Source organism: Tenrec ecaudatus, chromosome 17, assembly GCF_050624435.1.
Source record: "Tenrec ecaudatus isolate mTenEca1 chromosome 17, mTenEca1.hap1, whole genome shotgun sequence".
NCBI lineage: Eukaryota > Metazoa > Chordata > Mammalia > Afrosoricida > Tenrecidae > Tenrec > Tenrec ecaudatus.
The window spans coordinates 39,132,315-39,276,493 of NC_134546.1; the positions used below are offsets into that span (position 1 = coordinate 39,132,315).

The 144,179-nt window shown below is 43.4% G+C and overlaps 1 protein-coding gene across 4 annotated transcripts; it reads left to right on the forward strand.

Moving 5' to 3' along the window:
* Positions 1-22,304: 22,304 nt before the first annotated feature.
* On the forward strand, positions 22,305-106,867 carry SOCS5 (suppressor of cytokine signaling 5). Of its 4 annotated transcripts, none has more exons than XM_075535978.1 (2): positions 22,305-22,426; positions 102,298-106,867. In XM_075535978.1, the coding sequence occupies exon 2, from the start codon at positions 102,310-102,312 to the stop codon at positions 103,921-103,923; it is 1,614 nt and encodes a 537-aa protein (XP_075392093.1). In that variant the 5' UTR covers positions 22,305-22,426; positions 102,298-102,309; the 3' UTR covers positions 103,924-106,867. The 4 variants fall into 4 exon arrangements, with proteins under 4 accessions (XP_075392093.1, XP_075392092.1, XP_075392094.1 ...); XM_075535977.1 differs by lacking the exon at positions 22,305-22,426 and adding an exon at positions 22,553-22,765; XM_075535979.1 differs by lacking the exon at positions 22,305-22,426 and adding an exon at positions 23,145-23,163.
* The last annotated feature ends 37,312 nt before the right edge of the window (positions 106,868-144,179 follow it).

Consider the following 144,179-nt stretch of genomic DNA (forward strand, 5'->3'; position numbering starts at 1 on the left):
AAATCAACCCTGGCGATCAATGGGGTGACAGACGTCGCAGCCAGATTGCCCTCACATCCTCAATGTCATCTTGATTGCATGTTTGGTCAACTTCAGACTGAAGAAGCAACAGGCTTCTTCAATTTCTTCATCATTGGCTTTAGAGATTGGTGCCTAAATTTGAAGAAACGTTGTATTAACTGGTCTTCCTTTTAGGTGTACAGACATCTATCACAAACAGCATTGTATTTCAGGATAGATCTTAAAAAAAAACCAACATTCTTTTAACAAGTGTTAAAAGTCCTTAAATTTGTGGACATCTGTCCCTCCCCCAAGAAGAATTTACTTCAGAGGACAGCACTGAAACTACAGCTCAGGGAAAGGGACATGTCTGATCAGAGCACATGGGAGCAAATGAAGGGGGAAGAAGAGAGTGGAGCACATCCTGGCCCACCAAGCCCTGAGGACAACAATTCTGCTCAGAGTAGCCAGTGCACAGGCAGACCATATGGCTGGCCCCACTACGAGACACGACATTCCTCACTGACCCATAGTGCTACAGGGGACAATACTGGAGACACAGTGTGGGAATTGCACCTGATCTGACCCCACTACACCGAGGCAAAATACAGGGCATGCAACAGAATAACAAGGGGAGCAGAGCAAGGAAATCCCAGGGGAGTACCAAAAGTAGACTTTGGGGCCAGGGCATGGCACCCCATCAGACTCGACCAGAAAACATTCCTACAAGTCAACAGACCTTGAACTATTTACAGGCTTTCCTTTTTTTGTCATTGTTTTGTTTTGCTCTGTCTTGTTTTTGTACATATTATTATCTCTGTAGGTCTATCTAGATAAGATAGGGTGGATAAACAATCTGGAGGAGAAAACAACAGGACCAATGGTAGGGTGGTGGTGGTTGTGGGAAAACATGGGAGAGGGGGAGGTGGGGGAAAGGAAGTGACATTAATAACCCCAGGGACAAGGGAACAAGTGATCCAAAATCAATGGTAAGGAGGGTGTAAGAGGCCTGGTAGGGCTTGATCAAGGGCAATGTAACCGAGAAGAATTACTGAAACCCAAATGAAAGCTGAGCACGATAGTGGGACAAGAGGAGAGTAAAAGGAAATAGAGGAAAGAACTAGGAGGCAAAAGGCATTTACAGAGGTCTAAATACAGGCATGTACATATGTAAATATATTTATATATGACAATTGGGAATAGATCTATGTGCATATAGGTTTAGTATTAATGTAGCAGATGGACATTGAGCCTCTACTCAAGTACTCCCTCAATGCAAGAACACTCTGTTCTATTAAACTGGCATTCCATGATGCTCACCTTCCCAACAAGATTGCTGAAGACAAAGCGGGTACATAAGCAAATGTGGTGAAGAAAGCTGATGGTGCCCAGCAATAAAAAGATAGTGTCTGGAGTCTTAAAGACTTGAAGGTACACAAGTGGCCATCTCACTGAGAATCCACTAAGCCCACATGGAAGAAGCACACCAGCTTGTGTGATCATAAGGTGTCAATGGGATCAGGTATCAGGCATCAAAGAACAAAAAATCATATCATTGGGAATGAGGGGGTGTGTGGAGCAGGGATCCCAAGGCCATCTGTAAGCAACTGGACATCCCCTTACAGAAGGGTTGTGGAAAGGAGACAAGTCGGACAGGCTGCAGTGAAACATACAACTTTCCTCTAGTTCTTAAATACTTCCTCACCCCCATTATCATGATCCCAATTCTACCTTACAAATCTGGCTAGACCAGTGGATGTACACTGGTACAGATAGGAACTGGAAGCACAGGGAATCCAGGGCAGATGAACCCTTCAGGATCAGTGGTATGAGTGGCGTTACTGGGAGGGTGGCGGGAAGGTGGGGTAGAAAGGGGCAACTGATTTCAAGGAGCTACATATAACCCTCTCCCTGGGGAATGGCCAACAGAAAAGTGGGTGAGGTTAGACATCGGTCAGTGTAAAACATGGAAAAATAATGATTTATAAATTATCGGGGGAGAGAGGAAAGGAGGGTGGGGGACGGAGGGGAAAATAAGGAGATGATTCCAAGGGCTCAAGTCGAAAGCAAAATATTTTGTGAATGATGAGGGCAACAAATGTACAAATGTGCTTGACACAATGGATGGATATACAGATTGTGATAATAATTGTATGAGCTCCCAATAAAATGATTAAAAAAGAAAAAAAAATCACAAATTTGAAAAAGTCCTTAGAGAAAACCTGCCCTGAGGCCCACTCCAGTGATCCCTTAGATATATATGACTTCAGGAAACACAGGGCTACTAGTACTTACTTAATCAGCAGTGCTAGCTTAATTTCCAGCAGCTCTCTGTCCATGTCGGGATTGTCAATTCGACAAGTGCCTGACTCTGGGGACTGGTGCTATGGGGCTGGGAGAGAGTCGGATGACAGCCAGAGGTAAAAGCAGAATCCATAAAGTAGTGAAAATGTGAGACTGATCACTCTAGAGCAGTGGGTCTCAACCTTCCCAATGCCGCAACCCTTTCCTACAGCTCCTCATGTGTGGTGACCCCCAACCATAACATGATTTTCATTGCTACTTCATATCTGCAAGTTTGCTACTGTTGTGAATCCTCATAAATATCTGATATGCAGGATGTATCGGGGGACCCCTGTGAAAGGGTCATTCGACCTCCAAAGGGGTAGAGACCCACAGGTTGAGAACCGCTGATTTAGATTAATAAGTAAACCTAGGCTTACCCTGCTTATTGGGTGATCTGAGATCTTACAGGAGAATTAAGACAGATAAGAAGAAAGGGAAGAGAAATTAAGTACCATTTTACCATGTGGCATGAAATACAAAGTGACCCCGTGAATATTCTTACTGAACTAGGAATATAACCAAACCAACATTGCTGCCATTGAGTTGAGCTTGGCTCGTATAGCAACCCGATCTTGATCTCTAGTTAAGTGGAGGTACTCAGGGTGGCTTCCCAGGGAAACTCAGATTTGCACTTGGGAATGAGAAACATTCCTTTCCAATTTGGAAGAAAGTATTTAGGCATCTGTGGGAGGACACATCATGTTTTCCAAGGCGCCATCAATCTTTCTCAATGAAACCATCTGCCATTGTGTCCATTCTGATTCATGGCGACCGGAGATTGCAGTAGGTCTGCTCCCTAAGGTTACTGAGGCTGCAAACTCACGTGAGCAGAGCGGCTCATCTTTCTCCCAAGAGGTAGCTGATGGGTTCGACCAGCTGACTTCACGGTTATAACAGCTTATTGCCTCACCACCTATGCTGCCAGGACTCCTTCCTTTCTCAATGGAACATTCCAAAGGAGAAACCATGGAACCCAGAAAGGGCTGGTGAAGGAGAAAACACAGTAAACATGGCTAGTGTATCCTTATAGAATTCAGCCCCAGGAAAGCAGGATTTTTATGCAGTGCACGATTTAAGGATTGGCTTTATTAATAGAAACATGACATAAATAAACTAGTGGTCATCTTACCATGCATGGATCCGTCCAGTGAGTAGAACAGTTATTAATTTGTAATCTGGAGCGCCCTTCCTGTGGGCTGACAGGAACTATCATGTGATTGGTTATTCATGGAGTTTTAGGGTTATGGCAGGGACCAGGTATCTTAAAACCCAGTTGCTGTCCTGTCCACCCTAATTTGATTCCTGCAGTCCCTGGGTATGTCAGAAAAGACCTGTGTTCCTTTCCATTGGGGGTTCAGTGGGTGAGTTTGGGGAACTTTTTAACCTTTTCCAGAGGTACCTCTGGAGAGACTTGGACCTATAGCCTTTCTGTTAGCATGTAAGTTGCCCTTTTTTAACCTGAAGATTAAAATGCACAAAACATTCAAGCCTTCCTCTCTGCCCAACTATTAATCCACATGGGTATTTCTAACCTGCATGGTCTCTGGGGCTACCTATTGCTCTGCTCTTTCCTAGTTAAGAGGAACTTTTTGCCAAAGTGCCAGCCTTCTGGAATGCATCCGTAGCCAAGGGGTCCTGGCAGGAAACAGGGCGCTGCTTCTAGGATCAAGATCTTTGCAGGCTGGGGAGACGCTCATGCCCACTAAGTGGACTCTAACTCATAAAGACCCTACAGTAGCGGTTCTCAACCTGCCTCATCCCGCGGCCTTTTCATACAGTTCCTCATGTTGTGGTGACCCTCCAACTATGAAATTGTTTTCTTTTTTTCCCCATAATTTTCGTTGCTACTTCATAACAGTCATTTTGCTATTGTTATGAATCGGGTGACCCCTGTGAAAGGGTCCTTCGACCACCCCCAAAGGGGTTGCAACCCACAGGTTGAGAACCACTGCCCTACAGGGTGGCACTGACCCAGAGGGCCCCCAGGCTTTCATCTTTATACAAGCAGGCTGACTACCCCATTTTTTCCCTCATGGAGTAGCTGGTGAGTTAGAACCTCCAACCTTTTGGTTAGCAGCCAAGCACTTACCCACTCTGCCACCGAGGCTCCTCTGAGGAAGTACAGCTCTCCTCAAAACCTGTTCTCCTCTTCACTGTAATACTGATTTTAACGTTGGGGAACGTGAGACCCAGGGAGAATGAACAAAAGCACCAGCCACTTACTGACAGAGCTGGCTCTTCCCACAGATCACAGCACCCCTTCACTTTTCTTATGCCCAACCTCAGTTCTCATCAAATCGGCCCTGGTGAATTTCCCAACCTCGCTTCTCCTCTATATTGGCCCCAGTGAATTGGCACTTAAGTCCCGGCACCTAACGCTCCAGACATCCTTGAGACATGCTGATCCACTCAGGGTGAATGATTTGTGATGGCAAGAACTCCTTCTCCACCAGCCTGTGTGATCACAAGGTGTCAAAGGGATGAGGCATGAGGCATCAAAGAACAAAAAATCCTATCATTGTGAATGAGGGGGAGTGCAGAGTGGAGACCCAAAGCCCATCTATATGCAACTGGACATCCCCTTATAGAAGGGTCTCCGGGAGGAGATGAGCCATTCAGGTTGCAGTGTAGCAACAATGAAACATACAATTTTCCTCTAGCTCTTAAATGCTTTGCTCTCCCACCCCCACTATCATGATCCCAATTCTATCTTACAAATCCAGCTAGACCAGAGAATGTAAACTGGTACAGATAGGGACTGGAAACACATGGAATCTAGGACAGATGATCCCTTCAGGACCAATAATGAGAGTAGTGATACCAGGAAGGTAATGGGAAGGTGGGGTAGAAAGGGGGAACCAATCACAAGGATCTACATATAACCCCCTCCCTGTGGGACTGACAACAGAAAAGTGGGTGAAGGGAGACATCGGAAAGACATGATATAATAATAATTTATAAATTATCAAGGATTCATGAGGGAGGGAGAGTGGGAGGGAGTGGAAAAAATTGAGCTGATACCAAGGGCTCAAGTGGAAGGCAAATGTTTTGAGAGTTATGGTGGCAACAGGTATACAGGTGTGCTTGGCACAATGGATGTATGTGTGGATTGTGATAAGAGTTGTAAGAGCCCCCATAGAATGATTTTAATTATAAATAAATAAAAAAAATTTGAAAAAAGACGAGAACTCCTTCTCGCGGATACACCAGGTTCTGGAGAGTCCAGTGGCCACCAAAGGCCGCCCTCAAGGCATCGGTGGAGGGAGGAAGGCAGTGTCTCATGGGTCTAGCCACACTCCCCAGGCACCCTTAAGGGGAACTTTGGTGACCGGTTCCCTCTGGACCTAATTCCACTGGGACTGGGTGTTTGGGGAGCAGTGGGGGAGTGGAAAGGCAGGTTCATAAGCTGATGTTATACATTTGACTCTGGCTGTTCTCAGCACCAGCTGGCTAGCACAGCTCTCTTCAAAACCTGTTATCCTCACCAGTCTGTTCAAAGTCTTTGAGTTCTCCTGCTGTGTCTGAGCCACTCTTCAGATGCGTCCAAGGAGAGGAGAGGGAGTGGCACTGTATCTAACTCTGAAAGCAATCATTACTGTGCAAATGACATCTTCCAATGGAGAAGGGAGGAGTGTCCCAGAGTGCCTACTCATTCTGTGTCTTCTAGGCATGATCTAATACTTCCTCATGCTCTTTCCTTTTGTCATGAACTAACTGAAAGAAAACAGGATGCACTCTTTTGCTTTATCATTCAAGCAGACAGTACAGGTATTGGATATGGCTTGACACAATCAGCTTCCCTTTTTAAAAGCCAATCTGGCAGAAGAGCATTGAGCTGTTATAGGAGTTGCATTGGCCCTTCCAACGCTTTTCTGCCCAGCCCATTAGTCAGCAGCAGAAGAGCCCAGGGACAAAGCTACTCAGCTTGAGCACAGAGGCTTATGGTTGTAAGTGGGTTGGCTGGGAACAAAGGCATTACAACTCTGACCTAAGACTGCTGAAGTCATTGCTACACAATGACTGCCAGCCTGGCCTCCACAAATCAGTCAACGGATGAACACGGACTATGTTAGAACAACTCTGGGCTCTGGGACTCCCATCGTTTGCAGGGCAGCAGGGATACAGAAGTGGTGGCAAAGGAAGCAAAATAAAAACTAAAAAATAGATTGACTAAGGGAAGAGAAAACAAGCAATGTGGGTTTTCTGGTGCTGCCATGGGGTTTCCAGCTTACTGTTATTGACTCTCCGCCACCTCTTATCAGTCGGACGGCTTCTCATGCTTCCCCCCACTGTCACGCTCTTCCACCACCCGTGGCTTCCTCTTCAGAAATCCCCATGCCTAGCCAGACAGGGCTATGACCTTCACACTAGGAGTCCTGGTGGCACAGAGGCTAAATTGGGCTGCTAACCACGAGGTCAGCAGTTCAAAGTCACCAGCTGTTCTGACAGAGAAAGATGAGGCTTTCTACTCTCATAAAGTGACACAGTTTAGGAGACCCACAGGGGCAGTTCTGCCCTGTCCTATAAAGTCACTGTGAGTTGGCATCGACTCGATGGCAGTGAGTTTGGCTTGTGTGCGTGTTTTTCCTCCTCAAGGCTGTCCTAGCCAAATTCTTCAACTCTCCTCAATTCTTCCCACTTACTTGCGCCCAGTCAAGTACATTAGTCTAAAAACTTAGACCAGTCATAATGCATACAAAGAGATGCAGAGAGGTTTACTTTAAGGAATGGCCTCACAAGACTGTGTGTGTGCAAGTGTGTGTGCACGCAGGGGTCGGGGAGTGGCAAACTTCCCAACTGTAAGCCAGGTGGCAGACTAGAGATTCCTGCAACCTTGTGTCCTATCACCTGCAGGCCGAATGACAAGAAGAGTGAAGAGGAAAAGTGTCTGGGAAAACATAAGTTTATTCCAGGGAAACTCCCTTTGTGCTTTGAAGGCCTTTCGCTGATTACCTTAAGCCCACTCAAAATATGGAAGGTAATCTGTTTTACTTGAGGCCAACTGGTTGAATTACACATAACTACTTTACAGTAGCAACGAATGTTTTCCCCCAACAACTGGCACCAAAGCCAGACACTGTCTATAAAGTTAACTATTACATACATTCCCATCATCACCTCTGGTTTCACTCGGTTTCTCTGTGTCTCTTTTCAACTGCCTCCAATTCCAGTTTTGTGCATGCATGGAAAGAAAACTCTTACTTAGGTGAGGTGAACACTTCAAAGATGTCTAGCACATGTCCACTAGTGATGGGCACAGAGTAGGCTGGATAGACATTAGGGGTGAATATTGCTGTTTGGTTTGTGATCCTTTGAAACATATCCAAACAACTAGTGGGGAAAAAAATTCAAGTTTTATGGAAGCTTTGGTATCAGCAACCTCTAAAACCACCTCTTGCCAGCTTTCCATTTGGTGGAAGGTGCTTCTTAAAGATGCACTTTTGTGAAATCTCTTCAGGACCAGCTTAGGCTGAGCCAAGTCTTGATTGCAATTCTCACTGGCTGTCCCTCCTGCCAGTAGATGCCCGGGTTTCTGCTTCTTAAAAAGATATCTGCCTGGCAGTGTTTGAGGGTGCCAGTACTCTTTTGGTATTACAAACTCATAATATTCTTCTTCAAGAATGACAGTATTCAGAAGCCTCAAAAGTTCAAGAACTGAAGTAAGGGAATTTCCCATTTTAAAGTAGAAATGGTAAACAGTTCATTGCTAAGAGTTTCTATACAGAAAACTGCTGCACAAGTCCTCTTTAGAGTATTGAAAAGCAAGGATGTTACTTTGAGGACTAAGGTGTGCCTGGCACCAGGCATGATATTTTCCATCACATCAGATGCATGTGAAAGTTGGACACTGAGCAAAAAAGACTAAAGATGAATTGATGACTTTGAGTTGTGGTGCTGGCGAAGAATATTGAAAGTATTATGACTGCTAAAAGGACAAACTGACCTGTCTTGGAAGAAGGACGGCCAGAATGTGCCTTCGAGGCAAGGATGACAAGGCTTAGACGTACACACTTTGGGCAGGTTGTTAGAAAAGACCAGTCCCTGGAGCAGAACCTCATGCTTGGTAAAGAGGAGGGACATAGAAAAATAAGGCCCCCAAGAAGATGGCTTGATACAGTGGCGGCATCAAGGGGCTCAAGCACAGGAACAATTGTGAGGATGGCACAGTATTGGGCCATGTTTTGTTCTGTGGTACGTAAGGTTGATGTGGGTCAGAACTGACTCAATGGCACCTAACAACAACAACATGGATTAGAAATAACTTTATTTATCTTTCAGGTATGGAGTGCTTCTAAATTCATGCTTGCACACAAATAAAAAGTGGTTTATAATGTATTAGTTAACTTCAAAAGGCCTTTCCCCCCTCAGAAATTCTGTGATTGCCATGATGCATGTATTTCCGGAAGTGCAGTTATAAACAAAATATTTCAAATCTCAGGTAGTCATAGACTACAATTTATTACCATGAGAACGCTCTTTAAAATTTAAATACATCGTTTTATTGGAGGATCCTTATAGCTTTTTAAAAAATCGCTTTATTGGGGGCTCATACAACTCTTATCATAATCCATACATACATCCATCGTGTCAAGCACATTTGTTGCCATCATCATTCTCAAAACATTTGCTTCCTACTTGAGCCCTTGGTATCAGCTCCTCGTTTTTTCCCCTACCTCCCCGCTATCCCCTCTCTCATGAACCCTTGATAATTTATAAATTATTTTGTACCTTGAGAATACTCTTAATACCAACATTCCTTGTAATAAAGGTCTTGAATTTTCTAGACATGACAAAGATTTATAAGGTGTGACTTCACAAGGAGGAAAACACTGTTTTGATGAAGCCACTTCCTGTGTAGGCACAGTCGGAAACCCCGCAGGTAACTAGATGAACCTCTACAGAAAGCGTGTGCCAGCCTCACTGAGCAAATGAACTTCATTCCTCCAGAAAACCTGCTTTTCCAATGAATCAAACAGGTGTGTTTAGTAGTTTCTGGTGGCAAGTTCTATTTCTTTTCCTACTGTTGTTTTTAAATTCCACTTAATATGGTTTGTCAGTAAGTTGGTCCTAGTAATAATAGAAATCCAGTGGTTGATCCTAGTAATAGTAGGAAATCCCGCGGATCAGGAACCAGATCTGGGTATCACTCTGATGCTGTTACTTACTTACCAATCTGATGCCTATGGTCCTATTTTCTCATTTGCTAAACAGGAATAATAAATACCTGGCCTCCTGACCTCTTAACATTGTTGTGAGGAACGGCTAAGATCCTTGATGCTAAATCACTCTGAAACGCGAGGTGCTGCACACTGTGACAGTCTAATCATTACCACCTCACAATTCCTCTCAGAGCACCGTGCCTCAAGTGCGTGAAGCAGGAAAAGGACAAACTTGAATGCCATACGGAGCCCCAGTTGACACTGCAGATGCTGGTTAATTTTAGATTCTAAAAGAACAAAGGAACCAAAGCAATATCAGGCAAATTAGCTTCTTTTTTGAGCTTTTTCTTCGAAATCTATTATACGAATACCAAACCCAAAATGGCAGGCTAAGTATTATAGAAAATTACATTATTGGAAAGCATTGAAATTCTGTATATCCAAGTCCTTTTTGGAGAACATGAGTTTATTATTTCCAAAGCACACTGTTAATGAGTTTGATGCTATAAGATTCATCATGGCTATTTCTTTCAGGACCAACTAAAAGAATATTAAACTTTTGTTTTAAATGATACAGAGACAGGGAAATGCAAAAATCTCAAAAGTCACAAAAGATATGCAATCCAGTTTTATGGTCACAAAAGTGAATAGAAAACTGCAGTAAGGTCAGCTGAGCCTGGCTCTGGCTGTGAAGATCTGGTCAAAGTTCTAAGTACAGAGGAACAGGTTTAACAAATACACACGTACTCATTACAATTGCTTTTACTACCCCATCAGTTCAAGAAGACCCATCCTGCTTATATGAGCCATCTGTAAAGCTTCCCTTTGCATCTTGTCAAATCAAACTTCCTGCTTACACATGCATAAGCAAGAGGTGTTTTTGTAAAAGATATAGATGGCATCTGTCATTCTAGCTTTTGTTTGCACACCACCCACTCTAAACAATATCCTGCAGCAAGCCGAGCATTCTGCATCTTGAAATTAAATCTCTATATCTATGTATCTATCTACCTTTCTGTGTACAGTCACACTGCACAACACCCACATGGGCAAGGCCTGACTGCTCAGATGTCTGTGGTCCCAACACTCATGAGACCTATTAAAAATTTAAATAGGTCCTACTTTGCAATGTGAATCAAAGCACTATTATTATTGCTATATTATTATTTTAAAGATGTCTTACTATGTTTGGAAGTGGTCTTTAATTTCCTTTTTGCATGGAAAGGTATCCTGTATACTAAAACAAACATTTTATCAGCTGAATAAACTATACATAACTGTTCCAACTTATGTACAAATATGACTTAAAGACAGACTTAGGAAGGACATTCATTTGTAATGTAGGGACTGCCTGTAAATAACATGGCATTCACACTGCATAATACGTGCAAGTCACATAACATCCTCTTCTACAGAACGTATCGTGGATGTTAAGCAAGGCATGGTTGAATATACAAGGAGAATTTAAAAATTTTTGTGGGGAAATGGAGTTAAAAAATAATAGAATAACTCCATAAACTTTTGGAAACCACCTTGTATATATTATGGAGGCACCTAAACAAAGAATACGTCATATCTAAGCACGTCCGTTAGATTACATAGAGCCGTTTAAAAATAGTCCATCTTATATTCTGAAACTAGATGTTTTGAAATACTTTCTTGAGGATAATCTTGTCTCAATGCTGCTCACTAAGCCTCAGGGGCTTTAAGACAGTGATGGAATATCACTCCAGTGGGTTCAGAACATGTGCAATATGAATACGAGCATCTCGTGGGAATGAGATGCTTCAGAACCAATCACTCATTGGCCTCGACCAATGTCCCATGCTTCACGCCTCAGGCAGGAGCTAGGGAACATCATGCCACACATCAAGCCCATGGACTGAGAATAAAGGTGGACCACAGTTCCCAGAAGAAAATGAGACTGTGCTCACCAGAGCTGGTGTGTTCTACAAATGTGCAGAGACTAAATGCAAAAAACAAAAAAAATCACCAAGTATGATTTTTCATTTAAGAAGAAATTCTGGGTACACCCAGAATAGAGAGTCTAAGTCTTAACAGATACAGACGATGGAAGGAAGAAAGGAAAGAAGAAAGGAGGGATGTGAGAAAAGAGAGGGAAGGAAGAGGGAGGGGGAGGGGGAGAAAAGGAGATGGGGAGGAGATACAAGGGCCAAAAGAGACTGAAATCTTTCTGTGAGACATTTAAAAATTGGAAGATAGTGTCAAATTGAAGCTAGGATGGTAGAACAGATTTTCTTCAGAGCTTTTTGAAATTTGTACATTTTATGATTCCCGAGGAAGACATTTTGGGAACTAAGAGAAAAGCCTTCTAAGTAGCTATTTGGTGCAACTTGTTAACCTCATGTTTTCCTTTTAAATGTGTTCCCTCATGTTACAATCAACAAATCTTCCGGAACCGAACCAAGGAGAAGTACTGTGTGGAAGGATAATTACAATTTCCAATTTGATAGTAATATGACTGGACTCATTTCTTAAGATGTATATCATATATATATATATAATTGCAGTGCTCATTATATTATCACTCATACATATTTCCATCTATGGATACATTCTCCAAAAGACCGCATGTACATAAGGCACTCATGATTCTCGAGGGTAAACACAAGGAAAACAAGTCCACAAGAGCCAATATGGACCTTGAGTATTGCAACTGAGTTTTCAGACTATCTCTAGACAGATCTGAAAATTAATGCCCAAGATCAGAGGAGTTGTGAGATAACATTAAGAATACTATATGAGGAAAGCAAAAGGACATTAAAAAGAAAGAAAATACCAAAATGGATGTCAGAATGAACTCTGAAACTTACTCTTAAACATAGAGTAGTTTTAAAAAAATGGGTGGGTGAATGCTAAAAAGCTGAAAAGAAAATTTCAAAGGTCGCTCGAGAAGATAAAGTATTATGATGAAATAATCAAAGACTTGGAATTAAAAAGCCAAAAAGGAGAACATGCCTGGAATTTCTCAAGCTGAAAGAACTGAAGAAGAAAAAAAATTAAGTCCTGAGTTGTAATATTGAAGGATTCTATGGGGAAAATATCGGCTGATACATGAGGCATCAAAAGAACTGGAAGTAATATACAGAGCAGTGTACCAAAAAGAAGCATTCAATGCCCAGCCATTTCAAGAGATGGCATATGATCAAAAACTAGTGATATTGAAGGAAGACGTCCAAGCTACACTGAAGACAGTAAAAATCAGAGCTCTAGGAATTTACAGAATACTAATTGAAATGTTTCCACATGTTGATGCACCACTGGAAGAACTCATATGAGTTTATACCAAGAAATCTGGAAGACAATTACTTGGCCAACTGACTGAAAGAGATCCACATTTGTGCCAAAGAAAAGAACAAAATGCAGAAATTATAAAAACAATATGATAATCATCAGTGCCATATGCAAGTACAATTTTGCTGAAGATTAAATTTTAAAAAGATTGCACTAGTATATCAACAGGGTGCTGCCAGAAATTCAAGTCAGATTCTGAAGAGGCTGTGTCATTTGGGGTATTATTGCTAAGGTCAGATGGATCTTGTTTGAAAGGAGAGGAGTCTAGAAATATGTTTACTTGTGTTTGACTGACTATGTCAAGGTTCTCAATTGGTGTGGATCACAACAAACTGACTAGCCTTGAGAAGAATGGGAATTCCAGAACACTTCACTGTGCTTCTGTGGAACCTGTACATGGATCAAGAGGCAGTTATGCAAACAGAACAATGGAATACTGCATGGTTTAAAATCAGGAAAGGTGTGTGTCAGGGTTGTATCCTCTCACCATCCATATTCAATCTGTATGCTGAGCACATCGTCTGAGAAGCTGGGCTATCCGCAGAAGCAAGCAGCATCAGGATTAGAGGAAGGCTCATCAACAGCTTGAAGTGCAGATGATACAACCTTGCTTGCTTAAACTGAAGAGGATTTGAAGCACTAGTGAATAAAGACCATACCGCCTTCATTCAGTAGGGATTACAACTCAATGTATAAAACAACAATAACAAAAATTTTCTCAACTGGACCAATAAACATTATGATAAATGGGGAAAAAAGATTCAAAGTTACCAGGGATTTTGTTTTACTTTGATCCATAACCAATGCTCATGGCAGCAGCGGTCAAGAAATCAAATGATGCACTGATGGATTGCATTGAGCCAATCTGCTGCACAAGGACCTGTTTAAAGTGTTAAAGAGCACAGAGGTCACTTTGAGGACAAAGGTGCACCTGACCCAAGCCATGGTATTTTCAATCGCCTCACATGCATGTGAAAGCTGGCAAATGAATAAGGAATGTTGAAGAAAATCATATGTTGGTAAATAATCCTGAAAATACATGGACTGCCAGGAGAACAAACCAATCTGTCTTAGAAGAGGCACAGTCAGAGTGCTCCTTGGGATCGAGGATGGTGAGACTTGTCTTACAAACTTTGGACATGTCAGGAGAGTACGGTCCCTGGAAAAGAACATCATAGTAAAGTCGAGGGTCAGAAAAGAGAAAGACCTGCAATGAGAAGTACTGCCCAGTGTGCTCGCACATGACAACAATTGTGAGGACACTACAAATCAGGAAGTGATTGGTTCTGTTGTGCATAGGATCACTCTTAGTCAGAACTAACTTGAAGGTACCTAACAATAACCAGATTCTTCCATTTCGGTCTTATCCTTCTGGAAAAGGTCAGGAAGAAGGAACTAATGTAAAGATAGAAAACTTACTCTACTGATGAAGCCCTAAACCAGTGGCTCTCAACCTACCTAATGCTGTGACCCTTTAATATACTTCTTCTTGTTGTGGGACACCCCCCACTCCAACCATAAAATTATTTTCATTGCTACTTCATAACTCTAATTTTGCTGTTATGAATTGGGCGACCTCTGTGAAAGGGTCATTAGACCACCAAAGGGGTTGAGACCCACAGGTTGAGAACCGCTGCCCTAAACCTATTTTCCAAAGGCAACCAACCAGGTTAGAAAAAGATTTTCAAAGGAAACTAAAAGGAGAAAGCTAATACATACAGGTTAAAAGACCCTCGGATTAGTATAGCACTAGAGTTGTTTGTGGCAGGCATTATTATTTTTTATTAATAAATCATTTTATTGGGGGCTCTTACAGTTGTTATAACAATCCATACATCAATTGTATCAAATGCATTTGTACATATATTGCCATAATTGTTTTCAAAACATTTTCTTTCTGCTAACCCTTTGGTATCAGCTCTTCTTTTTTCCCTCCCTCACCCTCCCTCATGGATCCCTGATAAATTATAAATTATTTTCATATCACACTGTCTGCTTCTCCCTTTGCCCACATTTCTGTTGTTGGTCCCCCTGGGGCAGGTGGGGATTATAAGTAGATCATTAAAGTTGATTCCCCATTTCTCCTCTTTCTCCCACCACCTTCCTCCTACTCTCATGGCATCACTACTTCCATTACTGTTCCTGAGAGGGTTATCTGTCTTGGATTCTGTGTGTGGAGACGTCTTATCTGTACCAGTGTGCATGCTGGGTTCATGATAGTGGGGGAAGCATTAAAGAACTGGAGGAATGCTGTCAGTGCTGGGCTGCACCCTGGCTGTCTTGTTCTTTCCTTGTGACCCTTCTGGGGAGGCAAAATATTCTTACAAGTGCTCAACCTCAACCTCATCATTCCTTTCTGAGCCCCATTCCAGGAATGCTTCTATATATTAAACTAAGGAAGACTCCCCCCCCCCCACTAGAGTTTGTATTTTATTAAGTGGGGCATATGGAAATTTTATTAATTAAAAAAATTATTCTGCTTTTAAGTACAATGCCTACTATTGGTTTATTAAATATTTCTAAAATTCTCTATTGGAAAATAAAAACACAGATATAATTCAGGCCAGAGAATGAGGAGCTACTCTGAATGGAATGTGAACATCAATTGGAAAGTTGAATTATTGTTCAGAAATCTAATTGTACCATCCTAGAACATTTTGTTTGGATTTTATTAAACTGCTTGGGAGACTTCTGGGAATTTTCCCTAGGAATGTACCTGAATACTGAGGTAGCAGGTTTTCATTACAGTATTGCTTATAATAAGCACAATGATTACAAACAACTCAAGTGTTAACCAATAGGGTAATAGTTAAATAAACTGTAGTATAACATGCAGTGTAATGCTATGACGCTGTTAAAAACACGGACATTCTCCTTGTGCCAATATGAAAGAGCCCTGAATTTTACTGCTAAAGGGAAAAGTAAGATGTGGATGTTGTGCAGTAAGAGAGAAAGATAAATAATAAATAATTGCTTATATTTGCATGAAGAAACACTGGCAGGAAACACCTGGAAATCAATACAAATCATTCCCTTGACCTGGCAGTGGAGAGAGGGAGAATTGGGTAGATGAGGCAGAGTAGGAGGGAAGCTTTTCATTAGATACCTTTTTCTTTTGCTTTGATTTTTGAAACATTTCTTTTTTTTGCTTTTTATAACATGTATTAGCTGGTCAGAAATAAACATACGGGGAGGGGGAGGAACGTTATGAAAATTCCTTAGACATAAACACCTGGAGGGATGAGTCACTGGGCCTGGAGCCTCAGGATCTTAGTCTTGGGAGACACTAAGGTCAGTGGACATGATGAAGTCCACAAAGGCAATGGTCTACATCCTACATTAATGACTAGCAACTGGGATATGAAAAGCCCACAAAGAGCCACGTAAGGTACAACTATTAGTCCTGTCTAGAGCAATGAATGATGATGAATATCGAAGAAGCATGGAAATAATTAGTCCAGTGACTATCAATCTCCACTACCCTGAGATCAGAAGAAGATGGTATTCAATTATCACTATCAACTACTCCAGAAGGGATCCCATTCGAAGGTCCTAGAAAAAACGTGGAACAACATTTAAAAACATAACAGACTAGACTTACTGGTTGGATAGAGACTGGTGGTCTGCCCTTAGTCACCCTTTGGGTTTGGAAATAATTGGAACAATAACACTAGTGAAGTATACACACAACTGTTTGAGTTCAAAAGGGTAGCCTTTACCCAAGGACAAATACCAGGAAGGGTTAGGAAAGAAGAAAAAATGTGAAATTGTAAACACAGACTCAGGGAGGAAGTGGGATACATAATGTTATATTGTGGGGATTGTGATGAATGAGATACAACAAACTGTAGATGACTTGTTGAATGGAAACCTGATCTGCTCTGTCAACTGTCCCCAAATCCACAATAAAAAGTTAAATAAGGTAAATGCCAAAAAGAAAGAATAATAAGGCATGAGAGAAATCATTCAGGAGCTACAGGACAATTTCATAAATGTTAATAGTTATAATTAAATGAAGACAAACAAACCAATGGAGTCCATCCTCAACCGCGCTCTTGGTAGGGTGTGAGAAGGAGGTTGCAGCAGAGGCCTGGACCCTGCAGATGTTCACTCTTGCTAGCTGAGCACCTTGTCTCTTTCCATTATCATCAGTGTCCTGGATTTTCCATACCCTGATTTCATACTTCAATTAATTAACTTTTTAGTGTGTGTCAGGTGAAGGTTGAGACAGCAGCTTGGTTTCCCTTCCACAATTTCTACACAAGGAGCTCAGTGACATTGATCACATTTTTCACAATGCTGGACATTCTCATTATTTTTGTTCTGATTGTTCCATTTTCTTTAAAGGAAATAACAAACCAGAGATGCTGGAAGCTGCTGCTGGCCTTTCCTTCTTCATGAAGAGTTAAGGTAGACCTTTACCGCGAATGTGGATTTCTGCACATACATCATGAGCACCAAGAAAGCTCCCCATTGATCTTCACAAGAGGAGAAGACACCTGGGCTCACCTGCTTGACTGGGCTACTAGGCATTCCTCCTTAATGCTCTCAGAGAAACCTGTGCAAAACGTTATCATTGTGCTGAAAACACTTCATGGAAATCACCTAGGCATGAGACTGAGTTTTTTTGGTTTATGACAGCAAGAAAGGTTCCTTATTCATTCAGCTTTGGATTCTCAGAGGACAGTGCCTGCCACAGCATTGGCACTCAACACACTGAACTGTCTCCATTACATTCACTAGTAAACCATTCATTTCTACCTGCCAAAAGACTCTACCATTTTCAGTGAGATTGCTCTAATCCAGACCAGCAACTATAACATCTAGAGCAAAATGCCTGCTTCTGGTTATCTCCCTGGAATGGGAGATTTGGAAGAGAGGTAGTCAGCTCTTTCAGGAGACTGAGGCAGAAGATTAGGTTATTTCCAGGTCTGTGAAGAACAACACACATTCACAGAGGTGCTGTTAGCCACCATCTTTAAGAGGAGCACCATCATTTCTGACTATACCAGTCAAGACACCTGGTTGCTATGCAATGCACACACAGCCCTTGTTTTCTAAGGAGATGATTAGCTTTGTACTAAGGTACTGACCTATCATTTTCTTCATTCTACTTATTGTTTAGGTTCACCCACAATTTACAAATCCAGGCTCATTCTGAGTTGACTTCATTGGCTATGATCAGACCAAGAATGGGTTCAAAACCAGTGAACGGCACAGAGAAAAGCTGTTGGGTGTCAGTCTGTTTCAGAAGCCAATACTAGATGTGACATTATTTTAGTCACAAAGAGTTCTCCTCAATTCAAAGGCAATCTACCTCCCCAATCCACCTACTTACCTCTCCAACCCACATTTGAGCCACTCAGTTGCCTCCCCCATTTGGAATAGCTCAGACAATAAAGGTATTTGAAGAATATAATGACTCATTGCTGAACAGAGATCTTTCCTCATTGATTGATCTTAGGCTTATGGCCAATTTGGACTTCCGTTTGGCACTCTTTCCTCAGCATTGCTTCTGAATTGTCCTTTCAGAGCTCAGCTTAAAATTTACTTTGTACAAGAAGTCATTTTTAATTTGCCAGGCAGAGGTGAAGTCCGATCGCTATCTCCCTCCCCCAGTGTGGCGATGCATCCACTGTGAATGTACAATTATTGAATCTCTATACTTATGTTGGAATCTCAGTTCTGTCATTTATGGTACTTGGCATGTCCTTGAAAATGGGGGTGACCACACTCACCTTGCAGGATCATGTGGATACAGTCTGAGAGCAAGGTGGAAATGCTGAAGATGGCTCAATAAATGGCAGATTTCTTGTCCAGCCCGACAAGAATTTGCCTAGTTTCTGAATGATTTGGGCTATCCCCTAAGTTTCTTGAAAGTAAAACACCTTTTTCCTGTGCTCTGTACTCTTAATGAATGCAATGTCATTTACCCATAGGAGAATCTGGGAAGCAAAGTTTAGAAAGCTGGCAGGTCAAGGAATATTTTGAAAAAGATCTATGCAATCAGCGCACAGCTGAGGAGAGCATTCTAGAGAAGTGGAGACTAAAAGGGTCGTAAGACCTTTTTCTAAACTTCTCCTTCCCACCTTTAAACATTTATCTGGTCAAAGACATGGGACAGAAGGCCTCATCCTGACAGTGTTGGCGCCTGCTGAAGACTCTGTGCCAATGTCCCTGGTACTGGTTCACGCCAGATGGGAGAGGTGCTTAGCTTCCCAATGTTTCCCTGTTGTGGCTTGCTGGGCTGGACAGCTGGGTGACTAATAATGATAAAATATATAATAATACTTCAAACTTAGGTATTGCCCTTTGCCAGCACTTGGATTTAATTGCAACAACTAGGTCGGAACTGGCAGCATCTCTCTCCCTGTTGGGTGCAATACTCAAGGGCCTGGACACACCAAGGGAAGTGGCCACTGCAACCTTTTCCTGCAGGGCCCGTCCTGGTGGCTCACCCAGAGCTCTCTGGATTTGAAGCTCACCATGAGAAACAAAGGGCACGTTGAAATCATACCTGGCATTGTCAAGTATACAGAGGTGTATCAAAAGAATGGTGGGCATGACACTTGCCTTGAGTACCACTTTAAGGGGGCACCAATGAGCAACTTCTATCAGCCATCCCAGTTTCCCTTTGCCAGCTGTGAGAGATCATTCAGTAATTTCAAACTAATGCTATAGATGCTGTCTTCCAGAAACACTGCTCCAAGCAAAGTCATATTTATGAAGCAGCTACTTTCACGCAAGCAGTATGGTATCATGGATTCCCAAGCCTGTAAGGGACCAAAGGGGTGATATCGTTCATAACTCTGATACCTGCCTTGGGGCATCACTGCCACTGCCTTCAAAGAGGGGAGAGGTCACTGAGTTTCCCACTTGAATTTGGATGCCTTTGTAGGAGTCTGTTTTAAGTGTCAGGCAATTCACAGGTTTATTTAACAATCACTCCCTTAGCACCTACTCTGTGCCAAGGCATAGGGTTGGGGGCCATGTGTAAGATAGGAAGCTCTGCCATCGAAGTAGCTTACAGTAGAGGTGGGGGACTTGTCTTGGGGAGCTGTTATATAAAGAGGGGGTTTCCCAGGGTATCAGCTTCACAGAGCAGACTGCATCATCTTTCCCTCGTGGGTTTGAATTGCCAATTTCTTGATTAGCACTTGTTGTGCTGTAACCACTGTGCCAGCAAGCCTCCTTTATATGATGGAGGTGGCTTCCTGGTTACGTGTTAGACGGCTAACCACTAGCTGCTCCTCAGGAGAAAGACGAGACTTTCTGTTCCTGTAAAGAGTTACAGTCTCAGAAACTCACAGGGGCAGTTCTACCCTGCTTTATAGGTCACTGTGAGTCAGAATTGGCTCACTGGCAAGTGAGTTTGAGTTTTAGAAGAAGGTCCAGGTGAAGTGATAGGGACGACCTCCTTTGCCAGAACAAGAAGAGAGAGAGAGACCGGCACATTGGGGAGGTTATTAAAGGTTTCTCTCTTTCTTGTCTTCACTGCTCCCCCTGGATTGCCTTGTTTCTTTACAGCCCAGTCAGTAACCTTTGAAGTTTTGTTCACCCTTATACCCTGTGGCAGAAACTCTGTGAATTGACACAGTGGCTGCAAGGCTGGGTTCCAACATAACAATTGTGAGAACTGCTAAGGACAAGGCAGTGCTTTGTTCTGTTGCCCACAGGGTCATTAAGGTATGAATCCACTTGATGGTCCCTAACAACACACCTTGAACTAGAAGACTGGTGTGTGGTAAGTTAAGAGTTGGGCTACTAACCACAAGGTTAGTAGTTTGCATCTGCGGGAGAAAGAGGAGGCTGTCTGCCCCCATACTTACAAGCCCACATAGAGTGGCTATGAGTAAGAATGAACTTGATGGCAGTAAGAGGATACTTGGAAGGAGCCCTGGCGGCACTGTGGTTAAGCTGCTAACTGGCTTGATCAGATCAGCAGTTCGAATCTACACGCTGCTGTGAAAGTCACTTTGTGGGAAACGTAAGATGTGAGTCTGCTTCTGTAAAGATGAACCCATTGCCACTGAGCTGATTCCCACTTACAGGGGCTCTGCAGGACGGATAGAACCACACCATTTCCAAAGCTCCTGGAAGCAGACTGCTAGGTCTTTCTTTGGAGCAGCTTGTCGGTTTGAACTGCTGACCTCACAGTCAACCACAGTGCTACCTGGGTTCCTTTCAGTAAAGATGACAGCCTTGGAAACCCTAAGGAGCAGTTGGGACTGTGTCCTACAGGTAGGGTCACAGTGACTACAGCAATCAGTTGCTTTGTTTTTTATTGAGCGTCTGTGATTTCTGAATTGGATCTGTCCTGAGGTTCAAGGGTGATGTCATGTTCAACAAGCACTTACATAAGCAGATATGGCTCTCATTAAATGTGCACTCAGCAGTTAAAGCTAATGGGGGAGCTCACCTAGTGTGCAGAACCACAATGCGCTTATTGAGAAAAAGGCTGAGGGTCAGACTCTGGGAAACCTCAAATGGAAGGGTCAACAAAAAGCAGATTGGGAAAAGTTTCCTCAAGAGTTTAGTGTCAGGGGAGCCCGGTGGGGGTTGGGGTGGGGAGAAAACGCTTCAAGGACATCATGCTCAGAATCTACTGCAGCTCTACTGCAGCAGAGACCAAGTTAAGGGGATAAAACGTGACACTTGGTCATAGATAGGGTGGTCACTGGTAGCTTGCTTAAAGAGGGGCACATTTAGCAGGCAATTGGGGGAAGGGGACGGGCTATAGATGACAAATTGAAGTAAGGCTGAGACAGGATCTCAGACAGGTTGTTTGTTTTCTCCTTGGGGGGTACCTTTAGATGCATTCAAACACTAAGAAGTCAAACAGGAAGCTGGTAAATTTGTGAATGACAAAAGGTTTCTAAAAGGCCAGTCGGGCAGGCGTCACGATCCCGCAGTTCGGGTTCTGTCCTCCTTCAGCCATTTCTAGGAGGGCTCGTCCGTATAAAGTGCAGGCAAAAAGAGGGACGCAGAACCCTCCTCTAGCCGAATGGTATTTTGATGACAGCTGGGAGCGGGCCCGGGAATGCAGGATTGAAATGAGGGGCTGCCCTGGGCTCTTGGAATTTGGTAACGGGGTGGCTTCAAGCTAAGGGAAACTCATTCACATTTTCCTACCCTGCACGCCCGCCCTCCATTCAGCATCTCTCTCTCCTTTTCCATGACAGGAGTTGAAACAAGGACAAAGCTTTCACTCTTCTCCCACCTCACGCTGACCTCCCACCCGCAAGCCCACCGAGGGCCCTTCCCGGGCCACGTGACCGCCCCCAGTCCTCGTGACTCGCCGCCGTTGAACCCTCCCCTCGGCCCCACCGACCGCTTTCCCCTCCGCCTCCCAAGCCCACGTGACCGCTTCTCTCTCACCTGACTGGCTCCTCCCTTTCCCCCTCAGCCGGACCCGGCCGCCGTCGCCGCTGCCCGGCTCCAAAATGGCAGCCGCGCACCGCGCGCACCCGGGCGGCTGGACCTCCCTGACTCCCGGGCCGGCCCCCTCTCGCTCCCCGCTCCCCTCCTTCGGCCTTCACCGACACGCCTCCGGATTGGCCACTCGGAATCCCGCCCCCCCAGAGCGCCTCCTGCTATTGGTCACGGTAGGCTGCCCTTCAGAGAGGCGTGGCCCCGCCCGCCCCCCGCCCCGGGAGGTATTTTCCATTCCGGTGGGGGTTGGGGGGAGGGGGGGAGGGGAAAAGGGTGAAGAGGGGGAGGCGGTCGGGGAAGGGGGTGGGGGCCTGGCGGGGGCATCCGGCGGAGCTGGGGTCCCCGCGCTCCGTGTGGAGGAAGCGAGGCTGCTCGCTCGGGCAGTCGGAGGGACCGGACGGGGCCGGCGGGGCGGGCAGGCGGACTTGCCCTCCCGGTGGCTGCGCCGTCCGGGCCCGTCAAGCCTGGCCGCAGGTGCCCCCTGCATGAGGCCGCTCCGCGCCCCCCGACCGGTGAGTGTCCCTCAAGCTCGCGCCCGCGTCCGCGCCTCGGGCGCTGCCGCCGTTAGCGGCCGCCGCCCCGTCCCTCGGGTGCCCACGCCCGGCGCCCCAACACCCCGGGCGGAGGCAGCACCGGCCCTCGGGCCGGGATGGGCCGGCCAAGCGGAGGACGGCGGGCGAGGGACGGCCAGCCCGGGCCGCGAGCCCCGTGCGCCCCGCGCCGCGTGTCCTTGCGCTTGGCTCCCCGTGTGCTTCCTGTCGAATCGCTCTTCTGCTCGGAGGCACCTGAGGGGAGAGGTCGCCCCAGGCTAGTAGGAGGGCGTTGGTGATCGGGGTCGTGGTGGGTCGGTGGGAAGCCCTCGGAGCCCTCGCGGGGGCAGCTAGGGCAGCAGCAGGGAAGGGGACCCCGGGTAAGTTTCTTGGGACTCGGTCTGGGGGTCCTCAAGGTCGAGGAGAAGAGGTCTGGGATGTGAGGGAGGTGACTGGAGCCCCAGGTGGATGTCACCTGCAGTGAAGGAGGGTGCGGGGCCAGGGGCAGGGGCGACCCTTTTGCAACTCTTTGGGCTCCGACGAGTCCTTGGGACTCCGGTTTGGACATTGGAGTAGCTCCAGCGAAATGACTTCCTGGAGAGGGAATTGGGTTTAACGAAGGATGCTAAGAAGCAGTTAACGAACACAGCATCTTGAATTGCTTCCGAACTTTAAAAAAGACTAGGGGGTTCCGAGTCGCTAGGTGGTTTTAGACATTACAAAAAAATTAAAAAAAAAAATTCCATCAGAGAAGAGACTCGCTGCTTGACGCTTTCAGCGAACCTTAAGGAAATCTATGTGTGTGTTTCGGAGTCGTCTACCAGTGATTTCGTCTTGCTGGAAATTCGCGTCGCTGTACCTTGAAATTCTTATCGCAATCTCTCCGTCCGTAGCGGTGGTTTACCACTCCTCATTTTAACAATGTAGATCTGGCTGGGCTGTTCCGTTTTCCTCCTAGAAGATTAATAATCTTCAACATGGTTTACCTCTCTCGCCTCTAATTGTTTCTTTACAAGGTCATGTGAAAATTCAAATTCGGTAGAAGTTTCCAAATATTTCTAAACTTCAAATATTGAACCGGAAAGGAGATGTCCAGTCAGCTAGCAGCTCTAGCAAGTAATACTAATAAAAATCTGCTTGAATGATCTAAAGTTTGGGAACCTTAATGTCCAAAGCTTAATTTTAATACTCTTGCATTTACATAATACTCTACTGAGAATGTGCCTGGTAGGAAATGCCCACCAGGGTTACCGGCTGTCCACGGAGATTCTTCATTTCACTCAGAAGAGGGATCTTAAGAACTGTACAGCTAGATCTTTATTCCTTTTAATACTTTCGAAGTGCAGGATGCTATCTTATCAATTCTTTACATTTGGAGAATACTTTCTCCATAACTTACAAAATGAAAGCTTGCTTTATTTAGGAACATTTTAGAGAGAACATGTATCTTACTTTTCCTTTTAGTTCATCATTCAGAGAACATTTCTGCAAAAAGGTGTTAGTATTAATATCAGTTGGTATCTTTAATTCCTTGAATAACAAATGTATGTGGTTATTTTTTTCTCCCTATTGTCCTTGAATTTTGCCATTTGTCCTTAGAGAAAAGGTCTGGCTCATCCCCTGGCAATCTAAAATATTGAAAGGGAACACCTTACATCATAATAGCTCCTGCATTATTCACCTTGAGAACCCGTGTCAGGAAGGGACCCCCTCTACTCCCCCCCCCCCATTCACCTTTGTTTAGCTTTGGACTTTTTTTTCTCCTATTGCAGAACTAAGGAAATACACAATGGCTGCAAAATCATGGCAACAGGGAAACAGAATGGAAAAGCTAGGAAAAAGATACACGCCTATGAGTCACATTTCTTTTCCAGCTGAAAGAGTAGAACAGGACATGATTCTTTTTCATATCGGGAAACCAAGGCCCAGAACAGTTGACTAAATTGCTAGTTAATGGTGGCAGACCTAGGCTTGATATGCAGGCCTTTGGACTTGATCACATTCATGTTGTGTTTGTTTTAAGGCCTTCTGGTGGCAACTAGACATGGGTTTTGTATTATTAGTAATACTGTTTCCCTCTAAGGATGGGGATGTTTGAACCGAATGACTATTTTTGTATATGAAATGATGCAAAATTGAGTGAATTTTTTGGAAGGGTTTCAAACGTGCAGCCTGTTGAAAACCTGTTGCCTGCCACACAGCTGACCGGCCCCAGAAGGTCTGCAAGGTTGCACATCTTTTAAAAAGCAGACTGCCTCTTCTGTGTCCCTTGGAGTGGCTGCTAGGTGTGAGTTGCCAACTTCTCGGTTAGTGCTCCTTATTGTAAAGGACTGGAAGATACTTCTTTCTCACTCGATTGAAGAGAAAGGGTCATCGAGATGACAATACAGTGAAAACTCTTGCATACTTTTTAGTGCTAAATGGTAACTGCATAAGAGCTTTCACAATTAAAACTCATTTTCAAAGATTTTATGAAAATTAATATTTTTAGTCAATGTGAGCATTTTATTATATAGGTAAAATGGATTTTTGTTCCTTTAAAGAGTAGAATTATGTGATAATTAAGAAAGTAATTTCTATCATAGTTGTAATAAAAAAGACTGGTTTTGTGTCCCAGCCACTTAAAGAACTGACCTTGGTTTCTTTTCATAAAAGTACCAGCGCATAGGGTGGTGGTGGTGGTTAGTTGCAGGCTTTTTTGGACTCGGTTCCACCCCATGTGCACAGAAGAGCATTTCGGCTCCCTAGGGGTTTCGAGGCTGTAGCCATTTAGAGGCGATCACCAGGCTTGTTTTCTGAGGCGCCTCTGGGTGGGCTCAAGCCAACCACCTTTCAGCTTCTTAGGGTCTTCCCTCCTAGGGAAGTAGTGAGGATTAGACACATGGTGTAATGGGCTACAAACCACAAAATCAGCAGTTAGAAACCACCAGCCGCTCTGACAGAGACAAATGAGGCTTTCTACAGCAGTGAAGATCTGCAGCCTTGGAAACCCACGGGGCAATTCTGCTTTGTCTTACAGGGTTGCGGTGAGTCAGAGGCAACTAATGACAGTGAGTTGAGCACACAGTAAGGATAAAAAAAATATTTGACATGACTTTTATGGTTCATTAAAGTATATACAGACACTTGTATGTCCACTCGTTTCCATGCTGTTGACTCCAAAGCATCTCTTTTAGGCAACAAAAAGTTCCTAGATAAAGATGATCAGATAATAGTCTGCCTAAAAACCAAGCCAATCTCAGTGCCATTGGGTCAGTGACTCATAGCGGCACCCTGTGGGTTTCGGAGACTGCAGCTGTTTCCAGAGTGAAAGTCTTTCTCCCCCGAGTTCACAGCCCGATCACTGCCCAATGCATAACCACTTCCCGATCCTTTTGGTCTGCCCAACGGGACAGTTAATACAAAAGATGCCCTCGTGATTTTTCTACTCCTCCTCTGCTTGCATTGAACCTTCGATTAGATCTGCCCTCAAGGAAGAGAAGTTGTGTCTGTTTTTCTGGGTGTCATTGGGAGACCCTGGTTGCAGAATCACTGTTAGAATAAAAATACTACTGATTAGGTATCCTGGTGAAGTGTAGTAGGTCCTCAAACTTTTTAAACATGGGGCCAGTTCACGGTCCCTCAGACCCGTTGGAGTGCCGGACTGTAGTTTAAAAAAAGTATGAACAAATTCCTATGCACACTGCACGTATCTTATTTTGAAGTAAAAAAAACAAACGGGGCAAAAACACCCGGCGGGCGGGATAAATGTCCTCTGCGGGCCACAGTTTGAGGACGCCTGATCTAGAGACTGACTGGCCCAAGTTCAGGTGAAAAAATCAGGAATTTACAAGGCTTATTAACTGTTTAAGTGCTCAGTTGGTTCTGTGGTGCTAACCAAAAGGTTAACCCAAATCTACCAGGTGCTCTAGGGGAGAGAGGTCTATCATCTGATTCCATAAAGATTCACAACCGTTGAAACCCCATGGGGCAGTTCTCTGTGTTTTAGGGTTCTATGACTTGAGATGGACTCCACAGCACTGGGTTTGGTCTTTGTAAATGTTATTGTGACTCTAACCTGTTCTTGATAATAGAATAAGGAAATCACTAACCTTTTGTTTTCTATTACTTGAATATTTTGATGTCTTTATGAGTTGGAATTGACAGTAGTGAGTTTGATTTTTTTTGGGGGGGGGTTAGTTTATTCATTACTCTGTTAGGGTTTACCAAATGGTCGAATTTGCAGTTCTAATTTCTTTTTTAATATATAGTTCTCACTAATTTGCTGTAACTCAGGTCCTGCTGGTGTCATGAGCAGGTGGTTTTACTAAGTGTTTTTGATGGTGACAGTAGGAGTCTTTCAATATCTCAGGGCCCTGCCCTTGTTAATCATGTAGCTATCACCCAAGGAGTGGATTCTTCCACTTGGTAGTCTTTGCTTGTGCTCCTCATGTGTTTCTATTGCTTATAGCAACTCTCCTCATTTGTATTTATTAACCTTAATTCTCATGCATCTTTATGGTCCTTTCTGGCACCGGTACTTTCTGCCATGTAACTTCTTTTTTTTTTTTTAGCCATGTAACTTCTTACCTGCCATATTTACTATATCCTATTCTGATTTTGTCTTAGGCTACCTTTGATGAGGACTTGCTTTGTTTATAGCTGTTAATATTTTTAAAGCATTATTTAAAAAAATATACTGTGTTTTAATTGCTCTTATTTCTAGTGTTTCATTGAAGAGAGCCTATTGAAGAGAGCCAGAGGTGTGGGAGTTCATATCAGGAACAATTGACAACTTAAAAGCATCTTTATTATGTCAGCAGTTAATTCTTACTATTCTGTTTTATATTGCTGGCAGACATTCTATTGGTGGTACATTACATGAGAAATACATGATCAATTCTTTATTACAGAGTGGTGGTGGTGGGACTAAGAGAGTTAGGTAGACATAAGAAATTCCCAGGTCATATTTTTCTTTCGCTAATAATAGCCTTAGAAAACGAAAAATATCCCCTGAACTTTAAATATATGTGTGTGACTAGAAAACCCAACAAAACAAAAAGCAACAATGCAACATTCTGTGGTTATGAGTGCAGTTCAGCGATGTTGTCTTTATCATGTACAACCATCACCGTGATCTAGTTCCAGAGTTCTCCGTTCTTCTTGCCCTCCCTCCTTCCTGGTCTTGGTAACCAATTGTCATTTAGATATGTAGAATTAAAATAGTTCTTTTGTGTCTGATCTTTTTCACTTAGCATGGTGCTTTCAAGGTAATACAGAATTTTAATGTTTGAAAAGTAACCAACTCTTAAACTTCTTTTGATTCTAGGAATTTTGTAGAACCTATACATGCAGACTTAGATTGTTTAAATATTTAGCTAAATATGGATTCAGAAGACTTCAGAAATAGCTTTTATATTAAAAGACAATAAACACGTTTCACATGCTTTGGACATGCCATCAGAAGAGACCAGTCCTTGGAGGAGAAGAACATCCTGCTTGGTGAAATAAAGGGTCAGCGAAAAAGAGGAGGACCCTTGATGAGATGGATGGACACAGTGGCTATAACAGTGAGGTAAAACAGGACAATTGTGAGAATGGCCCAGGACCAGGCAGTGTTCTCTCCTCTTGTATGTAGGATCACTTTGACCTGATGGCACTTAGCCACCACTGCTTTATTATTGGTCTGAAGTGTGGTTGTTTCCCTTTGTGTATTCAAACACACTCTGGCATCATGGCTGCCATTTGTGGGTACCTGGACTACCTAAGCCTAAGTTATGGGAGCAATGTTCTTGGCTTCAATGTTGACATTAGATAATGACAAAGAGAAACTGAATGATTTGCTTTGCCCAACTCAATGAATTCTTCCACCTGTGTTCCCCAGCTATCTGACTTTTAAGGGCCTCTGAATTTGCTTAGAGCAGAAGTAATCTTGAAGGATAATTTGGCTAGATTGTTGACTCATGTTAGTGTGGGCTAAGTTTACCTCAGGTTACTTTAACTCCGTGGTTCTCAGTGTTTCCTCATATTGTGGTGACCCCTCCCCCACCGTAAAATTATCTTTGTTTCTACTTCATAACTGTCATTTTGCTACTGTTATGAATCGGGCGACCCCTGTGAAAAGATTGTTCGACCCCTAAACGGGTTGCGACCCATAGGTCGAGAACCGCTGCTTTAACTGCCTAGCTCTATTTTGCGTGTCGGTCCAATGACTTGAGAAAGATCACGGTGGCTCTATTACCAAATTGAGTGCAGAGAGGTTCTCTAGGAGCCCATCAACATTTTACTTACATGTTAATGCCAACAGTATCTTCACCTTTAATGTGATGTTAGCTAGTAAGAGGAAACAGGAATGATCATTAAAAAAATTTTGTATGGAGTATATTTTGAAATGGATTTATCAGTTCTGGGTAGTATCTTCATATTATGACTTCCTTTTTTTATTGGAAGATTGTGCTAGAATAGGAAAAATATCCAAAATTCTTAAATTAGAGATGGCAGAAGCTTATTTAAATAATATATTTTAGATATATTTAAATAATATATCAAGTATAGTAATATACTTTGATTATTTAGATAACATATACTTAAAATATTTAAATAATCTCTCTTACTGCCATCAAGTCAATTCTGACTCAGAGTAATCCTATAGGACAGGACAGAACTGTCCCTATGGGTTTCTGAGACTGTAGCTCTTTACAGAAGTGAAAAATGCATCTTCCTCCAGGTCCTAGGATCATTTGGTGGTTTTGAACTGCCAACCTCTAACCCACTAGGCTAACACTACTACTCGACAGACGTAAAATGGGGCAGAGAAAAATAGAATGAAGGAATGAAAATGACAGAGTAACTGAACTCTCAGAACCAAAGGCCTATTGTGGTCCAGTTGATTCTGACTCATAGTACCTCTGCAGGACAGAGTCCATAGGGTTTCCATGGCTGTGAATCTTCATGGAAGTGCACTGCCACATCTTTCTCCCACTGGACAGCTGGTGGGATTGAACTTCAGGCCTTCAGTTCGCAATTTGAGTGCTTTAACCACTGCACTACCAGGTCTCTAATTCAACTCCATGCCTACGAATCAGGTAAGTAGTGCAGGAAGGATGGTCTTTCTTGGAGATTGGATTTGCGGAAAGTAAGAATGACCTCGTGTAGTCCTGCACATTGGTGTCTTTTACCTTTGAGTCAGCGAGACTGTAAATAGACTTCAGAAAGTTTGTGGGGAAAATTTGCTTTTTAATTCCATTTTTTCCATGAATTTCCTGAAGCTTCTTCATATTCTAATTGTAAAAGATAAGGTAACTAAACATTTACATGTACTCTGTTGAAAGAAGTCTGGAAACTTATCTTAAATGTTAAAATACACATGTAGCCAAAAGAGAGCTGGTATATCTAATTCAGTCTTTGACTACCTAGTAACATGAGAGACCAGGCTAAGCTCAGTGCCCTTTAGATAATCAGAGTGGGGACCAGTTTTATTTAGCATTTTTATAAATGATGTAAAAGATATACTGGCAGTGAAAGTTGCCAGGTTTGCAGCTGACTCTCTGCCGTGTTCCAGGTAGTTAAAAGCCAAGCCAACAAGGAGAAGCTGCAGGAACATCCTTTGATGAGTTTTTGTGTATGTTGCTACAAGATAATATATTTATGAGAAGATAGTCCAAATTATACATATAGGGCCTGAGTTGTGACCCAGAAAAGGGGATCCAGAAGTCACTGCTCTGTGGCTTCCTTGAAGGCATTATTGCAATGCTGGTGGGCCAGAAAGTCCAAGAAAAAGCTGGGGGTCATTGGGAAGCGCTCTGAAAAGCACTATGCGTTATGTAAAAATAGTTATAAAAGGGTTTACTTACAATGGCTTTTTTATTTTTCACTTAATGCTGTTAATAGTTCTGCAAGGTAGAATTGGTATGAACTAGCTCTGTGGAAGAAGAAACTCCACCGAGGGAAATTAAGTGACTTTTCTCCTCAGTGAGTATAGGGACCTTTAAAAAGTTCATGGGGAATTTTCTATATCTTTTGATTTCATTTTTCTGTAGACTTTTTGAAACCCTGTAATAATGTCTGAGTTGGGACTCTGGCCTTGGTCTTTAAATTATTAATTCTGAAAGCTTCCCAGTTTATTAGGAGATCACTCTTACATGGTGAAATAGTTTAATTTAGCCTTTATGAAATGCTGTTTTACTCCTTGCTGTGATTGACTTTGGAGAGTGGTACCACAAGAGATGGCGTCTAGGGTAGGTACTTTGATTGGATTCAGGGAATTTCTTAAGTGCTTGATTTTTAAGGAGCTAGGATGGCACAGGACCAGTCAGTGTCTTGTTCTATTGTGTATAAGATTGCTATGGGCCGGAACTGACTCGATGGCACTTAACAACAACAGGGATGTTTTACCAGGCGCCTCGGTGGGGTAGTGGTTACATGTGGGGCTGTTAACTGCAAAATCCACAGTTCAAAACCACCAGCCACCTAATGGGGAAAAAGACACTTTCCACCTCAATAAAAAACATTCCAGTCTCAGAAGCCCACAGGGGCGGCTCTACCCTGTACTCTAGGGTCACTCTGAGTCTGCATCAATTCGATGGTAGTGAGGGAGAGAGGGATGTTCTGGTGTATTCTTTGAGATTGGTACATAAACTCTGGCTACCCACACAATTCTGTTGCCATGATGAAATGCTGGATCATTAATGGTCATTGAAAAAACAATAGTAAAGACTACCCGAGTATGAGTCTAGAGATCTAAATTCTCAGAGTGGTTTGCAGTCATGGTGGGAAAAACCGTAATTGGGGCAGCATTGAAGCAGGTGTATAGATAGTCTCCTTGCGTCAGGAGTCCAGGAAGGCGTGAGCCCAGCATGAGAGACAGACGAGCTGGTGAAGGAGGGTACGACGTTCTCAGCAGAGGGGCGAGCCAGCCGTGTAGGAGATGAGTCACAGAAGCTCAAACATGAGATAAAATATGAGAAGTACCAAGGGCAGCACCTGCTATATATAAACTGTTCAATATGTGATCGTTGATTTTCAAAACCTAAAAAATTGGTTCATGAGAGCCAAGTGCTTTGTGCATTTTTCAGTGCTGTGCAGTGAAGAGTGACAAAGAGATGCTGATGTCCTTGTGCAGGAGCACGGGGCCTTCAGTGAGAACTGGACAGGAGAAAAGAAGATAGGGAGGAGAAATGGCAGAAGTGTGAAAGGAGGGAGGTGTTAGTTGGAAGATAGACAAATGACAACGATGGTGAAAATTGAGTTAAAGTTCTCCCTTTGCCTGCAATCAAAATAAGCCTGTAATGAGGAATTCCAACATTGATTTACTGTAAGGATGAAGCTCAGCAGGTAGCTGAGACATTTTGTTCACTTTTCTGTTTGGTCTACAGTTTGCTGTGTTAATAAGGCTATGAAAACAAGTTAATTGAGAGTTGGCTGTAACATCTGATTGTTTCTTCACTCATTACTTCTATATAGGTTTAGCCAATGCCTTTAAATAGTATGAGGGTGCTCATAAAAGTAAACTAAGCTAGGCTGAGTTACTATTTGCTCTACATTATTAAAAATGAAAGGTCACAGTGTGTCCAAGGACAACGTTTGCGCTAAGTGAGTGCAATAGGGTGGTAGGGAACCAGACGACCAAGGGACAGTGATTTCTGTGTTTCTTAGGTGGGTAAGTGACACAAACACGTTTTGTGTTTCAGAAAATGAATGACAGCAGCAATAAAAACAATAAGCCTGAGGAAAAGCAATTGGAGGCATTTATTCACCAAATAATTATTGAGTAAATAAATAGATATGGTAGGGTGGTGAGTGTGGCATTCTCTCTGGCCTCTGATAATCAGTCAAGGGTGCTATTTACGAGTTTGTCCTAGTTCAGGTCAGAGAGGCTATGATGGTTTGCATTAAGCTTTAGTGATGGCAGAGAGATTTAGGAATTCAAGTCATATAGACTTAGGTTATTGTTTGGGGATGAAGGAAAGAAGTTGAAGATGAGTCTGTTCCTGATGGTGTAAGTATACAGTAAAACTTGTGAGAACCGTAACTCAATGCAATGGCCTTACATTTTCAGGGCTCACACATTTTATGCCTTTGTAAGGGTACACAGTCTTTCTATCACTCTGTTAGTGGAAAATATTTCCATTTTCCTTTTCTGATAGTGTTCTGCCTTACATAGAGCCTAGCTTTTGCCGGTTTCACTGTAATATGTGCAAGTTTGAGGGCGAGGAATTAACTGGGTTTGCTTTTAGATTGTTAGGCTTGCTTTTTAGATACATAATGCCATAACCCCAGGCATCAGTTGGAAATATGTCTAGATCTCTTAGTTTAGGAGAGTGGCCAAAGCTTATAGATACAGCCTTGGAAGACTTGTAGTTAGATGAGTAATGACCTTAATTTCTAAGTAATAATATAATCAGTACAACAATTGACTCAGTACAGGAGTTTGAACATTTAAAAAATATTTACCATTTGCTGTCCTTTACCTGTAAAGTTCTCAGTGGCTAACTCCTCTGAAGTCAACAGCCTATTCCTTCTTCATGGTCTGCTCTTAGCTTAAAAGCTCTGCTGAAACCTGCTCAGTTTTGCTGGAGTTTGAAAATACCAGTGACATAGAACTTCCAGCATCATGGCAACACACAAGCCACTGCTGTATAATAAACTGACACACGCGTGGTGCATAAGTCACTGAGCTTGATTGACTGTGCAAAAGCATTTGACCGTGGACCATAGCAAACTGTGGCTAGCATTGAGAAAATGGGAATTCTAGGACACGTGATTATGCTCGGGTAGAGAACCTGTACCTGGATCAAGAGGCAGTTGAGTGAACAGAACAAGGGAATACTATATGTTTTACAATCAGGAGAACACTCACAATACTTATTCATTCTGTATGCTGAACAAATTGTTCAAGAAGCTGGATTATATGGAGAAGAATGTGGTATCAGGATTGGGAGAAGGCTTATTAACAACCTAAGATATGCAGGTAATACAACCTGACTTACTAAAAATGAAGATGTGAAACACTTGCTGATAAAGATCAAGGACTGCAGCCTTCAGTATAGATTACAACCCATTGTAAAGAAAACCCAAATACTCTCAATTGGACTGATAGGTAAGTAACATCATGGTAAACAGAAAGAAAGGTCGATGTTAAAGATTTTATCTTGCTTTGATCCACAATCAATGCTTATGGAAGCAGCAGTCAGGAAATCAAAGGACACATTGCGCTGGGTAAATCTGCACTAGACCTCTTTAACGTATTGAAATGAGGATGTTACTTTGAGGACTTAGGTGCACCTGATGATCCAAGCTGTGGTATTTTCAGTCACTTCATGTGCATGTGAAAGTTGGACATTGAATAAGGAAGACCTAGAAAAATCACTGCATTTGAATTACGGTTCTGGCGAAGAATACTGAAAGTACCATGTATTGTCAAAAGAACCAATAAATCTGTCTTGAAAGAAGTACAGGCAGAATGCTTAGAAGCCAGGAAGGCGCGACTTCATCTCACGTACTTTGGACATGTTATTGAGGGATAAGTCCCTGGAGAAGGACATGATATTTGGTAGAGGGATAGCAAATAAAGGGGCCAACAAGATCGACACAATGGCTGCCACAGTAGGCTCAACCAGAGGGTCACTATGAGTCTGAACCGACTCGAAGGCACCTGTCAGCAACGTCTCCTTTACCCAAACCTCATTACATAGTCCTGCAAAGAATCTACAAAAACAACCGCTGCCAGAAACATCATTGAAACACTGCACCCGTTGATATTTGCCTCCCTGATTGAAGCTGCATCTTGTCTAGCCAGCCCTAGTACAACACAGGGAAAGCTTTGACTAATGCACTTCCTTATTTTTCAGCTAGATTGTCTTCTCTGGAATGCAGACCAGGAGCCCCAGTGGCATAATGGTTTCGATTTGAGCAGTTAAACACAATTATCAATGGTTTGAACCCAGCAATCATGCTGAGGGAGAAAGATGAAGTTGCTCCCATAGAAATGTAAAGTCTCAGAAACCCCAAAGTGCAGTTCTGTTCTTTCCTACAGGTTGCTTTGAGTTGGCATCAACAGGAAGGCAGTGGGTTTTGTTTTTTTAGTTTCTTAGGCCAGTAAGGTAGTTTGAACAATATAGATGCCTCAAGTCTTTTTTAATGTTTAAAGTCTAGTCCAGCTCAGCCCTGAGCAGCTAGCTCTTTACTAGTCTTTCTCGCCACTTCCTTCAGCTGTACAGAACTCCCCCAACTGCAACCAAACACCCCCTGCCTAATACTATTGAGTCTTTTCGACTCATAGTGACACTTGATACGGTTTCTGAGACTCTAAATCTTATGGAAGCAGCCACATTCATCTTGTACCACAGAACATCTAGAAGGTTTGAACCATCAACCTTGAGGTTAGCAACCCAATGCTTAACCCGCAGCACCAGGGCTGCTTCTATAGAAAGTAAGACCTAGTAAATAGAATGTACTCTAGGAGGGCAAAGTGAGCAAAGCACAAAAGGAAAAACCTTGAAGAGGACTAACATGTTCATTTCTCCCCAGAGGTTCTACTCTCTCTAAGTCAGGGGATAGAGATGGTGAGTCATCGAGATGTGATGCCCAAATTCAGTAAAATAAATGCATCTATTAGGAGCAGGCTCTTCAAGTGCTGAGGGAAATTTGGAAAGAATCTTTGTGTTAGGTGCTTTAGCACTGAGTGGAAAAGATGAATTTTGGGCTTGGTTTTTGAGGCGGTAAAACAACAAGGCTGTGCAGAGGCATAGTCATAACACTTTCAGAGGGGAGGAGAACAGTGGCGAGTAAGTAGACATTTAAGGAAGAATTTAAAAAAACCCTGGAGAACAGGATTTAAAAAAATCCAACATCCACAATTAGCATTGGGATTCATGAGAAATTAGGGTAGTTAGATAATGAAAGACTGAGATTTGGAATGAGAACATCTTGAAGCACATAGGAACAAAAAATGAAACTTTAACAGAGTAGTGTGATAGGATTTGAATAGTGTTTATTGAAGATGACAAGTGTAGTTTATGAGATAGATAGTACTGGTAACTCATATACTGTCTAGATCTCAATTTTCTTACTATCTACTTAGGGAGCAGTTCTCCAACATTCCTGGACAGAAGAGTAATATAGGGGTCTGGTTCAAAAGGCGAGTTTCTAGCCCCCTTTCCTCTCCAAAGAATTCTGATTCAGTAGGTGAGGAGTTTTGAATTATTGAAGTTGTCAAGGATTTCATTTTACTTTCATCCACTATCAATGCCTATGGAAATATAAAACCAAAACCAAGTTTAATGCCATTGAGTTGATGCAGACCCACAGCGAACCTATAGGGTAGGGTAGAACTGTCCCTGTGCGTCTCTGAGACTGTATCTCTTTATGATAATAGAAAGCCTATCTTTTTCCTATGGAGCAGGTGGTGATTTTGAACTGCTGACCTTGCAGCTAGCAACTCAATGTGGGTCACCACTTCACTAGGACTCCTTGCCTATGGAAAATAGCAGTCAAGAAATCAAATGGTAAAATCTGCTGCAAAATACCACACTTTAAAATTGTTTAAAATTTGTTTTGAAGCCATTTGTAGTAGCTTCACCTGGATGTGAAAGCTGGATGGTGAATAAGAAAGATGGGAAAAGAATGTTTTCACATTATGATGTTGATGAAGGATACTGAAAATAGCACTGTCTGCCAGAAGAGGGAACAGATCTGTGCTGGAACAAATGCATCTAGAATGCTGCTTAGAGGATGGAGAGGCTCCATGTCACATACTTGTGGACATACAAGGTGGCTTCTAGAACTTAGTATACATTTTTTATTATCTTAATTTTTTTCATCATTCTTTGAAGCCAAGCCCCCTCAGGATTCTTAGGGGAGGCCAGTCCTGGAGAAGGCCAGCATGCGTGGGAAAGTCGAGAATCAGTAAAAAAGAGGAAGACCCGCAAGGAGATGGATTGATTGACATAGTGGCTGCAAGAATGGGCTCAAACATAGGAAAGATTGTGAGAATAACATAGGACTGGGGGTTGTTGCCTTCTATTGTGCATTGGGTTGCTCTGAGTTAGAACCAATTCAGTAGTACCTGACAATGACAGGTGGATGGTTTTACTTTCTGCATTTTCAGTTCTGTTCCCTTGGTCTGTGTGTCTTATTTTGACTATGATGACTGAACAATGGGCTCAGAGATTGGGAAATGTGAAGCCCTGTACATTTCCTTTTTCCATTGTGGGTCACTTCTCCGAATAGGGTCCTGGGGGCATGATTGGTTAAGCATTGAGTTAATTTCCCGGTCAGCACTTTAAACCCATCGGTCACTCCACAGCCTCTCCAAAGGTGAGACTGTGTACTCAAAGGAGCAATTTGGAATCAACTCATTGGCAATGCGGTACAGGTTATTTGAAGCGTGGAGGTAGCTTTCCTCATGCAGAACTGGTGCTTAGTTTTCCACCTCATTAAAGAATGTTGGGATTGGGATCGAATTGTACTTATTGATTTCTGGGGGCTAATATTGACATTTCTCAACAGTGTTTTGAAGTTCATGCATATTGTCACTTTAGTTGCTGACTGGTAATGTACTGCACAGATATTTTAGTTCCTGTCCAGTCATTAGTCGCATGTGGGAATTTCACAGCTGTGACCTTTTTGAAGCACCTTGCCTGAACCTGTAGTCCAAGATGTTGCTTCTTCTTTTAATTTAAATCATTTTATTGGGGGCTCATACAGCTCTTTCCACAATCCACACATATCAACCATTGTGTCAAACTCATTTGTACATTTGTGGCCATCATCCTTTCCCCAAGGTGCTTCTTGATAGCTAGAAGTTCAAGACTTACATTTATAGATTTGGGCTGTTTGCACTTTTGGGCTGTCATGAATAAAACTGTTATGAACTTGCCTGTATACTTTTTTTTGTTTTTAATTTAGAGAAGCATCTGAACATCAGGTACAATCTGATCAACAGTGATCCAACAAGGTACCATTACTCTCCTGGAGTACTCTTGCTATATGTTTTTTTCTTGTGTGTGCGTAACATATTTTCTGTCATTTTTGTTGAATACCTAGAAATAGGATTGCTAGGATATAGGGTAGATACTTATTTAATATAGGAAGCTGCCAGAACCACTTCCAACATGGTTTTACACACCAACAAGCAATATATGAGAGTTGCATTCCATATCTTCACCAATAAATATGTGATTTAGGCATTCTACTGGAGTTGTTAGGATACTTCATTTTACTTTAATTTGCATTTTCCTAATGGGGTGAATTGAGCCATTTTACCAAGTGCATATATGTAATTTTAAATCATTTTATTGGGGGCTTTTATCACCATCCATCCATCCATCCATCCATCCATCCATCCATCCATTGTGTCAAGCACATTTGTACATATGTTGCCATCATCATTTTCAAAACATTTTCTTTCTACTTGAGCCCTTGGTATCAGCTCCTCATGTCTTCCCTCCCTCCCTCCCTCATGAACCCTTGATAATTTATAAATCCCCTTCACCTATGTCTTACACCAATGGCTGTCTCCCTTCATCCACTTTACTGTTGTCCATCCTCCTAGGACGGAGTTAAATGTAGATCATTGTGATTGTTTCCCCCTTTCTCCCCCCAAGTGTATATATTATATAGGCTATTCCTCTCTCTTCTCTTTTGAAATGTCCATTCAATGTAGGTAGCCTTTTTTTCTTTTCCAAATGTTTACCTGTATTTTATTGACTATACAGTTGCATTTGATCATAACAAACTAAAGATAATAATATTGGAAAAATGGGAATTGTGACATATTTCATTGTGCTCATGTAGAATCTGTGCGTAGATGAAGAGGCAGCGGTTTAAACAGGACCAGGTTGTATTTGGGTTGCTGTAACTGAAACCAACTGGAAACACCTAGTGGGCAGCCAGCTTCCAGTTGAGGGTTTGTCTTTTTTTATTCTTACTGTGTTTAGATGCAAATGCTTTGTTATATATATACAGTGCATATATATTCTTCCAGTCTATATAGTTGCCTGTTTACTGTCTGAATAGTGTTTTCTGATGGACATGAATTTTTAATTTAATGAAGACTAACTTAATTTTCTTCTATCATTAGGCCCTAAGAAACCTTTGATGCTTTATAATTTGAAGGCTTCTTTTACATCAGAAAGTGTCATTGTTGGAGCCTTTTTGTTTAGGTCTATGAATTAGTTAATTGTTTGTGTATGGAGGTAAATTAAAATATGGTTAAAACTCTTGGTCTCAAACTGAAAGATCAGCGGTTTGAACCCAAAAACTGAGCTGTGGAATAAAAGGCCTGGCGATCTCCTCTCTTACATTTTACAGCTGAGAAAACCCTCACTCAGGGAAGCCATAAGTCACAGTGATGGGATGGCACATAACAACATGAGTGGAGGTTAATTTTCCCTAGGTTGTCTCATAATCCGTTGTTCCAGTGCAATTTGTTAAAAAGACATCACTGTTTGCATGTGTTTGTTTTATTAATTCTGTCTGTCTTTATGCTAACATTGCATGACCTTGAATACCATAGCTTTATTGAATCTTAAATTTTAAAAACCCACTGCCATGGAATCTATTATGACTCATAGAGAGAGATCATCAGTAGGGTTTTTGAGACTGTAAATATTTGCAGGAGCCTCATTTTTCTCTTGTGAAGTGGCTGGTGGGTTTACCCCATTCAAAGTCCAGGTGCTTACCTGGCAGTTCCAAATGTAAATCCTCCAATTTGGCTCATTCATCCTCCCTCCCTCCCCTTTTTACCTTCTTTCCTTCCTCCCTTTCTCCTCCCAAGATGGTTTTGACCTTTCTAGTCCATCACATTTCCATATAAATTTTAGAATTTGCATTTCAATTTCTACAAGAAAGCCTGGGGTATTTTAAGTAGTTTGAGTTTATAAATAGGTTGAGTTTTCCAGCATAAAAAATGTTCTGAAAAACAAGGTTCGGTTTATATACTGGTCAGTGGTACCCCAGCCAGGTGTAACATCTCGCTGTCCCCCCCCCCCCCCCCAGGTAACGGGAGGAGTGCCCATTATCTTGAGGGTGATTGCCATTTCTCTGCTGTTCATTCAAAGCCCTGCTGACACTGTAGGGCTTTGAATGTTTGTTTACTCACATCTAACCAATCAGAGCTGTCCTATGACGTGGACGGCTCCAATTCAACTGGTAAGGATGTATCTGTGGCTGCGCTCTGTCTCTCCCCTCTGGTCTCTGTGTTAATTCACATCCTGCATCTCCCACCCTCACGAACTCCCCCAGCTCCTCCCGGCTAACACGTGGGTGGGGGGATGGTGGGCATTACCATGAAAGTTCTTTTTCAAAGTCTTGTTTTTTTATCCTATTAGAAATGGATACTCTTGAACCAAAACAAAAATGCCGGTCACATGAGGCTGGTTTCAAAATGAAGGTTGTGTCAAGAGCAGAAGAGAGCAATAACAGTATTGCAAGTAGGAATTCTGTGTTGACGAAAAGCAAGTGAGGGAGTGGAGGAAAATGAAGGCTGACTTGGAACAAATTCCAAAAGCTAAAAAAGCTCATAGTGGTTTAACGTCTTTTTATGGGGCTTTAGAGTGAATTGCATAAATGGGTTATAGAGTGTCGTCAAAATGGTTACTGCGAACACGCATGGGAATCCGCATATGTGCTCTACAAATGGCTAAGGATGACAAATCTAAAGCACCAGGCATTGAAAAATTTGCTGCGTCAGCAGGATGGTGTACCCGCTTCATGAATAGGTTTGGCCTACTATGTTTGAGACAAAGAACAAAGATTTCCCAGAAATTGCCACAAGACCTTGAAGAAAACTTTATGTCATTTCAGTCATTTATTATAAAACAAAGAAGGATTTATAGTTATGACCTGGCAGATATTGGGAATATAGATGAAACTGCCATGACTTTTGATCTTCTAAGCAACAGAACTGTGGCAAGTTTAGGAGAAAAAGAACATTTTTCTCAAAACCACAGGAAATGGAAAAAAAAAAACCACTTTACAGTTCTATCATGTTTGGCTAATGGAACTAAGCTGCATCCTGTCATTAATTTTAAAAGAAAGACCTTGCCTAAAAAGATCAATTTCCTACCAAGAATTACTGTGCGTGCACATGTTAAAGGCTGGATGGATGAAGACAGAACAAAAAAATGGCTGGAAGAAGTTTGGAACCGACAACCAGGAGCAGCCTTAAAGGAAAAGCCATCGTTACTTGTTTGGGATATGTTCAGAGCCCACCTATCAGATGACATAAAAAAATTGGCAAAATCTAGTAAAGTTACTTTAGCCATTATTTCAGGTGGTCTTACGTCTGTACTTCAGCCTCTGGATGTATCTTTGAATAAGCCTTTCATGCGAAGGATGTGGCATGAATGGATGTCATCTGGTCAAGCCCGACTAACAAAAGGAGGAAATCTCATGAAGCCTGACATAGAGTTAATAGCAAAGTGGGTTCGAGATGCATGGGAAGACATTCCAGAAGACATGGTGTGATGTGCCTTCCAGAAATGAAGTATTAGTAATACTACGGATGGCAGTGAAGACTGCGCTTTGTATGAAAATGACAGCAGTGATGGTGATGATGGTGATCTCAGTGAGGACAGCGTCTGTGATGACCTCACACCAGCCGAAGCTCTGCATTGGGATACGGATGATGATGAACAATCCAGTTTTGAAGGATTGTAACTCTTTACATTTTGGTTGCTGATTGAGCTCAGGGAATAGTACTCTTAAGGTACTATTGTTGATACCTTATTGTTTTTGTTGAACCTATTTTCCACTTACTGTGCTAGTTTACTAATGGTAAATGACTTGTGCTTTTATGTATGCTTTTTATTTAAAATAAATATTTAAATACGTCACCCCACTGATGTCTCAATTTTTGGTAATTTTATTTTCATTTGTTTTGATTATTGAAACTCACCAATAGCTTCTGCATTTTCCACCCTAGGCTTATACTCGAGTCAATCAGTTTTTCTGGTTTCCTAGGCAATAATTAGGTACCTCGGCTTATACTTGGGTTGGCTTATATTCTAGTATATACGGTAGGTTGAATTTGAGAAAATTGAACATTTTAATGATAGAATCCTTTGATCCATGAAGATGGTATATCTCTTTAGCCCCTTTTCAGTCTCTCTCAGCAGTATTCTGTACTTTTCAGTATAAAAGTTTCGCACATTAGTTTTTATTTTGACTAGTACACACACAGTAAAGCCTTCCCTCTACACTTTTGGGCTCCATATCCCCATGCCCAACTCTAGAGTGGATTGAAAATATTCCAAAAAACAAAAATTCCAGGAGTCTCCGAAAAGCAAAACTTGAATGCAGTGATGTGTAGCCACACCATTTCATCATTCCTCCTCTTCAACGCTCATTGTCTGAGCATTGGTTATTCTCAGCTTGTTTGTTCACTGCCTGGGTGTTGTGAGCATCCTTTGTTTCTGTGGAAACAATGGCTCCTCAGAAGCAATTAAGTAGTCAAATAAATCTTTCAAAGGCAAAGAAGGACCCTTCTTGGCAAAGTGCTGTTTATATAGCATTTACATTTCATTGTGTATTATAAGTAATTTAGAGATATATAAAGCCTATGGGAGGATTTTATAGATATTGCAAATATTACACCATTTTATATAAAGGAGTGACATCAATATATTTAAAGTAGGTTTTGTGTAGACAGCATGCAGTTGAGTCTTGCTTTCTTTTTCAGTCTGACCGTTTCTAACTTTTAATTGATGTATTTAGATCAGGAGTTGGCCCATAGGCCTAATCTGCCTTGCCACCAGTTTTTATACATAAAATTTTATTACAACAAAGCCTTGTTGAGTCATTTGTGTATTAACATGCCTCCTTTTGCATTACAGTGATATCTTAAGTAGTTGGTTCTTAATGTCTAAAATATTTTCTGACTCAGAAAAAGTATGCCGATTCTGGTTTAGATAATTTGTACTTAATGTAATCATTGATATGGCTGGTTTGAAATGGGCTATTTTACCACTCGTTTTCTAATTGCTCCATCTGTCCTTTTGTTCTTTCTTTTTCTGCTTGCTTTTAGATTATATAATTTTCTTCATTCTCTTTGCTTGTTATTTATGCCTCTTAAAACCTTTTAGTAGTTGGTAGCCCTAGTTACAAATCAATTAACCATGATCTATCATAAAATAATAATATCCCACTTCATGCATAGTGTAAAAATCTTTTCATAAACCCATTGCCATTGAGTCAGTGCTGACTCACAAGACAGAGTAATAGTAGAGCTGTCCCATCTTTCTCCTGCCCAGCATCTGGTGGGTTCAAACTGTTAACTTCTCAATTAGCAGTCAAGTGCTTAACTATTACACATGGGACTTCTTTAAATCTTGTAGTGACCTATTGCCATTGAGACAATTCCAACTCATAGCAACCCTGTATGAGTTCATAAGGCTGTAAATCTTTAATGGTGGCAGACAGCCTCATCTTTCTCCTGCAGAGATGCTTGTGAGTTTGAATTACTGACGTTGTTTGCACCACAGCGTCTAATCCACAGCACCACTAGGCCTCCTTATAGCTTAATAGTTCCCCTTTTATGCTTTTGATGTCATGCACTTTGTTTTTAGCTATGCTCCTAATCCAACATTGCTGTCTGTTTTCTTAGGTAGTTATCTCTTTAAACAACCCAAAATGAGAAAAATGTCTTTACTCCGAACTTCAATTTTAAACATTTCTTTTTTGTTCTTTTTAAACATTTCGTTAGATCTTCATTTCTTTCTATAGATCCAGATTTGTATCTGGATTCGTGTTCCCTTTGTATTTAAAACTTACATTCACCTTTGTTGTAGTTTAAGTGTGCTAGCAATAAATTTATGGTTTCTCTCTGTTTGACTCACTCTCTTTGCCCTCTGCTTCACTCTCACTTTTTGGCCTATTTTGTTTCCAATTTTAAAAGTTATTGCTACTAAATATAACTTTAGGTTCCCCTCCTTCTACAGCTAAAAAAATTCCCCAGAGTGGGTAATACTGCTCCCTTGGGGGCCCTGGAATGATGAGTGGGGGTGGCTGTAAAAGCAGATAGAGACTCTTTTCCTGGATTATGGAAATATAGTACAAAAACTTTTACCGTATATGCTCATGTGAAAACCGACTTTTCCAGCACATTTTTAATGCAGTTTTTGTGGTAAAATTAGGTGCCTCGGCTGATATTCAGGTCGGCTTATATTCAAGAGTATATGGTCATTGCCACAGGGCGCAAAATATATATATCTTATTTTTATATTAAAAATATTTTTTCTTTTTCCCCTTTTCAGAAAAGGCTGCATTAAGTTTGGAAATACGTGTGGAAACGTATGATCCCAAAGATGTTGTACTATCGTGTTTGCATAGTCATGACAAGAAGTCTGGCAATTCTTAGGTTTGTTCCACTGTATGTAATGTGCGTTTTTTCTTTGGCTCCTTTTAAGGTTTAAGGTCTTTTTTGTGCATCCTTGTATACAGTAGTTTTCATTTGTGTGTTTTCCTTTTTATAAATGATGTTGGTTAATGTTGTTTGTGTTTGTCCTTGAGGTTCAGGGAGCTTCTAGGATATCTAGGCTTATTGTTTATCATATTTAGGAAGCTTTCCCATCATCTATTTTTAAAGCTTTTTTGTCTCAAGACTCCTTTCTCTCCTTCTAGGCCTCTAATCCCATGAATGCTTAGTTCTTTGATATCAACTCAAAGATCAGTGAAATTCTGTTCTTTTTCTTTATATCCACCCCCCCCCCCCCATTTGAAGTTTCTGTTGCCCGTTTAAACTTAGTGGCTTTTGCTTGTTTTTTCCCCTTTCTCTATTTTATAAATCTGTTGTCTTGCCTATTCAGGAAATTTTAAAATATCAGATAGTCTAATTTTTGAGTTCTAAAATTTCTCTGTTGAGTCTTCCATTTCTTCATGTTTTTCTTTTTAAGTCTTTCATCTTTTTTCTCAGAGCATTTTAAGAGTCTATCTTCTCTAATTTCTTTTATCCTTGCTACTTCTGTCTCCTAATTATGTTTTATTATTTCTTGCTTTTTCTTTTTAGATTATTTTATTGTATTTTAGTTGAAAGTTTATATAGAAAGTTAGTATTCCATTGAACAATTGATGCACAATTGGTTACAATCCCTGTAATGTGTCAGGACTCTCACCACTTTTACCTGCCTGCCCCATTTCTGCCCACCCAGATTCCTGTCCCTCAGGCCTTCTCATCTTTTGTGTAAATGTTCACTAGTTGTTCTCATATAGTTGACCTTTTAAACGAGCACTTCCTCACAGGTGTTTTTGGTTATTGTACAGTTTATTATTTGGATAAAAGGTGACCTTAGAGTGGCTTTACCTTTTTTAGGTGCCATACCTTATGCTAGTTTTTTAGATTAAAAAAATGCCAACTCATAATTTAATTTTCAAGCAGTATGGAACGCTACAAACAATAAAGTAGAAAGAAAGACAAACAGCTCAGTGTCCCCAAACCCAGCCTTTACCATGGTTATGTGAGCATCAGGGACCCTGGTAGCCGGTACTGGCAGAGCTAGACTGCTAATGGAAGGACTGGGACTCTCAGCCCACCAGTGGCTTGCTGGCAGAGAAACGTGGCAGTCTGCTTTGGGTAATAAAGGTCACGGTTTAGGAAATGCTGTAGGGGAAGTTCTCTTTTCCGTGGGGTCAGCCTGAGCAGGAACTGGCTTGACTGCATGCAGTAACAGCAGGTGCACATCACTTCAGCCATCGTCATTGCAAATGCGTACGTGTCGAAGGATAACTTTTAAAATGGGCTTATACAAGTCGTGCTATTTTGAATTATAAGTAACAAACTTAATTAACAGCAAAATTTCTTTCAGCAAGCAACACTGGAAAAGTTGTTCAGCGAGAGATAAATGTTTATTCCCTTTAAGAGGTATTAGTTCCTAAGTTATTTTTCTCTAAGCTCAAGAAGTAAGGTTATGGGAAAACCCGTAAGTGTTTGGGATCATTACGTCAGTAGCTTCATGCCTCACAGGTGGGTCATAATGAAGAGAGTTCAGTGTTAGTACAATTTCCTAATTGGTTAGACGATTCTGAAGCCTTAAAAATGTACATCTGTTGTGCCCCAACATTTCATGTCTAGAAATGTATCGTGCTGAAATAGAGATGCACACATGCATGTTTCTGTGTGCATATTAGTGTGTATTGCAAAGTCATGTGATCCTGTTAACACACTGGACATACCGTAAATGATTAAGCTGTGCGATAGCCATGCCACCAAACACCACACAACCATTACAAGTTATTTCTCTAAGATTTTTTGTTTGGTACACTGATCATATTAATAAAATTGTCAGGAAATAAACTGAGCTTTAGGATATTTTAAAGGTATAAAAATGTTCACAAGATATCAAATAAAAAAGGAATGGCATCAACATTTTATTTTCCTAAAAAGGAGACATTACAGGGCTCATTAGGTCAAACGATAGCTATTCTTTCTGAAAAGTTTTAGTGAAAGACGTAGACCAAGGATTGGTAAACTCGAGACCTGGGGCCAAATATGATTATTTTGTAAATAAAGTTATAATGACAGAAAGCCGCAAAAAAAAAATAAAAAGGAGACATTAAACATCAACTATACATCAAAATAGACTCAAGGAGCCCTGTCAGGCGAGTGTGTGGCTACTAACTGACGAGGTGTCCCGGTGCCGTCGGCGTGCATTAGCATGGGCGCAGGCAGTAGGCCGAGTGGTGCCGTGGTTGCGCACTTAGCCACAAACCAGAAGTTTGTATTTCAACCCCACCAAGCGCTCCATGTGAGAAAGATGGAACAGTTTCCTTCAGCCTTAGAACCCCTATGGGGCCCTTCTAATCTGCCTCATAGGGGTTGCTATGATTTGTGTTTCACTAGTCAAATTATGAGTAATTTGAACATTATCTCATATTTATTCCACATATTCTACAGAAAAAGTCTGATAAAATCATTGGGAGAATGAGAAAAAAAGGATACAAGTAATTTTCCATTTTCTTTTTCATCTTTCTTGATCTTGATATTATACCTCTTCATGTGTAGCTACTTCCTCATGAATTTCTCTGGTGGGTGCAGCATTGATGAGAGACTATTTTTACCACATATGTAATATATATCCTAAGCTTTATTAAAGCAGTCTCTTAGGTTTGTAATTTTGACTGTTTTTCTAGCAAGCGTTTCTTCCTTACTTTGTTTCCAGAGCTGCTTTTAAAGTAGTTTTCAGCCACTGTTACTACCCATCTCTTGGCAGATGAGTGACTTTACGTTAAAGATTTAGCACTCCAAATAAAATACTATCTTTGCTGCCTGGAGCTCTACCTCTTCAGCAGATGGGCTTCATGGCTTCAGGAATGCCTCGCTAGTAAACAGCACATCTTTCAGCTAGTGTGGCACTTGTTAGCAATCCAGCTGAGCAAGTTCATAGTCACAAGAAAAGGAAAAGGAACGTAGCTCATGAGCAGAGAACCAGACACTGTCTTCCCGGAGGACTGTTGTAGTAGGCTACACATTGGGCTGCTAACTGCAAGGGAAGTTCGAAACCACCAGCCGCTTCGGTGGGGGGAAGAGGAGACTTTTTAACCCCCTAAGAGATTTACAGTCTTGGACACCCTCGGGGGCAGTTGTACCCGTGCCGTAGGGCTGCTGTGGCTGGACTGTGGGTTGGAATAACTTGATGGCAGTGAGTTTGTTGTTTTCCTTTTCCCCAGGAGGCACCAAACCTCAGAGAACGACAAGTGTTTGCAGTCTGAGCCTCAGCAATTGCAGGTCCAGAAAAGTTCTGTTAGTACTAAGCAAACTTGAGACTAGTACATAGAGATAACAGAGGTAATTGATGAACACTAGTTTATTTGTACTAGAAAATAATTTTTAAGGAGATTGGAAGTTTTTGAAGAAAAAAAAAACTTTGATGGGAGCCAATGGCATTGTTGTTAGGGACCCCCGAGGGGGTTCCAACTCCTAGCAACCCCGTACACAGACCGAACCCACACCCATTGTTGCAGCCATGGCGTCAGTCCATCTTGTCGTCTTCTTTTTTGCTTGTGCTCTTTTCCAGGGACTGGCATCTGCAGGTAGCGTGTCTGTGAGATAAAATCTCACCATCCTCAGTTCTGAGGAACATTTTGGCTGTACTTCTTCCAAGACAGATTTACTTGTTCTTTTTTTTTAATCATTTTATTGGGGGCTCGTACAGTTCTTATCACAATCCATCCATCCATCCATCCATCCATGTGTCAAGCACATTTGTACACTTTTTGCCATCATCATTCTCAAAACATTTGCCTTCTGTTTGAGCCCTTAAGATGTATTTGTTCTTTTGGCAGTCCGTGATACTTTCAGTTTTGTTCACCAGCACCCTAATTCAAGTGCATCGATTCTTCTGGGATCTTCTTTATTCAGTGTCCCGCTTTCATGTGGATGTGGGTGATTGAACACTCCATGGCTTGATTCGGGCATATTCTAATCCCCAAAGTGACATTCTTGCTTGACTGTTTCCATGGATATTGATTGTGGATCCAAGCAAGATGAGTGAGCTCTGCTCCTGTGAAACTAGAAAGAATGGTTAGTTGAAACAGTAATAAGGAGTTGGTGGTGTGGAGCTGTGACAGCTGAAGTCCCACATGTTTATCGAAGGAGTGTCTGTGTCCAAAGGGATGAGGATGTTGGGTCCTGAACATTGTGCTTTGAGACGCTGCTAAATTCTTAGCTGATTATCGAATTGCTAGGCACTGTGAAGGGCTCTTTATCTGTCGAGCAATACTTCCTCATGCTCAGTTTCTTAATCATTAAGATAGGGATGATAACTCTGCTGCCTGGGATTGTTTTTGAAAACGCAGTAATTATGATTTTGTTTCCTTCCACTTTGGAGTTTCAGATCTTTCCTTGTTCCCAACATACTTCTTTTGGTTTTCTACTCCACTTGTCTTGTAGAGAGGCTCACGTTTGAGTTGTAAGACTTTGTTCAGAGGTGAAATTTAATTCCGCCTAGTGAAGAACTCAGATTCTGGTGCCGTGGGCTAGACATTGAACTCTTAGCTGCAAAGCCAGTATCTCAAACCCACCAGGTTTACAATATAGCAACCCTGTATAGGATCACTATGAGTTGGAATGTACTTCATAGCAATGAGTTGGTTTTGAATACAGAATTGTGAAGAAATTATACATAGCTTATGTTTAACTACTGTGAAATATAGCCATTTAAAAAATATTTTGAAGCTAATGATCTTTTTAAAGGATCTTTTCCTTTTCATATGGTATTTTAATTTTAATTAGTAGTCTTTGCTTTTCCAGTTTAGCATTCTAAAACAACTTGATATTTCTTATAAACACTTTATATTTATAACTGGTAACTTTATGAATTCTGTGCTTTATGGCTAATATTTTCTAATCAATTATATTGGTTGGGTATCAAAGAAATCACAGAAAGATTTCTTTGTCTTCAAATTCCATTTTTCCATGAGCTTTATGTCTGCTCGTATTCAAAGACTGTGATGTTGTAAAGGACCTGATCCAATTCCATTTTTCAGATGAAATTACTGAGACTGGAGAACCAGGATGAAACTATGCCAGACAGGTGATGCATACATAACACGAATCCTTGGTACTGTGAGGTGCCAGTGAAGCCAGGCTCAGGACAGTAAGGCCCTAGGGGGTGTGTGCGTTTGTGCTTGAATTGTGAGGAGACAAGGAGAGCTACCAGCTTCTCCTTTTTGGTTATTAGCATCCTTTTTCCCTTGGTACTTGATTGTGGAAAAGTATTGACTTTAAGTAGTTAGCCTGCTGCCCCAAGGGGCAGACGTCATAACTGGGTCCCTTGTAGAAAGACTGTTGTCAGCCCTTCTTTCTTGCCAAGCTAAAAACCAGACCATAGGTGGATAACAAATGCCTGTTTTATGCCAGGTGTCATTCCCAGTAACAAGGCACTGTGAAACAGTTGGAACTTACCCAAGAACACAGCTTTTTAATGCTAGAGCAGAGAGCCACGTCTCTGACAATAGTGTACTGCCCTTTTCATTCACTTTGTCACCCAAAATCCAAACTCACTGCCATCTTGTTGATTCCAGCGCACAGTGACCTTATATGTAAGATACATAGTACATCTGCCCCTGAGGGTTTCTGAGACAGAAAACCTGATCTTTCTCCCACCAGTACATCACAGTGCCTCCCTAATCAGACCAAATTAACTTTGTATCCTAGTTGACTGGTTGTCGTATGGGACTGGTTATGGGAGACTCATTAAGAACATTTTGCCATCTTTAGATACTCTTTGTCCCACCTGGTACTTCATTATCATCATTCTCGTGACTTAGGATCGCATGGGTCTGGTTTGGGTTCTCATCTAATTCCTTGAGTATTTGTGTAATTTCAACCTCACTTTTGTATGGCCCTTAGGGCTTTATAATATTTTAAGCATTCAGCTATATTGATTATACTTGTCGATTGCTATGTAAATATTTTGTTGTTGTTTTGTTTTTAAAATTATGCCAAACTGTATTGAGCAGGGTTGTAAAGCACTGCTGTCCTCTGAAAGCTGTGTAAGGAGCCCTGCTGGCAGAGTAGGTAAGTGTTGGGCTGTTAAATAGCAAGGTTTGCAGTTTGTAGTCATCATCTTGCTCCTCTGGAGAAAGACAGGGCTTTCTAATCCTGTAAAGAATTATCAGCCTAAGAAACTCACAGGAGCAGTTCTGCACTGACCTATAGGTTTGAGATGAGTATTTGGTTTGGTTTAGTTCTCACACCTAAAAAGCCCAAACCACTGCCATCCAGTAAATTCTGCCTCAGAGCGGCCCTGTAGGACAGAGTAGAGCTGCCCCTGTGGGTTACTGAGACTCTACATAACTCTTTTCAAAAAAGCTAGAGACAGTGAGGTAGGCCACTCGTTTAAAGGAATGGCTTTTGGTCATCTCTTATTTTTGCTTTTTACACCCAAAGGAGAGCTACCAATGTTTCTCCAATAAGTGCACCTGAAATTAATACTCAAAGAGCTTGGTTAATAGACATGAGCTGTATTCTTGTGCAAACTCAGACTCTTTTTATTTTTACTTCAAAATTTTAATCTGCCAGTGCTGTTAAGTTTCTACTGTGATGTGCAGAAACCAAGAGACTAGTGACGCTCAGAAAAGCAGGACGCTTCAGCCATGCTCGGTGATGGAGCCAGCACGCCTCACTGGGATGTAAAATTATTTATGAGGGGAACACCAAGCTGCACAGGCCATTGTTCTTGGAAAGGCGTGTCGTCAGTCAGTGCACAAACCGTTAGTGAAGACTATGTGGGCCGTTCAGTCCCTGACCCATAGTGGGCCCATAGTGGACCCATAGTGGGCCAGCGAGCCCCCTCACAGCAGTCCTATAGCGCCAGAACTGCGGCTCAGCGTGGCAAGGCGGAGCACGACTGGGACAGACAGCCTCGGCTTTTTCCAGTGTGCACGGCCCACCTTGCGCTTGGCAGCCCAGTGCCTCTGCCATCGAGATAACCAAGTCAAACCGAGTGGCTCAGCTTCCATCATAACAAGGTGGCTTACCTTTATTTTTCAAGGTACTTCGAGTCAGTCAGTCAGTCAGTCAGTCATTCACCCTTTCTCCCAGGAGAATATTACCACAAAGTCCTAACCAGTGACACCATTTCATTGGATGTGATCGGTAGAGAGGAGAGAGAGGTGGGAGATGGACCCGCATGCTGTCAAAGCTGTGTCTGATGAGTCCAAAGAACAATCCAAGACCAAAGGCAGAAGTAGAAAGTTCAGCAGAGGTTTGATTCCTTCCATGGATAAGCTAATTGCTAGTGATTGTTTTTCCTAGACATCATTGATAAAACCTTTATGATAAAAACAGCCAAGAGGAGGTATTTTTTTTTTAATTGACTCAGTAGGCCATATGGGGGAGGACAAAAAAATGAAAATTGATGTGCCACGTTCCCAGGAAGACACCCCAGGCCAAGATCCCCTAATCTTATGTGTGTCTGCCCCTAATAATCAGTCGTTCCCGGAGGCAGACTACATCTTCCTGCCTTCCCAAATATCCAGGAGAGTGAGCGGGCCCCCTCCTTTCCCTGTAGTTGTCCTGTCTACCTTTGCAATTCAGTGGTCAAAACAGTGTGTGTAAAATACTCAAGATGGCTACTGGGCTGTTTGAAAGCATAAGATGGAAGGAATCAGGGCTTTCTCTGCAGGCTGCAAACTTTCAGAACAAATTCCTTTTGGTTTTAGGCATGAATGCGTTCCCTCTCCGTGATCAGAGATTGAGGTTGGCACAATGATGATCTACCTGGGGCTCATGGATGGTGGTCATGGCCGGCTCTCTAGACTCACAGTCCTGTTTTCCTGCCAGACACTACTGATTATTATTGTTGTTAGGTGCCGGCGAATCGGTGGCTGCTCCAGGTGTGACAGAAGGAAACACCGCCTGCTCCTGCGACGTCTTCACAGTTGCTCTTGTATTAGAGCCCATGTGGCAGCTGTCGTGTTGAAGCTCTTCCTCTTTTTTGCTGCCCCTCTACTTTACCAAGCAAGATGTCCTCCAGGGGTTGATGTTTCCTGGTAACATGCCTAAACTACATGTGACGAAGTCTTGCCATTCTTTTACTTCTTAGGGAGCAACGAATATTGAAAGTACCCTAGACTACTAAAAAACACACAAATCTGTCCTGGAAGAAGTACAGCCAAAATGCTCCTTCGAGGCAAGGCTGGTGAGACTTGGATACCATCTAGTTCTTAGTCAGTGAAATAGTTCCATCCCCGTTAACATCCCATCTTAACTCCCTGCCATGTTTGGCAAGCAGTAGTAAATGCTCTCTGTACATTTGCATTTTCTTGTCTTCTTATATAAATGAGGGCGTAAAATATTTGTCCTTGTATAATTGACTTGTTGTACTCAGCGTCTTCCACGTTGTAGCATGTTTCAAGATTTCATTTCTCTGCTGAGTAGTATTCCATTTTTAGAATGGCCCCACAGGGTTTCTCACTATCATAGAGTTAATTCTGACTCATAATGATCCTGTAGAGCAGAGTAGAACTGCCTCTTTGGGTTTCCAAGGCTCTGAATCTTTACAGAAGCAGAACGCCTTATCTTTCTCCTGTGGAGTTGCTGGTGGTTTGGAATTGCTGACCTTTTAGTTAGCAGCCCAGTGTGTAACTCACAACATCAGATGGTTCCTTACTCACTGTCACTGAGTCAGTTCTGATTCATAGCAACCCTGTGGACAGAATAAAACTGCCCCTGTGGGTTTCCAAGATTTTAAATCTTTACTGGCGTAGAAAGCCTCATTCGTTCCCACCTGAGCGGTTTGTGCTTTTGAACTGCTGTCCTTGTGGTTAACGCCCCATTGTGTAACCCACTACACCACCGAAGCTTTAAGTTCTACAGGAACAGATCACCAAACCGTCCTTCTGCCAAGTTGCCGGATGAGTTTAAACTGCTCACCTTTTGGTTGGCATCTGAGTGCTTAACCATCGTGCTACCAGGGCTCCTTAATTCTTTATTTGTCCTGGATATTTGAGTATAATGAGAGTCAAATATCAAATGATATTTGAGTATCATTAGTTTTATCTAATGATTGTTGATGCTTGTTGATGTTTTCATTTTACTATGACATCAACCCCGCTAGTTCCAGCCAGCTCTCTTTCTTTAGTTTGTGATTTGACTATCATTTCAGTCCTCAGTCAAATTGACATTGTAACCTGTTGGTGCTGGCGCACACTTTGGGACATATTTAAACACTACCTTTTGAGTGCTATTCAAAATTAGAGTCAATTTTTATAGGAAAGAACAAAAAAGTGACAAAGGGCATATGCCAGCCGTCTCTTCAGAAGTTTGCCAAACTTCCCACATTACATTTCTGCTGGCATTGTATTGGCTAGAATTCATTCCATGGCCACAAGGAAGGCAGAGAAATGCAATTCTTACTCTGGGTGGCTCTACCTGCTAATTAAATTATGAAAGAAAGAGAGAGCAGGTCGGCTGTCTCTCACTAGCAATCTACCTTGCTCCCCTGGCTAGGGGTGGCTGCTCTATGTCCCCCACTGTATGCTAGTAAGGCATTTAGGCTGTTGTATATTATTTGCCTTTCCTCTGTATTATGGATGTCTTAGATAATATGCTTTTTATGTTTATATCTTTAGCACCTTATATAAAATTTTAATACATGTGCTCATGAAATATTGCTTGAATGAGTTATAGACATTAGGAAGTTACTAGCAAAAATATCAGATGTAAGTGGAGGCAGTATTTAAAGTCCGATCCATAAGAACCAGATGTTGGTGACTTGTTCTCATACTTAATTTCTTTCTTTCTTTCATTTGAAAGATCTTATTACTCTGTGTTTACACACAATTTTTAAAATAATGCTTTTATTTTCTACAAGTGTTTTTTTTTTAATTTTTTATTGTGATTTGAGTGAAAGTTTACAGGGCAAATTGGTTTTCTATTCAAGAGTTCATGGACATTTTGTTTCACGACACTGATTGCATTCCCCTTAATGTAACAGTGCTCTTCCCACACCCTTCCGGTGCTTACCATTTCCCTCCTGCCCTCCGAGCTTTATCTCTGATCAGTCATTGATCGCCTGTGGTGGATTGTTACCTCCTTGGTGGTACTGTTCACCTTTTGGATTGAGCTGAGTTCATTCTACATCCGAAGGACCATGGTTTCAGGGTTCCCACCATCCTCTGCCCAACCAGTGAGCCTAGTCTTTTTTGTGATTTTGAGTTTTGTTCTACATTTTCCACACACTCTACCCAGGACTCTCTAGTGTGATCCTTTTCAGAGTGGTCAGTACTGGTTACTGGGCATCATCGAGTTCTTGAGACTCTTGATCATGGAGGTTGAGGTTAGCCCGTAGGGTTTTGCTATTTCCCTGTGTCTTTTTTTTTCTTCTCCTTTTTGCCCCCAGGGGGAGGGACCACTGGTTGCTCCTTCCTTGGATGAACACTTGCAAGCTCTTAAGACTCCAGCCACCACTCACCAACGTAGGATGTAGAACATGGTCTTTGTGGACTATGTCGTGCTAGTTTTGACTTTGATGCCCCCCGAGTCTGTGGTTCAAAGCCCCCAGGTCCAGAGACTCATTTTCTCAGGGTGTTTAGTTATGGCTAAGAAGTTTACATACATACCTTCTCCCTACCCCCCCTCCCATTTGCTATAATCTGCATATGAATATATAAAGCACACACTAATACATGTGTATGAATATCATTTGCCAAACTTATATATGGTTGTGAGCATCATCCCTTTCTTCTTTTCATACCTGTTTATCTCACTTTTCTGCCTGTGTATTCACATGTGGGTCAGTGTTTTATTGCTGATTGGACAGGTTTTGTAGGTAGTAGCATTTACCTGTGTTAGCTCTGGTGCACCTATCCTCGTCTTCCTTTGCCTTAGTGATAATGTGCTCACCAACTCCGTACTGTGTATTGTCTTCCTCTCCATCCACATGTTTGTCTCTTGTCTGGTAGTGATTTTTCCTCTGCTCCCCTCCCCTCCCTGGTAATCATCAACTCATACTTTGTTCTGTATGGAAACCTTTCCTTCATTTTCTTTTATAATAGTTGACTCTTAAAATTTCACTCAGCATCATGTCCTCTAGGTCCTTCCACTCTGAGGTGGTTGAGGAGTGTGTTCTTTTTAACGGTGGATGGTAGAGCCTTTGTGTGTATGTGCCGCAGGTGTTGTTGTCGTTCATCTTGTAGATGAGTGCTTAGGTTGTTTCCATCTCTTGCTAGTGTGACTAATGCTGCAGTGACCAGGCTGTGTGCCTGTTCGTGTCCCAACTCTGATTTCTTTTCTTCTTTTTAAAAAATGTTTTATCTATTGTACCATAATAAGGAAAGCCAAAGTTAGCTTTTCTGGTCCATGATGAAGATACATGATCAAATGTCAATGGCGACACCTAGCTTGTAGCAGGTGTGGACACTTCCATATGTGCACGCACATATCAGAGTCTATACATCTCTATAGTGGGGGGATGGGCCTTTCTACTCGTCAAGATTTTTTAAAAAATCATTTTATTGAGGGCTCACACAACTCTCATCACAATCCATACACCCATCCATTGTGTCAAGCACATTAGTACATTCCTTGCCCTCATCATTCTCAAAACATTTGCTCTCCACTTATCAGCTCCTCATTTTTCCCCCCTCCGCTAACTCTGATTGCTTTAGGCTCCACACCTGGACGAGGAATTACAGACTCAATGGTGTTTTCATTCTCAGCCTTTCAAGGAAGTGTCATACTGGTTTTCACAGTGGGTTGCACTCATAAGTGTTCTAAACAGCAATAATGCCTTACTGTATTGTGATCGTAAAACTAAACCAAGAAAAAAAGCAAAACGATTTTCCATCAAATTAATTCTGATTTCACAGTGGCCCCACGTGCTCCTGGATTTCAAGCTGTGACCTCTCAGAAGCAGATTGCCAGGCCTCTCTTCCAGGGTACCTCTAGATGGTGTCAAACTATCAGCTTTTCTATTGAGAGTCAGACACTTAACCGCTTGCATTCTCCAGAACTCCTTCTCCCCACAAGTGGTGGTTCAAACCCAGCAGTCACTCTGCAGGAGAAAGACGAGGCTGTCAAATTCCATGAGAGTTTGCCGTCCTGGAAACCATCAGAAACAGTTCTATTGTGCCCCACAGGGTCAATATGAGTCTAAATCAGTTTTATTGCAAAGGGTTTTGGTTACCCAAACAAACAGAGCCCTGTTGGTGATGTGTTTAGGTGCTCAACTGGTAACCAGAAGGTTAGCAGTTTAAACCCACCGGCTGTGCTACAGGAAAAAGATGTGACAGTCTGCTTCCGGGAAGATTCACAGCCTTGGAAACCCTCTTGCAGGAGGGCCTACCCTTGTAGGGTCATTGAGTCAGAATCGACTTCATAGCAGTGGATTTGCTATGCCCAATCACAAACCATATACTTACATAACTTTCTAAAACAGGGAAGATTCATAGTCACTCTTACCTAGTGCCTTTGTTAAGGAAGTAACCGCTTCCTTCCCAGCCGTTTTCTTGCAGCATAACCTTGTCTTTTAAAATAAGTATGTTTTGCAACATATTACTCTGGTTTCAAATTTGGAAAGTGGATAGAAGATTCGAATAAGAGGAAAGGGACTTTTTACAAGGAAAGACTAGATTTTGTTTTAACAGTCTCTGGGTTATGTACTGAAAGATCTTGGTAAATACAGTCTGTGAGTTCCATTTCTTTTGAACTAAAGGACATGAGAAAGAAACTATTTAGATAATCGCTCAGACGATTCCTTTAAGTGAGCTGTAGCATGGTGGTCTTGCTTTTACAAGATAGCCGTGGCAATGATGAGAAGGCGTTAGGATGAGTGGGCTAAGAGAAATTAACTCTATTCCTGCAGCTTAGCTTCCTTTGTTTCGTCTGTAAGTGAGTTCAGTAACTGTGAATACTTGAATATTAGTGCCTGATGCCTAGAGAAAGGCTCGGTTTGCCTCTCTCCCAGTAGATATCTAGTCCAATTTATCAATCAAATTTTGTTATTAAAACTCTCGTCGCCTTCAAATAGTTATCTGCCTTGGTAGTCTCCCATGTTCAGTGGTTTAAACAGAGTCCCCTAGAAGCGTTTCCATCGAGGTTGATTATTTGGTTAGTTTGGCAGAGTGGTGAGTCATGCTTCACTGACCCACCCCGGAGCCCAGCTGTGGATTTACTCAGTGCCCCAGGCCAATGCTGAAGCACCAGAATAGGACCTAGTCCCTTGGCTCAGAGTCCTTTAGTCTTTCATTTAAAAAAGAAAACTAGATGGATATAAATTTCTACCCTCTCCCTCAGTGTTTTGGGTTATAAGAAGTAGTATTTCTTATGCCGTCTCTTAAAACTTATATTTGAAGTGGTAAAATTGATATATGTGATATAATAGGGGGAAAAAGACTAAATTGTGGTGTTAACTGTAAAACCTTTCAGAGAAATTAATTTGGAGAAATTGGAACTTGATAGAGATGCTTAAAAAAAGAGGATTAAATGGTGTAGGGAAAGTGGTGTGGTTGAGGTGCTACTGAGTTGCCTGGAACTTGCAGGCTGGAGTAGAACTGCTGCTTGGGATTTCAGAGATAGTAAACCATTAGCGAGTGGCTGGTGGGTTTGTTAGCAGCTTCCTGTGCAGTTCAGTGCACTGAGTTAATTTGGACTGACGGTGACCCTACATGCGGTTTCTGAGACAGTAAATCCTAACTGAAACAGAGTCCTCCGTCTTCGAAGGACCCACCAGCCTTTCAGTTAGCAGTCCACCGCTTACCAGATCGTATCACCAGATCGTATAACTCCGGTGGGATGAAGAACAACAAAATAGCCAAACTCCCTACTGTCTGCTCTTACTTAGAGCCCTGATAAGGCAGGGTAGAGCTGCCTCCTGTGAGATTCTGATATTGTAAATCTTTATGGAAATTGAAAGCCCATCCATCTCCCTCAGAGCAGCCGCCAGGTGTGAACTACTGTTCTTTCACTTAGCAGCCCAGCTCCTCTGGAATGGAGTCTGAGTTAGGGCTGGTCTTGAAGGAAAGGCAAAAGATGCTGGAGAAAATGGGTCTAGAAGATGAGAGGAGACTTAAGGCATTAAGGGAATCTAGAAATGCGGTACTGGTAGTGAAAATGGAGAGAAAGGAAACATTTGAGAGAGATCATGAAGAAACTGTAGAATTAACATTGAATATAATGATGGATAAGTAGAAGAAAGGTAAAATCCTCTAGGTAATTTTTTTATCTAGGAAATTCAGTAGGCAGGTAGTATTAACATCCCAATTTGGGGAAGAGTGTTACTTTAAATTTATACAGTGAATTTCAGGTGCAATGGAAAATAACATTGAAATGGAATTCCATGCTATTTATTAGTGGGGGGAAAATGTGTAGACCAGAAATATGTTTTCCATACACATCCAGCTCTTGAAAAGAAAAGAATTGGTCCCATGGTGAGGGCTAGGGGAGGGGGGCCTGTTTACTACTGTAAAGATAACAAAGGTCCCACATATCTCCTATGTGTAAACAACCTTAAAAACCTATGAACTGTCTTTATCATTAGCTTTTATGTTAATAATGATTGTCACACAACTGAGCTACAAAATGTGAAATCACATCCCTACTTTCTCATTTCTCTATCTTTGACCTGTGCTGGGGGAAAAGGACCCCAGATTCAAACATGTTTTATAGAAATGCTTTTATTGAGCTTTAAACAGTGCAAAGACAAAACAAACATCATCTAGATCAGAAACCAATAGCATGAGGAAGATGGAGGATGCAGGCTCAAGCCGCTGTTGCCCTTGTATAGACTAGAGAACAAAGGACATGGAAGATGATGAGTGGCAGGTCAGAGGGTGGATAGGGGTCAGGGGAGTGGAGCAAGTCCATGGCTGGGATGTGTACATAATTGCAGGTTGAAAAACAGGTTATGGATTGTTTCTGGTGGCATTTCTACATGGTGGAGGGATATGGCTTATGATTATGTGGTCCTGAGTCTTAGTCACCGGGACCCCAACTTTCACCTAAATTAGAGCTAGCAGGCAGCTATTGGGGAAGCATTAAGCACACACTGGGGCAGGTCTCCTAGTTCTTGTGTGAGTAAGCCTGAGGGCAAAGTGCCCTCCCTGGGCTTGCCCCAGACTCCTCTAAGTATAGCCATGTTGCTGGTTTAGTGGCTAGCAAGCATTGGGGAAACAAATGGTGGCTGGACTTACGTCAAGACTCAAAAATGGAGTTAGGACTCTGGCTGTAGACCTTAGCCTTCCAAGTACTCTAGAATTTAATGTGGCATTTTCTCTCTGACCTTAATCACTGCTGGGGGAAGAGTTTTATTAAAGATGAAATTAACTCCCAACACGAAAGCTTTCCACAAAAAATTGACAAGGAAGAAGTTTTCTATTACTGAATAAGCATTAAACTAAAATGTAGGACATGGCAGGTAGTTTGCTAAAGAGATTGCAAGAAAGACAGAAGGGATTCTTAACCTTTCTATAGCATTGAGCTCATAGCTTCAAAACCACTCTTGAGTTTTCTAATATTTCTGGCTGACTAACACTGAGAACTCCCTACGTAGCGCTTTTCTGCCCCTGACTTGCTTTGTCTTCACAAGTTAGGGCTCTGAACTTCTTAGAACAGTCCCAGGAGGCAAACCCCAGCCCAGCCCCTCTGGCCTTCTCTGACCCTGGTTAGTTTGGTTCAGTCGTTTGCTAGAACGATCCACCAAACTCAAGGTTAGGGGTATACTCAGTGTAACTCTTTACTACTACCGGAAACCAGTGTATATGAGGAGACTCACAGGGGAGATCATGGAGGGATTTTCCACAGGGAACTTCACAGCTCCAGAAACAGTCCAGGTCTTCCTCCATCAGTCAGGAGCTCAAAGGTAGCTGTAATAATTATTGGAATCTCATTGCATATGCATGACTGGGGCCTTACTGCTGTCAGTGGTTGGTGCATAATATGCATGCCTGCTTTTCATCCTATCTCCCTCTCCCCTTTTTCCTGAAGTCTGCCATCAAGTATGGTCCTTGGGCTACTGCTTCATTTGTATATATGTGTTGTCCGGCTGTTTTAGAAAAATAAGATAACTTGGATTTGGGGGGAATCCCAAGGACTATTTGAAGAAACCCAAGACAAATGACCAAATGGAGTTCTTTGCCCTCAAAGAAACAAGAGTAGCTAAAGAGATGAAATTCATAAATCACAGTGAGGGAACTGAAACTTTCACATACAGTTAAATAGCAATCTTGGAATTCAGATTGTCTTACTTTGCTAATACGATGCAGGATGGGGTCAAGAGTTCCAGTTGTTCAATAAATGATATTATTAACATTGTCTTGCAGTAGATAATTGTGGCAGGACAATGTCACATCAAGAAAATTTACATTCTTTAAAAAATAAATTTTTTTAAATTAAAAGAAAATGTATATTCTTAAATATTAAATTAAATATTGAATTGTGAATCACTGAATTTTAACTATGTAAGAGACAGTATAATTTCATAACACTTAATCTACCAGTATGTAATTGTTTCATGTTTTCTTCTGTAGAACTTTTAGTTGGATTTGCTGTGCCAAATATTTGTGGCTTGCTTTCTTGAAATGATTATTTTTGTAGATTAAAAATAAAACAAAACAAAACACAGAACTCACTGCTCCTGAGCCAGTTCCAACCCATAGTGACCCTATCGGAGCAGAACTGCCCGTGTGTTTCGGAGGCTGTCCGTGTTTACAAGAACAGATATAATCAGATATAAACAGATATAATCAGTAGAAAAAACTTGATAAAGATATATTTCTATTATCTATATTTCTATGACAATCGGATCACAAAATTGTCTTAAGATTAGATCTTATAGTGAATGAATAAGGGAAAATAATTAGTGAAAGTAAATAATAGTTTAGTACATAGGTTCCCAAACTTACTTGGTTTCCCCCTTTTCAGGAAAAATAAAAGTATTCAGAATCCCTGGCAATTAGAAACTTGTATAACACAGTCCATACCAAACCAAATTCACTATCAAGTCAATGCCAACTCATAGTGACCCTAGAGGAAAGGGTAGACTGCCCCTGTGAGTTTCTGAGGCTGTAACGCTATGGGAGTCGAAAGCCTCGTCTTTGTCCTTCAGAGTAACTGGTGGTTTCGAACTGCTGATCTTATGGTTAGCAGCCTAACATGTAACCACTATGTCACTAGGGCTCCTAATCTATAATCCAGGACAAAGTGTAGGTACTGCTTTTGCAGCCACCCCCTGAATTGTACCAGTGCCATCCCCACCCCCTAAGGAACGGCCCACTTTGGGGAACTCTGCTTTAGTATGAGGGTGAAATGTCACATACTGCAGTATTAGGTTTTGCATGAGGTATCTGTTAATAGCGCTATGCCAAGAACAATTGGTTTTTGCTTTTTTTTTTGTTCTCTCTCACACATATGGCTCTTCTGCTCCTTTCCATTTTCTTTTTATTGTGAAACAACATATGCCATATTCCATGTGTCCTTCTGACGCACAGGGACCCTTGTACAGCAGAATGAATCCACTGCTCCTCTTGCACCATCCATCCTCACAACAGACCTGCTTTTGAACCCATTGTTGGCAGCCACCGGCTCAGGGCCAATCGCAGTGAGGGTGTTTTCCCTGGACCCTGACACTTGACTGTCCCACGCATGATGGCCTTCCCCAGGAACTGTTCTCTTCGGAGAATATATCCAAAGTGCATAAGAGGAAGACTCACTTAGCTTTGCTTTTGAGGCACATTCTGGTTATACTCCTATGGCAGCCCATGGTTTGTTCCATGTTCTTCACCAACACATCCTGCAGATGCCTCAGCTCTGCCTCGTCTTCCTTGTCCGATGCCCTGCTGTCACTCACATAGTAGGCATTTGAAAACAGCTGGTTTTGGTCTGAGGTGCTGACATCTTTGCTTTTTAACAAGCAACCCCCTTACCCTGCTAAACCCCTACATCCCCCTTCCTGGGCACTCCTTCCCATCCCAGCCCCTGGTGCTTTCTCGGTTACTGCCCCCACCCCCCCAAAACAAAAATCACTAGGCCTACTCACCCTGGATATTGCCCCAAGCAAGACCACCTTTTCCAAACCATAGAGCACTGCTTTGAAGGAAAGACCCCTGTCTCCTTCCCCTCGTGCCCCTTAGCCTCTTCAACTTGGCAAGGCAAAGTGACCTTTTAAAGAGGCTTTTTGCAGCACATTTGGCCGCTGTCGTTTGATTTCTTGAGTGCTGCTTCCTTGGATTGATTGTGGCACCAAGTTACAGGACATTCTTGACAACTTCAGTCTTTCTTCCATTTGTCATGATGTTGTTTGTTGGTCTTGTGAGGATTTTTGTTTTCTTTGTGTTGAAGTGTAGTTCATACAGCTATGGTTGTTGATCTTCATTAGTAAATGCTTTAAGTCCACTTGGCTTTCATGAACCAAATTTATTCATCTGCACATGCCAGGTTATTACAAAGTCTTCTATCAATCCTGGTTGGCCAAGTCCTCCGCCAGTCCTGATGGGTCTTCTCCACATAGCATAGCTTCTTGACTGATTTGCTCAGCACACAGATGGGATAAAGGTGGGAAAGGATGCAACCCTGATGCACGCTTTCCCTGACTTCAAGCTGTACATTATCCACTAGCTCTATCAGAGTGAATGCCTCGTAGTTTCTGTACAGGATTCACCTTAACATCGTTGTCTTTCCAAGTTTTTTATTAATTCTAATCATTTATTTGTAGGTCATGCCAGATTTTCTAAATAATGTCACATAAGAACAGTGCGTTTTGTTTCTTTACTGTGTACAGTTTATAAAGTTCATCTGTGCCTTTAGTTACTTATTTCCCCCTATTCTGTTGGTGAGGCCCTCTTTCTCCGTGTAGCACAGGAGCGATGGATGGTCTTTCTCCGTGTAGAACAGGAGCGATGGATGGTCTTTCTCCGTGTAGCATAGGAGCGATGGTCTTTCTCCGTGTAGAACAGGAGCGATGGTCTTTCTTTGTGTAGAACAGGAGCGATGGATGGTCTTTCTCCATGTAGAACAGGAGCAATGGATGGTCTTTCTCCGTGTAGAACAGGAGCGATGGTCTTTCTCTGTGTAGAACAGGAGTGATGGATGGTCTTTCTCCGTGTAGCACAGGAGTGATGGATGGTCGTCCTCCATGTAGTATAGGAGCGATGGTCTTTCTCCGTGTAGAACAGGAGCGATGGTCTTTCTCTGTGTAGAACAGGAGTGATGGATGGTCTTTCTCCGTGTAGCACAGGAGCGATGGATGGTCTTTCTCCGTGTAGCACAGGAGCGATGGATGGTCGTTCTCCGTGTAGCATAGGTGCAATGGTCTTTCTCCGTGTAGAACAGGAGTGATGGTCTTTCTCCGTGTAGCACAGGAGCGATGGTCTTTCTCCGTAGCACAGGAGCGATGGATGGTCTTTCTCCGTGTAGCACAGGAGCGATGGTCTTTCTCTGTGTAGCACAGGAGTGATTGGTCTTTCTCCGTGTAGAACAGGAGCGATGGATGGTCTTTCTCCGTGTAGCACAGGAGCGATGGATGGTCTTTCTCCGTGTAGCACAGGAGTGATGGATGGTCTTTCTCCGTGTAGCACAGGAGTGATGGATAGTCTTTCTCCATGTAGAACAGGAGCGATGGTCTTTCTCCGTGTAGCACAGGAGCGATGGTCTTTCTCCGTGTAGAACAGGAGCAATGGTCTTTCTCCGTGTAGCACAGGAGTGATGGATAGTCTTTCTCCGTGTAGAACACGAGCGATGGTCATTCTCCGTGTAGAACAGAAGCGATGATCTTTCACCATGTAGCAGAGGAGTGATGCTCATGGCCACTCTTAGTTTACTCCCAAGCTCAGTGTTTCCTCAAGAGTAATAGTTGGTGAGTTTTCTTTGTTTATAGCTATTCTTTTTCCCAAGGTTACAAAAAAGTTTATTTTTGCTCTAATTTGCTAAAAAAATTTATCATGAATGGCTACTGAATTTTACTAAGTGCATTTTTCTCATCTAATGAGATTTATCATATTTTTGTTCCTTAACAATCCATGTGGTGAACTTTACATTGTTTTCCTGCTTGTTAGTGCACCCTTATGTACCTAGACCATGTCCAACTTGCTCATGATGTATTTAGTATTCTTTTTATACAAGGCTAAGTATAAATAATGGAATTGACTCAATGACAGTGAGAGGTGACAATATATTGCTTCAAAATCAAGAAACCTTTATTAAACAAAATGTGAAGTTCTTATTTATGGGTATACCATCCAGCTAGGTCTATATACTTCAGAAGAGCATGTTTCCATCAAAGTATCCTGTGCCTCGACTCACATCAAGTGATAGTTGGGCACCCTCCAGGAATTCATATTGTGTGCCTTTTCAAGTCCTCTGAATTTTGGGAATAGAAAGCCACACGAAGGAACAAGATCATGCCTGGAGGGGAAATGGGATAAGGTCTCCCAACAAAATCCTCCCAGGACAAAAATCCTCCTTTGCTATCCTAGAAGAATGAACAAGTGCATTGTTGTGCTCGGAAAAAATTCCCTGACACAACTTTACTGTCCAATGTAAAGTTTCACCAATGTAGTTTCCATTTTTCTTACACTATCTAATAAGCCCCCGTGGTTATCTTATATCCTTAGGGAAATCTATCATGATGATCCTTTGGGAATATTAAAAAAATAAGCCACCATAACCTTCTGAGCTGACTCCTCTGTCTTGAATTGAACTGGCTCAGCAGATCTCATTGGAAGTCAGTGCTTTTGATTGGACCTTGTTTTGAAACAGGAGTCCTCATGGCATAGTGGTCACATATTAGACTGCTGACCACAAGGTCAGCTGTTTGAAACCACCAGCCACTCCTTGGGAGAAAGGACTTTCTACTCCTGTGAAGAGTAATACAAAGAAAGAAAGGGGAAAGGTTATGTCGCGCGCTCAGTCTCGCCAGCAAGAAGGACGCGCCACAACAGGATTCTTCCACAGGCGTTTAATGCGGGTTCGATTTGCAGATGCGGAAAAAGACCCCGAAGCCCCAAACTACTGCTGCTTATATGCGCTCTATGGGGACGTGCTGTGCATTGATTGGTGCGTTCGCCAGAACCCTTATTAGCATACTCCAGGGTGGAGTTATGACTACGTCATCTAAGCAGTGCGCATGCTCTAAGTGGTTGTTTACCACTTAACTGGGCCACCGCCCTGACTGCCTGGCACCATCTTGTAATGGCGGCGAGAGCTGCAGCTTCCCACAAGGTTATAGTAGGAATGGTGGATATTCCATTTCACAAAATGGCTTTCTATTTTTTCAGCCCCAAACCATCATATCACTTAGCTATAAACTCAACTCTTCATTTTATTTGTTTCTGCGTCTCATCTGATTGCAGACATCTGACACTCAAGAGTAGACAGATGCATCTGTGATGGCACAGGGGTATTAATCATTAACAAAGATTTGATGATAGGAGAAACAGGAATCCTCCCCCAAATCTAGAGCAAACCCAGTAGTCCTCATGGAAAACGGGACCCAAGAGCCTGGCCTGGTTCCAAGACTGCCCACGTGGAACACAGCAACAGGAAGATGCCCACACAACATCACGCTAGGGCCCTGCCTTTATTGTGACTCAGCAACCCCCTGGGTATCAGCTTCTTTGATAAGGGCTTTGCCTCAGCTGTTCTCTTCGGGCCTTTGCGCTCTGTTTTGTCCACACCACAACTTCCTTTCCCCAACCCATTAGGGATGCCTGGTCCATCATAGGTCCCTCCTACCCTTTCTTCTTACCTTTCAAGCCCCCCTTTTCTGCCTGACCACAGCATTCTTTTGTCATTAGATCTTCTCGCACATCGTGACCATGACTCATTCATACATACATACAGTGTGTGGCACTTACACGGTCCTGAGTGCTAACAGCCAAACCAGTTGCCGTCAGGTAGAGTCTAACTCCTGGTGACCCCATGTATTTCAGAGTAGAATTGTGTGCTATAGGCCTTTGCTCCAAGGTGCCTCTGGGTGGACCCTAAGCAGCCAGGCAGAAAACTTAAAGCAAGAATATGAGCCAGGTATGGTATGTACTCTGAGAACCTGGCTGGTTCAGCTCATTCCCACTGGGGCAAAATTTTGTCTAGTAGCTGAGCTATAATTGTTTTCTTTATTTAGGGGACCCACACTCTGTCCAGTCATCTCTGACCAAATAAGTTCTGATTTCCCATAATACTAAGCACAGTTGCCATGGTTTATTCCTTTGGTAATTGCTCCCCTTAAACGTAAAATACCAGGAGCTGATATGACTGTTTGTGACAACATGTAACATTTTAGTTTTATTGTAGCATTTCCTCTGGAATTCTAATATGCTACAAGATATTAAGGATCTCTGGTGGCATTGCCAGGAGACCAGGTGGTGTAGTGGTTGCTTCTTCGACTGCTAACTGTAATGTCAGCAGTTCAAAACCACCAGGTGCTCCTTGGGAGAAACACGAGCCATTCTGCTCCTGTAAAGAGTTAGTCTTGGGACCCCACAGCAGCAGTTCTACCCTGCCCTCTATGGTTGCTACCAGGCAGCACTGACTCAGTGGCAGTGAGTTTTGGTTTTTTGATGGCACTCTTGGATACACATTGAACTGCTAATCAGAAGATCAGCAGTTCAAACCCACCATCCCCTCTCTGGAAAAAGATAAGCGAATCTGCTCCCATAAAGAGTTACAGGCTTGGAACCTGTGTAGGGTCACTACGAGCAGAATCAACTCAATGACACTGGTTGGGTTTTTTCTTTGTTTTTTTTTAAATGAAATATTAAGAGGTATTTTTTAAATAAATCAACCAAAAAAGCTTTATTCATTTTCTGTGTCAAATTCTTTTTTTTTAGGTATATACATTTTTTAAAATTAATTTTAATAATTTATTAGGGGCTCATACAATTCTTATCACAGTTCATACATATACATACATCAATTGTATAAAGCACATCTGTACAGTCTTTGCCCTAATCATGTTTTTCTCCTCTTTTCTTTTTTTACATTTTATTAGGGACTCATACAACTCTTATCACCATCCATACATATACATACATCAATTGTATAAAGCACATCCATACATTCCCTGCCCCAATCATTCTCAAGGCATTTGCTCTCCACTTAAGCCCCTTGCATCAGGTCCTCTTTTTTTTCCCCCTCCCTCCCCTTTCCCCCCTCCCTCATGTGCCCTTGGTAATTTATACCTCGTTATTTTGTCATATCTTGCCCTATCCGGAGTCTCCCCTCCCCCCTTCACTGCTGTCCCTCTCCCAGAGAAGAGGTCACATGTGGATCCTTGTAATCAGTTCCCCCTTTCCAACCCACTCACCCTCCACTATCCCAGCATCGTCCCTCACACCCTTGGTCCTGAAGGTATCATCCACCCTGGATTCCCTGTACCTCCAGCCCTCATATGTACCATTGTACAGCCTCTGTCCTATCCAGGCCTGCAAGGTAGAATTCGGATCATGGTAGTTGGGGGGAGGAAGCATCCAGGATCTGGGGGAAAGCTGTGTTCTTCATCGGTACTACCTCGCACCCTAATTAACCCATCTCCTCTCCTAAACGCCTCTATGTGGGCATCTCCATTGGCCGACACTTGGGCCTTGGGTCTCCACTCTGCACTTCCCCTTTCATTTAATATGGTATATATTTACATATACATATACACATACATATACACACACTTATATCGTTGTTTTTTTTTTTAGCATGATGCCTTATACCTGGTCCCTTGGCACCTCGTGATCGCACTGGCCGGTGTGCTTCTTCCATGTGGGCTTTTTTGCTTCTGAGCTAGATGGCCGCTTGTTCACCTTCAAGCCTTTAAGACCCCAGACACTATCTCTTTTGATAGCCGGGCACCATCAGCTTTCTTCACCACATTTGCTTATGCACCCATTTGTCTTCAGCGATCCTATCATGGAGGTATGCAGTCAATGATATGATTTTTTTGTTCTTAATGTTCAAATAAGTTAATGTAAGATTTTTATCAGTGTTTGGTTTTACTACAAGTAAAATGTCCACCAGATTAAATTTGTGCACACACTCAGACTTCATTTGCAATTCACTAATTGGGGTCATCTGGCCTGTTAGTCAGACAAGGGCTCTGAAGGGCAGGTGGAAGAGACCAGAGTTATATGGGCAAAAGTGATGGAAGAACAAGGATGTGGCTAACAGGCAATGAGTGATTTGTTGGTCCTAAATTGCTTTCATCAGTTAGCATGTTGGGAGTTTCCATGGCCGTCACCCCACAGCTGAGATGAAAGTGCAGGTTGTTTGACTTAGGTTTTGGATTTTGGAAAGGTCAGTCATTAACAGAAAATGCTAATAGGTTTCTGTTTACTGGCATGGGGTTTAGCATAAGTGACACGATTTTGGGCCTATTCTAGTGACATTAATGGTATAACAGGTTAATTTACACTGTGATTTTACTTAACAGGAATACTCAGGGTCAGTTTGGACAATGCTTTCTTATAGTGGTGCTCCTTCCCCTCACATCCATAATCCACCACGATACTTGGTTCAAGAAACAGGGCCATTGTTTTGTGCCACGTTTGGTATATATTAGACGCTTTAAATGGGAATGTTTGAGCAACTAAGTCATTAAGCTGGAGCTTCGGAAATAGATGACTGAGGACTAGCATTTCCTGGTATTGACAGATTAGGATTTTCAGACTAGAGTTGAAGCAGTTCAGGTCCTGGCCAACCAAGTGAAACCAGAACAGATCTGAATTTTTAAAATTTGGGTGGTCCAGAACAGTAACTGGATTGGGGAAAATTATAAAGCAAAGGCTTGGACTGGGACCTGGAAAAGACTTCATGAGTCCTTTCAGGAACCTGGTGGGTGAGGCTGGCTATCAGCAGGAATGTGGAGAGCAGTACAGTCGGCTCAGATACTGTCTAATTTGGCTCAAAATACAATGAGCACGAGATTTGGTTGCTGTGCTTTGTGGATGCTAGCCTTATTTTTAAGCTTTAACCCATATTTTTTCCCATTCCAGCTATTTCAATTCACATACCACTTAAAAAATTTGTGTCTATACCAGTTTCCCTTCCTTAGCTATGACTGAACCAGGAAAAATCAGGTAAAGTCTTGTTCCAGACAAACTCTCCCACCACAAACAACCAATTCTCTGTAACCACTCAGAAAACTTACTTAAAATGAAAAGCGGACAAGTGACTGGAAATGCTGGAGGAAATTCTAGGGGTAAGTGGAAACCCAGAGAGGTAATGGGAACTCTCCCCAAAGACTTTCCGGGCCCTGGTATCAGTAAAGGAGATCTGAGTAGCCTCAGAGTGTGAGAGGATACTTGTGCAGGCACCAAACTCACTGGCAATTCCAACTTTAGGACAGAAGCTCTGTGTTTCAGAGGCTGTAAATCTATGGGAACAGATAACCTCCTCTTTTTCCCAAGGAGCAACTGGTTTGAACTGCTGACCTTGCACTTAGCAACTCAGTTTGTAACTCACTACATTACCAGAGCTCAATGTATGAAGACATAGATTCTTCGAAATGTGGTGAGTCTCAATGAACTTTCCCACATGTTAAAGTGAGACTCCACAGGACTGTAGCATCATTCCAAGCCCCCTTTTCCCTCCCCTGTGCCGCCCCCTACCCCATCCCCCCAAAAAACCATGGAGAAGGTTGTTTTAGCTCATTAAAACAAACACACACACACACACACCCAAACCTACTGCAATGAAGTTGAATCTGACTCGTGGGGAGTGGGGTAGGGCTTCCAGGAAATTTGTCCTTAAGAAGTTTAACCTGTGTAGGGATTTGCAGTATTGGTGTGCATGCATTTGATAATCCAGGGAACTTCTAGCTGCAAAATTTTAAAATATTCCTGAGCTGGTGACACTGAGCAGAAGAAAACATAAACCTTCTCTGAAAGAAGACACCTTCAATTCTAGGCCTCACAGGAGACACACAAATAATCTTAAGGACAATAATTGGTATCCATTGTCCCATGCAATTAAGCCCCCACAGGAAGTAAGTCATCATGAACCCATAGGAACAGGTTCACACAACTGCAGATATTAGAACTAGCAGGTGCAGACTACAATCCAGATATTGTCTATGTATGCATAAAGAAGTGAAAGGCAAACTTGAATGTGTTTTTAAGGAATAAGAAACTATAAAAAAAAAGATGTTGAAGATTTGCTGAAGAGCCAAATGGAGATATCAGTAGCCCGATTCTTCCTGAAATAAAAGCCCTAGTCCCAGATGCTTTCATTGTGAATTCTGTACTTATTAAAGAAGGGAAAGAATTCTAATCTTTTACCAGCCTTTTCAGATCAGAAGAAGAGAGAAACATTCTGCAATTTACTGTGTTAGACTACTCTAATCTTGATATGCAACCCTACTGAGATGCTATGAAAATAAAATATGAAGACCAATCTCAAGGTGTTTTGAAACTGAATCCAGTAATACACTAGGGTAGATCAATTGAATTTAAGGCCTAAAGGTCAGCTCAGGCGGTTATGGTGACTGTTTTTTTGGAGATTTCCAAGGGATCATCTCGATAGAGTATCTCAAGACACAGGACAATCTTAGGAGGTCCCCCCCCCCCCCAGGGTGACAGTGCAACTGCTCATTCCTTTAGGGTAGCAAGGACTGTCCTATGAGATTGGAAAACTATAACCCACCCACCCTAATCCCTTCCCTTACCATCCAGACTTAATGTTCCCTTAATTCAAAGGACCTTGAAAAGGAACATGATGTGCGTCTCTTGCGGATGCCCAGATTGCCCTTTTGGTGTGTAAATGGAAGAGTGCAGAATTCTTTGGGGAAGGACTACAAACCTAAAACCCCCTGCTATCAAATTGTGTCAGACGCATATGAACTCTATAGCAAAGAGGAGAACTGCTTCTTTTGGTTTCTAAAACTAAATCTTTATGGGAGCAAGCAGCCTCGTCTTTCTCCCACAGAGCACCTGTTGGGTTTGAATCAAGAACCTTGCAGTTAGCTTAACACTTAACCTACTATGCTACTTGGGTGCCTTTGAGGGAAGGGTTTTTAAAAGCTCACTGCTATCAAATCAATTCCAACTCATAGCAACCCCTATAGGGTTTCGAGCCTGTAAATCAGTAGTTCTCAACCTTCCTAATGCTGCAACCCTTTCATACAGTTCCTCACGTTGTGGTGACCCCCAACCATAACATTATTTTTGTTGCTACTTCACAACTGTAATTTTGCTATTGTTCTGAATCAGGCGACCCCTGTGAAAGGGTTGTTGGACCCTGCTGTAAGTCTTCACGGGGACAGGTTGCCTTTGGTTTCAGCTTTGGAGCTACTGCTGGTTGTGAAATGCTGGTGTTTGGTGAGCAGTCCAAACCTGCTGTATAGTGCCACTGCCGTCAAAAGGACAGAGACCCCTGGGAGGTTCTGGAGAAAAGAAAGCTTCACATTCTGACATTTTTGTTAAATAAATATATAAATAAACGCACCCTTTTACCCTTGTATGCATCTGGTTTTGAAATTTTTAAAGCTTTTTTTGGTGAATTGGGTGAGGTTTACAGAGCAGATCATCGGCTTTACATTCATTGATTCATAGACAGTTTGATCTCATTCATTGAACTCCTCTCAATGTAGTCTCACCCATCCTACCACCTCCCTGTTTCCTGTTTCCAGTCCTCCTCTCCTAACCCCTTTTCTGTGGGTGCTGCCCCCTGGATCCCATGTGCTCAGTGACTCCAAGGTGTGCCTGCTTTAATAGCGTTAGGGCCCTCCCTGTAGACCTGTCTCTTGTTTGGCTGAATATTGAGCCACAAGGATGAATTCAGTTCCAGATCCGAAGGGTGACTGGGCTCTTTGATTACCTGGAGTTCTGTTCCACATTTTTCTCTAATATCTTCTCATACGATCCTTTTTAGAACCGTTGGCAGTGGTGGCCAGGCACGATCTAGTTCTTCTGCTCTTAGGGTTGTAGAGACTGATGTTCAGGTGGTCCATTAGTCCACTGGGCTAGTTTCCCTATGCATTTGATTTTTATCACTCTTCCCAATAAGGAAGCAGGAGCACCTTAGATGGCTGCTTGTGAGCTTTAAAGACCCCAGTCACAAAAAAAGAAAAACAAACCCAGTCACTACTTGTCAAACAAAGTAGACTTTGTTGACTGTGTAGACAATTGACATTGGTGCCCCCAGAGACTATGATCCTAAGCCCTCAGGCCGAACACTCATTTCTTCAAGATATTTGGTTATGTCCCAAGAAGGTTTCAGAATTTTCTCCGTTTTATGCATGGCCAATCCATGGATATAATTACAGCAAAGGCAAGCACCCATGTATTGGACAGATGTCCTGTGTCAAACCTGTGTATGTTTGTGGGTGTACTTCCACTCTCCTTCCCATCTTGTTTAACAGCCGGGTCTGTCTTTGCATCTGTGCATAGATTGCTGTTATTTCAGGATTGTGAATACAACATATTTACTTCTGTGGCCATTGACTCCTCTCAGAGTCATCTTCTGCCTCCATCATTTTTTCTTTGTGATTGCATTCATTACAGATTGATATCTGTAGTTCCCTATTTTGCTAACTACAAGGTCAGCAGTTCAAAACCACTAGGTGTTCCTTGGGAGAAAGAAGAGTCTTTCTAGTCCCATAAAGAACTACACTCTTTGAAACCCATTGGGGCAGTTCTCTGCTCTGTAGGGTTGCTATGAATCAGAATAGACTCAATGATGGTAAGTTTGGTTTTTGTTTTAAATTGCTTTAGTTTGGATACTTCTGTACCTGGCTTGATTTCTGGGTGGTGGTGTCTGCCATTGTTGTTTCTCTGTCTCTAGTATTTCTTGTAAAATTGATCTGGTTTTTACAAATTCTTTTAATTTCTGTTTATCTGGAAATGCCTTAATTTTTCTGTTCTATTTGAAAGACAATTTTGCTGAGTATATATGATGCTTTCTTGAAATTTTTAAATTCAGATGTTTATCTGCCTGATTTCTGCTGAGAAATTAGAGCTTAGTCTAACTGCTGCTGCTTTGTAAATAACTGGCTTCCCTGAGCTGCTTTCAAGATTCTTTCCCTGTCTTTGGTATTGGAAAGTTTGATTATGGTTTGTCCTGGTGATTTTCTTTGGGGGGCTGTTCTGTTTGAGGTTCATTCAGGTTTTTGAATGTATATTATCTTGGCTTTCATGATGTTAGGGAAATTTTTGTCCAATAACTTCTAGACCATTTCCCCCGTGCTTTTTTAGGAATGGGATCTGAAATTCTTTCCTATTCGGGCGTATCTTCATGGAGATTATTACTCTTGATGGTGTGCCACAAGGTTTTTAATCTTTCTTTGATTTTTTTCTGATCTTCTAGAAGATTAATATTGAGATGATTATTTCAAACTCACTAGTTTGCCTTTCCATTGGTTCAGTTTTCTCTTTTGCCTTTTCAAGGTATTATCTGTTGCTGAAATCTTCGTATTAATTTTCTGAATTTCTTTCTTTAAAAAAAATTATTTTATTGGGGGCTCTTACAGCTCTTATCACAATCCATACATATATACATTTTGTCAAACACAACTGTACACATATTGTCATCATAATCTTCTGAATTTCTATTTGATGTTCATGTGTTTTTCTAGTTTTTCACTTTGTCAATTCTTATAGCATTTTCTTGAATTCTTCTATATTTCTTTTCTCTATTTGATTTATTCTACAGCTTTCTCTCAACCCATTGAAAACACAGAAATATATTTGTTTTCGTTTCTTATTAGGTAATTCTAATACCGTTTATTCCTGAGCTAGATCTTCTGCCGCTGTGTTGTTTGAGCCATGCTATCTTGTTTCTTAATGTGATCTGAAATTGTCTTTTGTCTCTCAGACATGTGGTTCTTGTATCAGTAGTTAATTGATGATTACATGTTGGTGTGTTCTTAGACACTTACCACCTTTCTCCTGGTGGTTGTGATAGAGAATATGAATGTGTTCTCTGTTTGCTGTTTCTATAGCACAGTTGAGAATAGATTTATCTGGTATTGGTTAGTTTATGGATGAGCAGGCCATAAGGAGTGTGTAGTGCTCTGGCCCAATAGGAGGGCTACAGAAGGGACACGTGTGGCTGTGGCCTATAGGCCTGGTTGCTGTCTTTTGTCAGGTAAGACAGGAAAAGAAACTAATGACAGCAGGAGAGAGAGAGAGAGAGAGAATAAAACAAATGGAGGAAAGCAAACAACAGTAAGAAAAAAATAGACATAAATAAGACAAGCTAAACTAGAAAGGGGAAAAGAACATAGTAAAGAAGAAAGAAAGAAAATAAGCAAATAAGGGAAGGGGGTGGAAAGGAACGCAGGAAAAGAAAGCGAAGAAACGGACTAGATCAGTATCAGAGCCTAAATTGTGAGAATCCGGTGTGCAGAGGCGATGGATGACCGTGGGAGCCCAAGCTTCATTTGTGGAACCACATAGGAAATAAACCTTCTGAGAACTCCCCCTATCTAACATTGAGGGATGGGAGGAAAGGGCTCACTTCACAGAGTGCTTGGGAGAGAGGAGTACAGAAGACCAAAGCTTCCACTTGACTTGAACAGTTAAAACTGTCAGATTTCTTCCCGCCACCCCCCGATGCGGCCTGGACCTGATGTGGTTTCCAACATTTTCTGTATTTTGTGTTGGGTTTTGATCATTTATAGTAGTGTGTCTCACAGGTGTTATGTCAGTGGAGGTCACCCTCTTGAAGCTGTGTTCTATGCTTTTCCATCGTTCCGTATGTGAAACCTAGTATTGATGAACCTATAGGGGCAGCAAGTAGAACAAGGGGCTCGGGGGACGGGGGCTACAGTGGTGGTGGGGGGTAAAAGGGAGACAATGTCAAGGAGTCCATGTAGAAAAAGAATGGTTGGAAACTGGTAGCAATTGTGCAATTCTACTTGACGTGATTGAAATATGGACATGTTATATGTACTAAATCCCAACTAATAAAAAGGGGGAAAAACAGATTGGAAAGAAAATGAAAAAGAAGAAAGCACAGACACAAAGTGGAAACACTGTGGGGCAGAGTAGGTTGACACTTTGGGTCATCCAAAGAGCTCACAGATGGGTGCAGCGAAGGGGTAGCGCCCAGTACTCTTTAGAATTAATGCTGGCCTTAGATATTTTTAATCAGCTCAGATGGTGACTGAGATCAGTGTGCTTGTCCCCAGAAAGTATTCTACCAGGCCAAGAAGGCAGCTGGAGGCAGAGGCACCTGGTTATGGAAGAAGTTCTTGCCCATTTAGAAGGAGGTGGCACCCGTTTTACTGGTCTGATGAGAGGAGTCCCCTCATCTCCAGCTGCAGGAGTGAGTGGTTGCAACTAGCACCAAGCCACCATGGCAGAGGCTATGTGGGGGGCAGAGCAGGGAGTGGCACCAGGTACTCACCGTAGGGATTTGAGAATCATATCCAGCGAATCCAACTTTCTTATTGCCAGCCACCAGGTACCAGGCTGCTGTCTTAGTCCTAACTGTGATTTTCCCGGACCTGTCTTATGCCCATTTTCTGAAATAAGGAATTGTGTTTCATCATTTCTTACATAGTAAGTATATTAATCATTTGTACCCTAAAGCAATTCATAGACAAGACATGGAAATTCAAGTCATTTCAAATATTAAGTAAGTGGTTTACAGTATAGTTAATTCTCCATGTACTGTGATGATGAACGTAATGCTTCATAAGAATGCAGGAGAAGGAAAGATGTTGGACATTATCCTAGACCTGAAATAAAGTAAGATCTATTATTTATTCAATTGGTTCATGTTACAATTTTTTTGAAATGTAGCAAGTAAAAATGATTTATATCACTGCTTGTAATGTCCCCTAAAATGTGTTAACTTGGCTAGCCCATGATGCTCCGGAAAACCCATTACCATCAAGTCAATTCTGATTCATAGTGGCCCCATATAGAGGCTTTCCAGGACTGTATATCTTTATGGGAGCAGACCGCCTCTTACATGGAGCACGTAGTGCAGCGGTTCTCAACCTGTGGGTCATCGCAGCCCCTTTGGGGGTCAAATGACCCGTTCACAGGAGTCGCCTAAGAGCATTGGAAAACACATTAGGATTTACATTACGATTCATAACAGTAGCAAAATGACAGCTATGAAATAGCAACAAAAATCATTTTATGCTTGGGAGTCACCACAACATGAGGAACTGTATTAAAAAGTCATGGCATTAGGAAGGTTGAGAACCATTGACTAAGTGGGTTGAGATTAGTAGCTCAACACCTACCCAAGAGTGCTACCTGGGTAAGTCTGACTCTCAGTATTATGTCATTGTCTTCTACTTTGTGATCTAATATAATTACCCCATGTGTTGTAAATTCTCACCTCTGTGATGGCAATGTGGCAGGATTGGAGGTAGCTATGTTACTGAGGCAGATAACACCCATAAGGTTAATGCTTGCTTTGTGTTATGAGGTACACTCTATCAGATCAGGGGGAAAGCGGAGCCAGAGTGAAGTGCATCATTTGGACTTGTGTCAAAGGTGTCCTGTGGAGCCGGCACTCTAAATTCAGACTCCAAAACAGAATGCATTTCTGTGACTTGAAGCCACTGTTCTAAGAGCCCTAGGTAAATGAAAACACCGAGAAGCCCAATTTTATGGAACAATTGTCCATCTTAAATAAATTTGGACCTAATGTGCATGAACTACTTACTCCATAATTTCTATTTTCCAGGTACTATCTAGAAATCACAAATAAACATCAAAATCAGGAGGGAAAAAAATCTCTGGATTTTGGACTTTCACTGTCAGCCACAACTTTCTGCAAACCAGGTGCTTAAGCTGTGATTCAAAAGAAGTTTCATTTTAAAGTTGTGCTTGTAGGAAATAACTATACCCCGAAGTGGTATATATAAAAGCTTTAACCCCCAGGGGGCAGGGAAGGGAGATGACAGGGAGGAGACAGTTTAAGTTAACTGTACAATTTTGCTTTTATGAAGTATTTTCTGTAGCTGGCAATAAACTTAAGAGTATTTGAATTCAACATGAAATTAGCACCTGATTATGGCCTTATATAGGGAAAACATGACTAGCTCCAGAAGATGAGACTGTTTAGATAACTGAGGATGTGGTATCATTAAGATTTTATGTTAATTTAATTGGGGATAAGTATGATTAGAAATCAGAATTATAACTTCTGTACTGAACCATAAATAACTTGAGTCTGGCTGTGGAATGCTATACTTGATTTGAAATTCTAATATAAAGAAACCTCAGATCTTTGGGGTTAGCAAATTCTTTGTTGCTTGTAGGAGAAGGAACAGTACCTGGAACAGGTTAGCGACAGGTTGCTGATCTTCATCAATATCTGTTAGGAACCATTCTTCACAAATATTCTCTGAGTTACTTATTTTACGCTTTTAACCATTTGAAATATACTTCTTCACTTAGGGACCATGTCTTTATTTGATAATTCACACTTATGAAAATAGTGGGGTGGTGGCGGCATGCAGAACCTAATATTTTGCATATTCGAGAGACAGTGGGCGTTGATGACCATGGCTTTTGTGGTTCAAGGAGGTTCTTGGTGCCCTCCGGGAAGCTGTGCTCTTCTGCCCACTGTTCCCTCTTGCTGGCACTGTGCCACTGAATCTGGCCGTTGTGCAGGGCCAGCCCCTGGCTTCGAAGCAGCTGCACAGATAGCATTAAGCAAGTAGGCACCTGTTCTGGGTCCCCAGAGACCAGAGGCCCAGCAGCTCAAAATTGCTGTTGAATTGGATGGGAAGGTAATAAAAGAGGCATTGGAGAAGGTGTTTGGGGAAAAGATGTGGGAGTTTAATGACACTCCAAAGACAGCCCAGTTGGTGCTGACCTCTACCTTCATGGGCTGGGCTCCAGCATCATGAACCCCAGGGTCTTCAGGGTGCCAGTTGAGGTGGCTCCCAGAGGGAAGCTCTGATCATCCTTCACAGGAGGAAGCTCAGGTGGTTAAGTCCTGTGCCCTCCAGTCCCCAGTTCAGCTTTCCATCCAGCGTTGCCGCCTCCAACAACAGGAATAATCCATATCTGAACGGATCACAGTATACTTTCTAAATAAAGAATATTGGACAAATGGATGGTTCGAAAACAAACAAAACACTTTTTTAAAGCATTTTATTAGGGGCTCATACAACTCTTAGCACAATCCACACATATACATACATCAATTGTGTAAAGCACATCCGTACATTCTTTGCCCTTATCACTCTCAAAGCGTTTGCTCTCCACTTAAGCCCTCTGCATCAGGTCCTCTTTTTTCCTCTCCCTCCACGCTCCCCCCTCCCTCATGAGCCCTTGATAATCCACAGATTGTTATTTTGTCATATCTTGCCCTATCTGGAGTCTCCCTCCCCCCCCTTCTCTGCTGTCCATCTCCCAGGGAGGAGGTCACATGTGGATCCTTGTAATCAGTTCCCCCTTTCCAACCCACTCATCCTCCACTCTCCCAGCCTCGCGCCCCCCACATCCCTGGTCCTGAAGGTATCGTCCACCCTGGATTCCCTGTGCCTCCAGCTCCCATATGCACCAGTGTACAACCTCTGCCCTATCCAGTCCCGCAAGGTAGAATTCGGATCATGGTAGTTGAGGGGAGGAAGCATCCAGGATCTGGGGGAAAGCTGTGTTCTTCATCTGTACTACATCACACCCTGACTGACCCATCTCCTCTCCTAAACCCCTCTATGAGGGGCTCTCCCGTGGTCGACACTTGGGCCTCGGGTCTCCACTCTGCACTTCCCCCTTCATTCACTATGGTATACACACACACACACACACACACACATATATACATATACACACACACATATATACTTTTTATTTTATTTTTTTTGCATGATGCCTTATACCTGGTCCCTTTGGCACCTCGTGATCACACCGGCTGGTGTGCTTCTTCCATGTGGGCTTTATTGCTTCTGAGCTAGATGGCCGCTTGTTCACCTTCAAGTCTTTAAGATCCCAGACACTATCTCTTTCGATAGCCGGGCACCATCAGCTTTCTTCGCCACATTTGCTTATGCACCCGTTTGTCTTCGGCAATCGTATCATGGAGGTGTGCAGCCAATGATATGATTTTTTGTTCTTTGATGCCTGATAACTGATCCCTTCAGGACCACGCGATCACACAGGTTGGTGTGTTCTTCCATGTGGGCTTTGTTGCTTCTGAGCTAGATGGCCACTTGTTTATCTTCAAGCCTTTAAGACCCCAGTCACTATCTCTTTTGATAGTCGGGCACCATCAGCTTTCTTCACCACATTTACTTGTTCACCCACTTTGGCTTCAGCAGTTGTATCTGGAGAGTGAGCATCATAGAGTGCAAATTTAATAAACGAAAGTATTCATGCATTGAGGGAGTGCTTGAGTAGAGGCCCAAGGTCTTTCCGCCACCTTAATACTAAACCTATAAATATAGACACATAGATCTATTTCCCCATCCTCATATATATATTTGCACGTACATGTCTTTGTCTAGACCTCCATAAATGCCCCTTGACTCCCAGCTCCTTCCTCCATCTCCCTTGACTTTCCTCCTGCCCCACTACCACGCTCCGTCCCCACCTGGGCTACAGCTATACCTCTTCTCTACACAACCTTACCCTTGATCATTCCCCACCAGGCCTGCCACTTTCCCCTCACTACCCTTTTGGGTCCCATGTTGTTCCCTTGTCCCTGTGTTTGTTAACATCACTTCCTTACCCCCCTACCCACCTCCACCCCAAGTCCCCCTGGAACTGTCGGTCCTGTTGTTTTTCCTCCAGATAGTTCATCCAGCCTGTCCTATTCAGACAGACCTGTGGAGACACTAACATGCACGAAAACAAGACAGAGGAAATCAAAGCAACAGTATACAACCAGACAACAAAACAACAAAAGCAAACCACTGACAAAGAACAAAACAAAACACTTCACAAAAGAAAAGCTTGTAGTTAGTTCAAGGATCGTTTGCTGGCCCTTCGGAGCATTTTCCAGTCCAGTCTGTTGGGGCACCACGCCCTGGCCCCAAAGTCCACTTTCAGCATTCCCTGGGGACCTTGCCACTCCATTCCCTTGCTGTTCCGCTGCACTCCCCCAGTGCTTTGCCTTGGTGTGGTGGGATCAGGTCAGGTGCAATTCCCACACTGTGTCTCCGGTGCTGTCCCCTGTATCACCCTTAGTCACTGAGGGGCATCATTTCTCATAGTGGGGCCAGCCATGTTGCCCTCTCTGTGGACTGGCTGCTCTACTCAGGAACATCATCCTCATGGCCTGGTGGGCCAGGCTGTGTTCCACTATCTCCTCCTGCCCCTTCATCTGCTCCCGTGTGCTCTGATCAGATATGTCCATCTCCCGGAGCTGCAGAATCAGTGTCGTTCTTTGAAACAAATTCTTTTCGGGGGAGTGTCAGGAATCCACTTAATTTTTGGTGCTGGGGCCAGCCTCCCAGACCTCTCCACTGGTTCCCTACTCCATACCGGGATATTGCATTCACTCCTTGTGGCACTGGGTTGAAGTCTGGTCCCACTTTCCCTGTGGAGATATAAACCATACCCTCCCCTTGGGTGGATTAGTGCCCCATGCCCCCACTCCCCTCTTCTTCCTTATATTCAACTTTTTATTTTCCTTTACCCACCTCCTCCACCATTGTCTACCATGTGCATCCCTGGTTTTGGTCTGGTCTCTGCCATACTACACAGTCTTCACCCCAAAAATGTTTGTATACAGTAGCTTTTTCCCCTGTGCCACTTTTGCATTTTTTTAAATACTTACCTCAGCGGGCTCATGTTGTACTTGTCCTTTTGTGCCTGACTTACTTCGCTTAGCATGATTTCCTCCAGTTCTTCCCATGCCGCTATGTGCCTCATAAGTTCATCACTGCTTTTTAGTGATGCATAGTACTCCATTGTATGTATATACCACAGTTTTTTAATCCAATCATCAGTTTGATGGAAATTTGGGTTGCTTCCAGCTCCTTGCAATTGTGAACTGTGCCGCAATGAACGTTGGAGCACAGATGTCTGGTCTTGGTTTGTTTTTTGCCTCTTCTGGGTATATGCCCAGTAGGGGGGTTGCTGGGTCATATGGTATCTCTATTTCCATCTGTTTTAGGCATCGCCAGATTGATTTCCATAGTGGCTGTACATACTTACAGGCCCACCAGCAGTGGATGAGAGTTCTTGTGTCCCCACAGCCCCTCCAACACTTGTTGCTCTCTGATTTTTTGAATTGGGCTACTTTTGAGGGTGTCAGGTGGTACCTCATTATTGCTTTAATTTGCATTTCTCTTATGGCTAAAGATCGGGAACATTTTCTCATATGTTTGTTGGCCATTCGGATTTCTGTCCCTGTGAAATTTTTGTTCAAGTCTTTTGCCCACCTTTCAAGTGGGCTATTGGTTTTTTTCTTTTTGGAAGCTAGCAGAGTATTGTAGATTTTAGTAATAAGGCCTTTGTCTGATGTGTCATTGCTAAAGATGTTTTCCCAGTCTGTGGACTCTCTTATTACTCTCTTGGTGAATTCTTTAGATATACACAAGTGTTTTATCTTCATTATATTCCATTTGTCAATTTGTGCCTCTGTGTTTGTGTCCTTCCCTATTTCTGATAGCCTGTGTATTCCCTGCGCCACAGTTCTCAAGTTGGTCCCAATTCCCTCATTGATGGCCCTAATAGTTTGGGGCTTAACTTCAAGGTCTGTGATCCACCTTGAGTTTATTCTTGTGCATGGAGTGAGATGAGGGTCTTGCTTCATTTTTCTGCATGTTAATATCCATTTTTTCCAGCACTTCTTGTTAAAGAGGACCATCGGCTTCCCATTTGATATATTTGGGGCCCTTATCAAAGATCGGCTGTGTGTATGCTGATGCTTTTATTTCTGGGTTTTCCATTAGTCTGAGTATCTGTCATGTATTGTACCAATACCATGCAGTTTTGAGAACTGTGGCTGCATAGTATGTGCCAAAGTCAGGTAAAGCAAGCCCTCCCACGGTGTCCTTCTTGAGGAGTTCTCTGCTAATTCTGGGCTCCTTCCCTCTCCACATGAAGTTGGTAATCAGTTTTTCCATTTCTTTGAAGAAAGATGATGGTAATTGTATCAGGATGGCATTAAACTTATATAGTGCTTTTGGCAGAACTGACATCTTGACTATATTAAGTCTTCCAATCTAAGAGCATGGAATATTCTTCCATTTGTTGAGGTCGCTCTTGGTTTCTTGTAATAGTGTTCTATAGTTTTCCCTATATAGATCTTTTGTTTTTTTCCAGTCAGGTATATCCCTAGATATTTCAATTTGTGTTTGGCTATTGTGAAGGGTACCACCTTTTTGATCTCTTCTTCTGTGGTCTTATCTGATGTGTATAACAGTCCGATGGACTTCTGTTTGTTGATCTTGTATCCTGCCACTCTGCCAAACTCCTCTATTGCTTTGAGTACTCCCCTTGTGGAACTTTTGGGATTTTCCATATATAAAATCATATCATCTGCAAATAACGATAGTTTCACCTCTTCCTTCCCCAAACGAATACCTTTGATATCACTTCTTTGCCTTATGCTGTTAGCTAAAACCTCCAGCACGATATTAAATAGGAGTGGGGACAAGAGGCATCCTTGTCTGGTCCCCTTTTTCAGTGGGATTGTGTTAGTCTTTTCTCCATTGACTATGACTTTGGCTGTTGGATTTTCATATATAGCTTGTATTGTCTTGAGGAACTTTCCTTCCATTCCTATCTTCGCTAGTGTCTTAAACAGGAATTGGTGTTGGATGTTGTCGAATGCTTTTTCTGCGTCTATTGATATTATCATGTGATTTTTATACTTTTTCATGTCAATGTGATGAATAATACTAATGGTCTTTCTTATGTTGAACCATCCCTGCATCCCTGGTATGAATCCCACTTGGTCATGGTGAATTATTTGTTTTATATACTTTTGTATTCTGTTGGTTAGTATTTTGTTAAGGATTTTTTGCATCAAAAACACTCTTTTTTATTAAATACTTTTATTGGGGGTGATTATATCTCATCACAATCCGTATATCCATCTAGTGTGTCAAGCACATTTGCACATATCCTGCCATCATCATTTTCAAAGCATTCTCTTCCCACTTGAGCCCATGATATCAGCTCCCCATTTATTCCCTCTCTCCCCCTGCCCATCCTCCCTACCTCCCGAACCCTTGTTAAGTTATAGATTATTATTTCCATATCTTACATCCTCCATCTCCCCCTACCCACCTTTCCGTTCATCCCCCTGAGAGGAGTTTCTAGGTTGATTCTTGTGATCTCTTCCTTCTTTCTCCTCCAACCCTCCCCTAATCTTCCTGGTATCTACTCTCATTGTTGGCCTGGGGTGGGGGTGGGGGGTAGCTATCCTGGATTCCCTGTGTTGCGGGCTCTTACCTTTAGTAATGTGCCTGTTCTGGACTAACCCGACTTATAAAGTAGAATTAAGGTCATGATAGTGGGGTGAAGGCAGCATCAAAGAGCTAGAGGAAGGTTGTGTGTTTCCTTGGTGCTGGACTGCATCCTGACTGGCTTGTCTCTTCCCTGTGACCCTCTAATGCTCTTCTATTTTTGCATAATGTCACGTAAGACCCAGGTCTTTGGTAGCTAACCAAATCAATAAGTTAGGAGTAGGGAGATTATTATTATTACTCAGACTATCTTTATTTTAGTCTTCAGGATTGAAGAATGACCAGTTAGAATACTTTTTAAGAGAATGATTCTAATGTAGAGACATAAAAACAATTAATTGGTCACCTTCATCTCCCAGATGAACATTTCAGCTATGTTAGCTTTATATTTTTCACATACAACTTGTTATATTAATTTTTGTGCAATTCTTGAGAGTGTGGAATTGTGTCAAAAAAGTCCCTTGACTTTTTCTTTGACACTTGAAATTCTGCAATGAATAGTAGAAGATATTGAGAGGAGGGTGGCTGAAGGCAGATGAACTAGTTAGAGGGCTGTTACAATTAACCCATGCAGAAGATGCCGAAAACTGAATCCCAGGGAAGGGCTTGGAGATGGGGTAAGAGAGAGGCTGGGTCAGAAATGACGGGGACTGTGGACTGTGGACTCCTGGTCTATACCTCACCAGAGAGAGAGAGAGCACGAGTGCAAGCGGGTGGAAAGGCTGTGGTGACCCTGGGAGGTGGAGCACATGGTTTCCGCTCATCTCTGAGTCTCATTTCTGGAGTGTGTGGAATTTAGGATTCATGCTCAAGGAATCATTTGAAAGAGATACCATGTCAGCATCTCTGCTTTTGCCTCTTAGGGTCCTGTTCTTGTACATCTCCCTTAATTTTGGTGCCCACACGTTTGATCACTATATGTCTATGTGGTTATTTTTGTATTCTGCATAACCCTGGTGAACTTGCTTACTAAGACTTTCCTTCGTTTTAGCAGATTTCTTAGGGTTTTGGTGTGAAGATTGTGTCCTCTGCAGCTTCATCCTTCTTTCCCGTGTGCATGCCTTGCCGCTCATCCTGATTTATGCCTCCCTTTTGATTCTGATCCTTTGCTCTGGCTCCCAGTGATTGGAAATCAAAGTTATGCAAATAGCTCCTTCTGTCTATGACACATACCCAAATCACTGTGTCTTCCCTGTGTAGAGATTTTTAAATTGCTGCTTGAAAAAGTTGGTGAACATTTTTTATTTACTTCCATTTCCTCGGGAATGTTTTGGAGCTCCCTTGTATAGGACCCAGACACTTAATTTTTTAGCCTTTTTGAGGTCTCTTGCGCTGGTTACAGGATTTAAACATAACAGTATTCTTCCTACATTTAATGCGGACTTGACTTTTCACTATTACCAACATGTATCATCTGCCTTAGATCAGTTATAAAATAACCCTACTCTTTTTGAGTCTTCATTAAAATATGCTTGTAGTCTCTGGGTGGTGCAAAGATTTGATGTACTTGGTTACTCACTGAAAGGTTGGAAATTCAAATCCTCCACCCAGGGAAGCCGTGGTGAAGAAAGGTCTTGCTTACGGGGTGCACGTCAACTCTGACCCCCTGGGGCTGGCCCTGGGTCAACTGACTCTGCAGCAACTGGTTTTGATATGCTCCCCTGCACTTGGGTCATGTAATCTTCTTTAAAACCCTTGTAAGAGAAAGTAATTGCTCCTATTTTTAAATGGAAAGACTAACAATTTGATTTCACACACAGCTCATGAGTGACAGTGCTTAAATATGATTTAAGGTCCTGCTTGTTCTGAGTTGGAGTCGTCCTGAGGGTAAAGGGTTTGGGTTTGGGTTTTAATCTAAAGCATATGTTCTTTTGATGCATTACAGTCTGCAGTAATGCTGGCCAGATAAGAAACATTCCAGGGAACAGCATATTTATTAGTGTGTTACATAAGATCCTTTCTCCATAGAAAATGAAGCATAACGTATTGGGATTTTCTGCTTCTCTCACATGCAGTGTCTACAGGGTAAGTTTTAAGCTGTGGCCGTGTTTGACAGACCAAGAAGGAATTTTGAAGAAGGAAAAAGAATGAGAACTCGGTTGGCCCTGGCTAGTCCTACGCAGATTAGCTCTGCTTCGTTTATGTTGCACATGATCTGTAACCTCATTGCCGAGGAACACCGAAATTCCCAGAGTTCGTAGGAAATAACTTAGATGTTTCCGTGGTTAATGCAGCATTCAGGCTGGCAGATACTGTACATGAGCACCAACAGTAAGCTGGATTCACATCCGGGAGTGATTGCCTAGCTCAAGCCTGTGCCCTTTTAGTTTTTGCTGCTCTAAGCAAAGTCCATGTGAGCCAGCTCCGTGGGATTTCTGCGTGAGAGCGAGTGGGATTGCCACCGGTCTGCTGTGAGTTAGGATTGTGTGGGTAACACTGAAGAAAGGGACATGAGGAATTGAGGTAGTTCTTTTTTTTTTTTTTTTTTCAGAAAAAGAAATGTATCATTTATTGAAGTGTTGGGGAAGCATATATTGCAAAGTACCATCACGCTCTGACTCTTCGTTTGACTTTATGAGCTTTCTTTTTTGTAAAGAATTAATACTTTTTTTCTCTGTACATTATTCCTTTGCCTGTGGTGACGAACACACTCTTTACTGGCCCTATGGTTTAGTGCAGTTCTCTAGCAAAGCAGAACTAACTTACATCGATCCATTAGTTCAGTAATAACGTTTGTGAGCGGTATACAGGCCCCCAGAGAGTTGTGACTTTCATAATGATGACATAGCGTAGATGCCACGGCCATCACAGTAGGCCTCTGAGTCTGCCCTCTATTCTGGATTCTTTGGGGAGAGTATTGTTCTGGCACAGTTAAAGTGGAATAGACCAGTGCTGTGCTCTCTTTGTTTTATCACTGAGAGTTATGCTGGGTTTGTACAATAATTTGAGAAGTGTTTTGTTCTTCGTATGAGCTGTATTACTTGGAAAAAAATAGAAAAATTATATGCTCCTTTAGGTTTTAAAGAACTTATTAATGAATAAACATGAAAATTGATCGGAGAAAAGACTATTTATAATGGAAAACACTTAAGTCCTTGTGGTTAACCTGGCAAGTGTATCAGTTTTTGCGGCATAAAATGGAGACAGTTACTGGGCACAGAGTTATTGGGCCCATAGAATATGTGTGCCAGCGCTGGAAACGGCCGTCAGAGTCACCACTCCATCCTTAGTGTTCTCTCTCTTCAGTCAAACTTTCTAGTGCTTTCTCTACTTTGCTGGGCCCATCACAGAATCAAGGAATATTTATCAGCTTTTAAGATACAACTGTCAGAAGTTTTTCACTTTTAATAGTGCGATTCTATCTTTGACACAGCCACATTAAAAGAAAAGAAGAAAATTCACGTGAGAAATGAGCAATAAAGTCAAAGCATGAAGGTAGTTTTCATTTTAATTATAAGACAAGATTGTGTACCATTTTTCTTACATAAAAGAAGCACTAGGGCAAGATGTTGATCAGAATGTTAATATTGGTCATCTGAGTGATGAGATTTAGATTTTTTTATATTTAATGATGTGTTTTAGTTCTATACATGAGCTTCAAAATGTTTGTGACCCTTTCTTGAAAAAGTTTGAAACTCCTGTATTACATACTACATTAAGGAATCCCACTTAGTTTATTTCCTAAATTTGTTTGTACATGGAATTCTTGGTTTTTGTTTAGTTCAGATATTACCTGCTTTAGCTCAGAAGCAGCAAAGCCCACATGGAAGAAGCACACCAGCCTCTGTGATCACGAGGTGTCGAAGGGATCAGGTACCAGGCATCAAAGAACAAAAAATCATATCGTTGTGAATAGGTGTTTTCCAATGGTCTTAGGCTACCCCTGTGAAAGGGTCAGTCGACCCCCAGAGGGATCATGACTCACAGGTTGACAACCGCTTACAGGAACAAGTCCATAAACTTGGTAGTCTAAAGAATGATGACTAAGTACTCGTGTCCCCAATAGGCTAAGAAATAGAAAATTAGCCAGATTTTTAGAAACTGAAAACCTGCCTAAGTATCTCTCTTTGATTCTTAACTGTCCCCTAAGGTAGCCAGTATCCTGGCTTAGGTGACATATAAGGGTACGTCAGACAGTATTGCTACTGTAGTCCCAGTTCATACAGACATTCGTTTATTCCAAACAAAGAACGCATGAACATATCTATCCACTGGCAAGTTCTTTTAGTAATACACTTGTCTCCTCTCACGAAAGTGCTTCCTCCCCCTCAAAAATAAAAATAAAAGTGTCATGGGGGGGAAATACAATTTTGTTCTGGCTTGATAACGTATTTTTCTTCTTTTTAAAAAATGGAATCAAAGGGACATCTCAAATTATTGAGACTTTGCAACAAGTTTATTGGAATGCTGTCTCACATCAAACAAATGTTCAGCTGGATCAGGCATTTAAAGAAGGTCAAGATGACCTCCAAGATGAGCCAAGAGAAGGAAGCGCATCAACCTTGACAAATGAAAAAATTGTGGCCCAGATCCAGAAGCTGGTGGAAGAAGACCGTAGAATTACCGCGGATGTGATAGCGGCTACGGTTGGGCTCATGTGGGTCGGGATTTTCCATTTTAAGCAAACATCTTGGCCTCAGCACAGTTTCAGCCCAGTCGGTGCCAAAAGTGCTCTACAAAGAGCAGCTAGCTGATCTCTCCTTCAGTCTCCGAGCACAGTGGGAGCTAATGGAGGTGATTGGATGGGACATGTCATAGCCAGGGACAAGTCGGAATTTACCAATCCAGCGAGCAAGGGCCAATCAAACCAGTGGCTTCCACACAGGGCTCTGTTGGGCCAGTTGAGTTCAAGACAGAACAGCTCAGAAGAGTATGGTGACTGTGTAATTTATTACAGAGGGTAATCTTGATAAAACTTCTCAAGGGCCACAGGACGATCTTTACTCGGCTTTACTTAGAATAAGTCTTCAGACAATTAACTGTATCAATGAAGAAACAGCCAGTCTTAAAGCTACACTGAGGACATTCCCATCATGCACACTGCCCCTGCTTCTTCTTGAAGGGATAGCAAGTGTTGTCTGTCATCAAAAAAACCCCGATCTTGCCTCTTCAAACTTCTTTTTGTTCCACAAACTCAAAATAACATTTACAAGGAACACGATTTGAGCCCCTTGAAGATTCCCAAGTTTTTATTGACATGATAAAACTTGAAAGAGTTCCGACTTCTTCCGCGAAGGGTCAGAAAGATGGGAACACTGCCTTCAGAGGGGCACAGGCTTAGAGCAGAGGTCCTCCAACTTTTCAAACAGGGGTCAGTTCACTGTCCCTCAGATCGTTGGTGGGCCGGACTGTTGTAGTTTAAAAAAAAAAAAAAAAGAACAAATTCCTATTCACACTGCACATATCTTATTTTGAAGTAAAAAAACAAATGGGGCAAAAACACCCGCAGGCCGGATTAATGTCCTCGGTGGCCCAAGGGCCGTAGTTTGAGGACGCCTGGCTTAGTTGGAGGATCTGTTGAGAAACAATAGCTTAACATTTTACTATTTTATTTACTAAAGGTTTCTGTTACTTTGTAACAATACATTTTCACTTACCCAAGCATGTATACCTAATATTTTTAGGTTTGTCTGTTTCAAAGTTAACTTGAGTCATCATCTGTGAATTTATCGATAATTATTTTCTCTAAGCATTATATTTTCAAGATGAATGTGTATTGATGCAAAGAGCAGTAGTTCATTTATAGTGTTCCATTGTATGAACATACATTAATATTACTAATGAACTTTCACTTAGATATCTCAATAACAGCTGTAATTACACCATATTCTAAATTAAATCTATTAACGATCTTAAACTCCTCACTTGCCAGAACTGCTTTATCACTTGTATTTGCTATCTCTGAAATAACATCTACATTCACCCATATGCCCGAGCCAGAAGACTATCCATCAATTTTGACACCTCCTTCTGCTTCATACCTTTATTTCCAACCAATTATCAATTCTATGGAAGTGACTTTTAGACACCTTACATCCATCTCCACTATCACCACTCCAGGTGAGCTGGTGAGCTTACACAGTAGTACCCAAGCCCCCTCGGGTTCTCTGATAGGGCTTCAAGCCCTACCTCTCCGACTTCATTGTGCCCATTCTTCACTCACTCGCTTATGCTCTATTAAGGTAGCCATGGTTCGTGTTGTGTCCATGACTGCAAGTGCATCTGCCTATGGAGTCATGTTCCAGTTCATTCTATTCACCCTGGTGGGTGAAATAACATGACATCCTTGGAGACAGTTTCTTGGATCACCAGCTCCAAAACAGGTCATGTCTTCCTTCCTGTTCCCATTAGGACTGTGTGCTGTTCCTCTCTGGCCCTGCTTCAAATGGTAATTAAGTTATTAAAGGAGGCTTTTCACCTCATTCAGGACGTCGTCTATATGGTTAAATAAAACAATGCATAAAAAAGTATGTTCCTTAAATATCTACCTTTAAGCTTATAATTGTGTGTACATTTGTTTCTGGTTCTTCTAATGGCTGTAGCTATGATAACCATACATGGTTTGAGGATCATACTAGTAAACATTCTTAAATATTTTTTCTAAAAATCATTGAAATGCTACCAAATATCAACCAAAACTTGAATTTCCCGACGTGTCTAGCCTGAATTGCCAGCCTCTAGTCAAGTGCTGTGAAGTTGGCCTTGGCGCACAGAGACTAATGAATAGCCACCCCCAGGTCCTGTGCCTCTTCACAGCTGCTCGTACGTTCATCTTGTCGAGGGTCTTTCTTCTACTTTGTCGAGCATGATGTTCTTTTCCAGGGACACGTCTCTCCTGGCAACATTGCCCAGGTCTTGAGATGAAGTCTCACTTTCCTCATTTCTAAGGAATATTCTGGCTGTACTTCTTCCAAGATCATGGCAGCCCATGGTCCCTTCAACATTCCAATACCATAGAAATACTTTAATCAGTCCATATATTCCACTTTTGTTAACTAACTGAAGGACTTTAAGTTGGAAGGTGTTGTAATGGCAAGATAAGAATCCTGAGCAGTAGAGGATGGGGTTGAGCTAGATCACATTTGTTCCTTTATTTAACGCTCTATGGCATGCAATGTAGACTTAAAACTTGTTGAAGTTAGCTTATTTCTAATAAAGTGTGAGGTAAGTTCCATTAAAGTGAACTCTCATGAGCTATTCCAATTATGTTTGAATAGCTTTGTAGGAATTTCATAATCAATACTGCTTGGTGTTAAGAGGGTCACTGACCATATTCTTTAATTTTTTATATATGTAAATTTTTATAGTAATGGATTTTGACCTCTAATTTTTCCTAACCCTGATTTATAGCCTATTCTGTTAAATACCATCCCCTCCGCCCCCCGAGAGAAAGCCATTTAACTTAAAATAGTATTTTAAAATCAATTTTAAATTGGTTGTCCTTGGTGGAAGGAATGACTTCTTAGAAATTAGACTTGGATTGTTTTAAGGATAAATAGTCATGTATAGACGTGTGTGGAAGATTATAATGGATAATGAGCTTTCATTCTAGAATGAATGCGATTAAAAAACCTTAAACACATTTAGAAGGAAGCCTAGGTTGCTCTGTATTTAAAGCCCTCTATTTCTAATACAAAGCTTAGTGGTGCAAACCCACTGGTCACTTTGTGGGAGGAAGTCTGCTTTTGTCAAGAGTCCAAACCTGGGAGCCCGTGTGCGGTAGTTCTACTGAGCCATCCCCGTTACACTAAATGCGAGATTCGTTCAAATGAAAATAGTGAAAATGCCTGCTTGGCTCGTACTTGGACTCTTAAGTGAATCACCATTAGTGTTTTTTTCCTCCCCATTATTAAAGCTGCCCACATAGCATTCCTCATGTCAAGAAAATTCCACTTTCTATCCCCAAGTAGTGTTAACACACAATTGTCATTTTTTTTTAGTTGACTGTTTCTGCCGTGATGTGATTAGGTTTTTGCTGTGATGTTTTTGCCGTGATGTGATCTCTGATTAAATTACTGAGTGTTATGCACTCTCTGGGAATCTGAACCGGAAATTAAGTGTTAGAAGTTGCTTTCAGTCATCTGACTAACACAAATGTTCTCTGCACAGCCTGCTCATTCATTCAGTTTATTATAAAGAAATGTACACTGAGATGTGGTTTTAGGTCAGGTCTTTCCCTAAAATAGTCATGTACCTATATAATTTGCATGTCAAAGAAATAAGTTGAGATGTGATGTTTAAAAGCAGTACGGTATATAACCTAGGGTACTCTAGAAACAGGGTCAGAGCAGGCTTTACTGGCATGGCCATTGAGTCCAATCTGAAACAGTGACCCCAGGGGATGGAGTAGAACCACCCTGTAGGTTTTCAAGATTGTCCGTCTTTATGGAAGCAAGAAGTTTCATCTTCGTCCTCTAGAGCAACTGGTAGTTTTGAAATATCGACCTTGAGGTTAGCAACCCGGTGGAATCTACGAGGCCACCAGAGATCCTTCAGTCCACAGGTGGTTTCTATCAAATCATCATCTTTTTTATTTTATTTTTTCATTTTAAATCTCTTTTAAAAATATAAAAAGCATTCTTAACTGTGGGCTTCTAGTTTAAACCACATTTGGCCCTTGGACTATAGTTCGTAGGTCCTTGTTCAGTATAAATATAATTTGAACTGTGTTTAATTTAGATTTTTATAGTAGCTACATTTAAAAAGTAAAAAGAAACAGGTCAGCCGATTACAAGAATCCTCCCTGAGAGATGGGCAACAGAAAAGTGGGTGAAGGGAGGCGTTGGACAGTGTAAGACATGACAGCTGATACCAAGGGCCCAAGTAGAAAACAAATGTTTTGAGAATGATGGTGGCAACAAATGCATAAATGTGCTTGACACAATGGATGTCTGTATGGATTGTGATAAGAGTTGTACGAGCCCCCAAGAAAATGATTTTTTTTTAAAAGAACGAATGCCCCCCCCCACTTCCCCCAAAAAAGAAACAGGTCACTAATTCTAGTAAAAATTAATCTAACATCCAAATTATTTCCATGGCCAACACACATTTTGGTGCCTCGTATATTAGACTTGTTTCTGGGCTATTTGATCTGCAGTCCCCCTATCAATCCTAGTGTTTGAGATACCGAGCATGTGCCATATGCCAATCTTCGTTCTGCCCACCCCTTAAAAGGCAAAGGTATTTTAATGTAGTGTTAGCTAGATAGAGGAAGTTCATGCTGGCTTTATTTAAAGTAGTTTGGGTTGTCCTAAATACTTAGGTCAAGTTATACTTACATGATGTCCTTTGATCTGAAGATATATTTGAACAGTGCAAATTACATGAACTTGGAATTTTCCCCAAGGATCATTTCACCTTCATTAAGAACTGGATAGCAAGCAGTGTACTTTGTTATCTTTAAAATAAGCCAGAAATAAAAGAGTTATTGTACAATAAATAAGGAACCCTGGTGGCATAGTAGGTTGTGTGTTCGACTGCTTAACCACAAGTCCAGCTGTTCAAGCCCACCAACCACTCGCCAAGGGAGAGATGAGACTTTCTGCCCTCATACAGAGTTACAGCCTCAGAAACCCATGGGAGAAGTCCCACTCTTGTGTGGGGGTGGCTATGATTCATAATTGACTGGTAAATAAATAGGGATTCAAGTGCTCTGAAATGCAAAATGGGTCTTTCAGAGTTCAATATCCTTTATTAGAATTAAAATAATCCAAACTTATTAGAAGATGGCACAACTTCTCCACCTGTGCACAGAAACACTAAAGAAAGGTTAGAATGTTTCTTATAAAGAACCTTGGAGTTAACCTCACTTCTGAAACATTTCATATGAATTATCCATTGACTTCTATATATTAAAATGTGTTCTGAAAGGTTGACTGCATATTTTGAAGAGAAATTTAGATCTTTAAAATATGAAAATTGAAAAGAAAAAATTGCTATGAAGTCTACATTTTTGACACTCTACCTTCCATATATGTGCCTTTTCAACTTTCTTTTTTATATTTCCCACTCGTCTTGTACTGTGTTCTGGCTTTGCAGTATCTAGTGTGTATTCTGCGTATACATTTTACAGCCTCCCAGACCAAAAAGAAACACCCACTGCTATCTAATCAGCTCTAACTCACAGTGACCCGATAGGATAGAGCAGAGCTGTCTCTTTGGGTTTCCAAATCTCTAATCTTTTAATGGCTTCAGAGTGACTGGTGGATTTAAACTACTGACCTTATATAATTGGCTACTCAGTGAGTAACTAAGTAGCCACCATAGACTGCTTCCCTTGGAAGTCCCAAAATACCTAATTCATTTTCCATTTTTTTAACCTTTTTTGTCTTTGTCTTATAATTTGTAGATCTGAATTCTTCTCATTTAAAACTAAAAAATTAATAAAAGTATACTTTCATAGCTGAGCATATACAGGAACACCATATCTAAGAAACTAGAGTTGATACAGTCCATTCAATGTAATTTTCTGAATCAGTGCCCCAAATAATGCCCAGGAAAATGCCTAAAAATCAAGATACAAAAAAAAAAAATTTTTTATTGATAATTATTTCCACATTGCAGGGCTCAGCAGCCCAGTGGGTTGACATGCACAGTTCAAGAATAGTTTTCTAGCATCCATGTCATTAAGGTTAGCTCTACTTCCAAAAGGCAGTGCTCCCTGAGTAATTGTATTGCCCTTTCAACTAGAAGGACTCAACCTTCCAGCAAGATCTATGCTGCTGTGCATAAGGTTTTCATGGATTTATCTTTTCAAAATTAGATCCTCCTTTCCAGTCTTACTCTGGAAGCTCTGCTGAAACCTTTCCACCATGGTGAGCCTGTTGGTGTTTGTTTATAAGAGCAGTAAAGCTTCCAGCCTTCCTGCAACATTGAACACCACAGCCCAGCAAGCTGACAGACCAAGTGGCGGAGCTTTCCAAAGTGTGGTCCCTCGGTTGCGTCAGACCACACACTATTATTAGCCTGTTACAAATATAGAAATTGAGAGTAAGCTTTTTTTAAAATTATTTTTAATAATTTTATTGGGAGCTCTTACAGATACCATAATATTCCATAGTTGAAGCATATCAAACAGTATTGATTGCTACCATGATCATTTTTGAAATATTGTCTTCCTTCTTGATCCCCTTGAAGCTTTGCTTTTTATTTTAATTATAGCAATTAGTAAGTTATGCTTGTTGAATGAAAAAAAAATAAGTAGGCACTGATATTTCCTGTCTATTTTTCTTACACTTCATAAAATTATTCGTTGTTATGCCTTGTAAAAGAATTGGTCTGTGGAATTTAAGACAAAGCATTCTTTCTGCCTCCAGTTTCGGGAGGCCTCTTGTGCACAGGTGCTTGCTGGCACGTCTATTTCCACTCAGACTGGCCCCATGTAGCAGAGGCGAGCGGGCCCCGGGGTTTTCTAAACTGGAATCTTTCCTAGAGTAGACCTCCAGGTTTCTACCACAGAGCCCCTGAATGGATTCAAACCACCATCCTTTTGGTTGGCAGCTGAGCGCTTAACTAGTGCATCTCCAGGGCTCTCCCTCTTATACACATACCACATAGCACGCCAAGCCAAACCTGCTACAGTCACCTAGATTCCAACCCAAACCAACCCAGTAGGACAGCATGGAACTCCCTAGAGTTTCCAAGATGGAATCTTCCCTGAAGCAGACAGCCATGTCTTCCTTCCGTCCACATCGAAGCTGAGTGCGGCGAACTGCCAGCCTTGCTGTTAACAGGTCACTGCTTAACCCCCCGGCCCCAGAGAAAACAATAAGGGAGAGTAACAGTGGTGCAAGGGTGTTGGGTCGTTTAGGTCGCACTGTCTGCACTGCCACCTGCTGCTGAGCAATTGGTTTCCTCCATGAACCTGTGGCGAGGGTTCCCCAGAGTGGCCATTCTCTGACTGCACTAGGATTACTAGAGAGTTTTTTAAGTTAAGTCAGGATGTCTTGGGAGAGGTTCTCCTTTACATTACGTATTTTTTAAAGTGCTCCAGGTCCTTATCATGTGGAGTCTGGAGGAGTAGATTCTATGTAGGGATAATGTTGATCCTCTTTAAAAAGGAAAATGGGGCTTTCCAGTTAAAGGTACTGGATTGAACATAAGCATTTTATTCCTAATTCCCTCCTAAAACACTGTGAGAATGTCAAAAGGACGAAAAAGGTATACAGTATATATTACTTACTCAAGTAAGTAGACAGTTAGTAGGAGACAGAGCAACACTTTTGGTAGAAAAAGAGCCATGGGCAGAACTGCGAAAGGATCAGAGTGCCTGCCAAGGGCAATGGTAACAGGACGCAGATGCAGAAATGAAAGGAGCCAGTTGCCTTAGAAGGTTCGAGTGAAGTATGGAGCTGACAGCAGTATTGGTTGGAAGGCTGTGAAAGCTTCGGCCTCCCACGTTCTCCCCTAAGCCAAGACAGCCTTTCCTTTATTTGGATAAAACCTACAGGCTAGAGTTTGGAGAATTGTGACCTAATAAATCCAGACATAACTGAAGTTGGGATATCCTGGAAACAAGAGCACCTTTGTGAAACCGGGATGAAGCGAAAGTGGGCCTCTTGAGGGTAAGTGCCCTTCTCTGCTCTCAGAACCTGCCCATGGTAGTTCCCTGGTAGGCGTCTCACCGCCCCCTGGGGAAAGCCCACTTCATCCTTGGCCATTGCACCTCAAGCATAGCCACCACCCATCTGTTGATGGTGACGTGCATGTTCTGCACTGTCCCACCCAAGTCAAACAGTTGCAAGCCCCACCCAGGCAGCCTGAGTTTTTAGTAAGCATTTTAGCGCTGTGGATGGCCAGGGATCATTGGAAAAGATATTTATAGTAGCAGATAATTTTTTTTAAATGTTTAAAACATTTTAAAAATGTGTATCCTTAGAGAAATGAGTTACTACATCCAAGAAACTAGATTAAGATGCTATTAAAGGAACTTTGAGAGAACAAACAACGAAAAGCCTCTTGGAAATTAAAATTGTGATAGGGCAAAATAGAAACGCAGTGGAAAGGTGGGAAGGAAGTGAAGCTGAAGAAAACTACCAGGAAATGGAAAAGGAAAAGAAAGACAAAATAAGCCAGGAAACACGGAAGACAGCCTCCACAAGGCCAGTCTTGGAGGTGCCGTGTCTGTGTCCTGAACACACTATGATGGAGGAGGCGGGCCGGGGCCGCCCTGAGAGGTCAGCACGGTGGTGGGAAAAGGAGAAGGAGACGCTGCCACAACTTTCCACAAAATAAAATAGCAACCAGTCACATACCGAAACCTGGGACTAGAGAGGGTTTGCCTCCTCAGCAGTCACACCGGGAGCTAAGAACGTGAAGTAATGCACTCAAAATTCTCAAGGTGGATTATTTTCAACCTAGAACTTTAGTCTCAAAAAGAATCAAACATGTGAGGTTTAAATACAGCATTTTCAGGAGAGAAGTAAAGAGAATGACCAGAGTGAGGATCAAGGGAAGTTGTTTCATGATTCTTGCAAAGAATTTTAGGAAGAATGCAGAAGATACAGCTAAAACCACGCAAACGAGAGGAGGCATTTACTAATCCCAGGAAAGTCAAGTGATCGTACCAGAAAGGAAAAATAACCCAACTGGCTGAGCTCTGTGCATAGTGGTCATATATGAACTTCATTCGATGAGAACACTGAATAGCAATTGAAAACACTGTGCTTTAATTATTGGGAGCAAGGGATTGATAGAATGTCAATTTTATTATACATTTATAAATTAAAAACATTAAGACGCTCATCTTTTATAATGCATGTCTATTTTAGTTTAGTTATGATGGCTTATAAGAAGTTTTAAACGGGGGGGGGGGAGGGGAGGATTAGGATCCATTTTGCTCCATATGGCACCTGACCTCCTCTGACGTCAGCGGGGAGGAGAGCCAGCTCCCTTGAGGGAGGGAGCAAGGGTCAGACGTATCTACACTCTTCAACTTTCTTTATCCCCTTCTAACACCAACCCATTCATCCTCTGGCCCTCCTTAGCTGGGTTTATTAATAATAATCTGTTGGACTGGCCACACACAACTCAAGATTATGAGATTGAGTGAGGAAGAAAGCAAGCTATATTTCAGGATCAGAAGTAACAGTACTCTGGTCATGCCCAAAGACACACCTTGATCTTCATCAGCAAGTGCTTCAAGCTTCAAGTCTTCTTCCCTTTCGGCAAGCAAGATTGTATCATCTGCTTATCCCCAAGTTGTTAGTAAACCTTCCTTCAATCCTGAAGCCCAATTTTTCATGTATTCCAGCTTTTCAAGTTCTTTACTCAGACAAATTGAGTAAGTGTGGTGAAAGGATAAATCTTGGTGCACGCCTTTCCTGATTTTAAAGCACACAATATTCCCTTGTTCTGTTCAAACGATTGCTTCGTGGTCCATGTACAGGTTCTACATGAGCAGAGTGAAGTGTTCTGGAATTCCCATTGATTTCAGAGTTACCCATAGTTTGTTATGATCCACACAGTTGAATACCTTTGTATAGTTAACAAAGTATAAGTAGTAAGATTCTTTCTAGTATTCTTTGCTTTCAAGATCTGTCTCACATCATCAGTGATATCCCTTATGCCATGTCCTCTTATTCTGGTCCAAATTTCTAGAAGTGCCCTGTCTAGATAACTGCTGCAACTGTTTGTTTGTTTTTTAATGACCTTCGGCAAAATTTTATTTGCATATGAAACTGTTTGATAATTACTGTGCACTATTGGGTCGCCTTTCTTTGTCATAGGCAAAGCTGTGCTAGCTGTCCTTCAGATTTCCTGCCACAGACCAGTGAGTGCTCCCAATTGCTTCGTCAGCTTGTTGAAACAATTCAATTGGTATTCTGTCAGTTCCTGGCACCTTGTTTTCCACTAAGCCTCCAGTGTAGTTTGGACCCCTTCTTTCGACACCATTGGCTCTTTATCATATACTGCCTCTAAACATGGTTGAATGTCAGCTGCTTCTTTCTGGGATAGTGACTCTATTCTTTCCATCTTTCAGTGTTTCCTGCATCATTCAATATTTTGCCTATTCAATCTTTGAACCTTGCAATTCAAGACTTGAAATGTTTCTTTCAGTTACAGATATGCTGAGTGTGTTCTTCCTTTTTGGTTTTGCACATTTCATTGTTATATTTGGTTTTGTCTTCTCAAGCTGCCCTTTGGAACTTTCTGTTCAGTTCTTTGACTTCATCATTTCTTGTCACTAGCTACTCTACGATTAAGAGCAAATCTCAGAGACTCTTCTGACATCTTCCTTTCTGTCTTCCCTTTTTGGGATGTTTTGCTTTTTTCATTGTGATATTCTCGATGTCATCTCATAGCTCATCAGGTCTTTATTCATTCAGTGTTCGGTGTGCCAATTTTTTTCTTGAGATGTCTTTCAAAATTCAGGTGTGATGTACTCAGAGACGTACTTTAGCTCTCAAGGACTTATCTTAATTTTCTTCAGTTTCAACTCAAGCTGAAATATGAGCAATTGATGGTCTATTCCATCGTCAGCCCTGGACTTCATTTTGGCTACTGTGAACTACTCTATTCTCTCTTCCCCTAAGCCAAACCAAACCAAACCAAACAACTCCCTCAGTGCCACCATAGGACCCCCTAGGACAGGGTAGAACAGAGTTCCTGAGATTGCAGTTGTTTATGGGAGTAGAAAGCCCCATCTTTTTCCCAAGGAGCCACCTGGTGGTTTAGAACTCCTGACTGTACATTTAAATCGCACCCCAACTCATAATCACTATTTAACCAGGACTCCTGCAGTCAATTTGATTCCTGTGTATTCCATTTGGTGAGGTTCATGTGTACAATTGCTTTGTATGTTGTTGAAAAAAGGTATTGGCAATGAAGAAGTCATTGGTTTTGCAAAATTCTGTCATGCCATTTCCATCTTTGTTTTTTTCACTGAGTTCATATTGTCCAACTACACCCACTTCCTCTTTGTTTCCAGCTTTTGCATTCCAGTCACCAATAATTACCAGTGCATCTTGATTGTATGTTTGATCAATTACAGACTGAAGAAGTTTGTAAAATTATTCCATTTCATCACTAGCTTTATAGGTTGGTGCATAATTTGAGTAGTTTTATTAACTAGACTCCTTGTAGATGTATAGATGTAATCCTATCACAGACACCATTGTTCTTTGAAATAGTATTTTTTATGATGAATGTGACACTCTTCCTCTTGAATTTATCAATCAGGGCTTAGTAAACCATGTGACTGCACTGTCCATTTCGGATCACTGATGCCTAGGATCTTTCTGTATTACAAGTTTCGTTTTTGACAACTTCCAGTTTTCCTAGATTTATACTTCGTACATTCATGTTCTAATAATAATGGATGTTTCTTCTTATGTTGAGCCATGCCCTATCAGCACAAGGGGGTCCTGAAAGCCTGTCCCCATCTTTACCAGTAAGGTTAACTCTTCACCAGCCATATTTTGCGTGCCCACCACCCTGAGGGACTCCTCTCCCAGCACCCTTGTCAGACAGCGTTCTGCTGCTATTCTAGGTTTTCAGTGGCGAATTCCTCAGAAATGGACAACCCACTCCTTGCCAGTATGTTCTTAGTCTGGTGGTTCTGCTGAGTCCTTTCATGGTGACCCTGCTTTGGAATAACCGATGACATAACTTCCAGCAGCACACACGGCAACAAGCAAGGCTTCATAGATATAGTACCACAAACTGGCAACCACGTGGTGTCAGAAATTATGCATAGTGAGATAATGAACATGTACATTTTCTGGAGAAAATTAAGTGTTATATTTATTAAATAGAAAAGGGGACCTTTAAAATAGCTTTCTGCTGTTATATTGTAATAAAACCAGCTTGAAATTGAAAGTTTCCATTTCTTTTTAATGCTGACTTACAGGTTACCTTGATGAGACAATGTGTCTTCCAGTGTTGCAGTCTTAAAGTAATCTATTTGTAAGTGCCATGAGCTGCTTCGTATTCAAACAAACAAAACACTGCCATCAAGTCAGTTCCCACAGATAGTGACCCACCCTGTCAAGTCATCCTGAGCTTGAGCTTGTAAATCTCTCCGGAAGTAGCTAGCCACGTCTTTTTCTCCTGCAAAGCTGCTCAAAAGTCTGTGCCTCGGTGTTGAAGTCAGCAGCGCGGTGTGTAGCCCACAGCGCCCCGGGCTCCTTGAGGAACGAAAGAGATAGCCAGGATGCCTGCTGTTTCGTTTCCAAACATGTCCAGGATCTAAAGTTTTAAAAGTTAAAGACAGCTTTGCATTTAAACCTAACTGGCTTAACATCTTTTCTCCTTTTTTTCTTTAAGGATGTTGGCTTAGTCCTAGGGGAGTAGAGAAACAAATTCATAGATGCTCATATCTGTGTAAGAGAGCTTTATATCAAGAAGTAATTATGCATCCACAAAACACGCCATCCCAGTCCAGATCAAGTCCATAAGTTCGAAATTAGCCCACAAGTCTGATAATAACCCATGGCACTTCAGACCCACCCAGTACGTGTACTGGTGCCAAATGTAGGTAGATCCCAGACTAGTGGTGGAAAGTCCTGTGGATCCCACCGCAGTGGACACATCTCAAGGGCTCTGGATGCCATCAGCATGGCTCCATGTGGCTTGTCAACAAGAAGGTGAAGCAGAGAAAGTGTGTCCCCACTCCATGGAGGAAGAGAGGAAACTCCCAGAATTCTTAGGAGAAGGTCATGTCCACAAGGAGGCATCAATCAGGCTGTGACCTGGTGGACAAGCCAGACTCCACCCCTATAACCTATTTATCAAGTCGTCGTGAAACTATGTAACTACCACAGATAAAATTGAATACATTGTTGGGTAGGGAGGAAAAGTAAGAGAGATTTACAAGTGATTGATTTACAAACTTTAGATTACAAAATGGGAAGGAGAGCTGGTAAATAAAATTGAAAAAATTACTACTTAAAGGGGTGTGTGTGTGTGTGTGTGGTGAAGGGTTGTGACTTTTTTACAGCTAATTTTAATGGGTTACACACATGTGGTTCCTGATTACAACTTGGAAAGTGCAGTGTAATGTATTTCAGTAACAAGTTGGATTGGGTTTGCCCTCCGTAATATTTGTGGCAGTGTCGCAGTTATTAGCCGCCATTGAACTACCTCTGACTCAGAACGAGCCCATGAACAGCAAAGGATGCTGGTCCTACCCATCTTCACAGTGGCGGTTGTAGCCCGTCGTAGCTACTGTGTCAGTGCATCGCACTGAGGAGACGGGAACCAATGTGAGCCTGCGGATACCAATGTGAACGTGCAGATAGGTTCATTTACGGGAAATGGAAACCAGTTTCGGCGAGACGGTTCATTCCTTTGCCGGCGCATCCTGTCTGAAAGGAAATGGAACGTGCAGACGATGATGTCGTGCCGACTCCCTACAGCATGCAGGCCTGGTTTCATTGGGCTTTGCCCAGGCTGGAGGCAACCCTGCATCAAGCAAGTCTGTTGGTGCCATTTTTCCCCCAACATCATGTGCTCCCCTTGTGTCTTGGTCACATTTTGGTCACTCTTAGAATATTTCAAACCTTTTTCATTGTGCACTGGCCACTTGAAAAACTACAAGACATAGGGTAGTACACCAGGAAGACACTGGAAGTTTGTGTCTCTAGTGTAATACCAGCTTTACTCTGGATATCTGGAACTGAGCCTGTACTGTTTGCAGACAGAAGGTGGTCTGCCTCATCACTTTAGTGGGGAGGGGGTGCGAATTCTTCAACAGGGTCAGCTACTTCATGATAAGCGGGGTTGGGACTGCCTTTTCTCTTCTACATATCACATTAATTCTTTCTCCTTTCAAAATTTTGTCTTTAGGCCTGATAATCAATGGATAAAGTGGGGAAAATGTGGAATAACTTCAAATACAGATGTCAGAATCTCTTTGGTCCCGAGGGAGGAAGCCACAGTGAAAATGTGGACTTGAACGCCAACAGATGCCTGTGTGTCACCGAGAAGACCAGCAGCATAGGAGACTCCGCACCTCAGCAGCAAAGCAGCCCCTTACGAGAAAACGTTGCCTTACAGCTGGGGTTCAGCCCTGCAAAGAATTCTTCACGGAGAAGCCAAAATTGTGCCGCAGAAATCCCTCAGATTGTCGAAATCAGCATCGAAAAGGACAACGATTCGTGTGTGACCACCCCAGGCACCAGACTTACGAGAAGGGACTCCTATTCTAGACACGCGCCTTGGGGTGGGAAGAAAAGGCACTCCTGGTCCCCGAAGACTCCGAGTTCATTAGAGACTGACCACAAGGTTGGTAGAACTCGAAGTGAACTTCCTCGGCGCGAGAGGCGCTACGGCGTCAGCTCTGTGCACGACATGGACGGTGTTTCCAGCAGGACCGCCGGAGGCCGCTCTCTGCGACAGAGGCTGCAGGACACGGTTGGGTTGTGTTTTCCCATCAGAACGTATAGCAAGCAGTCAAAACCCCTGTTTTCAAACAAAAGAAAAATACATCTTTCAGAATTAATGCTAGAGAAATGCCCTTTCCCGGCTGGCTCAGATTTAGCTCAGAAATGGCATTTGATTAAACAGCATACAGCACCGGTCAGCCCACATTCAACGTTTTTCGATACATTTGACCCATCTTTGGTTTCTACAGAAGATGAAGAAGACAGGCTTAGAGAGAGAAGACGGCTCAGTATTGAAGAGGGGGTCGACCCCCCTCCCAATGCACAAATACATACATTTGAAGCTACTGCACAGGTTAATCCGTTATATAAACTGGGACCAAAATTAGCTCCTGGAATGACTGACATCAGTGGGGACAGTTCTGCAGTTCCACAGGCTAGCTGTGACTCCGAGGAGGACAGCACCACGCTGTGTTTGCAGTCCCGAAGACAGAAGCAACGGCAGGTGTCTGGAGACAGCCATGCCCACGTTAGCAGACAGGGAGCGTGGAAAGTGCACACGCAGATTGATTACATCCACTGCCTCGTACCAGACTTACTTCAGATTACAGGGAATCCCTGTTACTGGGGGGTGATGGACCGGTATGAAGCCGAAGCCCTTCTGGAAGGGAAGCCGGAAGGCACATTTTTGCTCAGGGACTCTGCGCAGGAGGACTACCTCTTCTCTGTGAGCTTCCGCCGCTACAACCGATCCCTGCATGCCCGCATTGAACAGTGGAACCACAACTTCAGCTTCGATGCCCACGACCCGTGTGTGTTCCATTCCTCCACCGTCACGGGACTTTTGGAGCATTATAAAGATCCCAGTTCTTGCATGTTTTTTGAACCCTTGCTGACTATCTCCCTAAATAGAACTTTTCCCTTTAGCCTGCAATATATCTGCCGTGCCGTCATCTGCAGATGCACGACCTATGACGGCATCGATGGGCTCCCTTTGCCGTCCATGTTACAGGATTTTTTGAAAGAGTATCACTATAAGCAGAAAGTTAGGGTTCGCTGGTTAGAGCGAGAGCCAGTCAAGGCGAAGTAAGCTTGCCTGCCCTAGTTGTGCATCCGTGTGCATCAGGCAGGACAGCTGGAGCGAGCACAGCATCTTTAGGTGTGCTGAGGACTGCTCAGTGCGGAGTGTGAGCTCAGTGCTGGCCTCTCCGTCAGGTGCAACCTGCTGGCTGACTCAGATGCACGTGGTGCCTATGGAAACAACAGAGAGGGAGGGACAGGTGTGCGGCCAGGCCTACAGAAATGTTTTACCTATTTAGCTAAAGGTTTAGTTTTTAATGGCTGCATCATAACTGAGTGAAACAACTCTGGGGCATTTGCTATGAAGAATTCTATTTCTTACTGAAGATCAAATTATTAATATTGGATGGTATTTCAACAGTGTGACTAATGTTTGAAATTATTATTTTTTCTAAGAATTTTTCTATAACCTTCCAAAAGTAGTGATGTTTGTAGTTACTGTCAATCGAGCTTTGGAAGTCCAAAAAATAAAGACTGCCTTCCTTTTGGGGCGGGGGAGGGGAGCAATTTCCTGGCCACAAGGGCGTAGTGCAGTTCACTTAGGTGTTGACATAGCTTATAGTCCGTCACCTTTTCTCTTCTGCAAAGGGTACTGTTACATAAACCAGGTTTTCTAACTAGCAGTTCTTAAAATTTCAGACTTAATCAGAGTTAGCATTAGAATTTTATTTGAAGGCCCTAAGTATTAATGTTTTAAACGAATGCTTGAACTTATAGCAGGCATCCTTTGGAATAGCTGCTGTTGTAGTCCCGTGTGTGAGTCTGTCAGTTGATATCTGTGCGTCTGACACAGTGAAGCTGGGTCTTTCCCTCTGCCCGCCCGGTGTCCGTGAACCACAGTGAGACGAGAAGGGGCCCAGACGAGTCAGGTGATCACGGCAGTGGTTTATGATGTTGAGGTTATTGTTGGACTCTAATTCATTATTTGGATGGCAGTATTTATCCCTCTGTTGTAAACTCTCCTAGTTGAAGTGTTTAAATATAATTTCTAGAATTTCCGTGCAGTTCATTTTTAATGGAAAATCTGGAAACTAAGTTACAGATTTTAAAAGGTACTGTACAACTGTTATATCTGTAAATAACTCTACTTGGCACCTTTTTGTCACTTAGAAGCGTATGCAATACGGCTTGAGTGAGCGCTTTTGGAAGTAATATCAAACTATAGTGTTTGCCTCTTAGTATCGAACTGACTTTGCAGTTCTGTCCGAGCAATTTTGCACTCCAGTAGTGGTCCTCCATCCATCCCCGTGTCTCTGTCCGTGTGTGCTGTACCACTGGTGAGTGCTCCCTCGCTGCCTTACCTGCTGCTGCAGAAGGTTTCTTTATACCCTCCTCCCGTGGCGATTTGCCAAGGTGACAAGAAAGACAAGCTCTATTTGTATGCAACACTAACCCTTGACTGCTAATGTATGTTTCTGCTTGCTGTGCCTTGTTATGGCTGCTTTTCTGTGCTAATAAAGTATGTTTGGTGTTCTTGTACATCTGCTGTTTTATACATTTGCAACAATTTCTCTTGTAAATGGAATGGTTTGGGATTTTTGAATAAACATCACCTGATAACCTACTAGTTAAACTACAGCCCCAAACTGACTGTGTCAGAGTCAGCTAACTCCTAATTGAATGTCTGTCTCTCCAGCTTTCCAGTCGTAACCACATATCCTGTAGAACAGTTTCTAGAGTTACTGCACATTACTGTACAGTTTAGATGTTGACAGAGGAAATAAACCATGACACTGACATAAAGCTAACGATCTCTCTGCTTACAAGTGACAGATTGAAACTAGCAGTGACATGTTATAGGAAGCGAGTATGATAGCCTCCCCCCACGCCAGAAAACAGGCTCGTGATGATTGTGAACGAATAATAAATACATCAGCACCACTGGTGGTTTGGGGACCATTTTAATTGATCATATATGCTCACAACGTAGACCTTAACCAAAGACTTGTCCGTTTCAAAGCAGAACGGGGATTGAAGGGACTTGTGACTCCCCTGAAGTCCATCAGGAGTCCCCGCAGACTGTATACCAAAGTGTTTTTGAGAACTTCCTCCAAGTCCACTTTAGCATTATGTGCAATTAAATTCTTACGGCAGAATTACATTGCATAGCTGTTTGGTTCATTTTCTTGAGCTTACAAAGTACCTGGGAAGTAAACCTCTTGAAACAAATATAAGCACCCATAATGGTTATTGGAGAAGGACTGTCTATGCAGCAGGATCACTTTTTAAAGAGGTAACTTGAAATCCAAGAAGGCACTTGATGTTTTATATGCTTGTAACAAGTTGATGTTGTAATTGTAGTTTTATAGAAAGTATTGATGCTTTTATGTATTTCAGAACTTTCATATGTTAAATGGAAATTGTTTTGAATGTGTAAATATTTGAGTTTATGTAAGCATGTATACTGCGAAGTCACGTATGTTTTAATGTGTGTAATATTAATATGCCATTTTGGGTTTTAAAATTTCTTAAAGTATTAGTGGCTTACATTTTAAAAAAGAAAAATCACCAGCATGAAATTGCACCCGTCTATATTCACTGTGTCTTTTTCTGAATCCTCATTGTAGCCTGTCAACTAAATTTGTGTTTTTTATCATCTTGTTAAAGTGTATTTTAATATGAATGAGGAAATTCTTTGGAGGTTTGGTACATTTTCATTGCGGAGTATTTGAGCCAATGAAAGCTTCTCTGATTCATATCCATTCTCGTTTAATTAATGATTCGCCCCTGCTTGTCCCCACCCCCTGTGATAAAGCGATACCGCCCCATAACATGATTTTATTAATGTCACTTTAGGGAATGATATTCCCTTCTGATTTAGAAACCATTTGGAGGCCTTATTCTGCGACATACTTGAGGAATATTCTTGTACCGTTGACCTTTGATTATGTGCACTGAGTTATAGTCCTGCTGTCACAGTCTTGCTTGTAATACAGTCACTTTACCAAGAGAAAGCATTTGTCAGTTAGTTTTTGTTGTTTCCTCGCTAAAAGCAATTTAAAAAAGTTTTAACCCTTTTGAAGAAAACTTAACAGCCACCTTTCTTAGCCAAAATTGAACTCAAATTATGATGCTTCACAAACTGTTCTGTTTTTCCTACGGTCTCGATGAAAGTTTATAGCGGCTTGAACCCAGACAAAAGCTGATAGTTGAACGGCAAGCTTCGTTTTGATCAAGCTCAGACTTGAGGAATGGCACTCTATTTGGCTTTTTTGTCTGGTTACTCTTCATTTTCCTCCCAAAGCTTCCTTTGCTCCCTGAGCACAAAACAAATATTAATACATTTTATTGGAAAAGGTCTTAGGGTAGCAAGTTTTCATAGGGGGTAAAAGCTATAGGAAGTGAGAGGGATAGTACTGTTTGGTGGATAGAAGAAGTACATGCTTATGAGACGAAGGTGGTATATTTTCATCATAGCTGATACGGAACAAACCTTTCTGGTCATGGGTTCCATTCGTTTTGTGTTGCGAGGGCATACCAGTTGGAAGAACCTTCTGTCTGGAAAACAACGGAATATTTCAACTCCAGCTCTTCACCGAGTATTGAGATGACCCGTGTGCCAGTTGCTGTTTGTGGTGGTGGTGGTCGTGGCGGTGGTACAACGAGTGAACAAAGCCACTGCCTTCTGAAGTGTATCACGTTCTAGTAGATGAGACAACGAAATACAAACGAAATCATTGCAAACGCTGGAAATGTCATGAGCGGGTTTGACGATCCAAGAAGGGACATTGTTTTACAGGGTCATTAAAGAGTGGCTTTGATGGCGAGTTCTTTCCGAGACACAAGAAGAGCACATCCTATGTGTTGTTAATAAGAGTAAAAGCCCTAAGAAGAATGAGCTGCAATGCTGAGGAAACTATCAGCCAGACTGGAGTGCAGCGAGGGCAGGGGAAGGGTCCATTGGGGGATCCTAAGCAAGAGCATGGCAAGGTCTGCTTCAGCTTCCTGAGCAGCAGGTGGGTCATAGACCGCAAGACGCCAAAGGCAAGCTCATAGCAATAGCAAACCTCCTGGTGTGGCCGAGGTGAAAGAGGCTTGCAGTCATCCCAGGGAGAGAGTGCAGGGACCCGGCCAACGTGTTAGTTTTAGGGAGAATGGATCTTGGTGGGGAAGCAGGCAGGATTTCGTGAAAGAACTCAAAGATGAAATTAGTTTGGCGTCTGATCCAGAAGGGGAGCTGAGGTTGGGGGTGAAACAAAGTTGGAACATTTACATAGAATGAGTGTTGAGTTTAGGGTTCATTGTGGGTGCTCTTGAGTCAATTTCCATCCATAGTGACTCCTTGTGACAGAATTCCGCCCTGTGGGGTCATCTTGGGTGTAACCCTGATGCATTCAGATTAACTGTGGGTGGGCTGGAACTGCCAGTTGTTGGGTTAGCAGCTGGGTGAGGAGCATGTTGCGTTCCTTAGAGGAGAAAGGAAGCCTGGCCAGGTCCATCTGTCTGTCTGCTTCATGTTTCTGAGCAGGTGGGGAGTAGACACTTAAAAGTTCCACCAAGAAACGGCGGGTTATGTGAACGATATTTAAGACACAAGGCAGCCTGGCACCACCTCTGGGCTTTACACAGGATGACGGATGTGGGTGAATTAAGATGACCCTCAGTTAATCACCAGTACCAGGTTCTCTGCCATTAGATGTCTTCAATAGAACGAACTTGTCTTTTAAAATGGTTTAAATTACTGGAATAATCAACTTTGCACAGAATTTGATGATATTATTCTTGAGCTTAAACGTTAACCTTTTTGTGCATCTTTTTAGTATACATTTTTTATAAAAGTAATACAGATTTATTCTAGAATGTTTACAGAAGTACTCAAGAGTCTGTACCAATGGCTCTACATTCACCAGCCCCTCTCAATTCCTGTACTGTAATCTTCCAGAGGCAAAGGCAACATTTGCTATACACCCTTCTATTCTGTGCAGTTAAGCAATGTAAAAGTCAAACCTTATAGAATAATAGAGCTGTAGGCCTCAAGTCCCTTCTAGAAGTTTTAGCGTAACTGATTGAAAAGGCTTGGTCACTGAGGGTCCTTGCGACAAAAATGTGCACCTGCAGATGTGAAGACACAGGCAAATATATAAGTGTATGATGCTGAGAAAGATGATGTGACGGGAGAGCAAGTGAGAGTGACAGGTGGCTGCAAGAAGGCTAAGAGGAAGCGGGGAGGGGAGTCTGCGGAGGTGTCTTAGATTTGGTTCACCCCAGAAAGGCCAAAGACTGATTTTGTTGGTCGCTGGTGGGATGGGCAAGTAGCACCTGCAGAGGGACAGGGTAAGGGGGGAACCCTTGATCGGAGCACTTGTGTGTGCTAAGCAGTGGAGTGTTTATCAGCGTTCTCAAGGAAGAATGGAAGTATCCAGCAGCAGTTGGACGGACTTTAACCACGAGAGACTGGAAGGGCCTCAGGCGGGAATGAGTCCTGGATCTGCTAGAGAGCGTGTGAGAGAGACTACACAAGAGCGGTAGGGGGGGCGGGGGGGCAGATTTACTTAAGTGGGCGTCAATTCATAAAGCAAAGCCAGTGTCTCCTGTGTTAAAACTAAACATGGCAGTACATTTTTTCCAAAGGCTTATTGCCTCCAATCCCAAAACATTTGAATAAGAATTAAAATTACTCTTCACCATTCCCTGCCATATTTGGCATAGAGACAATACAAAAGTCAAGTTAAATCAACATCAGAAACCAATTTTACTTGGAAAATGAAAACGCGAAGAAAAAGGTGGCAAAGTAAGATCTAAGGAACTATTGAAGGTCACCTCAAAAGTGCTATTAAGGTGGGTGCTTTCCCCGCTCCGAAGTACAGGGGCCAGTCACTGAGTTTCCTTACTTATAGGATCGCTGCCACCTCCCAGGGATTTTCTGAAAACACTAGAATCCCATGGCTTGTAATTTTTCAAACTTAACAAATCTCGCTTGAAACCCATAGAATTATGCACATCTCCCAATCTAACCATCTATTTTAAAAGAATGAGTCCTTTTACATTTGTACTGTGTTTCTCGTCCTTTGTGAAGAAAAAAAACATTTTTAATTGACCTAGAATAATTTAAGGCGTTGTCGCTAGTGTTAAACGTGTCTTGTAGGTGCGTCTAGATGTAACTGGGATGGGTGACTAGTAATTGCGCTGACAGGCACAGAGCGACTGTTTGATTCAGTAGTTCCAACGCTGTAAGCGATACACATTTGTAAGTTTAGCTTTAACGTAGTCTCAATGTTTTCAGTCATTTTTCTTCTCAGGATGACACCAGAACTAGAAGATTGAAGAGGTCTGCGCTGTGCTCAATTCCTCATCCTTCAAATAGTGATTAGAGAACCCACGTGCTTTTGTGTTCACCACAAACAACGTCCACATGAGGCCAGGCGAGGGGCCTAAAGTGCTCCCGGGGGGACAGGGACAGAATGGCGTCCTGGCTCGGCAGGCAGGTCGTGCACATCCTGATGCAGCAGGCAGACCCCGTAGGCAAACCTGTGATTCTCTACTAGCCTGCCCCCTGCCTTAAGAGGGTTCAGTAGCTTGTCTTAAGGTCACAGACAGTGTCTAAATGACAGATTTCAAATTTGGGCTGTAGCCCAGAGTTGACACTTCTTGGCCACTAGACTCTTCCTTTGATTTTCACGTTTTGGCCCAGTTCCTCTTTTTTCCCCCAACCCTGTTGTCACCTAGAGAGGCAATAGACTCTAAGTCCTCGATAGAAATAGATCCTTAAACATTAAAATATGTAAGCCGATCACTCGCTCACTGCCATCAAGTTGATTCTGAGTCATGTAACTCCTTAATTTATGTGACCCAATTTGTTGGTTGGCAAGTGCCCCTGCGCCTCCTTCCAGCGTTAGCACACACTGTCCCAGCTCGCTGCGCTCCTCCGTCCCCTCACTTCCATCCCACTCGGGGCCCCTTGGCCCTCAGACTCACCCTACTTGGGGCACCTGGTGAAATGGATGCTGCTCCTAGAGAGCTTACACTCTCCCTGGTGGCAGAGTGGTTACACAGTGGGCTGCTAACTGTCAGCCCAGCAGTATGAAGGCAGCAGCCACGTGGAGGAGAAGGAGGTGGCTTTACTCCCGTCTTGTGAATTCACGGGCACCTCTACCCTGCCCTATGGGGTCATTATGAGTCAGAATCAACTTGATGGCAGTGAGTTTGGTTTGGGGTTCTTGTCACTTCCTCAGAGACCTGACCATGCCATGTAACGAGCCCTCCACCCCAATTTTGTCCTCTAGGATGCCCCCTTAGTCTGTATTATGAACACTGACGAAATTCTTTGTTTGAGGTCTTTTGAACAATTCGGAGCAGAGAGCCCACTTGTGTTATGCTCAGCGCCTAGCGCAGAGCAAGCACTTCATGTTTGTGTAAACAAGCAAATGAATTACGAATGCTTTGGGTTTTAGTTTTCCATTTGACAACAATATCAAAACCACATTGCATGCCTTTCTGAAGTCGAGATTGCCCTGCATATTTTCATAATCTCCCTTCTCATTGTCTTGTTCTATGAAAAACGTCTGGGGAGTTTGTTCTCGGTGCTCGTGCTAGCTCCTGGAGGTTCCTGTGTTCTCGCGTCTCACAAGTCCTGCCTTTAATAATCTACCCTAATCTTCAGAGATCCTATTTGAAGACTCTTCGTTCTTTGGAAAAAAGGAATCCGGGCCAGGATTTGGGAGCATATTTATAGCCGCTGTTTTTCTTCCCCTGGATCTCTTCTCCAGTTCTGACTTCATTCCTTCTCGCCAACATTTGTTGGGCCCTTTTCAGAGAAGATCTTTGTAAAACAGGAGATGGCTATCTGAGCTTTCTTCCTTAAGTATCCCACGGCTGTCTACCAAGTCTAAAACTGCTCCGTTGGAAGGACTTGCACTTGAAGTGTCCTGTTGTAGATGTTCAAAGTGCACCTGGGTATTTGGAAAACCCAAGCCAAACTCAAATGCTGCCGAGTCAAGCCAAGGCTGACACGTGGCCACCCCATTGGACCAGGTGGAGACGAACCCTATGAGAGTAGAAAGCCCCGTCTCGCTCCTGCAGAGCTAGTTTCTAACTGCTGACCTTGTGGTTAGCAAGCAGCCCAACCCATAACCACTACACCACCAGCGGGAAAATAAGAAACATGTGATATCTGAAACTTTAAAAAGTTGTTTCAGAATGGATTTCATATGAAAATGACAGTTGGTGTTCTCTATACCTGATATCCAGAACACAAGCCCCCAAGAGTGCAAATGAGACTGGAATGTCTCCACAGAGCCAGGTTTCCCTCTCATCTGTTTCCCCACTTAACTCCAGCACCATTTTACTGCTTTATGTACTAGAATATCTTTTAGGCATATGTGCCTTTTCAAAACTCTCGGTAATGTCTGAGAAGTTCCAGCACAGTATTGCAAATACAAAAAAAAACAAACAAAAACACCCAATCATGCTCTTATATTAGCATCTTAGATAATCAGTATAGCAATGATGGATAGGGCACCAAGTGAAGTGTTAAATCTCACAACTTAGGAGCATTTTGAAAAGTGAACATTTGTTATCTTTATGAATTGATAAAAGGCAGAGAAATTTTATCTAAAATACATTTTAATCTAAGAGAGAACTTCTCTGTGTAACATTGTTCTTCTGAAGACTCAAGTTTACTTCACAGCTGCAGAGTGGTTTCAGACTCCCTGGGAGGTCTCAGCTCAGCCAGTTCACGGCTAAGTTCCTGCCATTTTCTAGGGCGTGGTCTGCCATCCTTCTGCCTGCCTGTCTGACTGTGGGATGGAGATGTTAAGTGTAATCCTCACAATGCAGTGCCTAACACAGAATAAGCGCTGAATAAATACGACTCTCTTTGTCCTTTCATTCATGTTGCATGTCCCTTCATTAGTGGAAACGTGGGGCTGGACTCTGGATCTCACCAACCTTGAGGTCTTTCCCGTTCCATCCACCGTTGGATTAGTGGTGTTCCATCGAAGGACATGGTCAGAACATTCAAACACTAAGTTCCCAGGGAAGGGAGAAACCTATGACATTTCTTGCTCAGAACGTTACTAGGAAACAGGTCAGTTAACTCACTGTCGCTGAGTCGATGCCGACTCCTTGTGACCCTATAGGGTGGGGTAGAACTGCCCCTGCGAGTTCCCGGGACACAGTCTCTGTGAGAGCAGACAGCGCAGCTTTCTCCTGCAGAGCCGCTGGTGCATTTGGAGCACCGATCTTGGTTAGCAGTGTGTACTACACCATTGTAGTTCCTTCAAAGAGCATGGAGTGGTTCTGTTCTGGTTTTATTCTTAATGCCAATAGATGCTTGAGTTTTCCATAAGGTGAAATAATTTATTCTTGGAATTAATAGAAGTGTAGTTAATATCAACTAAACTCGTGCTTTTATTATTTTATAGAAATGTGGCAATCCATATAGAAAGTTGTCATTGATCTTTCTCCTTTCTCCAAATGGACCGTTCTGTTATATAGACTTGTCTCCGACTCCTGGATGGGGCAGGGGGTGGGGGAGGTTTGGGGGGGCTATAGTCACCTATGAGGCCTGTTGTTGTCTTGGATCATTGAAATGAGTGGTCACAACTGTGTCATCCTATCGGGAACCCACATTCTTCTCAGTGGCGCCCTGGGTTCTTGAAGACCAACGTGGAGCCGTGCGTGATTGAGATTTCTAGGGAAGTTCCCATTGGCTTTGTTCTGCTGGTCACTCCCTGTCTGACACAAAAGCGTTGCCGTCTGTTCCTGTGAGAGTAGGAATCATGCCATTCAGGGCCTGGCAGCGCCCCTCATGCCCAGTAATTGCTGAAAGAATAAATGAATTTTCAAATTTATATATATCTAAAAATCATACAAGATGATCTTAAAAACAAGAAAAAGAAAGGAAGGAAACGTCATTATACTTAATTTCTTAATTCCAGCTTTTGTATTGATTAGCTGGCTGTCCTATAGTTTAAAATTGCTGACCTGTCAGTTTTTGAGATTGGGACTCAAATCTGTTTGGACAGGCTTTAGTGCATTTTGCTGCTGATGGCCCGCCCTTTCAGTTGAAGACTCCACCTACATCTCGGGAAGAAGTGCCAGCCGGGTACGGGCTGTGGGTTTTGCCGTGAAGCTGAGGTGCCCGCCCCCTTTGTTGAGAATTGGGGCCCCGGGCATTTGTCATACATCAGTAAAAGGAGGGAGCAGCATCTAAGTAATCAGTTTTCCCCTCCCACCCCCCAAAAGACAAGGGGACACAGTTAAAGAGTCCTGTAGCTGTCACTCATGGGTGCTGCTTCTGCTTATCCTCTGTGAGTAGTTGAGCCATCCTTTACTGTGCTAAGGCAAACCCCGAGTCTCCCTCGAGGCTTCTCTTGGTACCATTTCAAAAGCAAGGTTCTGATACCTGCTAAGAAATGTTTCTGAAAGCCAAAATCCAGGCCAAACGATCGGAAGGGCATGGTACTGTGAGTCGTCTGTGACTGCTTGTGCGCACGTCGTCCCTAGGCAAAGGTCTGTGTAGCAGGGTGTGTGCAATTCTGTGCAAGGCCTGTCAGCTTAGGAGGGCAAGTCAAGGTGAATAAAGGAATTACAAAACAAATTGTTAAAATTAATTAATTAATTAAAAAAAATTCGAACAGCTGCAAAAAAAAAGAACCAACTGGCTCGATCCTGAGACGAGGCCAGGTTTTGCTTTAAATATGAAGACACTTCTAGAAGTTCAAGGAAGCTAAGACAGTGTTGGTTTACAAAACCAAACCAGAAAGATTGTAAGGAGAGACATAAACAGGGGGTACCTAAAAAAATATTAAATATTTTCAAAGCTTTGTATTTAATTTTTTTACAAAACACCCTTATCACCTTTAAACTACTCTGCATTACACTTGCTACATTTTTCAAATCTGCGATTCCATTCTTGGGAACATTTTTCAAACTCATCTGTTTGGATGGGTGACAGCACCTCCCTCATTTTTTTCTTCATCTCTTCTACATCCTCAAATTGCTGTGCCCCTCTGCATTCTGGGAAACAAAAAGAAGTCACACAGAGCGAGGGCAGGTGAGTCAGGTGTGTGGGGCAAGAGAGGCATGTTGCTTTTTTTGCGCACTGAGATGGCTGAGCAGGTGCATTGTCATGGTGGCAAAAGCAGTCCCTCATCTGCCACACCCCAGGCCTTTTTTTGTCACACGATCTTAGTTTTTTCAGAACCTCCAAGTAGAAAGCTTGATTAACAGTCTGACCTGGTGGAACAAACTCCGAATACACTATCCCCCTCACATCAGAAAATCAAATGAGCATCTTCTTGATCTTTGACTTCACTTGATGAGCTTTTGCGGTGGGGGGGGGGGGGGTGATGACAATGACACCTTCCACTGGCTTGATTGATGTTTGCTTTGGGGTCATAAGAATAGCTCCGTGTCTCGTCACCAGTAATGACAAGAAAATGACTTGGGAAAAAGCGTGGGTCGCTTCAGAGCTGTTCTTTCAAAGCACGGCGTGTTTTTTCCTGGCCAGTCAGAACCTAGGCACAGATTTCACAGCAGCCCTCCCTGTCTGTCCTCAAGTCTTCCATGAAAATTCACTGAACCCCGCTCCTAGAGAGTCCAGATCCTTCCCCCTCTCTTCAGTGGGCCGCCATCTGTGAGCACAAGTGCACCACACTGTCAACCGTTTGGGCAGTTGACGGATGGCCGGAGCGAGGTTTGTCACCCACAGTTCACCTTTTGAGCGGAGAAAGCACTCATACCCTTGAGTTTTTCCCGTAGCGCTGCCCTTCTAAACTGTGTTCAACGTCCACAACAGTTTCTGCGCATTTTTCCAGAGAGGACACAAAGTTTCACAGCCCCACGCCGTTCTCTTAAATCGGCCATCACAAAAAACGAGGTTTGAGGGGAAAAGAAACTGCTTTTATGAAAAATGTAACCGTGACCAGAGAGATAGAACCTTCCCAGGCGCCGCCACCACTGGGTGCCCTCTGCTCTTCTGCGGGGAAGACGTGTGCTACAAAAACTGCGCAGCGGAGGGTTCCCTGTTGCTGTTTTGTTGTTTTTGTTTTTTGGCGGGGGGGGGGGGGGCATAGCCCCTTGTCCATATTATCCCAAACCATTTACCCTGGATTTGTCCTCTGATGGATTCTTTATTCTTTCATGTTCAAACAGATCACACTTGCTCTCCTCTCACCCCTTTGGGTATGTGTTTATTCCTTTGCTGAACACAAAGGTAAATTTTAATGGGCTAAGATTTTAATTTATTTGTGTATTAAAAAAAATCTTCTGGAATCTCCCAACCCCAATCTTGCGAGTTTTTTAGTTTATTTGGTTTTTTTTCTTGCCTTACCTGGCAGTCCTGCGCCCAAGAAACAAATGCCTTCTCCGAGACAGAGTATAAGCCTTATAAAATCTCTACTCCAGGACTCCCCAGCGTAACAAGCACGGGGCGCCGAGAGCAGTGGTCGTATGGGCTCTTCACAGGCTGTCCCCTGGACTTAGAATCGTGTCCCTCCGCTCGCTGATGCGCACTTCGGTCACGTGAGCCAGCTCCCCAACGGAACCCACGTTCCCATCATCGTCGGGCAGTGGTTCTCAAACGTGCTGGTTTGAAGACTCCATGACCTCCACGGAGTCACTGAGAACCCCCAAAAGCTTTTACTTATGACTCCAACGCCATGTTAGAAATTCATATAGAAACTTTAAAAGAGACATTAGAAGTCACTTAGAAATAACACAAGCAACAGTTTTGGAAAAATAGCTCCATAAAACAAAATTTAGTAAGAACGATACTGGTTTAACTTTAAATCTCTATACTATCTGGCTTAAGAGAAGAGCTGGGTCTTCTCATTTGCTTCTCCATGCATTCTGTTGCCATCTGTTGCTTTGGATTAAACACGTGAAGAAAATCTGACCTCCCAGACGTAAGTCATTGGCCAAAGAGAGGGGTGTTTTAATTGCCTTTTCAGGTGATTGTGGCTTTTCCTCAGTGATACTAGAGCAAACGTCGACAATTGACATTTTAATAGTTGCAAGACTGAAGTGCAAACCCCACTGATTAACTTTTGTAAATCTTCCATTAAGGTTACTGGTTTCTCCTGTACCCTGAATGGGTTTGGTAACCTGAATTTGGTCACTTGGAAAATACCATCAGTTCTCTGGGTTAATGTAGTTCCTTCCAAATGTTGACTCATTTTCATATACAACATCACAAAGTCAACATTTGATAATAGCACTGCCAATCTCATCTCTTGAATATTGGTAAACCCCATGGTGGGGACAGATTTCAAAACATTTTCAATTTGTGTTTCCCAACTCTTGATTTTATCATTAGCAACAGCAACGACCCTCTCTGTTGCCAACAGAGTCACTTGGGTCAAGAAAATACGTGCCTGACAAGTCTGAGTGACTGTCGGTCAAGGCAGTGTTCCACTACCTGTGGCTCGTTGAGTCTGCATGTTGAACAGTTGTTTTAAGTGCTAGTCATCGAGTCAACTCCTATCTCAGGTGCACTTTATTTCAGTGGTACTCTTTGTGTACCTCGTCTTGTCAAACTATCAAAAAGTCCTATCAACAGGGGTGGAGTGTAGTAAAAATTAAGGATACACTTACTACTACATCATTGACAGACATGCTTAAGTGAAGCTGTGTGTGCGTGTGCGTGCGTGCGTGTGTGTGTGTGTGTGTGTGTGTCACTGCATGACAAGGAAAACTATGAGGGGGCTTCAAAAAGTTTTGGGGAAAAATTCTGTTATCTGTTCACTCTGGTTTCCACAAGCTTCTCCAATCCCTCTCGACCGGTAGCTCTAAGTGCAGTTGGCGCTGCTGCCTTTGCTGGGTCTGGGGACTCACCCTGGCACCAGTAGCAGTTTGTCCAGGTGTTTGCACTGTCGCTGCAAATGTCGGCACACTGGCTCAGGATAAACTAGAAAGTCCAAAGATAAACTCATCGGCAAGCTTTCTTTTCAATTTAAGAGGCTGGATTTAATGTAGCCATTTTTATCAATGTTTAAGTAATTATGTCCATAATAAATATATTTCTCGATGAATTTCCACATAGATGCAAGGAAATCTTTGGGATTTCCAAACAACAGCATACTGGGTTGAGAAATTAATGAGAGCTGTATTGAAAGACAACATTCTAATGAAAAGATCAAAGCTCTAATGACAGGTGATCTAATGTTCAGAACAAACAGTTCATTTCTACGCATACTCATATTTAGACCCTAAACCTACCACCTTAGAAAATTCTGGACGTCAGAAGAATGCACAGACATGATGCTTTAGTTGCAGCTTCGGGAAAACTCCACTGTGTGTTTGTGGGGGGAATAGTTCTGACCTCACAAAACTGGAAAAGTCAGGGTCCCCAAGTCCGCATTTGTTGTTCAGGGAGCTGTCATCTTAAATATATCGGGGGGCGGGGGTGACGGGGGCTGTGTTTTCTTTATTGGTTGCGCTTTATAGAAGTTCCATGAGATTTCCGAAGGAGTTGCCGATGCCTGAATGGAATGACAGCCGTGGTAACTCCTGAGGTTAGCGGTTCTAGAGCTGTGGTCCTAAGGCGGCCCGTTAACTTCTGCCACCTTGGCAGTGTGACTACAAGCCCTTCTGTCCTGAATACCCACTGCGTTGAATCCATTCCAGCCCACAGCGAACTTCGAAGGCAGAGTAGAACTGCTCGTGAGATCGCCACGTGACCGACGCTGCCTGCCACATGTTTCTCTCTCGGAGTGGCTGGTGGGTTTAAGCGGGATAGCGGCCAGGACCCCTATCTGCCCTGGAGGAGAAGCCAGAAAGCACTTCTGCCCCTTGATCTATGAAGGAATGTTAGATGCCCACATGCCGCTCCTCCGGGTCGCTTCCCAGTCATGGGTTTCCTTCACGTTGGGGGATCAGCAGGCAGAGGTGTTTGTACGCCTAGGTGGCTGGGATTTGATAACTACATTTCTAACACTCCTCTAAAAGAGGCTTTGATTCGTTACAAAAATACTTGAGGACGCACCCAGTACGCCCCAGGCACTGGAGGATTACAAAAACGAAACAGACAATGCAGGGAGCGAGGGGCTTCGGAAAACGTACAGTCAAACTTTGCTTCACATATAGTCGTACTCAAATGTAGGTTACGCGCAATTAGACTAGGCTATAGCGTGAGTCTTAGATTCTCTCACCCCCACCACCCCCACTTTGCTTTTTTATTTTCCTGAGAAAAAGGACTGACTGAAGACTGCTCACTGTGAGGTCAGCAGTTCAAAGCCACCAGCCACCCCACAGGAGAGAGACGGGCTAGCCACTCCCTTCAGGAGTTAGTCTCAGCTCTCCTCTGACCTGTAGGGTGACTGTGAGTCAGGGGTGACTCGGCTCAGTGAGTTTGGGTGTGGGTTGAGCTGAGTGGCAATGGCAGAATTGGGCTGGCTGAGCTACCTGGGGGAGGGCTTGGACAAAGGCCCTGAGGTGGAAGAAGAAGCTGAGTCTGGGGACTGCAGGTCACCAGGGGCCACATGGGTGCACACAGCCACCTCCAGATCTGCAGAGGTGAAAAGAAAGTATGTAAATACTCCTCCTTCCCCACTCTCCTACTCTCAGGTCATTTCTAGTTTAGCAAGGAGGCTACAGCGCTAAATGGGAAACCAGGGGCTGGCAGAGGTGGCTGTGAGGGAAACTCCGAGAGGCGCTGTAATCCTCCAGAAGCTGTAAAACGGCCGGGGTGTTGGGGCGCCATTGTCTGGGTGGACATGGCCCTCGGCAGAGGGACGTGTGGTCAACATGAGCTGTCAGCCCCTTCAAGGACAACCTCTGCTGCCAAGAACTGCCTTGCCAAGGCATAGCCAGCCATTTCTGGCAACTCCAAGGGGCAATGTTCCCTGCTGAGCTGCCCACTGGATGCGTGAGGTCTTGGGATCTGTTGCCATTGGACTTCTACCTCTGCCCAACCTGCCTCCTCCCACTCTCACGAGGACGGATCCCTAAAACCCCCTTGCACCCCCAGTATTGCCTCCATGCCAGCTTCTGAAGAGCCCAACCTGTGGCATCAACTGGAGGTTATTCCCATGTATTATCATATCTATATACCCAACCCTGGGGACCCCACCTTACAGTAAGAGCTGCATCCCACGGGGATGGGAGTGGCCTTTTAGAAGCAGATTGCTAGCCTTTTCTGGCGAGGCACCACCCGTAACCATTTCCGTCACCCAGAGCCACTCTCTGTGCCCTCCTACTGCATGAGGGGAAAGTACAATGCACATGTCCTGTGCATGCGTATGTGTGTGCGCGCTTTTTTCTTCATTCAGTAGGAAGCTGTTCATCAGTCGTAAGCAGAGTGTGCTTTCAAGCTCTTGGCTTGTAGATGCCAAATATGGCTCTTAGTTTTCTCTCATGAAAATCTGTGTTGCTGAAACATTTTTAAAATGGCAACATTATTTCTCTTCCCCACTAATCTCAATGTAATTTGTGCTCCTGTTGAGGTCCCCGACCCCTAAATGCATGGCATATGTTCAGAATGGTGGGACATAGTCAGGTACTGGCTAAGTGATTGTGAATCACGGCCGCTGTCCACAATTACACATTGCACAGTTCTGAACGTTAGGACCCTGCTCTCGAAATCTGCCTGGAAGTAGTCGGTTGGGGTGGGGCTAATGCCTATGAAAGCATGTCCCCGGGACTGCTGCTCAGCCTCACGTCCTTGCTCCCAGTCTTACTGCTTGGACCTGAGTTGGATTGAGACATTTGAGCTGCTCTTGGTAAGAATGAAAAATAACTCATTTGTAACTTTAGCACTGGGTCTGAGGTTGAAAGCCACTGTTTTAGCCAGAGCTGGTGTCCTGCCCGTGGCTCAGGCTCCATCTGTTGGCAGCACACTCTCTCCCTCAGCTATTGTGCAGAAGTTGCGATCTGAGTGTGTCAGGTGTGTTACAGGAGGCCTTCCTCCCCTAAGGGGTTGTACTGCACCATTCCTAAGGTTTCTTCCTCTTCTGATGACCCATGTTCTCTGTTTGCCTCTGGGGCTGGGTTCTCTAGAGATGCAAAAACAGTGACGTAGGTGGATAGATAGTTGATACATGATAGATAGATAGATAGATAGATAGATAGATAGATAGATAGATAGATAGATAATGAGGGGGTACCAAAAAAGAAAACAACGGAATTGTTGTCAAAGCTATGTTTTTGTGGGTGTTTTTTTTACAACACAACCATATCACCTTCAAAGGACTCTCCATTACACTTCCAGAATTCAGCCAATGAAAATCTTATGGATCCAATCTCCCTCACACAGAGTTCTCAATAAATGTTGAATATGGACAGGTAAGTGGAAAGGTACCCACCACACACACACACACATACACTTTTTAACAATCGTTTTATTAGGGGCTCATACAACTCATCACAATCCATACATACATTAATTGTGTAAAGCACATTTGTACATTCTTTGCCCTCATCATTCTCAGAATATTTGCTCTCCACTTAAGCCCCTGGCATCAGCTCCTCATTTTCCCCCTCCCTCCCCTCATGAACGCTTGATACTTTATAAATTACTATTATGTCATATCTTGCCCTGTCCATCGTCTCCCTTTACTCTCTTTTCTGTTGTCCGTTCCCCAGGGAGGAGGTCACATGTAGATTCTTGTAATTAGTTCCCCCCTTTCCAACCCACCCTCCCCCCACCCTCCCAGTATCACCACTCTCACCACTGGTTCTGAAGGGATCATCCGGCCCTGGATTCCCTGTGTTTCCAGTTCCTATCTGTACCAGTGTACATCCTCTGGTGTAGCCAGATTTGCAAGGTAGAATTGGAATCATGGTGGGTGGGGGGGAGCATTTAGGAACTAGAGAAAAGTTGTATTTTTCATTGTTTCTACATCGCACCCTGACTGGCTCGTCTCCTCTCTGAAACTCTTCTGTAAAGGGATATCATGGCCTACAAATGGCCTGTGGGTCTCCACTCCACACTGTCCCCCTCATTCACTATGATAAGATTTTCTGTTCTGATGATGCTTGATACCTGATCTCTTCGACACCTCATGATCGCACAGGCTAGTGTGCTTCTTCCATGTGGGCTTTATTGCTTCTGAGCCAGATGGCCGCTTGTTTGCCTTTAAGACTCCAGATGCTTTATCTTTTGATAGCCGGGCACCATCAGCTTTCTTCACCACATTTGCTTATGCACCTATTTTGTCTTCAGCGGTTGTGTTGGGAAGGTGAGCATCATAGAATGCCAATTTAATAGAAGAAAGTATTCTTGCATTGAAGGAGTACTTGAGTGGAGGCCCAATTTCCTTCTACTACCTTAATACTAAACCTATAAATATATGCACATAGATTTATTTCCCCATTCTCATATATAAATATATTTGCATATATACATATCTTTATCTAGACCTCTATAAATGCCCTTTGCCTCACAGCTCTTTCCTCTATTTCCTTTGACTTTCCTCCTGTCCCACCATCATGCTCAGTTCCCACCAGGGTTTCAGCAATTCCTCTTGGTTACATTACTCTTGATCATGCCCTACCAGGCCTCCCACACCTCCTCCTCACCTTGTCCCTGGGTTTGTTAACACCACTACCTTTCCCCCCCCACCTCCCTCTCTCCCACATCCCCTCAGAACTGTCAGTCCCGTTGTTCTCTCCTCCAGATTATTCATCCAGCCTATCTTATTTAGACAGACTTGCGGAGATAATAACATGCACAAAAACAAGACAGAGCAAAACCAAGCAACAATATACAACAAAACAACAACAAACCACTGACAAAGAACAAAACAAAACACAATAAGAAATAAAAGCTTGTAGTTAGTTCAAAGATTGTTGGCCTTTAGAAGTGTTTTCCAGTCCAGTTTGTTGGGACACCATGCCCTGGCCCCAAAGTCCACCTTCAGCATTCCCTGGAGACTTCTCCGCTCCATTCCCTTGCTGTTCTGTTGCACCCTGTTAGTGTTTTGTCTCAGTGTGGTGGGATCAGATTGGGTGCAATTCCTACACTGTGTCTCCAGTGTTGTCCCCTGTAGGGCTATGGGTCAGTGAGGGCGTCATGTCTCGTAGTGGGGCTGGCCATGTGATCCTCTCTGTGGACTGGCTGCTCTAATTGGGGTCATTGTCCTCAAGGCCTGGTGGGCCAGGATGTGCTCCACTCTCTCCTCCTCCCCCTTCATCTGCACCCATGTGCTCTGATCAGATATGTCCCTCTCCCAGAGCTGCAGATTCAATGCCGTCCTTTGAAATAAATTCTTCTGGTGGGAGCGGCAGGTGTCCACATAGTAGTTGGAATTGGGGCCGCCCCTCCCCCCCCAGACCTCTCCGCTGGTTCCCTACTCCACACTGGCATGTTGCATTCACATCTTGGAACACTGGATTGAAGTCTGATCCCTCTCCCTGTGGAGATATAAACAATACCCTCCCCTTGGGTGGGTTAGTGCCCTGTGCCCCCTCTAACCATTCCTTTTTTATTATTTTTCCCCTTTCCCCACCTCCTTTTTAGTGGTCTATCATGTGTATCCCTGTATTTGGTCTGGACCCTGCCATATTACTTGGTCCTCATCCCAGGAATGTTTGTATACAGTAGCTTTTCCCCTATGCCTCTTTTGCATTTTATTTTTTAAAGCTTACCTCAGCGGACTCATGTTGTACTTGTCCTTTTGTGCTTGGCTTACTTCACTTAGCATGATGTCCTCCAGTTCTCCCCATGCGGTGATGTGCTTCATACTTTCATCACTGCTTTTTAGCAATGCGTAGAACTCCATTGTATGTATGTACCACAGCTTTTTAGTCCACTCGTCAGTTGATAGAAATTTAGGTTGTTCACAATTGTGAACTGTACCGCAATGAACTTTGGAGCACAGCTGTCTGGCCTTGGGACAAACCCAAATTTGATAAATTTGATGAGAACTATAAGCCAACAGATATAAATGTCTTTAACCATTGCATAATATAATGATCAAGTTGCTGAAAAAGTGCTAATCATTTTTAAGCATTCAAGGAGAAAAGACATGATGTGTTAGTCCAGGTAGACTGGAGAAACAAATCCAGGGAGACTCATATGTGTGTATGAGAGAACTTTATCTCAAAAAGTAATTATATGTTAAGAAAACATCCCAGTCCAGACCAAGTCCATAAGTCTGATATTACACCATTTGTCAATACTAGTCCATAAATTCCTCTTTAGACTCACGCAGCCATGCAAGGATGCTGAATGTAGGAAGATCACAGGCCAGTGGGTGGAAAGTCTTGCGGATCCAGTGGTGATGGAAGCATCTAAGCGCTGGCGTGGGTCTCCACATAGTTCCTCCAGTTTCAAGCTCTGGCTGCATCAGTGTAGCTCCATGTGTCTTATCAGCAGGAAAAAGAAGCAGTGAGTGTCTCTCACCTCCAGAGAGGAATACAGAGGGTTCCAGAATCCTCAGGGAAAGGCCATACCCACACAGAGGCCTCATTGGCTGCGACCTGATTGGCAGGCTAGACTCCACCCCTTCACAAGTTGACAGGTTATGTAACTGCCACAATGATGTACAAAGGAATAAATTGAAGATTAATCAATGCATTATAATCTGAAGCAATGCAACCCAGAAGACAATGGAATCCATTTGGAAGTGTTGAAAGAAAGAAAAAAGTCAACTTGGAATATTAGATGCAGCAAAAATATAACTCAAAAATGAAGGCAAAATGATAGCTTTTTCAGGCAGGTGAAAGCTGAAAATATTCATTGCCGGCAGACCTGGATTTTAAAAATGTTAAAATAACTTTTTCAGGCAATAAGAAAATGATGCCAGGTGGAAATTTGGATAGACACAAAGGACTGAATGAGATCCGGAAACGATAACTATGTGGTTATAAAATAAACCCGCCCTTCCCCATTTTAAAAGTTCTTAAGACATTTCACGGTAAAAAAGAAATGAAAATATCGTGGAGTTACTAACATATATAGCAGCAAAATGTATGATAACAAGAACACAAAGTACAGAACGGGAAGTGGAAATATGTGAAAGGTTTTAGTATTTAATATTATTTAAAGATGGATTTTGATACATTCATTGTGTATGCTTTGAACCAAAGAGTAAAAATTAAAACAAGATGGCATACTCAGCAAGTCAATTGTGAAGATAAAATGACAAACTAAAACAGGACAGATGCTGCCAAAGAAGACAGGAAAAGGACAGAAGAGGAACGGAGGACAAATGGTACAGGTAACAAAACCAAAAGAAGCTGACATTAAATGGAGATCTAAAGCTAAACCCTCCGATTAATTGGCAAAGGTTTTCAGATTGAATGTAAAATAAGACTCAGCTGTACGCTCTCCCCAGGAGGTACAGCTTAAATCTGAGCCTGCAGGGAGGCTAAAAGAAAAGGATGGGAAAAGCTGGTCCCCGCCAGCACTAATCACGAAAAAAAGCCAGAGTTGCTCGATGAATATCAAGCAAAGTACATTTCAGAACCTAAACTCTTATCACAAACATAGAGATATGTCATAATGTTATAGGGGTGTGTTAGCCCGAGTGGACTAGAGAAACAAAGGCATAGATACTCTGAGGAGTGTAAGAGAGCACTTTATCAAAGAGCAATCATACATTAAGAAAACATCCCGGTCCAGTCCAGATCAAGTCCATACGTCCGATATTAGTCCATATGTCTGATACCGATCTATGAATTCCCTTTCAGACTCATGGAACCCAGGCAAGGATGCCGAATGCAGGAAGATCACAGGCCTGTGGGTGCAAAGGCTTTGTATCCAGTGGCGTTGTAAACATCTCGGTGCTGGCAGGGGTCTCCACATGGCTCCTCCAGTTCCAAGGCTTTAGCAGAGCTCCACAGGTCTTGTCATCAGAAATATAAAGCAGAGAGTGTGTCTGTCCCACCTCCAGTGAGCTATTTATATCCATAGTGTCTCTAAATGAGGTCACCAAGCAGTGACCTGATTGACAGGCTAAACTCCACCCCTTCACTCTTAATCATCTCAAGTGGGCAGCATATTATGTAACTACTACAAGGGGTCAATTTTTGAAGAAGACCAGACAATCATGAGTGCATAAGCACCCAATAAACTCTAAACCCCAAATTCTGGTTGTCCTGGTGATGCCGTGGGATCAACATTAGGTTACGACAGTGGTTCAAACCCAGCAACCGGGAGAAAGAGAAAGTTGTCTGCACCCATAAAGATTTACAGTCTCAGAAACTCTGTACAGGATCACTGCGAGTTGCAGTCAATTCCATGGTTGGCGTTTGGGAATCTGTTTTCGGAGCAGTGTCACATCGTTCCCCTGTGGAGCTGCTGGTGGATTCAGACCACAGACCTTCCGGTTGGCAGCTGCATGCGCTTCAACACCGTGTCTCACCTGAGCGCCTCACCCAAGCAAAGAGCTTCAGAATCAACTAAGCAAACCATGACAGACTTAAAAGGAGAAAAAGACAAATCCCTCATAGTAGTTGGAGAGTTAGAAAATTTCCTGTCGGTAATTAATAGAGCACATAGAAAATCAGGAAAGATTAAAAAAAAAAAAAAGCCTTGAACCTGAAGATAAGCAAGTGATCATCTAGCTGGGAAGCAACAAAGCCCACGTGGAAGAAGCACACCAGCCTGTGTTATCGTGAGGTGTCGATGGAATCAGGTATCAGAAGACCCAAAACAATCATATCCATGCGAATGAGGAGGTGGTGAGTGGAGACCCAAAGCTTATCTGCAGACAATTGAACATCCCTTCACAGAAGGGTGACAAGGAAGGACAAGCCAACCAGGGTGCAGTGTAGCACCAACGGAACATTCAATCTTCAAGTTCTTTAATGCTTCCTCCCCTCCCACTATCTTGACTCCAGTTCTACATTACAGATCCGGCTAGACCCGAACATGTACACTGGTAAGATAAGAGCTCTCGACACTCGGAATCCAGGACAGATAAACCCCTCAGGAACAGAATGGGAGTACCAGTACCATGAGGGTTGGGGGAAAGTGGGGGGAGAAAAGGGGGATCCAATCGCAATGATTGATGTATAACACCTCCCCCCCCCCACACACACACACCCAGGATGATGAGCAACAGAAAAGTGGGTGAAAGGTGACAGAAGATGATGTAAAATATGAAAATAATAATTTATACTTTATCAAGGGTTTATAGGTGGGAGGGTGGGGGAGAAAAAAAAGTGAGGAGCTGATACCAAGGGCTCAAGTAGAAGGAAAATGTTTTGAGAAGGATGATGGCAACATATGTACAAACGTACTTGACATAAAGGATATGTGGATTTGTTATGAGAGCCCACAGTAAATGATTATTTTTAAAGCCTTGAACAACACTATCAACGAAGTTGACAGAAATGGCATTTATAGTACACTCCACTTAGAAATGACAGGAGAAAATTTTTCTTTTCAAGTGCACACGGAACATTTACCAAAATAGACCTTATGCTGGAATGTAGAGCAAGTCTCAAGAAGCATAAAAGAATTAAAATAATTCAGAGTACTAATTTCTAATATGAATGGCCAAACTATTTAGAGATTAATTTAGAAATCAACAGCAGAGGGACATGTGGCAAATATGCCTGTGTTTATCAATTAAACAGAACACTTCTTTTTTATTATTAAATCCTTTTTTTTTAATTTTAACAATTTATTAGGGGCTCATACAATTCTTATCACAGTTCATACATATACATACATCAATTGTATAAAGCACATCTGTACAGTCTTTGCCCTAATCATTTTTTTCTCCTCTTTTCTTTTTTTACATTTTATTAGGGACCCATACAACTCTTATCACCATCCATACATATACACACATCAATTGTATAAAGCACATCCATACATTCCCTGCCCCAATCATTCTCAAGGCCTTTGCTCTCCACTTAAGCCCCTTGCATCAGGTCCTCTTTTTTTTCCCCCTCCCTCCCCTTTCCCCCCTCCCTCATGTGCCCTTGGTAATTTATACCTCGTTATTTTGTCATATCTTATTAAATACTTTTATTGGGGGCTTTTACATCTCATCACAATTCATACAGTCATCCATTGCGTCAAGCACATTTGTACATATGTTGCCATTATCGTTTTCAAAGTATTTTCTTCCTACTTGAGCCCTTAGTATCAGCTCCTCATTTCTCCCCCTTTCTCCCCCACTCCCTCCCTCATGAACCCTTTATAAGTTATAGATTATTATTTTCATATTTTACATCATCCCCTGTCACCCTTTACCCACTTTTCTGTTGTTCGTCCCCCTGGGAGGGGGTTATATGTTGATCCTTGTGGTTGATTCTCCTTCTCCCCCCCACCTTCCCCTTATTCTCCTGATATCTCTATTCTCATCGTTGGCCCTGAGGGGTTTATCTACCCTGGATTCCCTGTGTTGTGGGCCCTTATCTGTAGCCGTGCACATGTTCTGGTCTAATCAGATTTGTAAGGTAGAATTGGGGTCATGATAGTGCGGGGGGGTGGGTAGCAAGGGAGGGAGCATTATAGAACTAAAGGAAAGTTTTGTGTGCGTCATCGGTGCTATACTGCACCCTGACTGGGTCTTCTCTTCCTTGTGACCCTTCTGTAAAGGGATGTCCAATTGTCTACAGATGGGCTTGGGGTCTCCACTCCTTGTCCACTCCCCCTCCCCCATCCACATTGGTGTGATTTTGTTCTGGGTCTTAGATGCCTGATACCTGATCCCATTGATGCCTCATGATCACACAGGCTGGTTTGCTTCTTCCATGTGGGCTTTGTTGCTTCTCAGGTAGATGGATGGCGTGTGTGACTTCAGCCACATGACTTAGTCCATCTGAGCCTCGATCACTTCATCTTCCATGAGCGAGGGGATGGGGAGACGTGTGGTGTTCCTGGCTGTGAGCACTCGGCAGCCGGCTGAATTGACCGCAGCACATGCAGGTTCAGATGGAGGTACAGGCAGCTGGCACCCTGATGACGAGATCGCTTCCTGGACTTTGGACCAGCCCTGAGCCCGTTTCCCCAGAAAAGAAAGAAACCGGCGAGGCTCCAGGCCCTTCTAACACTCACTGTGTTGATTTTAGCAATCCTAAGGCCAGGGGCCCACAGTGGAGCAGACCATCAATTGCTCATTCACACCTCCAGTTCTACTGACTGCTCTAAAAATGCCTCCATCCTGCTCGCCATGTTCCCCTTGCAGACCATGGTGCAGTCCTGGGGGGGGGGGGGGAATAATGGCAGTGCCACACATTCTCTACCTTCCCAAAGATTCTGGGTGAGGACCAGGAGCACCCCCACATCCACGAGTGATAGGCACCCACAGCTCGGCACACCAAGACCTGACACGACAGGGACAGGTCCCCCAGGAGCTGAGCCCACTGCCTCTTAGCAAGAAACTCCCTCCCAAGCCAGAACATCCAAGAAAGAAACGATGCCTCTGAGCTGCCCAGGAGAGGTTCCCTTCCACAGATGAGATGGAATAGCCAGGGAAGCCCAGACCCCAAATACCTCCCATCTCCCTGGGAGCAGTGATTCTGGATCTCTGCAATGCATGAGTCCCTGTTGGTATTATCTGTGTCGTCCCTGCCTACAGCCCTGCCTGACACAGAAGCCGGTACTCTATAAGGGCTGTTTGAATGAAGAAGGAATATCATAAAGTTTAAACCATAAGCTTCTGCTTAGCTAGAAGCTTTTACCCTTGGTGGACTGGTGGCATAGTGGGCCATGCGCTGAGCTGCTAACTGAAAGTCAGCAGTTCGTGACCACCAGCTGTCGTGCAGGAGAAAGATGCAACTCTCGACTCCCGTAGAGTCACAGTCTCAGAGACCCACAGGGGCAGCTCGACTTTGTCCTCTGGGGTCGCTTCGAATCGGAATTGACTCGATGGCAGTGAATATTTTTGGTGAGGACAGTGTGGTCTAGTGGTAGCATTCTTCTCTTCCTTGGGGTCGGGGGGTGGGGACTGGCTTCTATTCCCAGTCAGTGCACGTCATGTGCAACACTGTCATCTGTCAGTGGAGGCTGGTGTGTTGCTATGATACTGAACTGATTTCAGTGGAGTTTCCAAACTTGGATGGGCTCAGAAGAAAGGCTGGAAACCAGCCAATAAAAACCCGCTGGATCACAATGGTCCACAGCTGATCATGAGGCGGATGTAGAACTGGGTCACCCTGCCCTGTGATGTACACAAGTCAGGGGCCCGTTTGATAGCAGTTAACAACTGTCATGTCCAGCATGTGACTTCATTTCTGAGTTCCAATTTCCTCGTTAGGGAACAGGGTAGCGATGTTTACACACCTTGATGAAATACGGTATCTTTCAAATCCATTTTAAAGGTGCCTGATAACAGAGGAGGTGCTCTCTGATAGCTGCCATGACTGTTATTGCATCGGCCACGAGCGTGCTTTGTTGGTTTTGGAGAAACTCTGAGAACCCCCCTCCCCTTTAGTCTCTTCTTTCCACCACCTCCCATGCCCAGTAATATGGTAGGTAGACTGGGATTTTCTGCCCGATGGCCTGTATCGTGCTTGGAGAGACTCAGGTCAGAGCTGAGCAAGGGCTGCCAAACATGGAGAGAAGTTGTGAAGAGAAGTGGCTATCTGTTGGGATACAATAGAGGATTTCATCACAGGGACTAGGTCCTGGGTCAACCCATGAGGAAGGATGTGGGACGTTGCGCCCTTTCATCAGACGGCCTCTGCGGGCCGTGAGAAGCCAAGCATGTTGTGCTAAGGCCAAGGGGCTCGACCAGAGATGCACTGAGTGTGACCTGCTTCAACACAGACCCGCAGGCCTTTGAGGCTAAAGAGTGTCTGAAGATGATGTGAACCAGCCTTCAGGCCAGCCTGGGTTCAGAAAGGGTTCCCGCTAAACCCGCACTCACAGGAAGTGTCCAGGAGTCTAGGCCTTCAAAAGCTCCTTACAACCTTACAAGCCAGGCTCAGAATCCCTTGGGGCCTCGCCTAAGTCCCTGCCCAGAGCAAGTGGAACCAGGTGCGTTCCCCTCCTGCCTGCCTCATCGTGACCTCAATCTGCTAGGGGAGAAAAGAGGTCACACTCACAGCCCAACTTAATGATCTCCAATCAGTTTCTGATCAGCTCTGGAGACATCTCCAGCTGCCGCCAGAATCCCAAAGAAGCTGACCGTTGTTAGGTAGGGGTAAAGGGAGAGGTGTCTTGTCGTGACTGAATTGGCTCAGAGAAGAGAGAGAAACCAATTTTTTACCCCTTCCCTACCTATCTATTTATTTCGTTGTCTATATCTGTGGCAATTGGGGGGTGGAAGAGTGCTGAGCATGCATGGAGTTGAGTTTGGATTCAGCTGAGTTGGAGATGGGCTGGGCTGAACTGAATTGTACTGAGCTGAACTAAGTGGAGCTAAGCTTGAATTGAGCTGAGCTGAGTTTGGATGGAACCGAGTTGAGTTGCACTGAGTTTGGCACGGGCTGAGTTAAACCGAACTGTGCTGAGCTGAACTTAGTTGAGCCGAGCTCAGCCCAGTTGTTCAAGGCCAATTCTACCCTCTTAGAATCCCCTGGGATGAGTCAGACTTTCTGTGCACAGACTGGGTTTTTCTCAAAATGATTCTGGCAACTGAGAGAGAGAAAGGCTTTCCCTGCGGACTTCAGGACATCCAGAAAGAGCATCTCCAGGCTCACTCCTGTTTCCCAGAGGCACCTCTCCAAAAGCTTCTTCCTCCAGAGTCAGCCCCCAGGCTGCCTCCCGTTCCGCGGCTCCTTCTCAGACCCCTCACTCCCTTCCTAGCCTGCTCCCACTCTCTCCCCGCAGAGTGACTTTCTCGGCTTCCCATCAAGAGCACTTCCTTGGCCGCCCATGGTCTTACACGGACACCCATTCCCCCCTTGTGACACTCTGGGCCCCTTTTCCTGAATAATTGTGACTACAACAAAGGCAAGGCTTATCATTCCTGGATGTCCCTCCGTGTGCTCAACAAATGCTTCATGGATGGATGACTTGAAGCACATAGTACCTCTTCAAAACACACTATTAAAAAGTTTGCATCAAAACTCAAAAGGATAAAAGAAGCCCCGCTTACCGTTCCTATGGAGAGTGGGGGACCCTTGAGACTATTGACCGTAATCCCTCTCAGGCTCAGAGCGGAACTCACCCCCATGGCTCAGTGCTCAGCCAAACAATAGAGGTAGGCACCCCTTAAGATAAACCATCTGAACTCAAAAGGGCATGTTCCCAAGGACAAAGTTGAGCAGGGGTAGGGAAGAATGAAGAATGAGAAACAGGCCACACTGGGAGGAAGTGGGATATCCACAGTTACATTGCGGGGATTGCCATCAATGACATGAAACAAAATGTGTACGGATTGTTGAATGGAAAATGGATACGCCTTGTGACAACTATCTCCTAGTTCTCAATAAAAAGTTAAAAAGTAAAAATTTAATTTTGCATCCAAAAAAAGGCATGTGTACGCAGCCTCTATCTTAAGGTAAAAAACCCATATATGGGTTCTCTGTGGCTCTGGGTCGTGACTGTTCTGGGGGTGATGAGGAGCACTGGACTAGGAGTGCTGCCCTGCCATCAAAGGGGGACAGAATTATGAAAGAGTTTTTCTACAGGAAGGAGATTGTTGTTTTCAATAATTCAGGAGAGATCCACCCAGCAAGCCTGTTTTGGTCGTGGACTCTGAGGATGCAAGGATAAAAGGGATTCAGATTCAAAGAAAGGATAGACTCCACCACCTACCAAGGAGCTCGGTGTTGCCTTGTCTGGGAGTAGAGAAGGGAGTGGCATTTGGAGAGACTTGGAAGGAGTCCTCAGATATCACAAGAGGGATGGGAGATGGGGATGTGTGTGGGCAGAGGTGTAGCAGGGAGGTTTCAGAACTCACCTGTCATGCTGTCCAGGGGCAGGCATGGCAAGACCTGCCACTTTCAGATAAGCAGGCAGCCCCAACATTGCCAGGGAGCTCTGGTGGGGATGGGTAGGGCCCAAGGTCTGATCCTCTCCCTTCTTGAGGTGTTTCAGAGGCACAAAAACCCAGAAAGGAACTGGGGGTGAAGAGTGGGAAGGATGTCCAAGGCCAAAGGACTCTCCCACTTCTTGCTCTCCTCAGGACCCTGGGGGATGTTGTTAAAGCCTCTTCTGCCCTGGGTTTCTGGGCCATTCCTCCAGGGGCCTTCTGGGCCATTCCTCCAGGGGCCTTCGGGACCAGGGGTCGCCTAGATTGACCCTGCCTCTGCCCCACCGAGCTAATCTCCATGCTCATCAGTGGTTCGGGTAGCTCCTTTCACAGCACAGTTTGTTCTTCGTGTTCGTTGGCCTCTGCTGCTAGCCCACAGATATCACCAACTCCTGGTCCACAGAGCATCTGGCCCATACCTCAACCCCCTTCTCTTCAAGTCACTTCTGAGTCATAGCACCTGATATGGCAGAGTCGAACTGCCCTATAGGGGTAACTAGATCTTCAGGAGGCAATTTAATAACTGCAGTGAGCTATTAAGGAGACCTGGTGGGACAGCGGACTACGTGCTGGGCTGCTAACAGATTCAATGGCACCAAACTACCATTTATGGTCCCTAATTCTTCATCTCCCTTGTGTGACTGTGGGTTCCTCTTTTAACCCCGGGACAGTGCTGAAAGCCTTATGTTTCAACCTGATGTAATCTAAGTCTTCCTGAAGAGTCAGATCACAGCTTCACTTATTTAGCACCTTCTATGTGCCAGACTGCTGTGGGTTAGGCATCAGACACATCCAGTGGTTCAAATCCATCAGCCGCTTTGAGGGAGAACAATGAGGCTCTCAGCTTCCATAAAGATTTACAGCTTCCGAAACTCTGCCTCACAGAGCACTGATGCAGTGGTTTGGTTTTTTGTGTGTGTTTTTTTTTTTTGGGGGGGGGGGTTTACCCTGGCAAACATACCACCATATTTTTCTCTCACGCATTGGATGCTGGGTTTGAGCTGCAACATCTTGCTTAGCAGCTGAGCCCGTAATCATCATGCTAGGACTCCTCTGACTGGCACATACCCAACCCACTGCTGTCAAGTCAATTCCAACGTGCTCGGTGCTGCGACCCACCAGCTGTTCTGCAGGAGCAGGAGGCTTCCTGCTTCTGTACAGACCTACCGCCTAGGGCATCTGCTGGAGGGTCGCGAGGAGTTGAAATTGACTTGACTCTCAGTGTCTAACCCACAGCAGTCAGGCACAGAGGAGGTGCTAAGTAAGGGAATCCATGATCTGGCTCAGCAGGAAGGCATGGAGACAGCTTTTAGCTTTGCCCCTGGGTTAAAGTTGAAACCCACAGCCACACAAGGGAGATCAAAAATGGAGGTCCACAGTTGGTGGTGGTTGGGTCTGTGGAGTCTGGTTCGACTCAATGACCCTTCTCATAAAGGAATGAATCACACCCAGTCCTGTGCCGTCTTTTCACTCGTTGTGCTGAGTCCATGGTGGCAGGGGCAGTGTCTGTCATCCAGCTACTTGAAATTGAAAGCCTTCCTCGTTTTCACTGACCAAGCATGAAGCTTTTTCCAGGCACCGATCTCTTCCAATAACACATCCAAAGTACCTGAGACAAAGTCTCACCATCCTCACTTTCTAACAAGCATTCGGGTTATACTTCTTCCAAGACTAATTCTTTATTTTTTCTTCTCGAAGTATTTTCAGTCTTCTTCACCAACACCATAATTCAGATGCATCCACTCTTCTGTGGAGTTGCTTATTCATTGTCCAACTCTCCCAAGCAGATGAGGCTATGGAACATACTGCGGCTTGGGCCAAGGGCACCTTAGTCCTCGGAGTGACACCCTTGCTCTTTAGCACTTGAAAGAGATCTTGAGCAGCGGATTTGCCCAAAGCAGATGTCATTTGATTTCTCGACAGCTGCTTCCATGAGCACTGATCTTGGATCCAAACAGAATGAAATCCTTGATAACTTCAATCTTTACTCTGTTTATCGGTCCAGTTGTGAAGATTTTGTTTTCTTCACCTTGAGTTGCCATTCATCCCGAAAGCTATAGCCCTGGATCTTCATCAACAAGTGCTTCAAGTCCTCCTCACTTTCAGTAAACACAGTTCTGCCATCTGCAGATCACAGGTAAGGCTTTCTTCAATCCTGACGCGTGCCTCTTTTTCATATTGTGCAGTTTCTGGGATTATTTTCTCAGCATAGATATTGAGTAAGTACAGTAAAAGTATGAGACCTGAGAGCACCTTTCCTGGTTGTAAACCAGGGGATTCCTGTGTTCTGTGCGCATGGCTGCCTCTTGGTCTATGTTCCTGCATGAGCTCAGGAAGTTGTTCTGGATTCCTGTTTTTCTCAATGTTACTCATGGTTTGCTATGACCCACACCATCTAAAGCCTTTGCATAATCATTTAACACAAGGAAATAGGTGTCTGGTATTCTCTGCTTTCAGCCAAGATCCATCTGGCATCAGTGATGGGTTCTCTTGGGCCTCCTCCTCTTCTGAAACTGGGTTGAATTTCTGTCAACCCCTATGGAGGTACTGCTGCAATTGTTTTCCGTTTACTCTTCAGCAAAGTCTTATGGGTATGTGATGTTCGTGATACAGTTTGATACTTTCTGCATCTTTCTTTGGAGTGGGCACAAATATGGATCTTTTCCAACCAGTTGGTCAGGTAGCTGTTGTCCTCCAGATGTCTTGGCACAGACAAGTGAGCGCTTCCAGTGGCTTCGTGCCCGTGGAAACACTTCAGGGTCTCCCCGCAACTCCTCCAAGCCAAACTGTCTGCTGCCAGTCAACTCTGATTCAGAGCGGCCAGTAGGACAGAGGAGAGCTGCCCCAGGAGCTCCCAAGGCAGAGACTCTACAGGAGCAGAAAGCCAAGTCTTTCTCCCGCGGAGCACCGCTGACCTAGTTGCTACCAGTTCAACTTGTCATGACCAGGGACTCTCGTGTGAACTCCCAGGGCCTTGTTGCTCACTCATGCCATCCTTGTGTGAACTCCCAGGGCCTTGTTGCTCACTCATGCCATCCTGTGTGAACTCCCAGGGCCTTGTTGCTCACTCATGCCATCCTTGTGTGAACTCCCAGGGCCTTGTTGCTCACTCATGCCATCCTGTGTGAACTCCCAGGGCCTTGTTGCTCACTCATGCCATCCTTGTGTGAACTCCCAGGGCCTTGTTGCTCACTCATGCCATCCTGTGTGAACTCCCAGGGCCTTGTTGCTCACTCATGCCATCCTTGTGTGAACTCCCAGGGCCTTGTTGCTCACTCATGCCATCCTTGCAGGTTGGATTCTTCCTGCAGTGTCACTGGTGCTTGATCATAGGCTACCTCTTGAAATGGCTGAATGTCAATCCGTTCTTTTTGGTACAGTATTTCCATGTAGTACTTCCATCATCTTTTGATATTTTCTGCCATGCGATATTTTGCCAATATGATCCTTCGGTATTTCAAGTTGAGGCACGGATTTTTTCTTCAATTCTTTTAGTTTTAGATCTGCTGAGCATGTTCTCCTCCTTGGGCTGTCTTACTCCAGGTCTTTGCACATCTCATTATAATACTTTCCTTTGTCTTCCTGTGCTACTCTTTGAAATTTTCTGTTCCGTGCTTTTGTTTCATAATTTCTTCAATTTGCTTTAGCTACTCTGTGTTCAAAAACAAGTTTCAGAGTCTCTTCTGATACCCACTTTGCTCTTTTGCTGTTTTTTGTTTGTTTGCATTTGTTTTTATTGACCTTTTGCTTTCTTCGTGTATGATATTCTTGATGTCATCCCACAGCTGGTTCATCCTCTGTAACTTGCATTCAAGTGTCAAGTCTGTTCTTGAAATTCAAGCTTGATATACTCAAGGTTATATTTTGGGTCCGATGGGCCAGTTTTCATTTTCTCCAACTTCAGCCTGAACTTGCATATGAGAAAGTGGTGGGGTATCCCACAGTGGGCCCCTGGCTTTGTTTTGGCTGCTGCTACTGAGCCTCTCCATGGTCTCTTCCTACAGATGTAGTCCGTTTGATTCCTGTGTATTTCACCAGGTGAGACCCATGTGTACAGTCATTGCGAATGTTGCTAGAAAAGGTATCTTCAATGTAGAAACCGTTGGTCTTGAAAAATTCCATCACACCACCTCCAGCTTCATTTCTATCTCCAAAGCCATTTTCAACTACTCTTTCTTCCTTTTTGTTTACAACTTTCTCGTTCCAGTTGCCAATAATTTTCAATGCATCCTGATTACATACTCGTTCAATTTCAGACCGAAAAGGTTGATAGAACTGCTCAGTGTCTTCATCACTAGCTAGTCTGTAAAATTGAGTAGTAGTGACATTAACGGACCTCCTTGTATGTTCATAGCTATTATCCTATCACAGACCGCATGGTACCTCAAGATAGAGCTTGGCATGTTCTTTTTGACGATGAATGTAATGTGTCATTACTGGCATAGTAAACCCTATTGTGGCTGAATCGAAATGGCTAGTGCCTTTCCATTCCAGCTCACTAATGCTCAGGATATTGATCTTCATGCATCCCATTTCATCTTTGATAACTTCATCTTTTCCTAGATTCATATTTTGTACATTCCACATTCTGATTATCAATGAATATTTGCAGCTGTCTCTTCCCATCTTGAGTCATGCCCAATGAGTGCATGAAGGTCCTGAAATTCCCCATCTGTATTGGACAGGGTTCTCTAGAGAGACAAACCAGATTACTAGTAATTATATATAAATATATTTATAAAGATAGATATATAATTCAAGAAATAAACCGTTAAATTATATACAGATAGATAATACAAGAAATTAACAGTTAAATTATAAAGCAGTGAGACACTCGCAGTCCTTCAAGGCTTGAGAGCTGCCAGTCGCCAGTCCCCTTCTGTAGAGAGAGCTGGGCTATATATACCCAGGCAGCAAACAGCAAGGCAGGTCCCCAACTGTCATCAACTGTCAGGCCCCAGCTCCAGAGATGAACATTTCAATCGTGTGGGCTTAAAGGGACCTCAACTTACAGCGACACAGTCCACAGGCTAGGCATCCCACAGGTAGTGCACCCCTTTAAACTGAGGCACAGAACAACCAAGGTGAGGCTCACCGAGCCATTTATCCCTCTGCCCTTCAGTTAATCCTACTTGTGTTTATCGGCCAGGCTGGCACAATAAACTATAGCACCATTCATGTCTTGATGACTTACCCAACTTTGAGGAGGCAGCTCTTCCTCAGGTCGTATTTGGAGGCCCTTCCAGCCGGAGGGGCTCATCTATTGATACTGTTTCCAGAATGTTTCACTGCTATTCATAAGATTCCCTCAGAAGCGGACCGCCCATGTCTCCTCTGTCACCTGTTCTGAGTCTGGAAGATCTGTTGAAACACGTTGACCTTGGGCAACCCTGCTGACGCTTAAAATACCAGAGGTGCAGCTTCCGGCAGCACAGACACAGGCAAAGAACTATGCTACGACCAACGGACAGACGAGTGACAGGACGGGGGTATGTATCGCCGCTGTTAGTTGCCGTCCAGGCAGATCCGACTCTCGGTGACCCACAGACAGCAGATGAAGCATCGCCCTGTCCTGTGCTGTCCTCAGTTGTGCCCATGGCTGCAGCCACTGTGTCAATCTGCTTTGTTTGTGGTCTTCCTTCCTTTGCTGCCCCTATTCTTAGCAAACGTGATGTCCTTTTCCAAGGAAGGCTCTCTCCTGATTCCAGCATGTGAGACACAGTCTCACCTAACGGTTAGACCAGTGGTGGGGGTGGGGGTCATTGCTTATGAAGACATGTCACATTCAGCTACACAGTATGCAACAAGGGAGTCATCAACAAAGTCCCAAGAATAAAATCCTGACTCTCATCTCCTTGCCCTCCCCCACAAAGGTACAGCGTACCCTGTCATCCCAATGGGGGCCCAGTCCTGAATCCAGCTTGGCCAAAGGGCACCCCCACGCTTGGGCGTGATCGCCACAGAGAAAGGAAAGAACAGGCTTCGGTGGACAGACGTGCCCTTTCCTTATTTAGAGCACGCACATCCTTCCACACAACAGACGGCAGTACGTAAGGCAACCGTGAGAAGCTGTGGTGAAACAGAAGCAGCGAGGGGGACGACAGTAAAGATTCCAGCAGGCGGACGGGTTGCTCCCTCTGCCACAGGGGGACTGGAAGCATCTGCCGGGCCCATCTCAGAGACTCTTCCTATTGGCACACTCAGCCCTGGGCATCCAAGAGGCTCCAGGCTGCTTGGCCCAGACCCGAAGCACTGCGACAAGGAGAGCCTAGGGCTAGCCTGTGCCTCCCCTATGGCCGCAGTTGCCTGGTCAAAAGCACAGAGGTCAGCCCACAGGTGGAAGGAAAAACCTGAAGCTGCCCGTGTGGGTGGCCGAGTCGCACCCCCACACACACACATACGCCTCCTCAACAGGCGTGCACATGAAGGCGTGCACACCTATGAACACATGCACCCACATATGCTCAGCACACTTCCCATAAGCCCCGACCTCCCTGTCTGCTCTGCCTGCATGCACCTGCTTCCAGCCCAGGCTGCACCTCTCTGTTTCCCAGAATTCTCTGCTGCAGGAAGCCCACAGAAGACCCCGCTTTCCCCAAAGATTGGTTCACATACGAGGGAAATTTGTCTCCAGCAAGACTGAGTCCCTTTTGGAGGCCACTGCCCTCCAGGCTGCCCACTTAGTCTGCGGTGCCCCATGGGCACATTTCCCACATGCCCATCCATGTGGATCCAGGCTCTGGGTGGGTCGCCTCTCAGTATTCACCACTGTATGACAGGCCGGCCTCCTCACTGAGTCCCCTCAACCCCCGGGCTGGTGGGCACTAGAGGGTAAGGATGCTCAATGCTGAGTCAGCAGGGGGTTGTCGGGATACCCACCAGCCCCGGCAATGCCCGTGCATTCTCCTCTGAAGCAATCTCTGGGATGCCTGCTGCCAACCTGCTGTTGTCGGGCCAGGCTCTGTGCGGGAGCCTTATCGGGGCCCCACAAAGTAAGTCTCATTAGCAGCACCACCACCCAGCTCACAGTTGACCTGTTGATCTCCACAGTGTGTCTCTAGCTCCATAAGCCCAGGCCCGGCTCGCCTGCTCCCTGAGCCCCCGGTGCCCGTGGGGAGACCACAGGCCACGTGCAGGAGTGCCCTGGGTCAAGACCTTGCCCCTCTCTGAGTCTCTTCTTCCTCTGCAATCATTTGGGCTTTTGTAACAGAAACCCCTTGTAGGGAAGCAGGTGACGGACTTCGTGCTGGTGACCAGCTCAGGGTTTCGCTGGAATCCAGAGGGAGCCTTCCACACACACCCCATCCCCCTACACCCCACCCCCCGTCTGACTTCCCATCGCCGTTCACTTCATTTACTCTTCTTCACTCCTCCTTCCAGCCCTCACATGCCTTTGAATCTGGTGGATTCATTGTACTGCTCAGGGCCCCAGATTCCTGACTGTGACGGAGTGAAGCAGGGAGGCAAGGGGAGAGGAGGGGGACTGGGGGAGGGTGTGTCATAGAACACATGCTCCTCTTTTGTCGGAGCAGGTTTGAGCCTATCACGGGACAGTTTTTGTTGGTTCTTTTCTCGGATGCGTGGGAAGATGTTGTATGCGTTCGCAGCTGCCCGGCACGCGGCACAGCATGTGCTGAGGCAGTTGGCGGATCTGGCTCTGTTCCGGCCACTCTGGGCCGGGGACCCGTTCCGACTGGTGCTTGTGCAGAGGACTGGGCAGTGTATTAAAGTCACGGAGCCTGGCAGAGAATAACCAGGTGCTGCCAACTCAACTCAACCCCATGGTGCCAGGGGCCTACTACGCTCCAGCAGGGTTGCCTGTGGTTGGTGTTTTCCAGAAGTCAATCGCCAGCTCTTTATTCCAAGGCGCGTCTGGGTGGAGGTGTGCCTCCAACCTCATGGCTAGCAGCCCCGCCCATTAACCACCTGTACCACCCAGAGGATACGTGTTTAATAAACACCTGGGGGCGGGGGGAAGCAAAGTATCCTATTGCTACTCTCTTAAAGAACACACCACTTCCAAGGCTTAGGATGGGGTTTCCAAACAAACACTCAGCTCCACAGATGGCAAGCCAGGATGGCGGCCAAGCTGAGCACACACCCAGGGCCCCTTGACTCATTGTTCTACAGGGGTTTTGTCCGAGCGCCCAGGCACTCAGGCCTCACTCATCACTGCGAACAAACTGGGTTGCGTGGCTTCTCCACGGAGCTCTCTGCAGACTGCAAGTCCCGGAGGCTTAACATGTCACAGACCTAGCTTCAAATTCGTGGCCCGCCGTTTATTGGGCCGATTCTTTTACAGCAGTAAGTCAGCCGGGCAGGCCGGGGGGAGAGGGTGCCCCAGGAATCCAGGCCTGCTTCCGATGACCAGAATGTCCCAGGGTACCTGGGGGGAGCTTGCAGTGAGAGTGCAACCTGGGAAGAACCTTTGGGCTGGAGAGCATATTGGGGTCCCGAGACAAACAACCCTGTCTTGAAAGAAGTGTGCTTCCTGGGAAGCAAGGCTGGTGACACCTCATCTCACGGACGTTGGACGTTATCACGAGAGACCAGTCCCCGCAGAAGGACATCATGCTTGGTAAAGTAGAAGGGCATCGACAAAGAGGACGGCCATCGAGTCGATAGGTGGCCATGGTGGCTGCCACAGTGGGCTCACACTTGACAGTTGTGAGGGTGGCACGTGGCTGAGTGGTGCTCATGCCCTGCCCAGTCCAGGGCCTAGTGCGGGAGACCCCATTTGAGAAGAGTTCAAATACTCCCTCGCAAGGCTGTAGGAAGAACACCCAGCTCCAGGCTCTGACATTCACAGGGCACCTTATTCACTCTGACTGCCAGCCGAGCACAGGCCACCAGCGAAAGAAGCAAACCCAGAAAGGAAGGAGGACTTCAGAGCCTGTCAGACCCCCAGTGGGAATGGCGGGGCGGGCGTCGGGAACAGAGGGAGGGGTTGACCAGAGAGTATAAAGCCAGGCATTGTACTGAGTGCTGAGGAAGTGGAAAGGAATTTTTATTTATAATTTATACTCCACCTACTTCCAAAGAGAATTTGAAGGTGACTCACAATTAAAAAAAAAAAAAAACATACGCAGCAAGATCACTAAAATAGACTTACAAAACCAAATCCATGGAACTGAGGAAAAGAAACCAGCAGGTATGGTCTCCCATGTTGAGCGCATTCTGCCATGTAGCTCACCGACCCAGAGCAGGAGCTGGGACTGCCCTTGGTTTACAGGGAAGGGAGACAAGGCTCCAAGCAGCGGGTGCCCAGAGCAGACGTCTCTCTCAGGGCCCAGGGACTTTTAAACTCAAACTCATTGCCATCGAGCCAATTCCGACTCATCTCGACCCTATCGAACAGGGCAGACCTATTCCTGTGGGTTTCGGGGGCCATAAATCTTTACAGGAGCAGAAAGCCTCCTCTTTCCTCAACCACGGGAGCAGCCGTGGTTGAAACCCCGACCGTGTGGTTAGCAGCCTGACCAGTAAGAAATCCACGACATCATCTGTCATCAGTTGGAGCCTTAAGAGGGAAGGGGTGGAGTTTAGCCTGCCAATCAGGTCACAGCTTGATGACCTCATTTGGAGGTGCCAAAAAGATAAATAGCTCTCTGAAGGCAGGACCCAGGCTCACTCTCTGCGAGACATTCCTGCTGACAAGACCCATGGAGCTGTGCTAGAGCCCTGGAGCTGAAGGAGCCACGTGGAGCCCCACGTTAGTGCTGAGATGCTTCCACCACCACTGGATCCACAGACCTTCCGCCCACTGGCCTGTGCTTTTCCTGTATTTGGTGTCATTGCATGTGTTGCGTGAGTCTGAAGAGGACTTTATAGATTGGTATCGGACATATGAGCTAATATTGGACCTATAGGCTTGATCTGGACTGGGCTGGGATGTTTTCTCAATATTCAATGGCTCTTGTATATAAAGCTCTTTCTTATACACATATGAGTGTCTATGAATTTGTTTCTCTAGTCTACCCAGACTAACACAGCTCCTTATACTTTCAGGAACCTATAAAGATATTTGTTTGTTTAATTTCTTTTAAAATCAGAAGAAGAAAAGAACTTGTAGGTCAAAGAAAAGGTTTCAATCAATGCAGTCACAAAATAGAATTTTATTTTATGTTTTTTACGGAGGAGGGACTTATCAGTGTAAAAGTGGCAAGGACCCCCAAAGGTCATAATGTCAATCCAGGCCACAAACTCAGCACGCAGACCTACCTAACTCCAGCCCACCTAACCCCACCTGCCTTCGAGTCAATGCTGACCCATAGCCCGTCTGGGTAGGGTTTCTGAGGCTGTGAATCTTAACAGGAACAGACAGCCTCATCTCTTTTGAAGAAGGAAATCTGCTTTTGTTGTTGTTGTTGTGTGCCATTGAGTCGGTTCTGACCTGAAGTGACCTTGGGCACAACAGAGCAAAGTGCCGGGTCCAGCGCCCTCCTCACAGTTGTTCCTATGCTTGAGCCCATTGTTGCAGCCACTCTGTTGGTCCATCTCCCTGAAGGCCTTCCTCTTTCCGCTGCCCCTCTCCTTTACCAAGCATGGTGTCCTTCTCGGAGGACTGCTCTCTCCTGACAACATGTCCCGAGTGTGTAAGACAAAGTCTTGCCATCCTTGCTTCTAAGGGGCACTCTGGCCATATTTCTTTGGAGGTCTCCTAGGGACTTAAATTAATTTCCCTTAGCTTTCAACTTGAATGTGGATATGCGCAATTGATGGTCCGTTCCACAGTTGGCCCTAGGCCTTGTCCTGATAAGTAGAATCTAGCTGATGCTATTGGGCATCTCCATTTTCTCTTTCCACAAGGGTAGCCCATTTGATTTGATATGAAGGTAGTATACTGTGTGTACTTTTAAATAATTTGCTTCATTTTCCCAACAGGTTGGAAAATCTTAGGTACAGCAATTGTTCCCCTGTATACTTTTCCACTGCTGAGATTGCCCATGCTTCAGGATACCACAGTTCCATCTATTTTGCTTATGATGGACATTTGAGCTATTTCTAGTGTTTGGGCTACTTTGACAATGATTTTGATATAAGCTTTCTAGTCTCCTGCAAGGGTCTCTAAAGGTCTCTAAAGGGTCTCTCCAGAAATTAAACTAGCCAAAGGCATGTGCACATCTTCAACATTATGAGAGGAGGCCAGACTGTTTTCCAACTTGGTTAATATAGTTTATACCCCACCAGCAGTACCTTTGAGTGTCTTTGCTAAACATCTTTATCATCTCTGGGTATTGCATAATTTTCCCAATATGGTGGTGTCTCACTGCAGTTTTAATTCGCTTTCCCCTGATTATTAATCAAGTAGAGTATCTTTTTCTTGTTTACTAGTTTATTTCTATTTCCCTCTTTCTGATTTGTCTGTTCAAGCCTTTCTGCATACTTTAAAATTTGAGCTAGCTGTGTTTTTTCTTTCTTAATTTCTATGCCTATGTCCTGCATATTTGTCCCTTCTTGGTTGTATAGCTAGTAACTAATCTTGCTAGTTTGTGGGCTCTTT

What these genes read in the sequence shown, in the direction of transcription:
- SOCS5 (XM_075535978.1), top strand. Translation starts at nt 102,310, where the DNA reads ATGGATAAAGTGGGGAAAATGTGGAATAACTTCAAATACAGATGTCAG.